We start from the raw sequence: 115,719 nt of genomic DNA, 5'->3' as shown, positions 1-115,719 counted from the left end.
TTTTGACATGTCGTGTGAATACCACATTAATTGTAAACTGGTATATCATGTTGCCCTTTACGAGGTTCCAGTGTATCCTCTGATTGACGAGATCCGAGGGGGAATTGAAGGGATTGTACACCGCCATCTATGTCGTCTATGTCAAGTCGTTATGGCACCTCATCACCTGGCGCCCCGGGATTGTTGGAAGAAATGGCAGCGTGGTCTCCTTACCGCGGCGAATTAAATGAGGTTGATATTAGTTTCCAGTGGCTGCTGGCACATGGGAAGGGCTGTCAATGATTAAAGATTACCAAAATCTTACTCATCTAAGTTCGCACCAAACACTACAACAGGGTTGTTACAATCGTACATAACGTCAGAAGAACAACGCTTCATCTACGATTTTTGGAAGTTGCTACGAAGCTTCAAACCACCTACATCACGATCGGTAGAGGTGTTTTTTTCTTGCAAGTGCAGGTACCAGGAGTACAGCTGCAGCTACGTAATTCAAAAGAACATCAGTCAGAAATCTTACACGTTGGGAAGAGCGAACAGCACCTACGAGGAGTCGCAAGACATTATAATATCAACTTTTGTGTCTGTTAAGGATACAAACGACGAGTACCGACGATTGAGTCTTGCTCGGGTGCAGTAAGTTTAGTAACACACGAGATATTCAGGGAGTCGCAAGTATTAGAGCAAATTGCCAAGAACCTCGAGTACACTTGCGCTTCCCTTGCCGATGACTCGTACGATTGGTTTTGATGGCGTGGTGTCGAAATGTACACCACATAGCCGATACTGTACACGGACCATCGATCAAGCTTCAAGTCCGAAGTAGGGAGTGGTACATACATGCAACAGGAAGGCACAAAAGTCGTGAAACAGTCGTAGATGGTCCACTCCCGCAGATATCAATGATGGTCATAATTACCTTCGGCAGAGGAGTCCGATACCCCTGAAAGTTGCCAGAACTGAGCACTGAAGTACTGAACGCCAAATGACGAACGGACTTTGGCCATTGAATATATGTACCAGAAAGAAATTCAAATCTGCACACAGTCAGCATCAAAAATGCATCTAGAGGGAAAGTTTATGCTTCCCACCTCAGTGGTCGGAAACCCCATATTCTCTCCCAGGCGGGTGTGCACAATAAAAAATGGCATCATTGTCGGTAGCCAAGATAATTCGAGGAAGTACGGCAACAAAGGCTGCCCACAGGACAGACATTTCCTCTACGTCTTTTGCAGAATTCGACCTTTTCCTCCCAATGCTGGTAGCACCGCGCCTGATATCCACGGAAATTTAGAATACCCAACTTTCGATCATTGACTCTGTTCCATGTCGAAGACAGGAATAATGGGATCCCAATGGTCCATGGAGTCCCGTGGGAAAATGTCCATGGCCTAATGATTGTCTCCGAGACCGGCTTGTATCCAAACGGGTCAGCGGGGTGGACCTGTCGGGCCAGGGTACGTACTTCGGCCATCTCCTCCACCTCACATTTCATTAGCTGAACTAAAATCCACTCGCTTGTAATGTGTATCATAGGAGCTCTTCGAAGAGTCGACTTCAGGTCTCTGAGTTTCAGAGTGGCAGCACTAATCGTACTATCCAGCAGGCTCCGAAACCCGTATGTCAGTAAACCGCGTCAATGCCACTATATCCGGGTCATTGCCCCAGATCGCTCCTGCGGCTCCTTCTCCCCATCTACAGCGTCAGGACGTTACAAGAACGATAGATAAGCTCGTACCTTCTGGAAATGACCAGCTACGCAACAATGGCCATGACAGCCTCAGGCAAAGCCAAATGGAACAATCTCTTAAGCGATCCGTGACGCTCGTCATTTGGTATAAGGTGAGGTGTAGCATTGCTTTGTGGGATGAGGGACTAGAGGAATTGACAGCCCAACTGTGACCCTATACGCCTCAAGCATGAGATACCTACCTTTCCTTTGTTTCAGATTTCCCATTTTCCCTCACTCGTTTCGGATCTTGAGTTGACACCAGCGTCTTGTCTTGACGCATATAATGCCATTAGTGGGTACTGGGAGCAACACATGATCACTACAGTCCGTACCATCGAGTCGGAACAGAGGCTATTGTACAAGCTGAGAAAAAGCTTGGTTTCTGGCCTTGCGGATGACGAATGCAAAGGTCTTTCGGAGGAGTTTGCATTGCAACCCAGGCGAAATCAACATCAACTCGCTAGTCCCGCCCTTCCTTCTACGTCCCACAAGCGAACACTTTCCGCTGATGCTGAGGTTCCAACTTCCAAACGTTTCTTCGTTCCCGAGAACTATTCTCCCCATTCCATGTACATGCCGCCGATAGGCTATGTGGTCCCTCACACTGTGCCCTACCCCACTCCGCTCGTCAGCACCCCGTTAGCAGGTCCCTCCCAAATGCGACAGGGAGATGGAATGGAGGCAAACACACCAGCTGAATTTCATGGAACCGTGGGACTTCAGTCTCCTGTTATCCCTCAGACCCCGTTATACAGCCCCAACGCGCCTGGCATCTCTGTTACTCCCGCCACTCGAATTTCCCTATCTCACCAGCTGCACGAGCCAATAAAACGCTGGCCTAATGATTACACAGTTTCCGAAATCGCCGACGGCTTCCGGACAATGGATGCCATAACTACACAAACTCCTACCACCACGCAGCGTGTGGCATTCGAACGCGTCTTTGGATGTCGATATGTAAAGAGCACTGTGTGTCGGCATCGTGCAGTCTATCGGAAGGCAGATCCTGCTGTACGAGCAACATTCAGGCAAATGGGGAGTAGTGAGCAGGCGGTTTGGGGTGAGTTTGTGAAAAAGGTTGAGGGAAAACTGATGACCACGCCTAAATTAACTGGTGGTGGGGACGAGGAAGGAGCGCCCCATAAAGTGAGCGCTGCTCTGAATCCCGATATGAACCCCGATTCTGGTACCCATGAATCCATGGACCAATCTCACACAAATTCACAGACAGGTAAATTTTTTCGTGTTTGAGGATCGTGAGATTGCCAGTTTTTCATTCTCGGTACTTTGTAGATCTGGTGTTACAACGGTGTCCAACCGGTAGGACTTGGCTAACCTCGTACCTAGGGACCTTGAGCGAGTTGCTGATATTTCCACAGAGCCCACTGCACCCTTAACGTCCAGCTTGGCGGAAACAGTTACAGCAACAGAATAATACCGTTAGTAGAGGGTGCAACGGGGCCTGCACGAACGCTGTTTGGCAGCCATGTCACGGGTATACGGTAAATCTTTTATTGGCAAGATTCTGCGCCGAGCTGGTGGTCGTTGGCTTCTCTCGGTGGGCTCTTCGGCTCTAGTAGTTCTAGAAGCTGAGGATGACTACGATACTGTGCACCCCTCCCATTACTATGGCGAAGAAGTCTTGTTTTGGCACTGGTTTGATTATTTTTCCCTCTTCCCTGATTTGAAGTTTGCGGTGCTGTAACTATTCCACACCACGCAGTCTCTGGAAATCCTATATTTGTCACCTTCTTTCTTTTGGCAGAGCAATCTCAATGGCCCGTTTCATGGGATCCAGCTAGACCCCCGGACTAATCTCGCTGGCACAGTCGCTTGGAACTTTGGCTTTCACCCTATTACCCTTCGATAATTTCTGTCGTCCTTCACACATGCACCCTGGATTCTCAGAATGTGCTGCTCGACCAACATTGTGTGCATGCAAGGAGTTACATTGCCAACTCGGTGTAGGGCAGCTGGCGGAAAGATAAGCAGGTCGGAGCTAGCTCAGTATGGCACTGCATACGAGGCTGTAGATACGTACATATGGAAACCTGAGGCCCCAGTGCCTCGACCAGAGAATTTTATTTCAAGGGCAAAGAAGAGGGAAATTTGTGTATGCTAAAGATTCAACAAGACGGAAATGGAGCGCGTACGGGTTGATGTGTCAACACGTGACGGAAATGATTACATAATGAGCGCCGAGCCTGGCCTAAGATGGCATGGTGCGTGGTCAAGCCATTCATGCAGAGGAAATGAAAGCAAGCTTGCCTGGGTCAAGTTTCTTCGCACGCCAGACTCGCAACGGCGCAGCCACGCTGGTGCATAAAGTTTCTCGTGCTAAGGCAACCAGTTGCCTACTAGTAGGTGTCACCCGGCCACTTTCTCGACTTGCAACTGCCACTTCCTGGACTAATCTCGTACTATGTGGCCGTTTTCAATTAGCTTTCCGAGTCTGAAGGACCTGGATGAGGAATATGACTATGTGATAGTCGGTATGTGCAATCACCGTTACGATTCATGCTTCCCTCAACTCAAGCACCTGGTGGATGTCCATCCTTCGACAGGCAGGTGGTACTGCAGGATGCGTACTTGCAAACCGCATAAGCGCTGATCCTCAGAACAAAGTTCTCCTCGTAGAACGTGGACCTGCGGACGACTCGTGGGAATCCCGTATACCGCTGTTTTCTGCAAACTTTGCAGAAGACCACAAACTTGCTCGTAAGTTGGACAGCGAAGAGGAGCCTGTCATTGGAAGGCCCGTAGATATTTTCCAGGGCAATGGGCTGGGAGGTTCGACGTGGATAAATCATATGTTCTATACCCGTGGCCCGTCTGTCCAGTATGACCGATGGGAATGCAACGGTGCGGAAGGGTGGGGATTCAAATCATTGATATCTTATTTCATCAAGGCGGAATGTGCAGAGTACGACGCAAATCCGGGTGTGCATGGTAGCGATGGTGAGTCGTTTGATTCCATTCAATAGTCATGACTTCTGACTTGCCCCTCAGGAGAGTGGATTAACCGTCAAAATGGCCCCTTCTTCTACTCCAGCTTTGAACAGTAACCGTGGTTCCTTTTGTTATTCAAACCCTATACCTGATGCAGTTGTGCAGTTCCGCCCGAGCATGTGAGGCCCTTGGTCTATCGCGTATTCCAGATTTAAACGATCCGCAGAACATTCCGATCGGCTAGGGCTACTATGCCTGTAACCCGAGATTCGAACCAACATAGGCATTCAACTTTCTGGGCGTTCCTCCCGCCGGCTCTGATCCACGCACGGAGAATTAATCTTCATGTTTGTCCAAATACAATCGTCGAGCAATTGATCATAGAAAAAGAGGAAGATCACTTGGTAGTTCGTTCGGTAGCTCTGGGGCCCACCGGTGGGCAAGCTGGCAGCAAAGCCACCGTTCATATACACGTACTGACGAGAAGTGGTCATTTGTGCTGGTGCACTTGGGTCTCCCCAGATTCTCATGCTGAGGTTAGTGTTTCCCCTAACTTTCAGAACCAACATTTACAGGTGCACAAGCGGTATTGGACCCGCAGAGCATCTCAGTGACATGGGCATCTCAGTACTACAAGACACACCTGTTGGGGAAAATCTAGTGAATACCACTAATTATTATGGTTCCTGTTATCCTGACACATGTGGTTACAGCAAGACCACTTTGGCGTGTTTAATAACTATCTAGTACCGCTCCACGATTCGCTGCTACGTGTCAACCGCCAACCGCTGTATTTCATTTGGGAAGTCCTCCGATACTTTCTTTTTGGCACTGGTGTGCTCCTCGCCCCTGTCGTTCAAATGGCGATTTTTGCCTGTACGGCACTTCTGGATAAACATGGCGTCCCCTTGGAGGATAAGCAGCCTGAAATAAATTCCGTTCCAGATGTGGAGATCATGCCACTGGCATACGCTCAGGGCCTTGCTCAAAAGGACGCAACTCGTGGAGGCTTCTCATTCCTCACAGTCTTGCTTACTCCTGAGAGCAAGGGTTCCGTTCGGTTGCGGAATATTGATCCCCGTGCAGCCCCTCGCATTGACTTCAACTACCTCTCGACACTGTCTGACCGCACGCGCATGCGACATGCACTTCGGCTGGTACTGCGCCTTGCTAGAGGTCTATGGGAACAAGGATACCAGTTGGAACCTGCCGAGGCGCCTCCTTTGGACGCGGAAGTCGTTAGCGACGACACGCTAGATCGTCAGATTACGGAACAGGGGTGCACAACATATCATTACACCTCAACCTGTGCATTGGGCTCCGTTGTGGGCAATGATCTCGTCGTGAAAGGTACTCGGAATCTGCGTGTTGCGGATGCGTCCATCTTCCCAGAGGTTCCAGCTTGTCATTTACAGGCGCCTGTCGTCGCTGTCGCCGAAAAGTGTGCGAATATGATTTTATCGATACACTAGTTAGACGCGCTCCTCGAGTAGATATTGCCCGCGCGGACCAAGGTATCCCCGTAGAGATTTGTGATCTGTTGGAACGTGTTCTGTCATATTACTGGTACATCCATGTGAAATGGGAGGTAGTCTCGAGTACACATTGGCGTGAGAAGAAAGGAAACAGATTTGGATTTTTTCCACTGATAACTAATTCGTACAATGTTCCACTCGGTATTCGCAGCGGCCTGCAGCTAGTTGTTATTTGGCTTTGGATTCAGTGGATGCAGAAGGAGTCGTCCGACTGGAGGGACGCTCGTCACGTTCATGGGATCTACCACAATGTATTCACCGCCCTCAACTTCAGGCACCGAGATTGCTAGCAAGGTAAGTACGATCATCTTGATCTCTGTTGTAGAGGTTAACGTGAGGTAGGTCAAATCTCTGATACTTGCATACCAGTAACCGCTAGAATGTGACCAGGACACGCCCATCTTCCGAAACCGAAAGGCAAGTACCCTGGATCTATCGTCGACGAGGCGGGTCCCTCCAGCCATCTGTTCGGGTCAAACTCGGCAGCCTTCTCACTGTATAGCGTGCGACTGCGATGCGTGAGAGTAGCCATTGGAGAGACGAAGCTGCCTATGTATGTATCGACGCATTAAACGAAACTGTTGAGCAAGTCAATAGATAGTCGCGATGCATCACCGAACCTTCTGGAATGGTGTATCCTGCTAGAGAAACGTCACGGACTGTTTCACGGGCCGCACTCAAGGTGTCCCCTTTTGTCCTGAGGACTTCGCGGATGAAAGAATCAAGGACTGTCGATCGTCGCAAGGCATCGTATGTCAACTTGTGGACACCGCCACTGTCTATACCATCCGCGATCGCCGATAACTCCTCTTGTACGGAAGCTAAGTACTCCTTTTGAATGGACAATTCGAATACCACCCAGACTGCGACGGCAGCTGTTTGGTGTACAGATGCGAAAATAAAACTGGCAAGTTTCTGTGTCAGTCTCCGGGGTTTCGAAATGCTGTTGGTAATTCAACGTACGCGAGTACTAGGGTAGATACCCACATTGCAGAAAGAATGGAAACATGACCTTGGGAGTCCGTGTACATTCTGGCAACGTAGTGGACGAGGGGCTCCTGCGAAAGTAGCTTAAGGCGTTCACAAAAGTTAGCTGAGTCCTGCTTACATCGTGTCTTTCCTCTTCGTCGATGTACTCCGATACACGTGAGTTTAAGGGCCGGTATTTGTGTCCGCAAATTTCTCTCCATATGATGGGTACGATGACGTGACAATATTGGAATATAATGACTTTCACCACCAGTCTCGCCCTAGGTGCCTCTTATTTGCTTTGTACGGTGGATAAGGTGACACAATACGCACCATGTTATAACCTTCCATGTCTTCGGGAATGTCCGTGCGAAAGGCAACAGATTTTGGTAGATACCCGTCATGGTTGCGATGGCATGTGCTGTCTCCTCTGTGACTTGCAGGGTACGGTCGCTGACATATTTCTTTTGGCGGTGGCCATGTCCATTTGTGACTGATAGCCTTGACATGTTGACTGGTTTACGTACCTCACCCACGATGGTAATTAACATTGCCTCCGCGATGCAGCGGTGCAGGTGCGCGAACAGGTTGACATCATTCCCTGATAGCTGGGAGTCTTTTACAATTCCATGAGCTTGATGTTTGAAGGTGGGAAATACTAAGAAAATTATGAGGCCAGATCAAATGGCAATAGCGATCACTGTGGAATCCAGATCCTTACTCTGATCCACTATTTTTTCCATCCTTGGGATGATACCACCGGTGACCATCATGTGTATGTCCTTGAAAAACTTGCCTTTGCTCAGGGGTATTATAAACTCCAGGTTTAGGGCCTAAAGGTGCGTCTGCGTCGTTCACATGTCAGGGAGATCGCTTGGTATGCTTACACTAGCTGTTCCACGTTCGAAGCTGAAGTCTTGGTCATTCGATAGGACCTCCTTGGTATACTCCTCGTTAACGATATACTCGAGCTAACCAAGAAGTTTGAGACCGGTGCCTATAGATGGGAAGAGCCGACAGACCCTTCCTTTCCTCCACACTCCAATCACGGGTCCACGATTCTTCAGGGCCGATTCATAGGCCTTCTGCGGGGATGAAAATATTTCACTGGCCTTATCGTATTTTGGTAACTGAACACCAAGGCCGCGATGGATAAGCTCCACAACCTACTGGAATGTCTATAATCGGTGGAAGCAGATGCGCTGGAGTATGGCCCAAGGGCTGTAGAGCGGTAGTGTTGAGAGCTACTTGTAGTGTTTGCTGGCCATTCCTCACTCACTTTAGATCGCTTGCGCGGTCGGGCAATCGTGAGGAGGCAGAAACCAGCAACGAAGAGAATCAGGACCCCCACAGCAACTTCTTGCACACTCCGTGACGCGGGAGATGTGCCATGGAAGGTAAGTGTTAGCACTGTATCGAATGCATTCAACATGGGGGATGAACACTGATATCGTTCTCGTCGAAGGCTTGTAGTTGGTGAGAGGTATAGAGCTTCTTATACTTATATCCACCGGGGACATCATTTACGCGATTTACTGTAAGGAACCAATCTTCTGTTCTCCCTACAGCCAATGGAAAGCGGTAAGGTGACCCGTTCCCTTAGCCTGGCTGCGGGTACCCGTTTACTTATACAAGCAATGATTCGACAGACTCAACGACAGGGAAATTGAAAATTTCCGCCCGGTTCTTCCGCCACCTCTGGCAGTCATACCCTGAAATTAACCGGTGCTTTATTCTTCATAACTTCTCACTGGAAGTATTTCTCGAACAGACCCCATGACGGCATGATGACATTTGGCTGTAGCAGGCATGACTATCCATACATATGCCGCCCCGTGTCGGAATTATCTGGTACGTATGTGTTATAGTAAGTACTGACTTAGTCTCTAACCAGACCATGGCCATACCAAAAACTGAAAAGACGGTACTGTCGACAACGACACAACCAACAACAACGCCGAGCCCATGACATAAGTGACCTGCTAGCTCGAACATTCCTGTCTGATGCAGATTGATAAGAACTAAATCCGTACACATATTCCAGATCGGGACATGAATTTCTGAACCAACTGTATGCCGTCGCTCTTTCGTGTTGCCTTACTAGCCTTCGCCCTGTGACACCTGATGTCTTAGCTTGCCTTTTTCATGATGTGTGCTGTGTATAATGTTGGGGTAGACAGATTGACAGTGTGTCTTTGGTGTTTGGGATCATCTGGCTCAGGCTTCCCTTGTTTCCCATTATGATAAGGTGATTGTTTCCTCACTTCTGGTGCTTGTTTCGTGCTTGACGGATGGAATGGTAGATGCTCATGTTTTCCCAAATCATGAAGTTGGTTCAGCTCTCGTTTCAGTTTTCGTTTTTATAGGCAACTTGTGTTCCAGTATCCTCGGTGCCAGAATGAAGTGCTTCGTTGATTGTGAGAGCACTAAGTACTGTGTATTGGTTGGTACTGTGGAGAATACATGGTGGGCAGTGGAACTATTAGCACAGCATCAGTAGACCACTTTGTGAGCTGGTAGTCCTAGGGAATCTGTCCAGTGCTGGACAGCTCTGGACAGCTCTGGCCAGCAAAAGTGATTTACTGATGAGCATACTATTCTTATCACATAAAGTTCTCAAACCAAATTTACTAAAATGTGAGGAGGGTAGAGTCCATGAACCCTTGTCTGCTGTTCCCCAGACAAAGAGACCATCCTCACAGTGGGGAATGGAATGGGTAAAGAAGTCTGGTAAACCTGAACATTATGAGATCAATAATGTGGGTGATGAAGAAGCAAGTAACCAAGATGGTGACAATGTCAGGTTGGAACATCAGTAAATCACTTTTGCTGGCCAGAGCTGTCCAGAGCTGTCCAGCACTGGACAGATTCCCTAGGACTACCAGCTCACAAAGTGGTCTACTAATGAACTGCAAGGAAGAAGCCCAATGTTGAGTGTCCTCCACAGAAGAAAGAGAAGTGCAAAATTGCACCTGCCATTCCTGTCACCATGCAGGATACTACTGCTGCACCTGCCCTGGTTGGTTTACCTGAGAAGTCAACTACCACCACCTCCCATATTGGCTTCTGGCACTTCTATAAATAGTGTTAACTATGAAGTTCAATTTGTACAAATATTATTTACCCCAAATACTATTGATTTAGCCCAAGTTAAACTTGAAAGCTATTTGTGCCAAATACAAAGTATTTATGCTGAATCCATATATCTGCATGGGTAACATGAAAAGTGACTTGCCTCTCACAAATTCCAAGAAAATAAATGTATTGAAAGGCTAGTAGATGAGGAATAGGTTTCTATGCAATGTGTGTGAGAGTGTTTCCTACAAGGCAGAGTAGGTAATTATAAGGTATTGATGAATGGTATGATGAAGCAAGTGATGATAATGAAAGGAATTGCAAGATGGAAATGAGCAATGCCAGATAACAAAAGGAGTGACAGGATGGAAATGACAATGATTAGAGTATGTGTTCTGCAAAGAAGATATATGACACTAGAAATGAAATTTGTGATTCACTTTCCATGGGTCAACTGACTCATCCATCCTAAATGATCCTGAGAGGGGTGGACAAACAGGACTGTCTGAAGGTGTCAAGTCTGGGTCTACTCCAACCAACTCCAACACTTAATAGGGTCTGAGGAGAGGTATGGAAGCAAGTCTGACACAGTCAAACAGATCTCCAACTAGTAGAGGATTGGCAGAGATGAAGTCCACCTGAGGCAGAAGTGGAATGGAGTAGGGGCATTGGGTTTAGCTTGTGTGCTACCCCCTTGCATGATCTCAGCCCTCATATTTCAGAGGTAGAGACCAGATAGACATTTGGAGATCACCATTCCCTGTCCTCCTGATGTATCAATTGTGATAATTGTAGCATTACTGTGATGCAAAACTGCCCAACTCCCTTATCCCAGTAGTGACCTGGGAGTGAGGAGTGAGTGGGAATGATCAACAAGTCTTGGCAACTGTAAATGATGGCTGTGTAAAACAAGGTACACAGTGGGATACCATAGGAGTCATTGGCAAGTTGTGGAAGGTGGCAATGATTTCATTGCATAGACCAGCACATACTGGGATTTGGCTGGATTGAGTGGCAAGGCTGGGAAATGGGGGGGATAGCTGATATCCACCAGCGCTGGCCAGAGTGAGTGGTACTATGGATGCTGGACAAGTGGCATACCATGCAATTTTGGTGTACTGCATATGATACCACCAGTATAGGATCATAACCTATACTTGATACAATCACAGAAGGGTGGCTAGTAATATTGTATGTATTTCATAAAATTGGGTCACCTTGGAGTGTGCCAGTCAATATGGGAGGCCATGGTCATTATATAACAACCAATATATTACAATACAATTTGCCATCTTCAATCTACATGGCAAATAAAGCCTGCTGCACCAATGGAACTTGCATCCAGTCACCTCTAGGGACTCCAAGCCAGTTATGAATATTGTCACACATGTAGAATGCCAGTGAGCAATAGTTGCTGCTGACTTCATTCATGCCATGCCACAGAAGCTGGCCAGAAAAGGCTACAACAGTACCAGGATGGTAGTCAAGTTGGAGACTGAGGGAGGGAACATCAAGAATGCATTCAGAATAATTACCAACACTAACTAGCATGTCATACCATTTGGCATGGGATTGTGGGTCCCAATGGAGAGGTGCTAACTGGTTCATGATCATGGAAATGTTGGTGTAAACCATTGGCCAGTGTCAAAGGGCTGCTGACATTTCAGGATCATTCCTTGCCAGCCACTCAGTCAGATGCTGCATGGCCTAGTGACCAGCATTGTACAAAGGAGGGTGCATGATTGAAAGTGTGCCTGAAAGAATTGCCAATGGCATTTGGACCACATGCACCCATTCCTGAGTGGTTGGAGTTGCAAGGTTGGCAGATATGGCAGGCCTGTCTAGTAAGATGCATCCCTGCCACAACATAAAGATGGGCCCATCAGTAATGTCATTTATAGCATCACAACATATGGACAGGCCCTTCTGTAATACCATTTATACCATCACAATACATGGGCAGGCCTGTCCATAGTAAGATGTACCTGTCACAACATAAAGACAGGCCCTTCAATATATATCATTTACAGGGTCACAACACATGGATGGGCCCATCTAGTAAGATGCCCCACATTGCAACATAAAGATGGGCCTTTCAGCAATATCAATTACACAGTCACAACACATGGGCAGGCCCATCAATAGCAACACATATGCCTGTTGCAACATAAAGATGGGCCTATCAGTAATATCATTTACAGTGTCACAACACATAGACAGGCCTGTCTAGTAAGATACCCCCCTGTCCCAACATAAGGATGGGCCCATCAGTAATATCAATTACATGGTAACAACACATGGACAGGCCCATCAATAGCAACATGTATGCCTGTTGCAACATAAAGACAGACCCATCAGTAATATCATTTACAGTGTCACAACACATAGATGGGCCTGTCTAGTAAGATGCACCCCTGTCACAACATAAAGACAGCCCCATCAGTAATATCATTTACAGTGTCACAACATATGGAAGGGCCCTTCAGCAGTATCATTTATGCAGTCACAACATAAGGATGGGCCCTTCAGCAGTATTATTTATATGGTCATAACATATGGACAGGCCCTTCAGTAATATCTTTTATATCACCATAAAACAAGGACAGGTCTGTTGTAGGGAGTGGTATACTCCCTGAGGCTGAAATAGGGATGCCAACACCAAAATTCTGCTGTTACCAAAGTTGACCCCTATTGGAGTTCCACATCTGTCATCTTTGGAATTATTGCATCAACCTCATGCACCACCTTGCCTGTCAAACCTTTGGAGCTCCCCTGTCCATCAATAACACACACCAGTCATCATCCTGGAATTCTGTGTCAACATCAACCTGACATACATCTATCCAGAATTCCGCAGTTGTGTCACCTCATCCTTTGCCTTGCCATGTAGCCAGGAAATCATGCAGATCACCAGTAATAAACTCCAGTTACCCCTCTTGTTCCTTTTCTGTGGGCCTTTCTCTGCAAGGTGAGAACCCCTTTGCATCTATGGCCTCTGTCCTTCATGTATGCTACTCTACAGTACATGGTATGCTTGTTCTGTTGAAAGATACCCATCTTTCCCTTTTGTTTCTCTCAGTTACTGCTTTTCAGTTTGTTTTCACATGATTCTGTAGTGTATTGACATTTGTCATGTCTCCCTTTATTTTTCAGAATTTTTACTTCACCTGCCCCACATTATCCCAATCAGTACCTTACTCTCCATGTACTATATAATTCTGCCTCAGTGATGGAAAAATGGCACCCATCTTTTGGAGTCACTATCTGAGTCATTTGTGTGTCTAAGTATTCAAAGTGTCTGCTGCATCCTCTGTGTCTACTGTGTCATCTGCATTTCTAGTGTCAATCTGTCTACTGGGTCTTTCATGTCCCTGCATATCTGTGTCTTGCCTTTGTGTACATAAACAAGTCTATTCAGACCCAAATTGTCTACAACACTGCAGAATTAAATTCCATGCCCTACATTCAACTTCCTGGTTGACTCTACCATCAAATTCTACATCTCCTTCCTACTCAGCACCCCTTGGGTCAAGCCTAGGGATTACCCTACAGCTTTCCCCCTAATCACATGCTACCTGGAGGTAGTGTCCCACATCATTTTGGAGCCTACTGGGAGGGGTCTGTAGATCTGGAAAGGAGATCCTTATGACCCACTCATCAATGAACTGAATTTGAGGAGCTCTTAGAGCCCTTCCATTTCCTTTCTATTTCTTCATCAGAGATCTTAATCCCTGTAACTGACCCCAGAGAAATTTCAGAACCTCATTTGTCTGATTCAGACCTCAGCCTAGATGAGATCTTTCAGAATTCAGATTCTCTGTCATTTTATCCAGATCTTCCAGGAGGTTTCGACCTTGATGAATCCTTTGCTCCCCCCACAGAGCACCAAGAACTTTCACCTCAGTGTTTCTTCTGCAGAGGTACCAATGGACATTGTACCTCAGAGTGTGTGATGTGCTGTGAATATGTCCAAGCTGGGAAATGCTCCTTGATAGGGGGAAGAGTATTTATGCCTGATGGCTCTGACATCCCTAGGACAGCCACTGGCTGGAATTTTCAAGAGAAGATTGACAACTTCCTTGCCATGCATGAATCCATTATTGCCTCAGCCAATCTTGTCTCTGTACAGTGACCTGGTCAGCAGTCAAGCTCTTCTTGTGGTCATGATTCCCCACCCCATCCCCATCTCATCAGTACAATGTTCTTCAGCAACAAAGGAGCCCCAGAATTTCAGGTCGACTTGCACCCTTCTTCCTACCTAATTGATGAAGAACATGAGGAGGGTGCCAATGAAGAAGACCAATGTGCCTTAGCGAGAGCTTATGCTCAGGTAGAAGAATTGAAGAACAATATCAAGAAGAAGAAGAATGCTCATTTTGATGGTGTAGAAATTCCAGCTCACCACCAGTGGACCCCAGTGACTGCTCCTTCACCTGCTGGCATGCCAGCTGCCTCTAAGACAGTCATTAATTCTGCACCAACCAATTCTGCCCTTCTACAGAGATCCCAGCCATTACTAAAACTCCAGTCATCTCTAATCCCACAGATCTCTGGAAATCCAAGCCTATGACAAATTCTGCACCCCAATTTCATTATCAGAGCAGTTTTGATGAAGCAGTGGCTACCAAATGACTCATAAACCTGGTCTTAGACACCAAGATGGAAATTTCCACCAAAGACCTCTTAGCTGTCAGCCTGGAGATTTGCAAGCAGCTCAGAGAGCTAGCTGCAATGAAGAAGATAACAATTGGGAGTTTAGAAATGGCATCAGAAGCTACTGCCTCTGCTACCTGGGTGTCCTATGAACAGTATTGGGTCAGAGACACAGAAGGGAAGTGTGTAGGCCTTGCTACTGCACCATTATGTGCCATTGATGGCATCCTAATGGACAAACTCCATGTCAAGTGTATCCTAGACAGCGGTTGCCAAGTGGTAGCCTTATGTCAAGAATTATGGGAAGCTCTGGGGGCTCCTCTTTGTTCTGACATGATCATGACCCTCAAAGCCACTAACCAGTCTAAAGAGAGTACTCTAGGAGTCATAGAGAACACTTCCTTGTGCATAGGGAATGTTGAAGTCCATCTCCAGATTCAAGTTATTGATCATGCTCCATTTGACCTACTTCTTGGATGACCCTTCTTCTGCCTACTCACTAGTATCCTTTGGGATTTCCCTAATGGAGAACAGTCTCTAGAGATTCATGACCCTAACATGGGCAGACAGGTATTAATTCCAATGTGCCCTCAAAACAGACTACAACTTCTTCCATGATTCATAAATTCTGAAGACAAAGAAGACTACTTCACACACAAGGAAATGCATTGCCATATGAAACAGCCTGAGCAGGGTTTTTAGTGTTGGTTGATGACTCATTTGGATCATGAGGAGGCCATGATAATCTTTTCTCTGTGTGTTCTCTCTTTGTTTCTGATCCTCCTTTATTACCTTCAAAGACTACTACCCTTTCACCTACAGACACTTTCAAAAATTCTGCTGCAGCATTTATCTATGATTTACAAAGCAACAGTACACCCCCTGTTGATCCATTTGATGTTAGTTCTGTTTCTTTGAATGACCCCTTCTTATTTTCCACTGGCACTACTGTTTCACCACTAACAATTTCAGCTGTTATGTTCTACTTACCAGTTCAATCCCATTCTTCATGTTTTAAAGTACAAACCTGTAGTGAAGAAGGTCAGGCCTGTACCAATGTCAATGCCTGTGAAATTCTGGGTAGAGCATTGGGAGGCTGAAGATCCTCTTGCAGATTTACCTGTATTACCTGCTCACCCTCCTCCATTTGTGCCAGGTTCCAGGTTTACCCAGGAAAGAGCTGATGAGCTTGATCTGGGCCCTTTGAAGTTCCTCTTTCCTGTGGAGTTAAATCTGGTATGATGGCTGGTCAAGACACATGAGGCCACCTTCGCTTGGGACACCTCAGAAAGAGGAACCTTTTGAGAAGATATGTTTCTGCCCTTGAAGATACCTATGCTAGCCCACAAGCCTTGGGTCAAGTGGAATATTCCCATACCCCCAGCCATGTTTTGCAACATCATCAACATAATCAAAGAAAAGATTTCTGCAGGTGTCTATGAGCCATCTACTTTGTCCTATTGCTCAAAATGGTTCTGTGTAGTCAAGAAGGATGGAAAATCTCTCTGTCTTGTCCATGACTTACAACCTTTAAACACAGTATCTATACAGGATTCAGCCATTCCCCCTTTCATCAACTTGATTGCAGAAGCTTTTGCCTGCCATTCTGTCTATGGAATGTTAGATCTTATGGTCAGATACAATCATCACACCATCCACAACAAATACTGCAACCTTACCACTTTCCAAACCCCTATCAGTACTCTATGACTCACTAAGCTACCTATGGGCTACACAAATGCTGTCCAGATTTTCCATGGAGACATCTGTTGGATATTGAAGGATGAAATTCTGGAAGTTACCATCTCATTCATCAACAACTGCCCAATCAAGGGCCCCAAATCTCATTACCAAAATTCTGACAGTACCTACCAGACAATTGTACAAAAACCCTGGGATCAGATGTTTCATCTGGGAACATCTGCAGAATGTCAACTGTGTCTTTCATCGTCTGCATCACACAGGAGCTACTGTCTCAGCAAAGAAATGTGTCATCACTGCACCATCTATCATAGTGGTTGGGCATAAGGTGTCATCTGAGGGGAGAGTTCTGGATGAAGCTAAAGTCCAAAAGATTAAAGACTGGCCCTACTGCACAAATGTTACTGAAGTGCATGGATTTTTAGGTCTTTGCTTGTATTGCAGGATCTTTATCAAAGACTTCACTAAACATGGATGTCCCCTCATTGAGCTGACAAAGAAAGATGTCCCCTTCAAATTCTGTGACAAACACAGAGAAGCCATGGAATATCTATGCCAGGCTATCATCTCATCTCCTGCACTACATACTATTGACTACAATTCTGAAAGGAAGGTCATTCTAGCAGTCAACACTCTGAATATCACTGTAGGATACCTCCTCATGCAGGAGGGGGAAGATGAAAAATGTTACCCTGCAAGGTTCAGCTCAATAACTCTCAACAACCACAAGTGCTGCTACAGCCAAGCCAAACTCAAGCTCTTTGGTCTTTTCCATGCCTTACACAATGTCAGACTACACATCTTTGGCATGCAGAATTTAGTTGTTGAGGTTGACACATGGTATATCAAGGGGATGATTAACAATCCCAATTTACAGCCCAATGCAACCATCAATTGCTGGATTGCTGGAATCCTTCTATTCAACTTTGAGCTTGTACATGTCCCAGCACACAAACATGCAGAACCAGATGGACTGTTGAGGAGGCCCAAAGCAGAAGAAGATGAGGATGGGGAAGGGAACTATGAGGATTGGATAGATGAGTGTGGAGCTTTTGCTGTCAAACTCTTGAATCATAGGGAGGCCCATTTCTAGTCTCAGCCTTACCCTTCAGAAATTCCAAGTACCCTGTCAGACTCACCCTCTTCCATACCACAGAGTCTAGGCATTTTCCTCTCTGAACAATCTTCACCACATAACTATGAAACAGAAATTCCACAATCAGAGAAAGTGATCCAGAGAGAGGAGAGTTTAAAAGTGGTGAAGGAGTTTTTGGAGATGAAGAAGATGCCAGAAGGATTGGAGGAAGGGGAATCAGAGAGCCTAGTACATCTCACCATGCAGTATTTCATTAAAGGAGGAGAGCTGTGGAGAAAAGAGCCTCAAGGACATCACTAACTAGTAGTCACCCCACACAAACACCTTGGAATTCTTTGTCAGGCTCATGATGAGCTAGGGCACAAGGGTATCTTCTCAACCTGCATGTGTTTGCTGACTCACTTCTGGTGTATGTTAGAGCAGGACATCTGCTGGTATGTCAAGTCATGTCACAAATGCCAAATCCACCATTTGGATTGCATACATATTCTGCCAGTCGTTACCATTCCAGAACCCCTATTCTACAAAGCATACATGGACATGTTCTTAATGCTGAAGTCAAATGGGTTTTGCTATATCACCCAAGCTCACTGTTCACTCACTAGCTATCCAGAGTGGGCTATGCTTTGTGCAGAAATGGGTAAATCCATCAGAAAATTCATCTTTGAACAGATCTTGTGCTGCTGGGGTGCAGTTGTGGAGATTGTTACAGATAATGGCAGACCCTACATCCTTGTCCTCAACTGGCTTTCCAAGACCTTCAGAATTTGCCACATATGTATCTCCCCCTATAACTCACAAGCTAACAGAGTTGTTGAGTGATGGCATTTCAATGTGAGGGAGGTGTTGGTGAAAAGTTGTGGAGGAGAGGTGTCAAAGTGGTCAGAAGTTGCTCCTGCAGTATTCTGGGCAGAGAGGGTTATGATTCACAAGGCATCTGGGTTTTCTCTGTTCTACATGGCTCACAGTGTCAAACCTAGACTCCCTTTTGACCTTGCCAAGGTGACATTCTTAGCCCCTTTCAAGGCAGAATTTTTCTTGACAACAGAGCTCATCACTCACTGTGCTTGTCAACTTCAGAAATGTCCAGAAGACCTTGCCCACATTCACAATCTAGTGCTTAAATCCCACTTCACCTCTGTCAAAGATTTCATTGCTCTCTTTGAATGTACAATCAAAGACTTTGACTTTGAACCACAGTCACTCATCCTTGTGTGGAATTCATGTATTGAGTGAGAGCTCAATCACAAGACCAAACCATGGTACCTAGGCCTGATGATGATCATCCATTACACCAAAGGAGGCTCATACATCCTGGCAGAATTAGATGGTGCCATGTCCAAATTCCATTTTACTGCCTTCCATCTTTACCCCTATTTCCTGCAGAACACCTCTTATATCAAAATCATGCAGTTGCCTGGAATTTCCACATGTGACTTAGATTACCTGGAAGATGATTTGCTACCAGACCCCACATTCACTGGCATCCCTGTGGATGAGTCAGATGAGTAGCATATCTCTCTCTACCCTTTTTGTTTCTTTCTTTTCTCTCTCTTTTTCTGTCTTTCTTTCCACTTATATATATCCATCTTTGTCTCATATAAAACAAAACTGTCTCTGCTCACACAAAAACAGTCATCAGTCAAAAAAAAAAAAAAAAAACTGCTCATCTCTCTCTCATCTCTTGTCTCTCACTGATTTGTTCTCTTTTCCTGCTCCTTACTTAATGATAATTCTGTTCAAAATACCCAAAAACACATCTAGAACAATTCTGCAGTCTGTTTATGCTACTGTACATGTACTTACATATCCTTGAGCTGATCCTTCACCCTCTTCAGCCCCTCATGTCACCCCTGAACTGCCATAAGCCCTGGGCCATCATCAACTATTTGCAGTGATGAGAATAAGCAGCATACCTTAAAAAAATCCCAGGCCACAGAAAACAATCCCTTGCCTTGCAATCTTTGGGAATCCACTGCATATTCCTTGGAATGATGTAGCCACCAAGGGAATGCAAAGCCAGAATTGGGATCAGCTGCATGTGGGGTCCAATGTGGGACAATGGCATTGATATTGTTGATTATGCAAAATGCACTAAGGGGAATTAGCTGCATTTGATCACAGAAGCTAACCTCATCATCTTGGTGTCTGAGGTACACATGGTAGCACACTGGGAGGGGAGGAGTATAACTGGCACACAACACCATCACCAGAATCAAGCTATTAAGCTGGTTCTGAAGGAATTATGTATCAGTCCTACATTGTGAAAAATTGATGTAAAACCTACCAAGTCCATTGCTATGTTTGCAAACCAATGCATGGGCCATCTGACAATATCAGAAGTCTGCTTCAGATGTACAGAGGCCACCTCAATCCAGCATGCCAAGTAGAGGATACCCATCTCTACCACAGACTGGTGAGATGGGTGTGATTGGCTGGCAATGAATGGCTCAGGACAATTTTCAAAGGCAGAATGCAGATAATGAATGACTTCCATCAAATCGAGCATATTGATGAGTCAAAGGCCCTGAGAGGCTGCACCATACTGGTCCCTTGCAGTGGCATTTGCAGCCTGCACAAGGTGCCTATCAAGGGTGGGATTGAATGGCATGTCACTGGGAGTGGTGTTTCCACAGTAGTGAGACACCACAGCATGTAAGGCATGCAGGACTAAAATTATCAATGTCTAAGGTGTATCAGATTAAGCTCATGCCCATACCTTGATTGAAATGTGGAACAGGTGCCAATCCCCATTGTTCCATTTGAAGAGATTGCTGTGTGGATGGAAGTTCACCTACATAATTGATGGATATCACCAATCACATGAATAGAACCAAATAAATGCTCACCATTGCATATTTCTTTGAAAAGATCCCTCATCTCTGATCATTTGGGCATGCCAAAAGTCAAACAGTTTGTGCCATTGTCCTCATCTGCTGCCAAGTCAAAAGATTTGACAGGTACATTTGAAATGAGTGGGGGAGGCATTGGTTCCCTCATATCCTGCAATTGAGCAAGCAGGTTAGTCAGAGAATCAGGTTGAGGAGATTGGTCCCTCAGGTTTGATGATTCACAGGTGATGGGCAGAGGAGACAGTTCCCACACATTCTACAAGTCTGCCAGAAAATCGACCTGCATAGTAATGTCTTGTGCAGGTGTTGAAGACCTGTCCATCCTGTTTAATTTCTTGTGCATGACTGGTGGTGCTGATGGTTCCTGTGCATTCAGCAATTGCTCAAGTAGATCCATGTTCATACCATCCACTGGGGGAGCAGTTGGTTCCTGTTCATTCAGGAACTGATTCATCAAGTTGTCATGTGGATCTATTACTAGAAAATTAGTTTGTTCATTAGCTTGAAGGGCAATCATGCCAACTCACTGGCCATGATTCTGCCCTCTGCCAGAGCAGTTGGCTCCCTTTCCTGCAGGAACTGATCCAGCAAGCTTTCACATGAATCTATAGTGAAAGAACATTTGTTGTTTAGCTTGGAGAGATATCATGTTCACTCACCAGCCACAATATCCATGTTCAACCCTGCCATATCCACCCTTCCACTTGAGACAATTGGTGGAGGGATTGGCTCTTGCAACTCATGCAGTTGTACTAGCATCTCCTCCAGATTTTTGGACTGCTTCATGCAGGAGCTAGATTGCCTTGGCTCAATTGGTCTTACATTAGCTGTGGATGGCTTAGGTCACTGGATCCAACAATGAAGACAATCTCACCTTGACAATGGAAATGAACTTGGTGGGACTGTATGGTGGACATATTCAATGATGATGAGTTCACTGATAGGTTGATGATCAATCAAGATTTAAACTTGTAGGAACAATGGTGAGAATATCATTCACACCATGGGAAGCAAGGTTGGACAATGGCAGACAGAGCCAAATTTTGGGTAACAGCAATGCATGGGAGATGAGCAGCAATATCTCCCTACATAGATCTGTCCTGCTCAGCTCTCCACTCAATCATCCTGCTCAACCATCCCACTTAACTATCCCTCTCTCTGATATCAAAGACACCTCTCACAACGACCATGGTGTCATGAGCTACTGTACATGCCATATACTTGTATTCTAATGTGTCACACTAGGCTAAGCCCTCTATAGACCATACACAAGTTCAAAAAAAGGTTTCTGCTCTGACCTGTTTGAGGGATTTGACAACTACTTCTGCTTCTGATTGCTGCCTGTTTGCTTGCATGATCTCTTTGCATCAGGAGATGGAACATCTGCATCTGGCCTTGCAGGGGCCTTTCTGACATGAGGTGACTTCCAGGTGCTCCCAGGGATGCCCTGTTTCACATTTGCAGATGCTGCATTGGCAGTCACAGATCCATTATTGTTGGACTTGGATGAGTATTTGGCCCCAGGTTGACATCGATTCATGTCTGGCTCACTTGATTTTGACAGAGCCTGCTTAATATACAGCACAAACTTGTTAGCCATAACAACTGATTCAACATGACCAAACTTGCCTGGTGTGTGTGCTTCAGGGCAGATTTCAGCTTTCTGCCTTTTTTTCTGCTCATTGACCCCTCCTCAGTTGGGTGGTCAGTGAAAGGAATGCTCTCCAATCCATCTTCATCTGCATATTCTGAGTGGTCCTGTAGTTCAGTTGTGTACTCATTCCCTGAGTGCAGATCAGGGTTTCTGCAAATACAAGTTACAGCAGGAAGCTCACTATTCAGAGATGTTGCCAATTTCTTTGAATTGGATAGGGTGGGCAAATAAGTGTCTTCATCAGCTTCATCATTGGAATCATGGCCATTGCTTTCCCACCCATTATCATCAGTTAGCACTTTATTTCATGGACAATGTGCCAGGGTCTTTGCATGGGCTGGAGGTGCAGAGAGCCACTCACTATGGGAACCATCAGTGGGTGGGGGATTTGAGTGGGAATGAGAAGGGAATGGTGTCTTGGCATGGTGTTGCCTCCTGCCAGATACCTGAAGACCAGAATCACATTAGTGCTGATCTGTCATGCATGAAAATCACACATGGCACACCTTTTTAGCAGAGGGACCATCTGTTCCAACATTGCTTGCCTCAGCCTCACCATGATCATCCAAACTGTCATCTGTGCTGTCATCCATGCTATCATCTGCACTATCATCCACCACTCCCTCTTCCTGCACTTTACCCTTGCCCTTGACATTTTTCTTTCTAGGATTCTTTTTGCATTTGGGGGCAGGTGTCTTTTGGTATTTCTGCTGCCTCACAACCTGGAGGGGTACCAAAGTTCTATCCACCAGTGGCTGCAGCTTGCCAGATCAATTGATCCATTTCTGAAATCCAAACACATCATTTGGATGGGATTCCTGTCACTTGCACCAAAAGCACAGCAGCTGGGTAGCTGTTGCCATCCACATGTGACTTGGGTCATGGTTGAAGGTAAATCCTTCAGGAAGATGGTGGGCTGCTATCACTTCTGCTTGATGATGACCAAAATTCTTGAATGGCACTGCTGATGAGGGATTTCTGCATGCTAATCCTGATAGCACTCATCAGAGATTGAAGACACTAAATACTCTGGCCACTCCCAGTAGTGAGCAGTCACAAATCTGCAAACCATTTTTTGTAGTTGGTCCCAGCTAAGGCCCACAATTTCTCCTATCCAAATCTCTCCATCAGCATTTTTCACCAATTTCATGGAGTCAACCTTGCCCATCCTTGTTGCTTTGGCCACTGTCTTTTTCTGAGCATGTTTGGGACTTGACTTGCCATCATGCTCGGGTGGTGTTCCTGGTTCCTCAAATGTTTCCCCAAGGTACTCTTGCCAGCTTCCTTCCAGTGTGTGGACATCATTGAAGGGGATTCCATCCATGATTTCATTATTGGAGTCCATACTGTCATTGCATGAGTCTTACCTAGGCCTAGAGGAGAATAAGGTGGACTCATGTGCATGCCTGTATAGTTCCCTCCTCATTTTTCCACCCAGCCATACACAGTATGCACATTCCACAAGACCTCCACATCTCCATCACAAAGTTTTGGACATACTTGTACCCATACTTGGCTGCACTCCTGGGAACCAGGATAAATTGAAGACTGGGAAGTTGACATCATACAATCACACCTTGCTTTTGTCTCTGGTGTGGGGCCTTCCTGCCCATTCCACCTTTCCACTATATCTTCAGCTGCAGCCAATTGTTCCTCTGTCAGGTCACTTCAGGTAACCCATTTTCATAAGCATTTAGGCTGAAGTTTTGCTCCAAATCATCCAAGCTAAAAGCCACTCAGACCAGGTCATCCCAGGGACATCTGACCATGTCCCAGGGCTATTTACAGTTTGCAGGACCTGGGATGTCCCATAATCCCAGCCCTTTGGTAATATATTTGGGCTGTCCCATGACTTCCTTAGGTGTCAGGGGTCCTCAGCTCAAAAAAGTGCAGTTCATATTCACATTGAAATGCCACTTCTGATCAGAAAAACATACATGGCTGTCATGATCATCCTGGATGATGAGCCCACCTGTCAAAGTGGGGGGATATGTGAGTCACTGCCATTCCAAAACCATGTAATACAACTTATGTATTATGCACAGATTTGAAGAATACTGGGCAATCAGTGTGTTTGTGTGTGGTGTCATTTCCAGACTCATACAATGCCTATGGCAGTGAGAATTGAATTATTGTAATGAATGTTAATGGATTGGGACCTCTCCCATGAGTGCCTATGTAAGTTCCCTGTTTTACTGCAAGAGTGCTCCTTACTAAGATCATACATACTAGATGCATCTCAGCCCCCCTTTCTGAAGGCCAGTGGAATGTCTCATGATAGCTTCAGAGGCCACTGTAGGATGTCCCACTCCCCTCTTTGGAGGCCATTTGGATGTCCCATGATAGCTTCAGAGGCTACCATGGGACATCCCACCTCCCTCCCTCAAGGCTGATGGGATGTCCTGTGATAGCTTTAGAGGCTACTGTGGGACATCCCACCCCCCTCCCTGGAGACCAATAGGATGTCCCATAATAGCTTTAGAGGCTACTGTGGGACATCCCACTCCCCTCTCTGGAGGCCAGCAGGATGTCCCATGGTAGCTTCAGAGGCTACCATGGGACATCCCATCCCCCTCTCTGGAGGCCAGTGGGATGTCCCATGATAGCTTCAGAGGCTACCATGGGACATCCCACTCCCCTCTCTGGAGACCAATGGGATGTTCCATGATAGCTTTGAAGGCTGCAGGCATGTCAGTCAATCCCCTTTGGAGACCCATTAAGTCTCTTTATTTCTACAGGTTTACAGTATATACCTATGAGATCTCAATGGGTTGGGTATACCCAGCTGCTGCCATGGAAAGTGTTTTCTCCAGTACTATGCCTAGGGACTCTGAGGCAGCCATTGATTTCTCCTGGCATGGTGCTGATCATAAGTGTTTTGTGTTTTCCTCATGCAATTTTCCACTTGCTGATAAGATAGGCATACCATCATGATTGCACAATCAGGAGCTATAACTTTCATTATGATGACATCACTCCATTATCACTTGCTGGGGTGTTAACACCTACTAGTGCTAGTCATAGTAGTTGGTAGTGCTGAATAGTGTAGGCTATGCTACACTTTGGTAGTGTGCATTTTTGGGTACTGTCAACTATGAGAAGTGTAGGATCAAGCCAGAGTGCGAAGGTCACATGACAATTGATCACATGACATAACAGATCACATGACCCAGTCACATGACATGTCCCAGTCCCAGTCCTGTGATCTGTGGTCATGTGATAATTTGTCATGAAGTTGCATAGGGGCACCATGTGACTTGGTGCCTTGGGTCATGACAGTGGTCTGTCACATGACCTCACATGACCACATCCACACCTGTGGTCACATGGTCATGAGGGTGATGTGGTCATGCAAATCCAGAGTCACATGACACCATGTGACTGCACCTACTTTGCATCTGGCACTATGTACCTAGCACATGACTAACTTGCCCCTGAATGCTAAGTGTGGCTGTGCTTCAACATGAATCATGTCACCACTCATTCAATTCTTGACATATGCATCTGTGATTTTGCAGCTGGGATGGTCTAGGGGGTATCCACAACATGCATCCCACACATAGTTTATGCAATGCTTAATGCCTTGGATGCATGCCCCATGTCCCTAGCTACCTATGTAGAAAGCATCAAGTCAGTCCATCAGGAATTGAATGAACAGCACACAAATTACAATTCCCAGATGTGTGGGAAAACTCCAAAAAGCACAAATAAAATAGTGGAGATTTACAAAACATATCTAAAACATTGCATTGCAGTCTCCACAGTGCTGCTACACTTACACCAATTCACCTGGCACATGGGGTGGCATGCCCTGCCATAATAACAGCAGGTGCCTAGTGATATCTGCAACTAGAAGTGTCAAAAATGCGAAATGCACACAATGGTCAATGGTTTGTGGCCATCTCAAAGCTATAAATCTCTAATTGACTGATTGATTAGAGGTGCACATTTTGCATTTTTGACACTTTTAGTTGCAGATATCACTAGGCACCTGCTGTTATTATGGCAGGGCATGCCACCCCATGTGCCAGGTGAATTGGTGCAAGTGTAGCAGCACTGTGGAGACTGCAATGCAATGTTTTAGATATGTTTTGTAAATCTCCACTATTTTATTTGTGCTTTTTGGAGTTTTCCCACACATCTGGGAATTGTAATTTGTGTGCTGTTCATTCAATTCCTGATGGACTGACTTGATGCTTTCTACATAGGTAGCTAGGGACATGGGGCATGCATCCAAGGCATTAAGCATTGCATAAACTATGTGTGGGATGCATGTTGTGATGTTCTTTCACTTTTTCCATTCCCCTTATATCTCATCAACCAGTGACTTTGATTGGATAATACTTCAACATGTTGTGGATACCCCCTAGACCATCCCAGCTGCAAAATCACAGATGCATATGTCAAGAATTGAATGAGTGGTGACATGATTCATGTTGAAGCACAGCCACACTTAGCATTCAGGGGCAAGTTAGTCATGTGCTAGGTACATAGTGCCAGATGCAAAGTAGGTGCAGTCACATGGTGTCATGTGACTCTGGATTTGCATGACCACATGATTGGCCCCTCCTGTGACCAAAGGCATCATATCACATGATCATAGGTCTCAGTCCAGTCATATGATATCATGTGATCACCAATTGATCTTGGCATGTGACCATTAGGTGCATGTGACTGATCAATGTCATGACCTGGGGTACCAAGTCACATGACTCACTGTCACATGATTCAACCTCACATGAATTACTGTTACATGACCTGGGTCATGGGTCCTGGAAAGGGACATGTCATGTAACTTCACCAGTGCTGGGCTAGGCACACTTCAGGTCATGTGAGTGTTACAGCATCAACCATGTGACTGATCCTGTCATGTGATTTGGTGTCATGTGACTTCCACCCTCTGACTTGTACTACACTTTTTGTAGTCAGTGACAGGCAAAAATGCAAACTACCAAAGTGTAGCATAGCCTACACTAGCAGTACTACCAACTACTACAACTAGCATGAGTAGGTGTTAATACCCCAGCAAGTGATAATGCAGCAAAGTCATCATAGTGAAAGTTGTAGCTCCTGATTTTGAAATCATGACAGTATGCTTATCTTATCAGCAAGTGGAAAATTGCATGAGGAAAACACAAAACACTTATGATCAGCACCATGCCAGGAGAAATCAATGGCTGCCCTGGAGTCCCAGCTGGGTATACCCAACCTGTTTAGACCTCATAGGTATATAAACCTATGGAAATATATAGACTTAATGGGTCTCCAAAGGGGATTGACTGAAGTGCCTGCAGACTCCAAAGCTATCATGGGACATCCCATTGGTATCCAGAGAGGGGAGTGGGATGTCCCATGGTAGCCTCTGAAGCTATCATGGGACATCCCAATGGCCTCCAGAGAGGGGGATGAGATGTCCCACAGTAGCCTCTGAAGCTATCATGGGACATCCCATTGGTCTCCAGGGAGGGGGGTGGGATGTCCCACAGTAGCCTCTAAAGCTATCATGGGACATCCCTATGGTTTCCAGAGAGGGGGATGGGATGTCCCACAGTAGCCTCTAAAGCTATCATGGGACATCCCACTGGCCTCCAGAGAGGGGAGTGGGATGTCCCACAGTAGCCTCTGAAGCTATCATGGGACATCCCATTGGTCTCCAGGGAGGGGGGTGGGATATCCCATCATAGCCTCTGAAGCTATCATGGGACATTCCACTGGCCTTCAGAGAGGAGGGCTGAGATGCATTTAGTATGATCTTATTAAGGAGCACTCTTGCAGTCAACAAGGGAACTTACATACATAGGCACTCATGGGAGAGGTTTGAATCCATTAAAATTCATTACAATAATGCAATGCTCACTGCCATGGGCATTGTATGAGTTCTGGAAATGACATCACACACAAACATACTGATTGCCCAGTATTCTTCAAATCTGTGCATAATACATAAGTTGAATTACATGGTTTTGGAATGGCAGTGACTCTCACATATCCCCCCACTTGGACAGGTGTGCTCATCATCCAGGATGATCATGACAGCCTTGTATGTTTTTCTGCTCAGAAGTGGCATTTCAATGTGAATATGAACTGCACTTTTTTGAGCTGAGAACCCCTGACACCTAAGGAAGTCATGGAACAGCCCAAAATATATTACCAAAGGGCTGGGATTATGGGACATCCCAGGTCCTGCAAACTGTAAATAGCCCTGGGACATGGTCAGATGTCCCTGGGATGACCTGGTCTGAGTGGCTTTTAGCTTGGATGATTTGGAGCAAAACTTCAGCCTAAATGCTTATGAAAATGGGTTACCTGAAGTGGTCAGGTCATCCTGAATAAAAGCTGTCAATGCATTCTGATACTGTTGGATCTGCTTGCTTCCATGGGTATCACCTTCTTCTACTTTCATTTTTGCAAGCTTCTCTTGTATTTGCTCTTGGTACAATTCACAGACCACTGCCCACACAGAGTATTTGTAACTGGATCTAAGGGTAATGCAGGGCTTCTTTGAATGGAGGGGCATTTTCAACCAATCTTGTATTAGCTACAAGGGTGCTTTGAATTGTGAGCATCTGAATCAGAACTTTTAGAGCATACCTTGCACTTGGTCTGGACTTTGCTCCCTCTCAACTCCTTGTTCCTGTCCAATTGCTGCATCTCCTCCCATATGGATAGCAGAACTGCAGGCTTCTTCTTCCCTGCTTGCCTCCATTCCTGGAATTGGTGCCCAAGGATCTCCAACTCTTCCACTTCAAACATTTCTTCCTCCCTTTCCCCCACATCTGATGGTTCTATATCTCACTCACCATCAGCATCATCTCTTTCCATCTGATCCCAGGTATCTGATTTGTACCAGGACTCCATGGAGTATGATGTGGTATGATGTATAATGGTGTATAATAGATGGTTGGCTGCCAAGTTGTTTCACACCCTTGTTTGGTCTCAATGCATTTCAGTACTAGTGTGGTCATGCCAAGGAATTCATTCAGACCTCCATGAAGCAACTGAAATATCCAATCAGGCTGATCTCTTTGACAGGATCCCACCCAAAGGTGGATTAGCTCCCAGTTTGCATCCAGGCTGTCAGTTGGCTTGCCCAATCATATCCATACTTATATTGATACCAAACATCTTGTTTCACCTTCATCAGCTAATATAGCATCCAAATTCACCATCATAATCCAGGCAAAGCACCCAGGTAATGGTGCAGCAGGAAGGCAGGCAGGGATTGAGCAGTAATAAGAAGGCAGCACCATGCATTGTGCAAGGCCAGTGTAGTTGCATTTGTATTTATGCCCTGACATGTGTTAATGTACTGACATTGATAGAGCTAAATGATAAAGTGACTTGCACTAGTGGGTAGCATTTCTAACAACTGACCTCATACTGTGAAATCAGCAACCTCCAGATGGTCAAGGGAAGCACTCAAAAGGGTATGAGAATGATTGGTCCTACCCCAGTGTCACACACCAAAGGTGTTTGGTGAGGTGGACATGGATACAGCTGATGAATGGAGATGAAGACCATAGTCCTCATGCGAAGAAGGACAGCCAGAAATGTCAGCAGTCATCCCTTGCACAAGAACAAGTCATCAGTGCCAAAGAAAAAGAAAGGGAGCAAGTTAAGCACTGGTTAAAATTCTTAAGCGCCTGTGTATGGCATTCCAGTTTTCAACATATCTCTGCCATTTCTGCAGATACTGAGACCATTCCCACACTTGCTTGTAGTGCTCAGCCATGTGATCTTACCTTCCAAAATTGGAAAGGATTTGCACACTCCACATGTTTCTACAGCATTCCCTCCAAAAGATGCTCATTTCACTAAATTCTTCTGATATGGCCACCTTCACATCAGTCATTTCACTTGTCCCCTTTGCTAGGGACCATGGCTACATATATCTGCCAGGAATTCCTACCAGCTTCCATCCTGAAGCATCCTGGTACATCCCACCCTTGTCTGTGCCCTCTCAGCCCATCCAGCTTGGGCAGCATGTTCTTTTTGTCAGTATGACCTCTAGGAGGATGTTCTTTGGTCACCTCAGGTCTGTCATTCACTTGGAAAGGTCTTATGTGGTTGTTTCAGTCTCTCCAGTCCAAGAAGCATATGGATCCTTCCTCCCTGCTCCCTGCAATGTCTTCATACCAGTCTTGTCCATCATTCTTCCAAGATTGCAACAGCTACAGTATAATCTACTGTTCTCCACTCTCCCTGATCACATCCATGACCTCCTGGTCATCATCAATGCCTGAATCATCACCTTCCTGGTCATCACCAATCCACATCATCCCCTTCATTGTCCTTGCCAATGCCTGCATCATTACCTTCCTGACCCTCACCAATGTCAGTGTCATCTTTGTCATCCATGTTCCTGTGGTTGTCATGCTCATCATCATTGTCACCCTTCATGACATCAGCACCATCATTTGCATCACTGCCCTTGTTGTGGCCTGTTTTCTTGCTGATGGAGGAGGCTGCAATGATGGGTACATTATCATCTTCCCAGTCAGCATTGTGGCTTTTCTAACTAAAGAATAAAAACTTACAAAGCTTGGAGTCAAGGAATTCCACATATGCTTGCACCACAGTGGAGTCAAAGTGATGGTAAGACTCTGCAAAATTAAGTCCACATCTATTCTTCCTGATGTGAAGGCTTTACAAACACTGTTGTGTGAGCTAAAACACAATTAGTAGTACTTTGCTCACCTTGCAACCACACACTGCTCCTCAGTGTCTGCCAGATCTGGCCCACCCATCAGAACTGACAAGGACCAGCTGGACTTTTGTGACAAATGGGTGAGAATCTGCATGAGTGCTGGTGCACACTACTGTATGTTACTGAAAGAGGAATGAACACTAACTGCCCTCAGCATCACAGCCAGTGTTCCCACCTTCTACATGTTTCAGCATCAACATCAGCACTGATTTCATCATCACTCTCAGTGGGGGGCATCTTCCTACTGGTATGTTGCTCATTATGGATGTGCATAACTTCATCTTGGATCTCTTGAGGTTCCACCCTAAACTTTTTGTCAATCTGATTGTGAAGACTGGACATGTTACTATCAGTTGAGATGTCAGGCTTGACCCACAAGGTATAGTACATTTTTGAATAAATGTCCAGTGGCTTTTTTATGCGAGTTTTAGCTTTCATCAAGCCATTGATAATGGTCAATGTCTTCCTGTTCACAGCCCAATTTTTCCCAGCTCCTGCATGCCAGCACAACCACTGTTGTAATTGCTGCATGAAATTCAGTGAGCTCTTCCATGAAGTAATGTGATATTGCTGACCTGTTGGCACTTGGTGACAGCATCTCTGAGGATCTTGTCCTGCTCAAGAGTCAATGATACATCTGGTGGGAGGTCTTGGAATGCAACAGCCCTCTCGGGCCAGAGTTGCGACCATTGTTTGAAGACAGTTGGCCAGTATCATGAGTATTCCTTGGTGCTCATACTCAAGTACTGCACTAACTTGTCCTGAAAAAACTTCTTCTGCTCAGTGGTTGTCCATTCCTTCCTTGGCATGTCTACAATGTGATGCCAGTCACTAACCCTAATGCATACCACACAACAAAATCAAACTTACTGGCAGCCGACAGTTATAATGCAATGGACAGAGAGTTGAGACAAGGTGAGGCATATAAACAAAACATTTTATACTTAACATGTTGATGCAGAATGCACTGATACATTTGTTGCATTCAACAAGGAGTGCATCAACACATCTTATCTTACACTAGGTGATCTACATTGATTAGGGATCTAGGCCACTGCATTCAAAATGAAAAATTAATGCAGATCCTAAAAGGTATGCATTGGTGAGTCTTCTGTGTAATATATCAATATATCTTATGTTACAGATCTTGGTGACTGCAGAAAGCCTCAGATTCATGGAATGGCCACTGAGTGAGAGTGAAGGCAACAATGGTAATCTGTCTTCATGCTTGCATAGTGCATTGATGTGTCTTTGTACAATGCATCCATGTATCTCATGTACAGATCTCAGCCACTACAGAACACATCAGATTCACAGAATGGCCACTGAGTAACTATGCAACTAGCATGTAGGAGAAAAGTGCAAGAGCGAAGACAGCGATGGCAATTCAGATAAATCGGAGATCTTCAATTATCAAATACCACAAGTTGTTGTTCTCAAAACTGTGGCAAGTGCAGGGTCAGCACATTTGGATAGTGAGAGAACCACTTCATTCTGTAGTACTACATAGTGTCTAGTGGGTAGTTCTGGAACAATAAAATGCCTCTTGTATGTATCCCAGCTACATCTGCACCTTCCATAGCATTCATCAAGTGGTCCTCCAGAATTCATGATAGTAAGTGAATATGATCATATGTTTCCTTGGTAGGATCATTCAGGTCATCCCAGTGTTGCCATTTCAACATGTGCACTCATGACTCCAAGCCATCCACCTTGGACAGAACAGCCCAAATTTTTGAATAATCTCCACTATCAATGTAATTTTGGCATAGGTTGTCCATAAATGAGTGACAGGAGTTCCCTATTATTGCCTTCAGCGAGTGGTTGATCTGATCAATGGAATCTGGCCCAGAGCATGATGAAGAATTGACACAAAACTGCCTATTGGGGTGCAATGAGGCATGAAACTGTTCTGGGTGAGTACCTCTGACCTGCCTGGGCCCAAATCCTTGTTGTTCCTTAGGATCGCTGAAGAGTCTCAGGTTACAGGATATGGGGAGTGGAGTGAGTGCACACAGCAGCTTAGGGGATGATTCTGTGTCCTGTTGTTCACTAGGATTGCCAAAGGGTGTCAGGTTATAGGATATGGGGAGTGGAGTGAGTGTGCACAACAGTTCAGGGGATGGTTCAGTGTCCTGTTGTTCACTGGGACCACTAAAGGGTGTCGGATTACAATATATGAGGAGTGGAGTGAGCGCACACAGCAGTTCAGGGGATTGTTCTGTGTCCAAATGGATCACCCTAGACTCATAAGAGTAAGTAACTCACTGTGACAACTAGTTAGAAAGCTGATCATATGAAGAAGTCTCCTCCAACTGGAAAGAACTCTTGGCTCTGCCTTGTTTTCCTTGAGCTTGAGGTTGATTTTGTCTCTATGGCTGAGGATGAACAACAGCCCTGAGCCAAGAAGTGTCCTTCAGAATAAAGAGAAATAGATTTGATACCTCTGATAGTATTTCATTTGATAAGCCCAAGCAGCCAAAACCTTCTGATCTTGTGTTTTGTATAATTTCGGCCACCCCATGTCAAAGTTGTCAGAGTAGTGAGAGCATGTCACCATGACAGGAGATTTACTATGTATGCCTATTACAGCAGATAACCATATACACACAAATGACTAATCCTAATCATGTATTTGCTTCATACCTATTAGTACATTTGCATGTATACCCTTTAGTCTCCAGAGGTTCTGTAGCGTGAAGAATTCAGACACTAGATAGCACCTTCCAGAACATCTTGGGACTTTATACACATGTGTTTTGTGCTGTTTTGTTTCATATTCCTGGTCTGATAGTTAGATTTTGCAGAGTCATGCACATGTTTAGGCAAAAATCAGTTGTTAATTTGTGTATACAACTAATAATGTTCAAGAAAAGTCAGCACAAGATGGATCACTGTAACTGAATCAAATGCCACAAATACAAAGCCTCTGCCATGGCAAGGCCATGTTGCAAAAGTCAAAGAGCAAATACATGGTCACTTAATGCACCATTACATGCACATATAATAGTGTCAATAGCCTCATGCATATAGCCATGAGCAGTGAGATATTGTGCTGCATGAGCACCAAGCACCTGGGCATGAATACAGGTAGCTGTATTTTCAGAGTAGTGGTGGTGACTTTCTGTGATCCCCCTAAGACTCCATATGTGTGCATATATAATTGGGCTTGTACAAGATCCAGAATCACACTGAATCAGAGGCAGAGCTGAGGTCAAAGTGAGAAGTTGGATGTTGATGAAGGACAACATCATCCACCCACCACTCATGGAATGTCCACATGCTTGAGAAGGCACAGATTGGGTCAGTCAAGGGGCCACAACATCAGTGTCTTGAAGGCCTATTTGCAGTAAGTGCACAACATCAGTGGGGAGAACAGTATATGACACTAACTGGTGGATTCAGCTACTTTGTCTACTGTCACCACTCATGGTAGTTGATCCTCAATGCCCTTCACTGCCATATACACTAAGGCCTCATGAAGTGTGTTGGTCTGTTTCCATTTTGCCCAATGAAATGAGCTCCCCACATGATTGGCTCCTTCTCTAGTATAGGATTGTGATTAGTCAGGGAGAATTTGTAGTATGCGACACTTACTCAGTGCGATGAACACCAGGGGGGTTTCTGACAACAACTGTGTAGAAACTATCACCTGTGTCTTTGAGGAGGTCTTGAACTGCTGGCAACTTGTTGAGGAAGGTGACCAAGTCATGGGTGGTCGGTTCAGGTAGTATTGGTTGTAAGATGCTATCCAATGTTTGCATGACAAGTTTTGCCTTGTCCATGGAAGTACACTCAATGGTGATGGGGAGTGGAGGTGATGACCTCCCACAAAGGATATATGGACTATAACAATGTGGTTTTCCATCATTATCTGTATGCATTAGTCAGTTGAAGAGTCTGACTCACCACCCATGGTAAATGCCAGGTTTGGTCCCACCTATGATTACCCACCAAGACATTGTAGTGCATGGCAGGTGATTCTAGTCTCATGCTCTCTCATTTTATAACCAGTCCACTATCTAAGTACTGTCTCCAGGCTTCAATTAGTCCTCAGATTACATAACCTCAGGTGCCAAATGCTAAGGGCAGTGTGCAATTCACTGTCACCAAAGTCCACAGTCCACAGTCTGGGGAATGCTCATGCTCTGTGCTACACAAACTTCTTCAGAGGTGAGTGATTAGGAAAGAAGCATCACTGAAAAACCCTGAGGATGAGTCGATGATGTCTGATCACCTGCTGTTTCGCCAGGATTTTGCCTTATAAGTTTTAACTTTAATCCTGAAGATCAACATACTGCAAACCCCAAGGATGTCCAACCACCTGTCATGTCACTGTTGTCAAGATTAACCCTGAAGATCAACATGTACATTTCTTCAACTTTAAATCCAAGGCTAGATGAAAAGCATGTTACTATAGGTCAGGTATTTATTACAGCAGTTGCATGTTCAGCTTGCTTTCAACCCCCCTTCCCTACTCGTCCTTTGTTACTGGTATCAAGTCACTGTTTATCATGCCACATAAATGCATCAAGCTGATATTGCTGAATGAAATGGGACTCCACAGTTTCTCTATTTCATATATGCATGAGGAACCAGCCATAATGGTATGTGTAATGATGTTTGCATGAGCATGAGATGACTGACTTACCCCTCTCAAGACATTTCAGATTCTTATCAATGACTCCAATGACAGCAATTCTCCAACTGATACTAAAGTTCTGGTGGCATCCAATGTCACCTGGGATGTTACCAAGAAAGAGGTGTTGTTGGTGAGCATTCTGTTCCATTATGTAATGAGCATCTTGCTTATGGCCTTAAATTTACAGCCCAAAACTCGCAAAAGGGGCATCAACAGCTCTCCCTCACCTGTGACAGTGAAACAGACTAGGGGGAGTGCTCAAACTACCTAAAGGGTTAATAGATCTACCCACTTCTTTGATTATATAACTTGTATTTGACATGTTGTAAATGCATGGCTCCCAAGTTTCAACCTATCAACATATATATGAAGGACCATATATGACATGATGTGAATAATCTGCAGTCATTTCGGTCAGCTTTGTTGATTGCCATTACCCCAGCATTCAAAAGCTCTTGGAATGTGGCACTCGGATTCACCAATGATATATACAGCTATTCATTTGATCATTTTGGTGAGAGATTCAGCAGTATCATAAATTCGTAGATCCTCATCTTTTTTCACAAGCAAAAGGCTGAGGAGATGAAACATACATGCTTTTGCTTTCATCAACAGTATGTTTATGCCCCTCCTGCACTGTAGAAGGTAGATGTGGTGTTTCCAGTACCTGTCCTGACTGCAAGCTTTGACTGGCTTGCTTCTGCTGTGATGATTGCCTTGGAGTTGACATGTACTGCCAAGAATGTGTAGTGACTTGTCATGGAGATCACCCATTGCACTGTGTGAGGGTAAGTGGTAATACACTCGGAAGAGTATTGTACTTATACTATTGACAGGAGTGGAATGGCAGATACTTCGCAAGCAAAATGTTGAAGGAGTTGGGCTTGATCGTGCAGTTGGGCCATCCTATTGGCAAAAGGTGCTGCAGGCCCCAGTCTGTCCTGAAAGATGAGTTTGTTGTTATGCACAGGAATGGGATTCACATTGTCAGCCTTACCTTCTGTGGGTGTGAGACTGCAGATTCATATACACAACAATTGCTGCACATTCACTGGCTCCCTGCAACTTCCAATAAGCCCTGCACTGCAGCAATGTTCTGAGTCCTGGAAGACTTTCATCTCCTGTCATTAGAATCCAAGCTTTCTTGTTACAAGTTTTACAGCACCTTGTCACATCATTCAGATAATACTGGATTAAATCCACCTAAGGTGTGTTGCAGTTCATGTTGTAAAGTTTGTGCTCAGTTGTGTCAGGCTCATTACAAACAGTTGTTGAGAATTGTCCATCAATGGCACCACCTCAAGATGCTCAAATGTTCAGGATGAGGACATGATCCTGCTGGTGTTTTAAATACAAAAGAAGGTGAATGTGCAGTGTTATGTCCAGCATGCCCTCAACCTGGGAAGAACATGATGGGGTCACCAGAAAGGTTAGCTATATCTTAACTCCGATATTTGACTAAATTGTTATGTAGAGATGTTGATGCACTTTTTGTTGCTCTTGATGCCAACTTTTGCCTCAGACATTGTGCAGTCTCAAATAATGAGAACAATCTGAGCCTCAGTCAGGGCTGGGCATATTTTGTGGAGGACACCATGTTCAAGAGATACTTAAGTGACCACTGGCATGATATCCAAGAGGTATGCAGTTGTCCACTGAATGCACTTGCAAACATTTATTTTAATCCAGAAAAGCATGTGCTCAAATCACAATGTAGTGAATATGGCAGATGCAAAGTCAAAGAAGGGTTGCAATGTGACTGGCATTGGCATGGTTGTTTGTGCCAGGCATGGCATGAGGCTCCCAAATGGGATAGTTGACCTACAATATGGTGAAAGGTGTGTATCATTTACATCCAATGTGATATCATTTCATGAGTGTAAAACATACAAATATGTGAATATGGACTATGCATTTGCATCTGCACTACACCACTCAGATGCAACTGTCCTCAAAGTTTCATATGACATTGCCTGCCAGTGGCACAAGAAGTTATATCAGCAGATGGACCAGATGCCACCTTCTTTACAGTCAAACTTATGCAACCAGGCTGTTACATTTCTCATACCCAAGTTTCACCTTCCTGCCCACATCACCTCATGCCAATGGTCCTTCTCCTTCAATTGGACCAAGGGTGTTGGTCAGACAGATGGCAAAGAACCTGAGCATGGATGGGCAAACCTTAACCCCACTGCTTCAAGCATGAAGACCATGGGCCCTGGTCATCATCAAGACACACTGGATGACTACTTTGGTGACTGGAACTGGAAAAAGCTTATTGGACTGGGTTCACTACCATTTCCATTGATTCACTGAGGACTGATTTACCTCCTGTTCATCATAGGTGCTTCTCTTCTTAGGAGGGTAAAGGAGGCCATCCCTGAGCACAATGATCATCAATGTGACTTTGAAGAATTAACATGGTCACTCAAGCTCAAGTTTCCTGAGCAACTTGCTCTATGGAAGCAGCAGATAGAGGACTGGGAAGCTGACTCAACCAAGCCTAATCCATTCAAAGTCAAGAGTATGCCATTGTGCATTCATTACCATCCATTCTTCATGCCCAGTGGCCATAGAGTCTTCTTCACCTTGGTTGTTGAGTCACTCACACTGGTTTTGCAATCATTGGATACATTGGTGAACATGCTGTCAGAAGGGCCTCATGCATCAAGTCATGGACTCTCCACAATGGGAGGGACAGGCAATATGTTGACCTTCCCTGCAGCCATTGCAAGTAAATTCCTGGAAAGTTGATGCCAAAATCAGTAAATGTGATCCCAAAGAATGCATGAAGTTACACAGGGATTATATACAATAGGATTCTTGGTAGTGGTCAGGATATTGGCATTGTCAATGCTTGGATTGTTTTCCTTGTTGGCCAAGGCTGCACCCACATCCTGGGGGGTCAATTGTGCTGAAGCAGTCTCAGCAGGGTATTCAGGTAGTTCTATATGGGTGTAAGTTGGTGCTGTGGAGGAATATGATGCAAACCTTGTATTGGCAATGCTATGCAAGCTGCTGAACCAAGGGATGTCAACATGGATGTGGATGTGGATGTGGACATGGACATGGATGATGAGTCTGGTGCTGCAAACTTCAGTGATTCTGATGGGTCCCAGGGCTGCAAGGCTGCTGTGGCTTTGCATATTAGTACAAGGTGTCAGATAGGATTACTCACATTTTTGTTTTTTGTTGGACAGCATTAATGAAGTGTCCATGGGCCCCTTGCACTTCTTACTGCCAGGAGGGAGGCTTTTGAGGTTGTTGTCATCATCAAGAGCCTCTCCTTTGATCACATCATGTGTAGTCCTCTTCAAGTTGCCATGGTCATCAAGATTTTTTGTTCTCCAGGCCAAGTATGTCTTTGTACACAGATGCTTGAGTTTCCAGCCACTTTCCACAAGCTTGAACAGGGGGAAGTCTTTCTCTGTATGTGCCTGTATGAATTGGAGGGCAGTCATGCTCACACTTCCCCAAGTATCTGGTGCTATCTTGCACTGTGTAAGTTCAATCCACCCTGCACATAGAGCTCTTTGAATCCTGGGTAGCATTTCTGAGGTTGGAACATCACTGTTTTCATCTTCAAGGTATGCATATAGACCATGATTGCTCCCTCCAGCCTCTGGGGAGTCCAACCAGTCTTCATAGTCTTTTCTTGTCCAGAACCACACCTTTGGGTGTGTCTCACACATTGGAGGCTTCTCACCTGCAGTCATCAGAAGTAGAGGCAAGTTACTCCCAAGTAAACTTGGATTGCACATTCCTGAGTTGACTACATTTGTGAGTTTGTCAAAGAGGATCCTGTGTAATGACTAGCAGTAGACAGCCTATAAACTAATATCTTACTTGATTGTGTCATGTTCTGTTGTTACCTTGACCAAATGCCATTCCAGCACATTGCAACAATCTTGCAGAAAGGCAATGCATGACTCCTGCTGCATATATGCACTCTAAAACATGGTAAGCACCTAGTTTTAACTCACTATACTTACATTAACTAGATTAATTGAAGTCTGAGGCAAATATTGTGTAAATGGCTGTTGTTGAGAAGGTAGGACACTGGGACTATTGTGCTGCAAAGAAGAAAATATTGGATTATCATCAATGCAGTTGCCTGTTGGGACCAAGAACAGGTCACCAGACTGAGGTGAGAATGATGAGCTGTTGTTGAAGCCAAACTGCAAGTTGCTGGCATTGAGGGAGTACATGGTGATCTAGAGACAGGGGAGGATGTGACTCTGAAGATTTGGCTAAGGTTATTTTCCCATACCTTATTAACTGCTACTGAGTACCTTGTTACCTTAAACATAACAAAATGTTGCCACCAACTAATTTGACATTTGCTCCTGCTCTGACTATTACCACAGCAAGCATTTTACAATTTTCTTTGTACAAACATAGGGGAAAAAATCTTTGAAAAGATACTTTGTTTTATCTCATGTTCTCTGCTGAAATAACTGGCAATAATGTTGAATTTTGAAAGGTTTTTCTGACAGAAAACATGACACAATGGATTTCCAATGTTTTATTGGTGAAAACAATTATCATGACCCACCACCAAAAACCAAAAACAATCATCAAAAAAGTTATTAGTACTGTTTTCTACATGTTATGCAATACATTAATCAAATACTTTACCACAAAATAATTTAAACACACTGATCATTGAAGAACATGTAATGTTACATAGAACATCAAAAGTAAATGATATATGTTTTGTATGTGATAATATTAAAAACATTTGGCCAAGTCTTTCAATGTTCACCTGAAAAAAAAAAAAAAAAAAAAAAAAAAACAGAACAGCAGTTCAATGTTTTCTCTAAAAACATGACATGCTAAACTACAATTTTTATGTACAAGAACATGGTACTGAGAGCATGCCAAATGTTCTAGGTCAAATTACAGTATCTTATCTCCCAGAAAACATGATAAATAAATAGTGTATTAAAATATCCTGTTCTACCACAGAATAACTGTGAAGTAGGCATCTTATATGTAGAGGTGTTGTGAAGGTTCTGAGCTGTTTAGGTTCATTTGTGGGCATGACTGCCTTGTGCACAGATCCAAGTTTGTCTCTCTTTGACATTGTTTCATAGGTGACAAGCTGACCACTCCCTTCCAGTGTGCTTGACTTGTTTTTCCAATCTTTCAGCATTTCTGCCCTAGCTGCATCATCAGGCCTCTTGCTGCTCTGCTCTGCTGTGCACTTAGTCCCTCAGTAGCTTGTCAGCATACTGAGGTCTATCTACAGATTCCACAATTATATCCTAAAATAAAAGATGAAACACATAAAACAGTACAATGTATCACTGACAAAATGACTCATCCAGTTCTTCCAATGAGGACCATATGACACTGCATCTGTAACATTAAACAAACAAAAATAAAACAGCTGATTGCACAACTTTTGCAGTACTGCTCCTGCACAACTTTTTATACTACCCCTGCATAATTTTTAACACAGCCACCTTGCACCACTTTGCACTAGCTAGGAGGGCAGATAAAATAGATAAACATAGGCAGGACATGAACACAGTCTGTCAGCACCCTCCCCAGTCATCCCACCCAATCCATGAGGCCATGATGCCCCACAGGGCCCACTCGAATGCTTGACCCCCTCTCCCACCCCTCCCACCTGGTGGCAGGATTGCTCCTTCAGGAAATTCCCATGGCACCGCCACCTGCAAATTCATGTGACCACACTCCATGCCACAAGTCATCACTGGCCTAGCAAATTTGGGCCCATTTCTTGGCAACATACCCATTATTACATGGGTTATGTACAGTAGCATCGAAACAAGTCCTGAGGAACAGCAAGGAGTGCATGTAGCACTGACTCGCTCACTCCCCCATGCACATGCCCTGCTTAGTCAGTAGCTGTGGGCACAGCCACCTGCAAATTTTCTGTGCATTACTGCAAAAGTCACACAATCAGCTGTTTTATTTTTGTTTGTTTAATGTTACAGATGCAGTGTCATAGGACCATGGTGGGTTTGTCATGCACAAAATATCCTGTTTGACAGTTGTGGACAGACAAACATGACAATTTTACTCATTGAATTATTCCAATATGGCACAACATTCCAGGGGTGTTACAAATGTATACTAGGCATATTTAGGACATAACAATGCAATTGCATGAGCCAATTTTTGTTATACCAAGTTTGTGAAATTTTGACCCAAAAATTTGGCCAGCCCCCAAAAGAATTTGTAAAAATCCTGGAAAAAGTGGAATAAGTAGCATTAGCCTAGTACAGTATGATTGCAATGTCAGGGTACAGCTGTCACACTAGTGAGGAGCAGAAAAAATTGAGCAAATCTGAGGTTTGTGGTCATGTGAATTGCTGATCGTAGACACAGGAATGCCCTTGAAAACCCACTGTAACATGCAACATGGCTGGTCTGCATAACCAGAGCTCAGCTGTTGTTGAAACAGGCAATGTATCATTCCCTGATACACCCAAATCTGACAAGGATCAACACACAAGCAAATGCATGAGGACATGATCTCATGCTCCCAGCCCTGAGGCAGAAGATGAAGAACTGGAGTGGAAATGCACCAATGTACTTGACAGTTTGAAGTTTACAGCCAGTGAGAGTGAGTCAGAGGATGAGCTTGAACATGATGATGCCACATTCCAAGTCATGGGTGTTGGTGAGGCTGATCTCTGTGCTCAGTTGGTCAACCTTGCCATTAGTGCTGGTGATGACCCTCTTGGTGAGACTTGGTTACCTCTGAGAGAAGCAAAGTGTGCTGCCCAATGAAAGCAGTCACTCAGATGCCCCAAGGAATACAAGAAGGGTCCTGATGTCCATCAGCTCTCACAGAAAGCCATGACATTCATTGAAGTGGTTCTTAATCCTACCTTATATAGGGTCAATAACATGTTACCACACCCTAAGTACCACATTCAATCTGACCAAAATTTTGGCCACCCTAAAAAGTCATGGGAAAAACTTTGGACCACTGTTTTTTGATGTATTTTCACCTGTTGCATCTGAATCAAGTGTTAGTTTGCCCCAAAAAGGTCATGGGAATCCAGAATCAAAATCATTGTGTTTGTCTGTCCACAACTGTACCACAGAACATGATAAATAAATAGTGTAATAAAATATCAATATCCTGTTCCACCATGGAGTATCATAAACTGTGAAGTAAGCATGTTATATATAGAGGTGTTGTGAAGGATTCTGAGCTGTACAGTTATTGTCAGACTGCTGCCTACTGCAAATACAGTGCTGAACTCCCCATTCCTTGCATGAACTGCCTTGTGCTCTTTCACTTTCAAAAGTGGACTGGGGAAATTCATGAGTGGTGGGAGTGCTATCAGAGGCTACTCTTTCTCTAGTCAGTCAGGGCAACCATGGATTTTGGACTATCTTGTTCTACCACAGAACATTATAATGTGTGTCATCAATGTGTTGTTGCAAGAAAAAACAACAAAGGACACAGAATACTCAAAGTATAAAAAGTCAGGTGGCACATATCATGACTGACTGAGGTTTATTCAATGAGATAAGATCATGTGACAGCATGTGATGGGGTGGTTGAGCAAGGACAAGCAGTGATAGCATTGATGGTTACAGATGCCACTTATCATGTTCTGTGGTACAACAGGACACTTTAATACACTCTTTATATATCATATTCTCTGGGAGACAAATCAGTGTGATTTGACTGAAAATATTTAGCATGTTAATATGGAATCTCAGTAGCATGTTTTCACACATAACAAATATTGTTTTAAATGTCATGTTTATGAAGTAAATATTGAGCCAATAATCTGATGTTTTGTGGGTCAACATTGAAAGACTTGATTAAAGGTTATTAGTATTATCACATACAAAAATTTATTGTTTACTTGTGATGTTCTATGTAACATCACACATTCTCTAATGACTAGTGTGTTTAAATTATTTCATGTTACAACATTTGATTAATCAATTACATAACATGCAGAAAACAGTCCTAATATTTTTTTGATGATTGTTTTTGGTTTTTGGTGGTGGGTCATAGTAATTGTTTTTCACCAGCAAAACATTGGAAATCTACTGTGCCATGTTTTCTGTCAGAAAAGCCATTCAATACATAAGATTATTTCCACTTGTTCAAGCAGAGAGCACATGATAAAATAGAGTATCTTTTAAGAGAATTTTTTTCACATGTTTGTGCAAAGAAAATTGTAAAATGCTTGCTGTGTACAATGGTCAGTAATGTCATTGTTGTCAATGTTGAAGGCCTTTCTTCTGACTGGGATGCCTACACATGATTCAGTCACTTGTAAGTCTAAAAGTGGGTCATCTGACATGTACATTTTGTCCTGAAACTGGGACTAACTGACATCAGCCAGTGGTCCCTAGGGGTGGGTAGGTTGGACTGTGAAGGTGGGGTTGGCTGACTTGTTTGGAGGGTGGACCCACTACCTGAAAGTGGGGTCAGCTGAGCTGGCTGGAGGGTGGACCCAGTCCCTGGAAGTGGGGTTGGCCAACCTGTTTGGAGGGTGGACCCACTGCCTGGAAGTGGGGTTGGCTGACCTGTTTGGAGGGTGGACCCAGTGCCTGGAAGTGGGGTTGGCCAACATGATTTTGTCATGACATCATTGTGGCTGTGTACCCCATACCATCACTTTCCCACCATCAAAGCAGAGTTTGAATTTCTCATTGATGTGGCTGTGTTTATTATGTACACAGCTGTATTCAGCTCAAAAAATGGCCCCTGATGGTATTAATATCAATATGCTTACCTAATTAGATGTAGTGGAGTTTCAATCTGATTTTGTCATGACATTATTGTGGCTGTGTACCCCATGCCATCACTTTCCCACCATCAAAGAGGAGTTTGAATTTCTCATTGATGTGGCTGTGTTTATTATGTACACAGCTGTATTCAGCTCAACAAATGGCCCCTGATGGTATTAATATCAGTATGCTTATGTAATTAGTTGTGGCAGGGTTTTATTACAAATGTGCTATGACATCATTGTAGCTGTGTTTTCGTTACCAATTAACTAGTGCCATCAGCATGTTGTGTGATGTCATGTGACATGCTTCACTGCACATGCTGCAACCAGTGGCTGATGACCAAACAGCAGCAAGCAGAAAATTTTATAAAAGATGCACTTTGACACATTGCTCTTCATCTTTCTCTCTCCCATGTTCCTCTTACCACTCCCTTGATGCTGGACTTCACCTATGTAGACTGCAGCTGCATGGGTTTAAGGTATGTTTTGTAGTATCCTGCTGTTGTCCTGCAGCCCACTGTGTGCCTGGCCAGCACACTATGGGTGTGTAGGTTACTGATACTATCTTCCTGTGGGTTCTGGGGGTTTAGTCTGTGCCTACTCTTGCAGGCCAGCTGGGGTTCTGGGGGTTACATAGTCTACACCTGCTAGTGCAGGCCAGCTTAGGACTTTTTCATTGTGGGACCTGGGGGCTTAGTCTGTGCCTGCTAATGCAGGCCAGCTTTGTGGGTTCTGGGGGATTTATTGTCTGTGCCTGCCAGTGCAGGCCAGCTTCTGACTGACATCTGTATTATCTTTGTACTAGTCTTTTAGATACCTTATTTTCTCTAGAGATCTCAGTGTCTTTCTGGGGAGGGGCCCCTCCAGCATGCCTGAGGTCTCAGTTCCACTTGGAACATTTGCTCTGTAACTTAGTCCTGTATTTTTCTTGGCTGTGTATTTGCTCAATCCTATATTTCCTTGGCTGTGTATTTGGTTGGTCAATCCTTGTAGTTGCTAGGCTGTGTAACATGAATTGCCCCCATGGTGCTTGATTTTTTGAAGCTGTGTAACCCTAACCCTAACCCTAGCAAAGGACATGCACTGGGCAAAGTAGAAATCCCACTGCCCTGGTGATTGAGTCAAAGGGTAAACCTGAGGGTCAGATAAGTGTGAAATCTAAGGGATCCATACTACATGGGGTGGGTGTGAGGTTGTGTGTAAGTAGTAGGCAAATGGGTATGGCATAGGCCAAAGATTTGGGACCCAAGACCAAGGTAATCAATCCATTGGTCTAAGCTCATGTCCAATCCATTGGGTCTAACCTTCACCATACTGGACCATACCTGTCAGTCTTTGGATTACTGGCACTTGGGATCTTTGTGTTGGCTGTGCATACCTACATTGTAGCCTGCATTGCTTGTTGGTAGTACATACATATGTTGGTAACTCATGTGGTAGATACCTCAGTTTGAATATCAACTGTAATACCTCTACTAGGTCTTCTTTATCAGCCTTCTGTCAGGACTTGTACAAGGACACTGCTACATAACATGTCAACTACAGAGCAGGTCCACTTTGTGTTCAGTATCATTTGATCAACTTCATAACATCTCAGCTGTAATGTCCCACCCTTGGTACTGCATTGGTACTTGTCAGTGAGCATCAGCAGATCCCTAGAGCTTTATACCCCCCTTGGGTGAGAGGATCAGTTCTAACATGATAAGAGACTTTAAAAGAAAACAAGCAGATAGACAACTAAGTGCAGAATGTTAGATTAGGATCAAACATGAAGAGTGGAGACATGGAAAGAGACTGTCAAGATTGGTTTCTCCTAGGGACAAAGGGGGGGGGGGGTTCCACAACACTTAGTGATGAATGCTGATGTGGTACTGGCTACTGGGGGTCACAACCAAAAGGTGCCTAGTGGTGAAGGGAGACCTGCTGAAAGGCCAAAAAGTAAGTAATGTGGAAGGGGCTTACTCTGTACTTTGCCATCCTATCTTGCAATGTCCTCATACAAGTTTTGACAGAAAGCTGAAGGTACCAAAATTGAACCTCTTATTGGTGTGGGTATGTGCATCTCTCAGTGAGGTCAGCCAACTCCACTTGCAGGAGGTGGGTGCATCCTCCAAACAGGTTGGCTGAACCCACTTCCAGGCAGTGGGTGGACCCTCCAAACAGGTCAGCCAACCCCACTTCCAGGGACTGGGTCCACCCTCCAAACAGGTCAGCCAACCCCACTTCCAGGCACTGGGTCCACCCTCCAAACAGGTCAGCCAACCCCACTTCCAGGGACTGGGTCCACCCTCCAAACAGGTCAGCTGACCCCACTTCCATGGGGTACTTCCATCTCCCCATGAGGTTGGCCAATCCCACCTCCACACACCAGCCTGCCCACCTTTGGGCACCATTGGCCAACATCAGTTAGTCCCACTTTTAGGACAAAATGTGCATGTCAGATGACCCACTTTCAGGCCTACAGGTGACTGAAGGGTCTGCAATGACATATGATACCCATGCACATCCACAACAACAGTGTTCATCATTCAAAAATTCACAACTGTCTGCAATGTTTACTTATGGCTCAGACATGCCTACAGCTTCAGGGTCATACCACCATCCAGATTTGTCTTCCCATCCACATCATGCACAACCACATGGGGGTTATAGCCACCAATCCAATGTGGGATATGTGGGCATGCAACAACAGCATACCCAACCATCTCCCATACATGTGTATCCACCACAGCAAACATCCTCTTTGCACCAACATCCTTATAGCCATAACCATCCTCTTCCCAATATCCATCCCAGCTCTCATAATCATGCTCATACCTATGAGTCACAATACTCTTCCCATCCTCCCACAGCAGCAGCATCAGTTGGGAGCAAATGTAGGTGGTGGAACTGGGGGATATTACAAAAGCCCTCAGTCACACTTGTCAATGCATCAACTGGAAGGCTTGATGGTGCAACAGAAAGGATATTTCAGGGCAGGGCCATTGACTCACCATCCCCAACTGAGTCCAAATCATCACCATGCTGTAGAAATATCTGTAGGCTACTACAGGATGTCAGTATAGTAGGATACTTGGAATATGAATGGACTTACCCTCAGTAGTGAACAAACTACTGAGGGAATACTAGTAGAGAATACTACAAGTATGTGCGCTTTTTGTGCTTATGTAAGCACACTAGCATCGCACCTAAGTCTGTTTTTTCGAACTAAGTACTCTATTGGGGCACCACCCCTACAATACATTTCAACTGTGCATTGTTATAAAAGCATCCATTAGTGTACACTGAATTTTGGCAGAATTGAGACATCTCATTTGTCTGCTTGCACACATGTTTGTTCAGACAAAGTGGACACTGACAGCCAATCAGCCACTAGCTATCTGACAAAATCAGACTATGTATGGAAAATACACACTTCGATAATGTACCAATTTGTGTACAGGACAGTACCTTTGGCCCTCCCCAAAAACCTGCATAGATCAGTTGATAAGGAAAGTGCTCTATCGCGTGAATACTTAAGTTATCAGACTACGGGGGGGGAGGGGGGGAAGAATAAATCGCGGAAAATTCAAGCCGGGCATCTACTATCCATCATCAAATGTACCTGTCACGCTCGTTTGCCCTCCCTTTCTTTGCCGCCCTCTGCCGGCGCTCGTCCCGGACAGCAGCCCACGTACTCAGCCCCAGTGCAACCATACACGCCACCAGTGTGACCCTTAGACTTGAGACATAGCACTCCCGACCAGCCAGGCACTGTCGCTCCGATGAGATCGCCTCGCCGATGACACGCGTTACATTGTGGGTCGTATTCCCCTCACGAGGCGTATGCGCGTCGAGGTTCCGACCAAACATGATCGAGAAGATGTTGCCACCAACGAGAGGTGCAAGCGTGACATACCCCCAGTTTTCAGATAGATGAGCTACTCAAAGGTGTGTTGCCCAGCGCATCCGATGCATTCATAATCGGCCATGTAAGCGATTCTAATGCAAATTGAGGGAAGATTTAATATATACACTTACCCAGACCAAACCAATCGATAATGATTGCTGGAAGGGCTCCGAAGAGGCCTCCATACGCAATACCTAGCGTGGCAGTTGCAATCCACAGCGTGCTAACGCTCGAAATTCCAATTGCGAGTGCCTGAGACATGATGAAAAGCGAAGATACAATACACAAGCTGTATGCACGTGGGAGGTGAAGGTGATTGCGTATGAAATCTGTGATGAGGCCTGGAAGGTGCATTAGTTCGCCCGCACTCGAAGAATGAAAAATGAGATGTCTGTTACCACTCAGTATTCGACCAATGAAGTTACCTATGCTCAACGTCGATACCTGTGCCGCTTGCCATTTGGAAGCTTCCACTTCGTCATAGTTCAAGGTTGACTTGGCGAAGAGGGCCAGGGAGATTGAGCCCACGTTGTTAATGTCTACATCGAACGTTAAGGACAAAGAAGAAAATCAATCGATTACAAACGCACACATAATGCCCGTCCCGCTCACTACGTGACTGATCAGACACAAAACAAGACGAGCTTTGCCAAAACTTACAAAGAGCCATGATAAAAGAGACGAGGTAAAAGTCTAGGGTCCTCCAAAGCATCTTCCCGTGTATGTCTGGCAAAGTATCTGACCTCGAACAACTTAGGCTACGGCCCAACCCCGGGGTGGAGGATGACCCGCCCTCAGGCCGAGCACCCAAAAGAGGCGCGCGACTGCCTTCTTCCGCTACACCCACAGCATCGATATTTGGATCAGCGATGAATGGAACTACCTCCCCGCTTGGGATTTGCTCATAATCTCCATTTTCGCCATCCCTCGGCCCCGGGTGAATCGGAGGAGGTACAGGGCGCACAATAAACAATCCAACTACTGCGGACATGGAGGTAGCGAGGGCGAGAAGAAGCAAGAAAGCCGACGTGTCTCCAGGGAAGAAAACATGAGCCATAGTCGAAAAAAAGAACGCTGAGAGCCCAAAACCAGAGACGACTAGGGCAGTCGTTGTAGCACGCTGTAGAGAAACACATTCCGCCACGGAAGTGTCATATATCGTAAACCATGGGAGGTAAATGAGGCCAAAGGGCGTGACATACCGCTGATTCAGGAAAACTCTTGGCGGTAGTATTAACGGCTGCTGCAAGGCCAGCGTTTGCGCCAAACCCAGTGAGGAGCCCACACGCAACGAGCAAGGCAAAGTGTGCGGCAGATATGGATGCCCCGGAACCTGTACCGGCGTCGTACATACTCTTCATCCCTGTGTATCCGACGAGGAAACACATGAAAGCTCCGATGAGTGGAATGCGGGGGCCCTTGGAATCCACGATGCGTCCCCAGATGGGTCCGGATGCATAAACGCCGGCTAGGACAAGAGATAAGCTTGACCAAAGTTAACCTCTAGGGAGTTGCGAGACACACCGTTGCCCGCGAGCCCGACAACATTCAATTGAGTGTGCGTAATGTGGAGGCGAGCACCTAGCTGCGGTGCATAGGCTAGTCATTGCCATGGTTCAGGACATCCGATGACATGGAAGCCAATATCATATACCCACCCGAGAAGATCTGTGAAAAGAGTATTAGAAGATGAACCGACCACAACGACCTCAAGAAAACACACATAGTTTGTTCCAGAACCGAGTGCAACAAGGATAGATCCCAGCAAGGTTATAATGCGACGGGCACCGAAAAGACCCGGAGCATTATGTCTGGCGTCAGTCTGAAACGCCATCTGCACAAGTCCGAAAGGCCAAGTATTGTGGGGAATAGACGAGCGGCGTGAGTAGGCAGGACGAAGGCTACTGATCTGATATGCAACTTATTGACACGAGAGGGTCCCGAAGACAATCCGAACTGCGGTCGCTGTATGAACGCAATAGTTTGTAGTGGTGAATTTGAAATAGTACTGCGCTAGGTCAAATGAACGCTTTTGATATGCAGTGTAGTTGATCCGTAGTATGTGCCTAAGAAGCTCATGGCAATTTACATGAATGACTGTGATCGCATGTAGCCAACAAATTACCCGTTGGAGGGATGTCCCAACTTCCAAGGAGCACATACAGCGCTACCGCACTCAAATCTACTCTGCCCTCGTGACACCGGTGCTGACCAATCCCACAAGGCGGCCCATGTGTGACCTTCGGGCTCGACAAGTAACACTGCCGACCACGCAAGTATTAACCCTCTAATAAAACGTCTTGCATTACAGCTGCATCAGCGGCGTTCATAGCATGGGTTACATCGAGGAACGTGTACTCACAAACCAAACCCGTCCACCCGATTAGATCGTCACATCCCTTGCCATACTCATCCGCTCACCCTTTCCTCGTCTTCTGCCGGTACTTATCCCGCCTGGCAGCCAACGTACTCAGACCAAGCGCGACCATGCAGGCCACGAGCGTAACCTTCAAGCTCGAGACATAACAATCCCGACCGGTAAAGCACCGGCGCTCTGCCAAAACGTCCCGGTATACTGCTCGGTCAGCCGTACTCATAGCACGGGTTGCACCAATGGTCGTGTTCGTATTCTCGCGTGGCGTATGCGCATCGAGGTTCCGACCAAATATGATTGAGAAGACATTCCCGCCGACAAGTGGCGCGAGAGAAAGATATCCCAAGTTTTCAGATAAATGAGCTATTCGATGTGTGCATTTCATATTTAGCCATGTGATCGACTCCCGTGTACATGACGGGCGGGGGAAGACTGAATGTGCACTCACCTAGACCAAACCAATCGATTGCGATTGCAGGAAGGCCTCCGAAGAGGCTTCCGTACGCAAATCCCAGGATGGCAGTGGCCATCCACAGCGTACCAACGCTCGAAATTCCGATTGCGAATGCCTGGGAGATGATGAAAAGCGAGGAAACAATGCACAATGAATAGACACGAGGGAGATGAAACTTAGTGCGTGCAAAGTCTGAGATGAGGCCTGCCAAGTACGTTAATTACGCAGAGCTGGCCGATGAGATACGTATCACCGATTAGTATTCGACCAGCGAAGTTGCCAACGCTCAACGTCGATACTTGCGCCGCTTGCAGTTTGGACGCTTCCTCTTCTTCATAGTTCGGGTTTGACTTGGCGAAGAGGGCCAGGGAGATTAAGCCCACGTTGTTGATATCTGCACAGTGTCAAAGTCAAACAAGTACACCAGTGCATCTGAACTGACACATAACCCCTGTTCCGCCCACTTGGCAATCTGGTCAGACATGATACAATAAGGCAGTTCTGCCAGACTTACAAAGCAACAAGATCATGCAGAGGAGGTAAAAGTCTGGAGTCTTCCATAGCAACTTCCCGTGGACGTCTGGTAAGTTATCTGGCCTTAAGTGACTGTGGATGCGGTCCGTCTCCAGAGCAGAGGATAATCCATCCTCAGGCTGGATATCCATGAGAGACACGTGACTGTCTCCTGCCACACCCACAGCATCAACATTGGCATCAGCAATAAATGGTACAACTTCTGTAGTGGATATTAGTTCATACTCTCCATTTCTATCATCCTTCAGACCCGCATGGGTCTGAGGAAGAGGTACGGGCCGCATAACGAATAATGCAATGAGCATGGGTATGGAGGTGGCAAGGGAGAGAAGAAGTAGGAAAGCCGATGTATCTCCAGGGAACAAAATATGCGCAACAGTCGAAAAGAAGAATGCTGAGAGACCAAAACCAGACAGTACTAAACCAGTGGTTGTGGCGTGCTTTAGAGATTTGTCATGAGACATGTTTCACGACAATCACGGAGAAGATAGAAGGCACGACATACCGCAGATTCTGGGAAGCTTTTGGCGGTAATGTTGACAGCCGCAGTCACGCCAGCGTGGGCACCCAAACCAGTCAGAAGGCTACATATCACTAACAAGAGAAAGCGTGCCGGAGAGACAGATGTTCCAGAGTCAGTGCCCTCATCATACATACGTTTCATCCCTGCATATCCGGCAAGGGAGAAAACGAAGGCTCCAGTGAGCGGGATCTGGGCACCTCTAAAGTCTACGATACGGCCCCAGATAGGCCCGGAGATAGAAACACCAGCTAGGACAAAAAATAAGCTTGGCTTCAGAGAAGAGATGGAACACACCGTTTCCGGCAAGCCCAACGACATTGAGCTGAGTATGCGAAATGTGGAGACGAGCACCTAGCTGCGGCGCATAGGCTAAGCATGACCGGCTTTCAGAACATCCAGAGACCTTCCAAGCTCTATCGTCCACCCACCGGAAAAGATCTATCGAAAGAGTATCAGGAATAGACTGACTATAATCACCGCAAAATCCAAACATAGTTCGTGCCAGAGCTGAGCGCAACGACAATGGAACTCAGCAATGTAATAACCCGTCTGGCGCTGAAGAGAGCGGGCACATGTTTGACCTCGGTCGGAGTCGCCATCTGGACAAGCCCGAAGGGCCAAAGGTTGTGGCGAGAGGTCGAACAACAAGAGAAGGTAGAGCGGATTCAGGTATGAATGGATCTGACGCGCGAATCTTGCGGGTGAACACTCCAAAAAAAAACTACGTTGTGGGCGTCTCTTACATATGCATTATTATGTAGTTACGGCACCTGTGCTGCACTAAGCGAAACTACTCTGCAAGTAATGCGCCTGTGGTTCAATATGAGTTTACGGTCATCCCACCACGCCGTCGGCATGTCGATAGCTTCCTCTGCTTGACGCTATTCCATTCCATTTTAAAGCCGGCATTTCCTTTGGACGCGATAGCGGCTCGGCCGGAGAAGCATGTCGGCAACGGAGGACAGTTACTTTCGTGCGTGCTGGAGTCCTCGGACAACAGAAACGTCTCTTTGTGTGTGAAGCAGCCCCGGCCCGGATGCGAGCCACCCTCCGAGAGAAGACAACAGGGTAATACACCTGGTAAGTACATACAGTAGTCCTGAGTGCTCTTGATATCCCAGTAAATGCGACCGAATCTATGTTCGTGTCCTTGCATTTCGCATTTTGCTTCCGCATGGCAGCCTCCATGCGGTATTCTTGAATCTGGAGGGAACTCGGCACAAGGTTATAGCAAGCAAGGCACTCGAGAGCGGTGCTTCCGAGTTACAATATTACGAGCTGCTCCAATTAGGATGCATCTCATCTCATATATTCCGGGACAAAAAAACAAGGTGGCTTACATATGAGGCCTGGGCCGCCAGTACACGTCAACAACATCGCAAACCGATATTCGCGGTCTACTAAATACTTGGCTACGCGCAGTATAGTCTCGGTTCCAGACGTTGTGGTCTTCAACTTGGTCGGCTTTGGAATCTCCCGAGCACCAAAACGCAACAACCGAGTGTTAGCGCATGTCAGCCGCGACCGTCCCAAAACATCTGGTTGCGGGACCACGTGCAGTACTGATGGGGTGAGTCAGGCTTCACCCGAGATCGCGGACTATTGATCAGTGATACACTTTTTCATCTCCTTTTGATGCTTGCAGCTCTGTTAGAGAGAGATTTTTTAGTACTTGTTCGAGGAACAAGATAGCATGAGTGAGGATATGGTAGTGGACGAATGCGGAACATGATCTCATCATCTAAACCAGCTGTAGAATGTGGAGAGTAGATTAATGGGGTTAAAAGTACGTGGCTGGCCAATGGGGACCGGTTACCATTCAATGGCAAGTAACGTCTTTCCTCAGAAATCTCCCTCATTGAGAAATGGCTTGCAATTCGTCGTTAATTTAGTCTGGCATCTACCTACGTGTACGTGCTCCTTCTGTCTTGCGACTCAGGATTCTGCATGCAACGGTCTCAACCACTCTCAGTACAACTGAATGTTCAATGGCAGATGATTGTCTGATGATCAGCTCCCCAATAACAGTCGGAACCGTTAACGTACCACTGGCTCGAATGGCCTGGTTTGGCCGCATGGCTTGATGATCTCATATCCGTGGTCGTCCGTTAATCGAATGCGATTTCTACAAGGCAACCAGTGCAGTAGTGTGCAAACTAGGCATCTCCAGATGTGCAGCAAGTACATAGGGACATGAACAATTCTCCCTAGAACGTTCGCTAACCCCGTTATAACAGTCGATCCATATGTCACAGACCGTCAGCTCCCAGCTGGTCATCTCGACCTTCATCGACGCTATTCGCCCTCCATTCAATTTTATCGTCGGAGTGACTGCGTTATCTGCGTGTTTGGTCACTTTGCTGGTTGTCTTGTTCGTCTTCTCGACCCACGAGTCACGCAGGCGCCCCGTATTTTACCTGAATGTCATAGCCATCTCGATTGCTGTGGTTCTGAGCATTCTAAACGGTATCACGAGTGGTAAAGCCATCTTCGACCCATTCAGACCCACGGGAGAAGGGATTTACATCGCAACGATCTCCTTTGCGATTTTCCCTCCTGTATTTTATGACTCGATATTGCTCACTCGTTTCCTCGCCCTATACCCCGTCAATGTGACCCCCAGATCCACTCTCTTCAAGATATTTATGTTCCCATTGTGTATTAAGTGTGGTCGTCTCATTGTCCTGGCAAGTGCAAAAAGTTATACTCGACTCTATCCCTAACTGGCACCAAATAGTCCTTGTATCTTCGCAAATTCGCTCAGTCTACGAAACTACTACTGTCGCTGGAACAACATGCACAGGCTACGTGGTATCGGAATCCATACATAACGGCGGAATGGTCGATGCAGATGTTAGACAATGTGTGAGATCATCCTACATTCTCGCACAGCAAGAATCTCTGACGCGAAGTGTTATCTAGATATTCCGTCAGCATCTTTTTATACAACCTCCATGCTAGAACCTCCAAGATAAAATATTGTGGGTATTTCTCTATAGTGTCAATGTAGTGTTCACTTATCATTCATCACATACACTGGTCGCACCGGAGGGCGGATCCGGCAAATAGCTCTTACTTCTGTTGCTAACTTCGTCTTCCCCCTCTTTCTCAACCTCGCACAAATCGTTTGTATCACCACAAGTCACTCTTTCGCAACGGGAACCATGGTTCTGCTAGCAAACAACTACGTCAGTGTCATTGGTGTGTTGTGCACTACCATCTGGTTTTCTGGGTCAGAATGGGTCCGTGATACCCAGCGAACTATGGGTCCAGAGCCCTTTCATGGGTGCAGCAGCCAGGCAAAGGAAGGGCGCTTCATTAGGTTCCGACCTGGATCAGATGAGAATGATGGTTATGCAAAGCAAAGCCCCTGGTTGGTGGAGGCGGACGGACATACCTTTGGACAGGGTACTTTCGGGGCTTGAATCATTGCAACAGCCTCGCGTGAGAGTCAAACGTCCGCTCCCTAGATATTCCCTTGTTGCCCTGCGCGTGTGTATACACTTGCATTATTTTCCTTGGAAGACCTATTCGAAACTTGTGGATACAAATATTTGTACGTACGTATATAGCTACTTAGGCATTTGTTGGTCACAGATCCATGCACCTATTTCATTGCTTACTTCCTTTCAGAATCTGGATGATTCTCGGCATAATACGGCGCTGCCTGATGGAACATCAGACCGTGTGATACGATATTTGAATTTACTGACCACGCGCCCGGGGCGCATAACAACGGGTTGAGAGGCATACATATAAGTAATCATCAACGCACCGAGTACCCGGAGTCTGAGGGGTGAAGGAACGTGCCACCTTACCGTTGGCTGTCTGCTGTGGAGAGAACAAGAATTGGTTCCTTGCAGCCGGTCGTGTAAAACTGAGTCAGGCAAAAGAATAGACGATGTTCCTGGTGAATATAAGAAGCTCCACGCCTCCCACCAGCTACAAGCCTTCGATTGCCATCAAGTCTCGAGAAAAATATCAGTGTTCATCACCCCCATGTTAACCGTATTCGAAACAGTGCTAGGACGTACCTTCTATGTCACATCTCCTGCGTTACGGAGTGTGCAAGAGGTTACATTAGGGGTCCTTGATGCTTTTCGGTGCTGGTTTCTGTTTCTTCATGATTGCTCGACGATGCAAACGACCTAAGGTGAGTTGAGGAATGGCTGCTAAACACTACAAGTAGCCCTAAATTATACCGTTCCACAGCCCTCGAGTCATAGTCCAGCGTACCCGCTCCCCCCAATTATAGACATTCCAGTAGGTTGCGGAGCTTATCGATCGCGACTTTGGTGTTCAGTTACTAAAATATGATAAGGCCAGCGAAATATTTTCATCCCCGCAGAAGGCTTATGAATCGGCCTTGAAGAATCATGGACCCGTGATTGGAGTGTGGAGGAAAGGAAGGGTTTGTCGGTTCTTATCCTCTATGGGCACCGGTCTCAAACTTTTTGATTAGCTCGAGTATATCGTAGACGAGGAGTGTGCCAAGGAGGTCCTATCGAATGACCAAGATTTCAGTTTCGAACGTGGGACAGCTAGGGTAAACACGTCAAGCGACCCTTTCCCTGACATGTGAACGATGCACGCCCTCTTTTAGGTCCTAAACCTGGGGTTTATAATACCCCTGAGCACAGGCAAATTTTTCAAGGACGTGCACATGATGGTCACTGGTGGTATCATCCAAAGGATAGAAAAGATAGTGGATCAGAGTAAGTTCTGGATTCCACGTGGATCGCTACCGCCTTGGACTTGTCCCTATATTTTTTTTAAGTATTTCCCACCTTCAAACGTCAAGCTCATAGAATCGTAAAAAACTCCCAGTCATCAGGGAACGGTGTCGACCTGTTCGCACACGTGCACCGTTGCATCGCGGAGGCGATGTTAATCACCGTCGTGGGTGAGGTATGTAAACCAGTCAACATGCCGAGTTTATCACTCACGAATGGACATGGTCACCACCGAAAGAAATACGTCAGCGACCGTACCCTGCAAGTCACAGAGGAGACAGCACATGCCATCGCAACCATGACGGGTATCTACCAAAATATGTCGCCTTTCGCACGGACGTTCCCGAAGACATGGAAGGTTATAACGTGGTGCGTATTGTATCGCCTGATCCACCGTACAGAGCAATTGAGAGGCATCCAGGGCGAGACTGGTGGTGAAAGTCATTATTTTCCAATATTGTCGCGTCATCGTGCCCATCATATGGAGAGAAATTTGCAGACGCAAATACCGGCCCTTAAACTCACGTGTATCAGAGTACATCGACGAAGAGGAAAGACACGATGTAAGCAGGACTCAGCTGACTTTTGCAAACGCCCTAAGCTGCTTTCGCAGGAGCCGCTCGTCCACTACATCGCCAGAATGTACACGGACTCCCAAGGTCATGTTTCCATCCTTTCTGCAATGTGGGTGTCTACCCTGGTGCTCGCGTACGTTGAATTACCAGCAGCGTTTCGGATCCCCGGAGACTGACGCAGAGATTGGCCAGTTTTATTTTCGCATCTGTACACCAAACAGCTGCCGTCACAGTCTGGGTAGTATTCGAATTGTCCATTCGAAAAGAGTACTTAGCTTCCGTACAAGAGGAGTTATCGGCGATTGCGGATGGTATAGACAGTGGCGGTCTCCACAAGTTGACATACGATGCTTCGCGACGATCGACAGTCCTTGATTCTTTCATCCGCGAGGTCCTCAGAACCAAAGGGGACACCTTGAGTATAGTCCGTGAAACGACCCGTGACGTTTCTCTGGCAGGTCGCACCATTCCAAAAGGTTCGGTGACGCATCGTGTCTGTCTATTGAACTGCTCGACAGTGTCGTTTAATGCATCGATACATAGGAAACTTCGTTTACCCGATGACTACTCTCACGCATCGCAGTCACAGGCTGTACGGTGAGAAGGCTGCTGAGTTTGACCCGAACAAATGGCTGGAGGGGCCGGCCTCGTCGACGGTAGATCCAGGATACTTGCCTTTCGGTTTCGGAAGATGGGCGTGTCCTGGTCGCATCCTAGCGGTTACTGGTATGCAAGCGTCCGAGGTCTGACCTACTCGAGTTAACCTTTATACCACAGAGATCAAGATGATCGTACTTACCTTGCTAGCAATCTCGATGCCGGAACTTGAGGGCGGTGAATACACTGTGGTAGATCCCCTAAACGTGACAAGCGTCCCTCCGGTGGGACGACTCCTTCTGCATCCATTGGATTCAAAGCCAATGGAAAATTAGACGCATGTTGTAGGATAATGACCAGATATTAGTTATGGAAAGCCAGACTGTGAACATACGTATTGCGGCACGTCCTGGGAACAAGCGGGGAAGTAGTGGCATTCATTGCTGGCCCAGATATCGACATTGTGAGTGTAGCAGAACGAGACAGTCATGCGCCTCTCTTAGGTGCTGGGGCCTGGATGTGAATCGCCCTCCGAGTCGGAGGTGGGGAGTGCCCAGAATCGCTCGAAGGAAGATATTCGTGGGAAGATGCTTTCTGGAGTCTGTACCATCATGTCGCCTTCAAAAAGTCTGAATCTTGTCTCCTTGTTTACTGACTGACCGGGTGGCGAAGTGAGCGGAACAGGTCTCTTGCAGAAGTTCTACTGGTTTATTTCTTTCCTTTGATTGTAAAAACCAGACATTAGCAATGTTGGTTCGATCTCCCTGACTCTCTTCGCCGAGTCAAACCCAGACTACGACGAAGCAGAAACTTCTAAATGGCAAACTGTGTAGGTGCCGACTCCATTGAGCGTGGGGAACTTCGTTGGTTGAATACTAATCGGTGATGACCATCTTATCGCTCATTTTCTACTGCGTAGTTAACATGCCTCGCAGGCTTCATCTCAGACTCGATGCGCCACCAGTTTCGTCTCCCTGGGGCAGTCTGCTTGTGCACTGTATCCTCGTTTTTCGTAATGCCTCAAACGCTTGCAATCGAAATTTCGAGCATTAGCTCCAACGATCGTTGTCGATTGGTTCGGTCTAGACCTTGCCCATTGCAAACTCACTGGATTCGTACCTTGTCAATACTTGGAAGGGTAGCTCATATATCTGAAAACTGAGGATACGTCACCCTGACACCGCCTATCGGCGGGAACGTCTTCTCGATTATTTTTAGTCGGGATATTGACGCGCATACGCCGCGCCAACAAACTCGTTCCCGTCGGAGCGACAGTGCTTGATTGAGTCAAGTTTAAGGATCACACTGGCGCTGTACACGTGAGCTGCTATTCGGGACGGGCGCCAGCAGAGGGCGATGTAGGACGAGTATCTAACAATATGATGTAGTTTTTGCTGGTTGTTCCCTCAACCCCCTGCATTAGTATCGTTCGCAACTTTGGAGGGTGCAGGGAGGCATACAAGCACTCTCCTTTTCTGACGGGTGACCTCTAATGTAGAGATGGGTAAATCGATTAAAGTAAGATACGTCTAATGCAATCTGTCTTATGAGTGCGTAGGTTGAGGAGTCATGTTTTCTGGCACTGAAATAACACCCTGTTAATATATGGGCTGACAAATTTCCTGGTTGAAGCACTTACGTGGGGGTAGTTGTGGTCTTGCACCTTCATTAAACACTCGCGACAGCAGAACACCAACACCCTCGAATACACCTAGTAAAATACCACATGCCACAGCAGATCCCAACGCAGATTTAGGGCCACCTAGGAATGAGGTGTCAGTAAACATCAAAGAAACAAGTGTTACAGTGAGTCGTATGCGACACTACTCGGGGCGAATACGTAGCGGGCAAGGAAAACTCACTTCGTATAGCCAAACAACCTCCAGTCATGAAACCAGAGAGTATGGCATTCCATGCATCATCTTTTTGTCGCCACCCCTTGATTGCACAGTCGAAAGTGGAGAACATGCCACCCCAGACGCCGAAGTTTCCTCCCGTGACCGGTGCACGAGCTTTGACGGTTGAAATAGCACCAACTAGTCGTTCACCCTAAAATCCAAAGTTGTTGGTGTTCCAGGCAACAGAGACTATAAGAGAGCTAGCAGAGACCTACCCTTGGAGAATTGCGAGCACCTTTGATTCCGTGCCAGATAGCTCCACCGACTGAACCCATTGCAAAGGCACCACCAAAGTCACTTAGGATTACCCAAGGACTGGAATGGAAATGTTGGTTAGCACAGTGATAGTGTAGACATTCAGATTGAGGCTTGTGCGTACCATGGGTCGCGCGTGTGGTCTGCGTGGGCCATGACAACGCTTGTGCTCTAGGTGGGTTTCTCGAATGTGACGGGTTTTTTTTTTTCTAATAAGCTGTCCACAGTCCCGCCACGGGCACAAAAACCTTATGTTCAGTAGGTGTTTAGGAACCTGGTGGAGTTGTCGCTGAGCAGCCCACTTACATCACGAAAATTCTCGGGTCACGGGTGACTTTGCCCGATATGGAAATTCAGCTAACGCTACACAGCCACACAAGTAGGCCAAGGAAGTTCAAGCTTTTGGCAAGCGCAATCTCAAGGACAAGCTCTTTGGTGACTATGGGTAACTCATTTGTGTATGTATGTTACTCTGCATCATGATGATTAAGTGAGAAAGCCGGCGATGAAATCAACGGGACCGTCAATATGAGAACTTTCGGGCCACACATGATAAAGATAGGTGTACAAACTAGCCGTAGCTAGTATAACCGATGGTATGGGTCACCTCCACACGACACCGGCATTTAAGAATCAGGGGGAGGAAATGCTCAGGCCCAGGCATCTGAATCCACCTCCCTCGGTCTTCTAAGCGGTCTATGGTGATCATCATCATCAGCCGGTAATGCGATAGGCCCGCTGAGTCTCCGCTTGAAGAAGATGTGATACAACATAGTTGCCAGCAAAGTGAGAGGATGGAGCACAGTGAACAATATCGTAGTTGCCTAAATCAATAAGTTGTTTCAACTAGTTGCAACCAAAATAGACAAAGGATACATACGTAGACGGGCATAGGCTTCGGCTTTGCAGTCCATTCGCTGATGCATATCCACGTTGCTGCGACAGCCCATGTGATGTCTCTTCCGATGGCTATCACTGCTAATCCGAGCAGGTTTGCTGAAAATACGACAGCGAAGCCTGGCCAGGCGTAGCGATCGTAGTGCTCCGGATGGCCGGGTGAGTACGTGAGACCCAATGTTATACTGGAAGGGCATTTTTTAATGAGAAAACAAAACTTTGTTGAAGATGTTGAATTACTTACAATAACGAGTAAGGGAAACATCAACGAGAGCGGGAGAACGAAAAAGAATCGAAGCGGTGCGTGTATAAGCATCATGTCGATCGGCCGATCAGTCGTCGGCGTATGATAGACCAGGAGGACGACGTTAGAGTATGCCAGCAGGACTACGAGAATGCCTAATAATATGGTCGAGGCAAGGAAGAATCGCATAACCTTTTCGAAGTGTAAGCACCACGCAAAGGTACACTCGACGTACGTTAAGGGAACATGACTCACCCAAGCTATCGCCCAGAAAGCCATCGTCCAATTGGCGAGTACCAGTGAAATGCCCACAGCTTTGACCTGGGCCTTCTGCATTACCAGGGCTTTCAAACTTACATCCGTAAACAGATCATACTCAATGCTTACCTTCGTCTCGGCCTTTCTAGCAAAGACGAGCAACAGGCAATATCCAACCTGTGCTACGTATATCATCATCACGTAGACCGCCACTAGACCAGGATGAAAAGAGATCGAGGTCGGGTACAACCTTATTAAGTCCCCTGGGATTATGGGAATGTGAGGACGACTCGATCGAAGTTCGAACGCTACGGTAACGCCTACCAATTGTCGGTTTTACGATCGTCGCACATACAAACACAGTCACGATATTGATAAGAAGTGAGAGTGGTGTGAGAACCTGAAGACTGCAAATTCGTGTTCGTTCGTACGCTAAGCTGACGTCAAAACAGACAGACCACCCACCGAACGAGAGCGAGATAATCCCTTACTGCAGGGTTGGATGTGTCTACCGGCAACGAATCCATCTTAGAGGAAAGAACGTTGTGATGCTTGTCGTGAACCGGTGGAGGTGTCTGGAAGTAGAAGAGCAAGCCTGCCAAAGTTGCCAGAGGTTTGCACCCATCATACGACAATTACCCCAATGATGTCATCGCAGAGTCAAAGAACCAAACAGTCGTAAACAACACATCCCCGGCTCTGTGCCTCTCCAGAGGCAGAACCAAAGGTCATCTATATCGAATCTCTATGGCCAAATACAACGAGCAGTTAAACAATTATATCGAATGCGGCGATAATATGCAGTTCTGTACGAAATATTCATGGAACCGACCGTCTTTGGTGAGCTCGGGATGAAAGGTGGTTAACAAATGCTTTCCCTGGCGAACTGCCACAATGGTGCGAGGGTCCTCGAGGCCAGTATGGAGTCGGGTAGATGGGACGGCCTCGGGTGGTAAACGAGCTACGATCTGTATCGGTGGCGCATCGGGACTGGGGTGGAGGGCAAGGACCACCTGAATCGAGTAAATTAGATACGTGCTGAAGCACTGCAACGAAAATAAGGCTTACGGGTGCACGAATAAAGACACCGGTAAATGGTTTCTCCGAATCTTCCAAAACGGATACAGTCAGGGGTGCTTCGAAGGATTCAACCTAAGTTATCCCTCCTAAGTCTCCAGCGATGCCAAAAAAGATTGTGTTCATACTTGCGATCCCCAACCATTTCTAGCTACTGTCACAGATATACCTCCGAGGAGTTCCTGTCCGCCCTGCTTGGTGTTCTCCACCGCCTGGGCAAGTAGGATGGCTCCCGCACACGTTCCCCAAATAGGTTTTATCTTGGAGAATTGTCGTAGTGGTTCAAGAAGGCCGGCCAGTTTTGCTAGTAGGGCGATGGTGGTTGACTCTGTGAGGGGTCGGTGGACGATGAGTCATTGGAGGAACACACGACGTGCCTCCGCCCGGTATTATCAGGGCATCACATTTTGCGAGATCCGCTGGAGTACGAACAAGGGATACATTGATTTTTCTTGCGGATGGGATCCTTTGGAGTGCTGTTTGATGCTCAATAAAAGCACCTTGGAGGGCTGGAATGAATCAGCGAGGGATTCCGATGGCCCACAGAGATGACGAAGCTCACCAAGTATCCCGACGCCTCTACGATCCTGTGTTTGGTTCATGGTAAAAAAGAGGGAGGAAATGCGGAACGTTGTGTTCTCTGCAGTAAAACTCACGATAGATGTCACAGTAATACTCTACACGAAGATCGTGATTACGGGACTGCCGATGCCGTCCGCCACGACGCCGAAAAAAAAGAAGGCTATGCCGGAGACCCCTAAGAAGCGCCGGACCCTATTGGATCCGTGGGAAAAAGGAAGGGAACAAACGATGACATAAGCCGTTTTGGTATTCTCGGTTTTTCGTTTCTGACCACCATCTCTCTGCGTTGTCGTCATGTCCGAGCTCGACGCTGACCTCTATGGCGGTATGCTGCTGTTATCGCTGATGGAGCGCAACTGAGTTCATGGTTCATTTACAGATTTATACGGAAACGACGAGGCTGACTTTACGGCTGCAGTGGAGTTAAACGAAACCAAGGCTGACATACAGAAGCCATCCGAGACCTCGACCGAAACACCTGCATCCACCGTCTCACCCCGCACAGAACCCAGGCAGGAACCACTTTCAAGTTCAATAGCTGCCCCACGGCCGAAGTCGGAGCCTACGACCCAACCAACCTATCAACCCATTCCGACTCACTCGAGTCCGATATCCTATTCGTCAGCGCCACAACAAATTCCCACGTATCAACAGCCCCAGCCTTCCGATGGTCTCAAGTTGGATCCACCACATATCCCAGAACGAAGTATCCGACCTTCTGAGATGAAGGATGAAGGGTGAGTCATCGAGGTCGTAACCTTGGCTAATTCGAAGCTAGACCTTCTGTGGTCGCCGCTGCTGTCGCAACTTGTGGGGTTGTCTCAAAGAAATTGTTGGCCCACCAGTCAACTAGCTCTGTAGTCGGTCACGTCGTCGTCACGCCTAGCTACTCAGCTCTGTCGACTAAGACTAGGCTAGCTCTACCGTATCCACTTCCCTACGTCTAGCCTAGGCTAGGCTAGCACGACACTCAGACACAGTAGCGTCCTCTCATTTTCTCTCTGTTATAACGTCTCCTGTCCTTGAACAGATAACTAATAGCAACTTTGCTCTTTGCATGTCTCAACGTCATCCTTCGACGTGCTTGCGTCCGTGTCCAACTATCCGTGCTGCTGCTGCATGTCCAACCCTGGATTACTATCTATAGCAAGATGTTCATTGGCGGCCTCAACTGGGATACAACCGATGGTACTTACATCGTCATCAATTTTCTGTACTGCCCAGTAGCACTAAATAGGCTTTGAATAGAGTCCCTCAGGAACTACTTTTCGCAGTTCGGTAAAGTAGATGCATGCACAATCATGCGCGATGCTGCCGGACGTTCGCGATGTTTCGCCTTCTTAACGTTCGAGGATCCTGCAAGTGTTAATGCGGTTATGGTTCGAGAGCATTTCCTCGACGGTAAAATCGTATGTATTGTGTCGTGTCTGGCAAGGAGCTTTGGCGCTCATTGGCCACTAACGTCGTTTAGATCGACCCAAAACGGGCAATACCTCGTCAGGAGCACCAACGTGCTACGAAACTGTTTATTGGAGGACTCCCTGGTAGCGTCACATCAGAATCGATGCGGGACTTCTTTTCCCAGTTCGGCAAGGTTATTGATTCTACGGTCATGCTCGACCGTGAGACTGGACGAAGCAAGGGCTTTGGGTTTGTATCGTTTGAGGATACGGATGTAACACCATTCCTTGGGTTTGGAAAATTGGAGATTGATGGTAAACTTGTAAGTCGGGGTCAAGTCCTATCTCGTTATCATACTGACTGGTGGATGAATTTGCCAGATTGATGTTAAATTAGCACAACCTCGTTATCAACGTGACCATTTCAGTGAAGACACAAGGGCAAGTGGATTCAGTGCACAAGGTGGTGGCGGTGGTTTCAGCGCCGGTGCTGGTACGGCCGGTGCTACGAATGTGGCAGCTGGTATGGGCACCGCGATGACCGGTCCATCTGCAGGCAACACTCCGTTTGACCCACAAGCACTCGCCGCGCTCTACACCAGAATGTTCCAGCTTGCAGGTGGCGCTAGCATGATGGGTGGTATGGGTATGAATCCTATGATGAGTGGTATGAGTGGAGGTAATTTTGGAGCAGGTTTCGGGGGAGGTATGGGCGGAATGGGACGGGGCATGGGAGCCATGGGTATGAGCGGCGGTATGGGTGGCAGTATGGGAGCCGGAATGGGTGGTGCGGGTGGGGTTGGTATGGGTGGTGGCGGCGGCGGCGTGTCAGGTGGTGGAATGGGCAGGGGTAGCCAAGGAGCCGCGCAGGGTGGTCCTCCAACTGGCCCGAACGGCCTAGGACCTAACGTTCCTCGGGGACCACGTGGAGCACAAGGAGGACCCGGAGGACCCGGTGGGCCTGGTGTTGGCCCACAGCGAGCTGCGCAACGTGGTCAGCACAGTTATCACCCGTACGCCCGTTGATGACTGGCTCAAAAACTTAAAACTCGTGCTTGGGTTCGTGTTGCGTCTCTCGTGGTATGCCCAGGCGATACTTTGCTATTAGCTACTTGCATCGAAGTGACGTTTGTGTATGTACGAAGAATTCACCCTTCTTGCCTCCACACATTAGGCGCCAACCTGGCTACTACCAAACAAGTGTCAACAACGCGCGGTTAGATGGTAATACAGGTCCTCATTTCCCTCGTTAGCGTCAGGCGCCGTGCACTCCAAACTTACGTCCATCTTGCTGACTGCATTGTGCACCTGCTCGGGTTTGTCTCCGTGACGACCATGCCACCCCAAGTGGACCTTGTCATTGTTTTTCGTGTCTCTCCGCTTAAGGTGACATCCCTATCGAAGGAGCAAGTGCGCCAGAATGTTCTGAAAGCCGAACGGCAATACACTGCTCTAATTGACACACTCAACAGAGCGGGTCTCAAAGCAGTTGGGAGGAGCGGAGAGAATCAGGATCAACTACTCATACTCGTCACTTGTCCGCAGAATGTACTGTCCAGGCTGGTGCACTGCGAGCGGTAAGCTCCAAGGTCTCGTGGCGCAATGGCAATCCCACTAAGACTGGATTCTACAGGTATTCTGACTTCCTGTATGGTCTGCCTATGTCAAGGTTGCCGTCAGTTGAGGAAGACCTGGATGCAGCTCCACTCTCGCCAGCTGACAGAATACGTCTCGTGCACGCCTTTATATGCTCTACTCCCCAAGACGGAGGTCTTGGAATCATACCTGGATGCAAAGAATGGGACCTCGTGGAGTCCGTTATGGCACTTCACGATCACGACTTCAACGAACATTGGATACGATTATGGACAAGGCACCGTATTGCATCAGTGCAGCTCGACAAAATAAGAGATCAGGTATGTTCTCTTTATCGTCCTAAGTGGTTAATCTCTAGCTCTGATGAAAACTACATCAGTTTGGAGACTCAGTTGCCCTTTATTTCTTTTTCCTGACGGCGTACACGCGTGCCCTCATTTTTCCGGCTGTGCTTGGCCTCGTGTTTTACTTTTTCGGGACTCCATATTCGGCACTATACTCCTCTCTCCTACTGGTGTGGTCTGTCGTATTCGTGGAGTGGTGGGCCCTCCAAGAACGTATTCTCTCGGTGAGGTGGTGCACTCGTGGATCATTCCGAGTAGAAAAACGACGAGCGGATTATCATCCTGGCATGCCTTGGTGGAAGAAGGAATTCCGAAGGGTTGCGAGTATACCCATTATACTACTTTTTGCCAGCGTCCTAGCAGTCATTTTGACGGGGATTTTCGTGTTTGAGGCGTTCGTAACGCGATTATACAAAGGCCCAGGACACCAGATAATCGTGAGTTTACTCTCATTACCGTGTTATCGTGTCCCGTTTTTCTGAGTAAACCTGCTAACACCTTGCGACAGTCTTTCACACCTACGATCCTGTTCATGGCGCTCGTACCCAAGGTCATGGCCAGTTATAAGTCATATGCAAAGCGGTTCACGGATTGGGAGAACCACGCACATCAATCGAGTCACAGTAATTCGCTAGCGATCAAAGTGTTTGCGCTCTCCGCAATGAACGCTTACCTTGGTCTTGCGCTGTCTGCATTTGTGTATGTGCCTTTTGGAGAAAGTGTCATGCATTTTGTGCAACGATATATTTTCTCCGGGAGTCGTCACGCAGCCGTCATCCTCGAACGATTTAGTATAAACTTGAACGACACCATCAAGGTCGGATCGGGTGGTGGTAGAGGGGAGAAAATGGTAGGAAAGGTGACCGCTCACAACTTGTTCGAAGCCGATAGGGAGAATGCGCGGCAAAAGCTGAACCCTTCGAGGTTACAAGAACAGATGTTCGCGTTCATCGTCACGAACCAGGTGGTGAACAACTTTATGGAGATCGGGTTGCCTTACGTTCTGCGGGCTATTGAATCCTTCCGGAGTGGAAAGAGCTTTCGCAATGGCAAGATAAAGAAGAAGCGTGTTGCTTTTGACGACGAGTCTGTCGGACATGGACAAAACCAGGGCCAAGCTCAGGAGAAGCGTACCAAAGAAGAACGCGAGTTCCTTGAGATCGTGCGCAGCGAGGTGACACGCCCAGAATATAACGTTTTCGAAGACTATGGAGAGATGGTGACGCAGTTTGGCTATATTGCGTTGTGGTCGACGATCTGGCCATTAGCACCTCTCATGGCGTTGCTCAATAATTATATAGAGGCACGCTCTGATGCTTTCAAGATTGCGACCCACGCGAGGCGGCCGATTCCCGTCCGCACGGACACGATTGGGCCCTGGCTCGAGTCGTTGTCGTTCCTGACCTGGCTCTCTGCCCTTACGAACTCGGCACTCGCGTACCTTTTCCGCCCTCCTGATCACGAGCTCAGCACTCAGATGGACGTGAATGGGGACGTTGGCACACATCTCCACCATCACCATCATGGTCACGGACGCAATGGGTTGGCCGCGACGAAAGAGTTGCTTGGCCATGCGCTTCTCGTTGCGCTTCTCGCTTCGCATGGATACTTGCTGCTGCGCACCATAGTAAGACGCATACTGGAGCTTGCGATATGGCGGGGCAGCGAGGAGGCAAAGGAGGCGGAGAGAGTGAACAGAGAGATGAAGGAGAAGTACCTCAAGCAGTGCACGTCGCTCACCGGAGAGACCAAACCTGTTTCTGTGGAGGCTTCCGCCGGCGTCAGAGATGAATGGGAGGGGTTCTGGGCAGTCGATGAAGGAGTTGAGGAGATTCAGAAGCTTGTGAAGGACGCATAAGCTGGTTGCTTTGTGATTCTTACGTCTGTTGGTATACGTCCGATGTTACATTCGTTCTGACACGTTGATTTCCATGTATGCTTGCGCCCGGCGTTCGTGTTGTGCATGTCAAGTGTACCCTTACTACTGAGCATTTGTTTCCGTACTACCTAATACGACATGACCTTGTTCTTACATATGCCAGGTATTCGACAACGACTTCTCTCATAAAACAGCTGGCGCGGCTCATGGCTTGATGATATAGTCTACAAAGGCACACCTCTCCCAAGGGAGAACTTCGCCGAGATTCGTGACGCCTTGCACATAAAATCTGAGACACCTTTTCCGTTCTAACCCCTGAGGCAGGCACTGCGGTTCAACGTAAAATCGGTTGGCACGCCCGTCCAGTCCAGTGGTGCCGATGAACGTGGTGGGGAGCAAATCCGACGTATCAATCTCACTTGCGTAAGTGGTGACGTAGACGTTGAAGTACAGGAAAGATACGGATTGGGGTAGAGCGTCGTCTAAGACCCAGGCAGGGCGTGGGTCTTCAGGATGATTTTTGTATGGGTCAATCGGAGGCATTGGCGGGAGAGAGAGTGCCGTGTCCCAAGTCAAGACGCCGACCAAGTTAGCTAAGGAATCCGTAGCAGAGTCGGGAGTGAAACAGGCCCAGAAAACATGGGGAGAACCTACTGATATCGGTGGAGTTGGTGGAGAGGGGTATACTGCGAGTTTGCCGAGCGATAATGCGAAGTTGCACGGCAAAGAAGGGTCTTTAGCTACGAAACCAACTACGAGACCAACAGCGATCGATATTGGACCCGATGTTGACGTCGAGGTGAATGTCAATTCCTGCTTGGACCATCCGTGCAGAAGATCGGTCAGAATAGCTTGCCCGACTTCCAATTTGGTTTCCCCTTCCTCCCCTAAGGAAAGAGGTTTGACCATGACAGCAAGATCAAGGTCGACGGTCTCGTCCGACCCGGGTTTGTATGCAATGCAGGTTTCGTATGACCTCCCAGCGCTAATCGTCAAAGACTGAACGGGTAACCAGATGCATCGGAAGAACGCATCCTCCGCATCACTGCCTCCACATGCGACTGAAACCTTCAAGGTATTACCGCCGTTCCATCCGTCCGTCATATCAAATGCGGTCAATGCGGTGGGCAAATCTTCGTTCCTCCCGTCGCCCTCCCATTGCAAAGTGGGTGTGGGCCATGCAAGATTACCAATAGAACACTGCTTGTCAATGTCCGTCCAGCCCTTCTCGGTCTGCAAGACATTCACGCCGTCGACGAACCAGGACCAACCAATTCCAGGGGAAAAACAGGTATAGAACGGAGACTTTGCTGGATCTGGGGATGGCGTATTTACGAAGAATGCGCTCAGAGGTTTGAATGCGCCCTCATTGTAGGGAGGGTTGTCAGAGCGCTTCGGAGGGTCGGGAACCGGTACAGTTTCGCCGGGGTTAGAAGGGCCGATCCAGAGTTTACGCTCGTAATCCCACCACTGTTCCCAATTCCAACCGGGCTTGTCCTGTTCGGATTCCCAGGTCCACGCCGGTCCAAAAAGTGCGACGCTAAGTCCGAGAGATTGCGGATCAATGTGGGTAATGGCTCTGTAGCTGTTAAATCCCCCGCCACCGTATTGACTACGGCCCCAGACATCAACTCCCGTCAAAACCGATTGAAGGGTTTTCACTCTCGTTTGGACATTTCGAGTTATGGGTGAATTGCCCAACAGGACTGGATCGATGGACAAAAAGTAACCTGCTCCAAGTGCCGGATAATTAGGAGGCCACTAGGCATATACTCTGTCAACTCGCTCGATCTTGGATGCAAACATTCCTTACAAAGTAGTTGGTGAAGAGTGCATCCGAAGCCAGGAAAAATGGCAAGTTGCGATGATTGAGTCTGTTTTGGTACCTCAACTCTCCGTTAATGATCACGCTATCATACCTTGCATTGCAATCAATGCGTGGGATGATCGAATCTAAGACCAGGGTACCTACCACACCACATCTGCGTGGGTTCCGACTTTGGAGCGAAGTTCTGCTCTCAATAGGGTGATCCATGCTGTCAAAGCGCGAGCTTGTTCGGCACCGCCAGGGAGACTAGACTCGAAGTTGAGCAGATACCCGTCGAAACCGCGTTGAAAGGCTAGCTCGGCTAGGCAAGATGCATAGTGCGCAGACAGGCGGATGCTTCCGCTCGCTGCGTCTGAGCCGGTGGAGAGGCTGGGAACGTTTCCTAGCAAAAGTTTGAGGCCGTCTGTATCTGATTCTGAGTGTTCTAATATCCTGATCTCGAGTTGAACGGAAGCGGTCATAGAGTAATATTGACAGGTTTGCTCACAGAACGCCCAACATTTTCACGCCTTGCTTATGAGCAGCGTTAATCCACCCCGAAGGGGGAACGGTAATGCGATGATGTGAAAAGCTTCCACGACCAGTGCATATCAACTGGCCAGACGGAGGATGTGGCAAGGGGGTGGTACGCACTAGACGAATGTATCACACAGGGACCAGAAATTGAAGGTATAGCAGGTCCCCGACGGTGATTCGGTGTAGCCTCCCTGGATACCCGCATTTGATGAACCGAGTCACCATGCGTCAATTGCGAGCAAGTGACATAAACGATGCGACGAGTCACCAACTTTATAATCGTGGCATACCTGCAGGGAAGATGGGGGAAGATCTTAGCAACTGATGTAGTAACGTAGAAACACTGTCACCTTACCAGTAACTTCCCTCTGTTATCTGATTGCCCTTTGACTGGGGGACGAGGCTGATACCGGAAGACGCCCGCCAACTTGGAGTGAGGCTGCGTGAACCAAGCATCGAGCTCTGCCAAAGAATCAAAGAAGGGTGCCTCGTCGCCGACCAGTTTCGAATGGCCTACGCCACGCAGGGGCATGTCGCACTCTGCTACTGCTACTAACTTACTACTCACTGACTAGGACTGATTGGAACCTGGAAGTGGCCCGTCGACGCTGACGAGGCGTGGGAAAGGGCAAGAAAGACGGCGTAAAATGTCGGCCTTTGATTTTGCAACGTTTTTCGTCGGTTGCACGAGTCCCGGACAGACTGGCCAGGACATGTCTGAACTACCAGTCGTTAGGAACGACAACGGAACACCCACAGAGCACACGTCTCAAGACACCAGCTACAGTGGCGACAAGACCCAGCCCACAGAAGACATATTGAATGCTTTGAATGCTCTCAACCCGAAGGCGATCTTGGAAGCGACTCAAAACGGGCACGAGCCTGCTCTTGCACAAGATGATAATGCTGGCCAAGATACCGATACCCCAATGGACCCACCGTCTGAGTGGCACGTGCTACGCGAGAAATTGCGTGAACATCCCCATGACCCGGAAGGCTGGAACTACCTCGTCGACATCGCTGAAAATAGTGGTGATCTTGAACAAGTCAAGCAGACCTACGAAGCCCTGTTCGAGACGTATCCCAACACGGTATGACATTCTGTTTGTTCCCAAGCCCTTAGTTTGACAGCGGAATGTCAAGTCGTCTGCCCAAATTGCCTATCTCAACCACTTCTTGAGTCCAGGACTGTTCCAGTACGCCGAGGAATTGTTCAAGCGCTTCTTGAGAACTTCACCATCAGTTGACCTCTGGAAGTTTTATATAACATACGTCAGGTCAGTCAGGCAAAACAGATCGCAGCCCCGCACAACGTTTTTGATCCAACGCCGAATCTACAGACGCGTAAATACGTCGCTTACCAGCCGTGAAGCCGTCAGTCGAGCTTATGAATTTGCACTCAATCGCATCGGACAAGACAAAGATAGTGGAGAGATTTGGTATGATTACATCCAATTCCTCAAAGCCGGCGAGGTATAAACTTATTTTTCCAACTCTGTCGATGTTAACTGATGTCGTCATTAGACGAATACTACTTGGGAAGAACAACAAAAGATGGATGCTTTGCGTAAGGTCTATCATAGGGCAGTTCAGATTCCCCTCGAGAATGTGGAGAAGTTGTGGTCTGAGCTTGAGGCTTTCGAGAACGGGCTGAACAAGATTACGGTTTGTGTCCCTTTTGCGTTACCCTTTTGAGTGTTTAATTTTCTTCGCAGGCTAAAAAATTTATGTCTGATTTGTCTCCGTCTCATATGCAAGCCCGAACAGTACTTCGACAATTACAGAGACATCTCGGTCCGTTGTTCCCACCTCCACCTCCGTCTTCTTCGACCCGGCCATCAATTTATCTACCGCCTGCACCAACATTCAACGCAGCTGAAAGAGCACTTGTGGGAGCATGGAAAACTTATCTCAAGTGGGAAGAGAACAACCCGCTCGAATTTGAAGATAAAGATAAAGCCACGTTGGTATCGCGTGTCCAGCTTGTTTATCGCAAGGCAGTCATTCGCATGCGATTTTATAGCGAGATTTGGTGAGTCTTCTTGCTTCGGCCTTTGCCTGAATTAATTACCTTCTGCAAGGTACATGGCGTTTGTGTGGACAAACAGCATTGGTAAGCAAGAAGAAGCGCTAAACATCTTGAAGGCCGGCATCGAAGCAAATCCGACTAGTTTCCTCCTTAATTTTGCATATGCTGAGCTGCAAGAGGGGCGCAAGGAATACGCCGAAGTTAACGCTACTTTCGACAAACTTATCGACCGTCTGCATGTGCAACTCGAGGAACTTGAGGCCCGGGTGAATTCGGCATCTTCGTCATTCTCGTCTGATATCACTGGCCGTTCTGTGGTTACGAGTGTTCCTAGCTCAATAACTCCGGGACTGACAGAACCAGGCACTGTGTCGAACAACTCGTCTTTTGCCACCCAGAATGCTGATGAGAAACCTCCCAAGTCCAAAGAGTTGCAAGAACGCCGGTCTGAATACGGTCTTGTGTGGATTATGTACATTCGATACGCGCGCCGAGCTCACGATCTCAAAACTTTCCGAGCGGTATTTGCGAAAGCCAGGAAAGACCGGTGGACACCCTGGGAGGTTTATGAAGCTGCAGGTGTGTGAGAAGGCAACGACAAAGTTCTCAAGTCAACTTGACGAATTTCCGACAGCACTAATGGAATACCATTGCAACAAAGACGGTGGTCTCGGAGTGGCGTGTCGTATCTTTGAAAAAGGTCTGGAAAGTTTCGGTGACGAGATTGAGTTTGTTTTGAGATATCTTGGTTTCTTGATATCGGTCAATGATGACAATAGTGAGCCTGGGTGTATTGATGTCCCTCCCTGTCAGCAACTTACGAGATTTTCATCAGACGCACGAGCGCTTTTCGAGCGTGTCATTACCGCGTTTAGCCCCGATCGGGCACGACCATTGTGGGAAAGGTGGGCACGTTACGAGTATCAGTTTGGTGATCTCGAGGCTGCGCAAAAACTTGAGAAACGTATTGCCGAAGTCTACCCAACTGGTGAGTACAGCTTTTTTGCGAAGGCGAGCCTTTTTGTTGACATCGTTCGTCTGACAGACCCTCCTATCAAACGATTTGCTCAACGACACACGTACCTGGGTACCGATGCCATTGCAGCAAGGGATCTCGGGTTTGCCATGGCAGCCCGCCAGCCTGCGGCGGGAGGTAACGCTGCCACATCGGCGGCAGGGCTTGAGAGACGCACTGAGTCGCTTCAATCCATGGTGCCATTGTCGCATGTGCCTCAAGCGCAAACATCCAAGAGACACTCGACGCCGGACCTCAAGCGCAGAGAGGACTCAGTGAAGCCTGACTTTGGACCACCGTCCAAACGTCAGAGGCCCTTGACACCCCCGCGTGAGCGTGATCGAGACAGGTCGGCTGGGCCGCCCCACCGGAGACGCCTTGCAAGCCCAGCTGGATGGGAGAAGGAGCGAGACCGAGAACTTGGACACCTCAAGAGGGACCGAGACGAAGACAAGCCATCTCCGTTGCCTACAGTCTTGTCGTGGTTCGTTGGGCAGTTACCTAATCCGGCCGCTTTTGATGGTCAGTACTTGACGACGTGTGAACCGTCGCCTTTTTTGTGTTACAATGGGAAGAACGATGTCATTGATCGCGCGAACCATTGTTTCCCCTTTGCAGGTCCGATATTCAGGGTTGATGATTTGATGATGTTGTTCCGCAATGCTGTCATTCCGAGTGCTACGCGGAGGGCGACCCCGCCACCGCCACCTCCACCCCCTCGCGGAAGTATGTTACGTCCTTTGTTTCTCCAAGAGGGGATGTGAAGTTACTAATTGGTACCTACTTCTTGCAGCTGGCCGTCCTCCTCCAGACTATGGCCCGTATCAAGGACCCGGAGGTAGAGGTGGACGACGATATTAAATGTACTAGTGTCGTTGTGTCTCTCGAAGAACCTTTCTCTTTGAATTTTCCCATCACTTCCAAATACTAAGTTCTATTAGTTCTGCACTGTCATCAATACCGTAGCATATATCAACAAAAAAACCTCTTGCTTAAATTGAAACGATGATGCATATGACGATATGTGTAAATTCCTCACAGCCCTTCGGTACCACCAAGTACCACCCCCTGCACGAAAAGTGAGGGTTATCATTTCGAGATTCGGGGATACTAATACACAGATGCAGCGTTATAGCCACACTGTTTCCGAGCATGAAGTTCACTGTAAATATTGATTTTACATGCTGTGTCGGTGCTGTGCACACACGGTGCTGCTTCATGCCGTGGTCCTAGGGTCACCACTGTTGCTTCTGTTGTATGGCTCGTCTCAGTGAAATCTTCAGCAAGGTTATTGCTATTCGTATCAGGCGGGGAGACAAAGCCACTCGAGCGCCGCACGATAGCTCCGTCGCTGCAGGCTTGGGTGATGTCTCCCCACGAATGCTTGCTTCGAGCTCGTCCCAAACCTCGCCCGCTTCGAATCAGCAACTTTCGACGGTCATTCCCCCCTCCGAGGCTTCCCATGCGCTATATGGTCGTAGTGTCTCCGATTCCATTCAGATAACTTTACCTGTGGTACAAGAAGCTGTGGGCGTAATCCCAATCGCTGAAGGCTGCCATTAGCGGATTACCGGCTGTTCTTCAAGTTATAGATGTGATGTTGATCCATTTTCATGTATTGTTCTTGTTTCTAAACGTCATCGTAGAGATGTACCCAGAACAGCCTGGCCTTAGATGACCTCACTGACCGACTGCGCGATCTCAGCTGCCATGTGGCCAATGCCCCAACTGCTCGCACCGATTTTGAGGAATCCAGGCGGCAAGGGTTGATCAAGTAAGTCGCTCGACGAAGTACGCGGAGTATTCCGTAACGAAACGCTAGCTCATGATCAGGATGCTAGGTGAGACCGCAACCAAGTTGAACAAGATGCGAAGCCGCATGCGTGGGTCCATACTTCTCACGCAAGAAATAGCTGGATGTTCCAGCAAAATCAATGAATATCTTTCCGAAATTACGGTGAATTTGCATCTTCATTGTGTCACTCCTGACTTATTCCTCGTCTTGTGCAGGCATTGTCCCAAATGCAACTTCAGACCGACGTCACCACCCTCGGCCAAACTCAGCAGACACAATTCGAATCTATCATGCAAGTTCTGATGGCACTAGATGCGAGACACTTACCTACAACCATCGCCCCTGGTTATGTGATAATGGTCGATGCGACAGGACGGGAACATAACATGCTGCTTGATCAGTGCAGTTCTGTTGATGTTAGTTGCTGGAACTCAGTTGTGGATTCACACACCTTACCATATTTTTAGCGACTGCTGGCCTTTCTTCCTGGCATACTGCACCAATGTCGGCCAGATGAAGCTGAGATCCAACAGTGGTATATTGACAAGGGACAGTATGATATTGTGATTGACGACGGCACTAACGTAACTCAACTGACAAGGGAAAGTGATGTGTGGTCAACTATTCAGCCAGGGACTAAAATCATCATGAGGATTATTACCGTAGAAGTGGTCAGGATATTTTCTGCAAGATGTCGGTGCCGCTGTGGGAAATGGAATGATGTCGAGGTTGACGGTGCCACACTCATGGATGCATTGGTACATGGTTGCAGCATCACGTGGTAAACTGATTTCCTGCGATTATCAGGCAGGGCTCACAATGGACCGGTAGTCGCTACTGCTCGCGACGCTTTCAGATAACGGGCACCCAAGAGCAAGACGTTAGAAGCTGGCAGGGGAGGATATCACAACTCAGTGATGATGGACGGATGGAAGTAGCAGAGAGCCTCATTCACAATTTTGTGGTGAAGCATGTGGTGTATTGGACACAATATATGCTTGTGTTTCAACACTACTGACGTTTTGGGCTTGGAAAACTACAGCTGGCATAGTGTGACAGCTAATTTGCACGCAGTTTGCTGACGACCGCATAACTGTTCCATGCCTTCAGAACGTGGGTGGCCGTGCATTTTAGGGCGTTTGCCGTTTGCCGACCCATAGTTGGTATGGCCCATGCACAGCGAGTGCGTGTTCTCACCTTTGGAGCATCTGGCCATTTGTTGATCTTTGGTGACTATTCCTCATCCACAGGTGGTGCGTTTTCACCTTTGGAGCGTGTGGACGTTTGCTGACCTTTACCTGCTATTCACCATCCACAGCCAGTGCGTGTTCTCGCCTTTCGAGCCTCTGGGAATTTGCTGACCCTTGCCTGCTATTTCCCATTCACAGCTTGTGCGTATTCTCACCCTTGGAGCGTCTGGGGGTTTGCTGACCTTTGCCTACTATTCACCATCCACAGCCAGTGCGTGTTCTCGCCTTTCGAGCGTCTGGGGGTTTGCTGACCCTTGCCTGCTATTCCCCGTCCACAGGAAGTGCGTGTTCTCACCTTTGGAGGGTCTGGGGGTTTTCTGACCCTTGCCTGCTATTCCCTGTCCACAGGACGTGCGTGTTCTCACCTTGGAGGGTCTGGGGGTTTTCTGACCCTTGCCTGCTATTCCCCATTCACAGGAAGTGTGTGTTTTCACCTTTGGAGCATCTGGGCGTTTGCTGATCATTGCCTGCTTTTCCCCGTTCACAGAAAGTGCGTGTTCTCACCTTTGGAGGGTCTGGGGGTTTGCTGACTCTTGGTTGCTATTTCCCATCCACAGGAAGTGCGTGTTGTCACCTTTGGAGCGTCTGGTCGTTTGCTGACCCTTTCCTGCTATTCCCCATCCACAGCCAGTCCGTATTCTCACCTTTTACCCGTATGCCCATTGACCCTTCCCCTGCTATTACCTTTCCACAGGGAGTGCGTGTTACTGCCTTCTGAACTGTTGCGCGCCCGCTGACCTATTGCTACTTCCCTCCCTCTGGTCGTAAGTGCTCTCATTTTCCATTTCTTGGTCCAGTGCTTTCATCTCCCCTTCAGGTAATGGATGCAAGTCATTTTCCCTTCGCATCGTTGAGTCGGATGTTCCCCAACGTGTGAGTACAGTTGATGTCATTGCTGAGTATCCAACCCACATGGATGTGATATTAGTTCTGAAGATTTGTCCTCCAAACAATCTGCTGCAAATCATCCACCTTCTGTTGACTCCAATTACACATAGACCTTGCTGGGGACTGCTATTTGCAAACTGGTCAAATAATTGTGCTCTCTAAGCATCATGTCCACCAATGCAAGCTGTTGGAGATGGTCTTGTTCTTTTTTTGGCTTCGTTGTACAAGAAATATTTCATTGAGTAGTTGATGGATGATGATCTGTGTTGACACAACCACCCTGTAGACACAATCAGGATTGTGTTTACAGTTACATGTGTTGGAGTGAAATGAACCCTGTCCATACACAGCCCCTCTGGGCACCCCTGGATATGCCTTGCAGAATTTACAATCAGATACAGGGCAAGCTCTCTGGCTAAACTGCTATATAATTGTATCTCTCTGATTTGCCTAGTTATTTTCAAAAATCACATGACTACCACAGAATCTTGCTCATTGCAGAGGCCCTAGATGGAAGAGATCAGATGTTGCTCAAGAATGCTACAGAAGGAAATGTACAAGTCATCAGTGACAACCTTGTGTTGTGGCCAAAGATAACCACCCACTGAACTGCACACCCTTCCACCCAGGAGCCAATCAAAATTCATGATGCCATACCACAAGAAAATATGTCCTGGCAATGTGCACACTTGAGAGAGGGATTGAGTGTCAATCCACAAGCAATCAGTGTCAGTGATTGAGCAGCATTTGGATCTGCAATAGCCACCCCTGTCATGCACATTGGCACAATGGACATGTTTGAAACCACACAGGACATATTTCTGGAGAGCATCAATGTGCTTGTCACTGAAGATGGTGCAGAGTGAGGGATGGATATGTGCAAAAGATCTGGTCATGACTGACAAAATTCATTAAGGCAGTAGAGTGAAACTGGAAAAGAGGAGAGAATGCTGCAGAGGTTTTGCATATGACAATGTCCATCATATGAACACCATCAGAGAAGGTGTAGACACTGGCAATCTTCCAGTAAGAATAGGTAGAATGATTAACAGCACCTTTAGACATGGAGGAGTAGCCATGGTTGTTTAACAACCAGGTAAGGTAATGGAAGGTGTGAAGAAGCACATAAATGTCAAGGTCTGTAGGGTTCCATGTAGTATAGCTGGTGGGCAACAGTAAATGGAGAGCACTAGAACTGGAGATGACAGTGTCACAAGAACACAACATGTCCATTAGAATCTCAGGGTCATGGAAGAAGTGCACAGCTAGAGCATGTATATGATGTTGCAAGTATTCATGGGCAACAATGGTGTTGTGTTGGGAAGTAGAGCCAAAGCAGGTGATGTCATGGGCATTGCAGAAACTGAGTATTTTATCCAATATTGTGATGTCTAAATTGTCTATAAAGGACATATCCATATTTGGGTGGGCAAGGTAGATGTGGCAACCAGTTTGTGGCAGGTGAATGTTCTGAGGTCCACAAACAATCTTATATTTATATGAAATATGGTAAGGAGAAAGAAAGGGATGACCAGGGATAGGGATAAGGAGAAATACTAGGAATGACTTGGAATAGGGAGGAAAAGGGGATGAGAAAGGGAGTGACCTCAACTATTATTAATGTCTTTTGAGTGGGTTGATTGATTACAGTAGCATGTGTGTGATGTAAAGGAGATTTACATCCTGGAGAGTGAGGCAACTTTAGGATGGATAGATGCAGACATGAGACAGATGACATACCAAGACAGTAGAACAAGGATGTCTGGAAGATCATCTTCTGCACACATATCAATTGCCTTGCAATTTCTCAGGAGTGTGATGAGACCTAACAACAGGTTTTGTTGTAGGCTCACACCAAGAACCACAAAGAGAAGTAAAAGGAAGAAAAGGGAAAATGGCTTAGAAGCAGAGTGCTTTAGGACTTGTAGACTCAAATGAACTAGCTTAGAGCTAGTTGGGAGATTGAGCAACAGTACTTATACCAGGGTACATGCAGTAACAGTGAGGCACACATGAGGTCCATGACATCATAGTGGAGTGGAATGTACTAGAAGGAGAACATGTGGTAGGAGTGAGGCAAGGTCTGGACTAGAGTCCAGACCTAGTCCAAAGAGGAGAGATAAGATAAGAGATTAGATAGGATGAAAAGAAAAGGAAAGAAAAGGAGAAAGAGTGCATATCGTAACACTATCCCCTCCTTAGAAATCAACTTCCAGGTGATTGAAGGTTGGGATGGTGTCAGTAAGATTCTCAAAGGGATGGAAGAGGGAGGAGAAAAGGGAGGAGTCCATGCCATGGAGTTTACAAGGTGCAGAGGGATGTCAGCAATAGAAGTCCCAGACAGCAGCAGGGGCAGACCTAAGAGCAGACTTGGGCTCCCAGGTATGATCCTCATCATGGTAGCCCCTCCAATGGACCAGGAACTCCAGTCTGCTTTGCTTGAGGCGAGAGTCAGCAATGTAGTCCACCTCAAACTCTTCATTGCCCTCATAACCCACCACCAGGCCAGGACAGGTGACAGCTTGGCCCTCCAACAGCCCCTTATATGGCTTAACTCGAGAGACATTGACCACCAGGTGGATTTTGAGGGTTTTAGGGAGTTTCAACTCAACTGCATTTGGTTTAAGTGAAACAACCTGATAAGGGCCAATCCACTGTTCAGTGAGTTTCCAAGAGGGATGACTGGAGAGGGAGATCCTCAAAGTTTCCAACCAGACCATGTCACCAATGGAATATGCTGGGGTCTCCAAGCGATGGTTCTCAGAGTTAACTCTCATCTGATCTGCTGCCTTTTCTAGAGCCTGCCTGGTATCCTCCAAGACCCTAGCCAGGTCCACAGCATGGTTGGTGGCTGCCTCTGCCCTGGAAAGGAAGGGTTCCATACCCATCTGTGGAGTATAGGAGTGAGAAACCAAAAAGGGGCTCCTGCCAGTGGACTCCTGGCACTTGTTGTTATAAGAGAACTGTGCCACTTTCAGCCAGGAAGGCCAGGAACCCTGTCTGTCATTGACAAAGAGGCAGAGGTACTGCTGGAGGTCCTGGTTAAGATGCTTGGTTTGACCATCTGTCTGAGGGTGGAAGGTGGTGGAAAGCTTGGGTTTGACCCCAAGCATTTTGCAGAGCTTGCTGGTAAATGCACTAGCAAACTGTGGGCCACAATCAGAGATGATGGAGGAAGGCCATGTTGAGTCCACACATGGTCACAGAAGAGCTCCATGGTCTGTAGTGAGGAGACCTCCTTGGTAGTAGGAGAAAAGACCATCTCTTTTGAAAACCTATCCACCACCACCATGACATTATCCAAGCCCTGCACTTCTGATAACTCCATGAAGTCAACTGAGATGTCAACCCAAGGGTGCTCTGGAACAGGGTTCAGAAGGAGTTTTCCATCCAGGGGTATTCTAGAGCTTTTAGCCATCTGACAGCAGTGGCATGCTGAGACATAGTCCCTGACAGAGGAAGTCATTCCAGGCCAGATGTAGTTACAGGAGACAAGCTCTAAAGTCTTCTTCCGTCCTGGGTGACCTGCAACAGGAGTGTCATGATGCTTTTCAAGGCAATGGATCCTGGCAGCAGGCAGGATGTAGACCTTCCCTGCACAGACATACATCCCTTCTTGAAGGACAGAGCCCTCCAGTTGTGGTGTGGCAGAGGAAGCAGATTTCAGGGCAATGATGAGGTCTACATCCTCTCCTACCATCAAGGTGGCAGCCACCCTGGAAGGGTCAAGAAGTGTAACCCCCTGGTTGTCCAACCCCTTCTCTGGTTCATGATCCTCCCTCCTTGAGAGAGCATCTGCCTTAGCCATTGAGGAGCCAGTTTGTACACCAGCTTGCAGTTGAACCAAGAGAGATACTGGGTCCAACATGCTTGGCAGCAATCTAGATTTTGTGCCTTCATGAAATACTGGAGGTTCAAGCGATCTGTCCAGACTTCAAACTGGTATGGGGTGGCCTTGAGATAGTGTTGCCATGTTTCCAGTGCACAGATTATGGCCAGCATCTCCTTATCAAAGACCTGGTAGTTATATTCAGGGGGGGACATAGAGTGGGAGTAGAAAGTGACAGGTCACCAAAGGTCATCTTTGCATTTTACAGAAAGGATGGTGCCAGTAGTGAAGTCCAAAGCATCAGTTTTGAGGCAGAACTCCTTATCCTGATCAGGGAAAGTGAGGACAGGAGCAGTGGTAAAGGCGACTTATAGAGTGTCAAAGGCCTGTTGCTCTCAAGGGACCCAGGTCCAGAGTTGATCCTTTTTGGTAAGATCATTAAGGGGGCAGGCTATCTGAGCAAAGTCTTTGATGAAGCAGCAATAAAAGTTTGCTAGGCCTAGAAAGGCTTGTACCAAGCAAACCTTTGTAGGGACTGGCCATTCCATTATAGCCTTTACCTTTCCTTTGTCCATCTTGACCCCATCAGTCCCAACCACCATACCCAGGAACTCCACCTGTTTTTGCTTGAAGAAGCACTTCTCTGGTTTGACAAACAGATTATTCTCCTCCAGCCTTCATAACACCTCCAGGACAATCCTATTGTGCTCAGCCTCATTGTCCATCCTGGTGAAGATCATAAGGTCATCAATGTAGACCACCAAGATGTCCTCCATGTCACTGAAGATGTCATTTGTCATGTTTGGAAGGTAGATGGTGAATTGCAGAGGCCAAAGTACATGACCAGTGGTTCATAGGCACCCTTGTGAGTGACAAAGACAGCCTTCCACTCATCTCCTTCCTTAACACAGATGTTGTTGTATCCCCACCAGAGGTCCATCTTGGTGAAGAGCTTACAACCCTTGAGCCTGTCAATGAGTTGGGAGATGAGCAGAAGAGGGTACACATTTTTTACCATATGCTTGTTGAGATAATGATAGTCCTGTACCATGCACTTCTTGCCATCCTTCTTAGGCACAAAGAAGACAGGAGAGGTCTGGGGAGACTTTGAAGGATGGATGTAACCCTTGTGCAGCTGATCTTCAAGGAAGTCTGAAACCTCCTTCTGTTCCTTGGTGGAGAGGGGGATCAGGTGGCCACATTTAGGGGTGAAAGTTTCCTTGAGGTTGATGGCATGGTCCCATGGCTTGTGAAGTGGCATTTGTTCTGACTCTTCCTTGGAGAAAACCTTGAGGTACTGGTGGTACTCCTTTGGGACAAGTTCCTTGGTGGTACCAGCTCTTATCCTGGTGGAGCAAAGCTTCAGATAGAGGTATTCCATGTCCTGAGCCTCTTGTTCCTCAGCCAGTCTCTCCACTCTTGTCCTTGGGGCAAGGTCCAGACACTCATGAGGGCAATGTGACAGCTTCACCTGCTTGGTTTCCCAACAGACCTCAGGGTTGTGCTTTTGTAGCCAGGTATACCCAAGGATGAGGGGATGCATCCCAAGTGTGGTGACCTGGGCCCAGACAGACTCTTGGTGTCCTTGATAGTTCATGATGAGAGAGGCAACATGTGTGATGTTGCCAGTGACATTAGGAGTTCCATTGACATTAAGGACAGCGACAGGTCAACCAAGCTTGATTAGAGGAACATTGTTTTCATCAGCCCACCTTTTGTCCAAGAACATATCATTTGCCCCTGAATCTACCAACACCTTTACATCCCACCTCCTTTCTCTTCCTTCCATCACTACCTCTAACTCCAACTCAGCCTTCAGATCTACTGTTCTTATTTTCAGGGTTTCCTTCATTAACTGAGTAGGCATATTTTTTCTATTTTTATTGCAAGAGGAATTAAGCATCAAAAGTCTTACATCTGCAGCTGTGCCCACTGGGGTTGCCTCTTCAGATGGTACAGTAGTCTCTGAGTTAAATATATCCTGCTCAGTAGAAACATTGTCAATGCCTAACACAGAAAACTTCTTGTATATGTAGCCAGAAGAGACCTGATCCTCTACTGGCCAAACTCTTTTCCAAGGGCCTTCATCTTGTTGATCTACTTATCATAGAAGAAGGCCTGCATTTCTTCAAATGACATTTGATGAAGAGCAAGCTCTTGTGCTTCTTGGGTGACCTCCCATATGTTGGGTTTAGTGCGACCCTTTCCCTTGGCATGGGGACAGTCACATTTGTAGTGATTCCCTTGACAGTTGAAAAATTTGATGTGGGAGGGGATGGGGTGAGGAGGGAACTGGGCAGCACCAATTTCCATGTGGGCACCTCGACCAGGTTGAGTACTGGTGGAAGTGAAGTGGGAGGAGTGGGAAGGGCAGTTGTAAGAGGAAGAGCAGGGGGCAGGTTCATCAGGATAGTGATTATAGAGGAGCTTGAAGCGATCCCTGGCAAGGGCCACCTCTCAGAAGGTGACAGTCATCTGAAGGTAGTTTCCTTGTGTGTATCCCCTCCTTAGGGCCTCCTTCATGATGGTGGGATGAACAGTGTTTTCCAGCAAGAAACCAGCAGTTTCATCAGTGACCCTCCCCTGTACCTTTAGGGACTTGAACTTAGCATAGAGCTCCTCATAGTGAGAGTTCCCCTGGTGCATAGTGCACATCTGAGCCTTTTCCCACTTGATGTCAGTTTGAGGGGCATAAAACTATCAGTATCTTCTATCATCTCAGCTGTATCAGGCCATACCCTGGTGATGATAGCAAGGGAAAACTTTGCCTGGGTGAATCTTCCTGCCACAGGCCCTGTCATATGAGACCACACTGCAGTACACTTGTCTTGGGCAGTTGGGAGCGCAGTCCTATTTTGAGCTACCCACACCTTCATCTTCACCCACCATTCTGAGAACTTGGCACAATCACTGGCATACTGCCCCAGGTCAGCCATCACTTCTATTCTCCTTTGAATGACATCAGCAGGGAGGGCATTCCACTGATTACATTGGCCCTCAATCATTGCAATTGTGTCTTGTGCAGTTCTCAGGCTGTTGTTTAGCCTGTAGTTTTTGTCTCTGAGGGTGTTGAGGGCATTTTGGAGGTTGGTTATTTGGTCCTGGATTCTGTCCATAGTGCTTGGGTCATTTCAATGTTTGATGGGGGAGAAGGTTGTAGCAGGGTTGCTGTGGTTCAGCAGGGAATGAACAGAGGTAGATGGACTCAATGGAGAACAGGTAAGACAGAGGCGGTGGAAGGGGGTAAAGGGAGTGATTAAAGAGGGGGGTGAGTGAGTGATGCTCAGGGATAAACAGGATGAAGAGGTTTGGGTCAGGTTCAGAGGCTGGGGGACTTGGCAAGTGCACCCATGAGCCTTCATGAAGGAAGCAAGGAATGGTGATGAGTGGTGTGAGGGTACAATGACAAGAAGCTAGTTCAAGTGTGATGAGACCTAACAACAGGTTTTGTTGTGGGCTCACACCAAGAACCACAAAGAGAAGTAAAAGGAAGAAGAGGGAAAATGGCTTAGAAGCAGAGTGCTTCAGGACTTGTAGACCCAAATGAACTAGCTTAGAGCTAGTTGGGAGATTGAGCAATGGTACTTATACCAGGGTACATGTGGTAATGGTGAGGCATACATGAGGTCTGTGACATCATGGTGATGTCATAATGACATCATAGTGGAGCAGAACATACTAGAAGGAGAACATGTGGTAGGAGTGTGGCAAGGTCTAAACCAGAGTCTGGACCTAGTCCAAAGAGGAGAGATAAGATAAGAGATTAGATAGGATGAAAAGAAAAGGAAAGAAAAGGAGAAAGAGTATGTATTGTAACAAGGAGGTGCACAAAGACATAAGTGGTATTCTTGTGATCATGGTGATCACAGTCAGCATCAAAGAATACATGGTAGTGTTGGTCCTCAACATTGAATGATTTAGAAGTGATCACAGTGCCAGCTGGAAAAACAACTTGATCTTTGGTGATGCTGATATTGTAGTTTCTCTCAGGATGGATCCACATCATATGAGGACCCAAAGTTTTCCCCACTAGAAAGGTCCATATGACATAGGGAGTGGTGCATGGCAAGAAGTGTTTGTAACTGCAGACAGTCATTTTTCTGCAATGATTGAATGTAAGTGCTAATAATGGACAGTGAAGACACACAAAGCTAGGGAACAGACACAGACCTGAGAGTAATAGTAATTTCAGAATGATGGTACTTGCAGAAAAGATGTGAGAGGGGATTTATATGCTCTTCATCCCCCTTAAGATTGGCAATGCCCTTAAGAAATAGTACCATCAACAGAAATGTATAGGAGATGGAATTCTCGGGATCATATCAACAACCAACATAAGTTTACTCTGATCATGTGAATCCAATGAATTTACAGCAACACCCTAGCACATTGTCTCATAATGCAAAATCAGCAATTTATGTCTCATTCTTTACTCATTCTTTCTTCATCAATTTCAGGCCCATCCTGGAGTAGATATACTGCTTGAAGTTCAAACTGGGCCCAGAAGATGGACCAATGGCCACCAAGGTCTTTCTGTTGATAATGAATGAAGGCATGTTTCCAAAACCACTAGATCCCACTTTTTGAGATCAGTCACCATGAACTTTCACATAGTGCTTTTGGCCTGTAAAATCTGGTGAGCATCATATATAGAGTTGAAGAGAGTGCTCTGTGAAGGATAAGGAGATAGTAGTAGAGAGAAAAAGCAACAACATATGCTTCCACCATTCCTAGGACTCTGCCAACACATGATGCACACCAGTACAGTAGTTAAGTCATTGGACACAGCTGAGAGATGCCATCAGAACCTGGTGATATCAAATCCAACAACCATACTTAGTGCTGGCATGGATAGGCCACATATTAACTGATCCATGTAGTGACCTACCACATTAGAGAGCAGCAACACCAAGGCAGAGCATTGGTTGTTGGGGGCACCATTCTTTAGGAACCAAACATGGGAGATGTGACCAGGAATCCATATAGTTAATCACTCATAGTTGATAGTGTCACAAAGTTCTTTGCTACAGTCATTGTAGGGATCTGCTCTGCCCCACATCACTGTCCAGGGAGGATGCCTGATCACATATGTATTCACATGCTCATTGAAATACAATGATATTGCACAAATGTGGCTTTGAGATTCTGGTGAGATGTGAGGAAGTGACAGGAGGAGATATGTACTTCTGCTGAGCCTCAGAACAACCAGAAATGTGATCATCATTGATAAAGCAGCCAATTTCAGTGGGGACTATAGCCCCTACAGTCATGGCACCAGTAGTAGACAGAGTTTCTTTTGGCCAAATTTTGTTGGGTAGCTGTTGAACTGCACATAAAATGTCTGGTTTTTCTGCAAGGTGCAGTCCAGTATTGACATTCATTGCAGATGAGCATGTGCTGTCTGCATTCTTGATGCTACCAAGAGTGTGTGTGGATTCATCCAAACCATCTTCAGCCAAAGATGACACAGTTGTGGCAGGTGAAGATAGCTCAGTGTTTCCTTTCAATGTGTCAGCAGTCAGAGATGCTGGCATGATCACATCAGGCAAGACAGGAGTGTGGGTTTGCTGCAGGGATGATAATAGTCTTGGGAACAACAGTTGAAGTCCCTGAATGTGTGCACTTTGCAGGAGGTTCTTTCATGTCTGGCAGGTCACACTTGGGAGGCATTTTGTGGACAGGAAACAATGAATTACAGTCAGACACCATACAGTTTATATATGCAGGAAGGAGAAAATAGGGTCCTTCTGAGGGGCACTCCTCCTAACACCACCTACTGCTGAGTTATAGAGAGTCCAACCACCATGTAGACTCCTTTTCCTACCATCATGGACTGTGGTTTTTACACATTGAACATGGGACTCTCCATTACTGGTAGCTCAGGAGTCATGACAGGTGATTTGATCTTGGTATGAAGTGGGGAGGCAGTCTCTACTGTTGGCTTGGTAGTACACATGCACTTGACTATATGAGTGTTGCTGTTCAGCATAGAAGCTGTCAAGATCTGAAGTAGATAGTAGGTAGAGTGAAATGCATAAGCCAAGAAGTTACTGACAAGGTTGGACCTCTTTTGCTGGAGGCAGAGAACTTGTTTACATGTCAAGAATACTCATAAGCAGGCTGTCTGAGATTGGGTGCACAAGATAATGAGGTTAAACTCAGCATCAACTTCAATGAGATCACCTTCAGCAAGTGAAATTTTGTGAATATGAGATATTACTCCAGCATCATCCATTGCAAGTAATTCAATTGCCCCATTCCATTTCCATGGATATCCTGGCATTGCAGGCAAGTAAGGGCATTGGGAACTAAATGTAGGACTCATCATCTGATGAGTTGTTGTTGGAACATAAAGTGCCACTGTCTGTTGGTACTTAGGTGCGATGCTAGTGTGCTTACATAAGCTCAAAAAGCGTACATACTTGTAGTATTTTCTACTAGTATTCTCTCAGTAGTTTGTTCACTACTGAGGTAGCCTACAGATATTTCTACAGTTGTATCACTGTTGAGTTGAATGCCATTGCACTGAGAAAAGTGTCAGATATGTTTATAGTGATCAGCAATTGAATCACTTCAAAGAACACTTTATGTTGCAAATATAGTCTGTGGTGGAACTGAATGGATTACAATGGCAATTTCAAGGTATGGCTGGAAAAATTTGCTGCAAGATTGAGGCAGTCCAATTGGTTTTGCCATGCAATGGAATGACCACCTGAAGACAGAGTCAGGTGTTGCATTGCATACAACACTTTATTTACATCACTGTAGGCCATGAAATGTGAAATCTTCCAAGCAGGGGATCAGAAGATGTAGTACATACCCATCCCAATCTCCAATGTCACCCAATGCAAACTTCCCAAGGAGGTAGCCATAAATGCAGACCAATATCAGATACAGAATGGTTGTTTGCTCAGTTGCAGGTAGCATTTTGTAGACAAGCATGTGTGAACAGGATTTATCTGTTGAAGCAGGATCTCTAGCTACAGCAGCCCACTGTACCAGGTGCTCAAGAGAGCATGGGAAGCATTCCCACTGTTGCAAGGAAGATACATCTGTTTGGCTTTGGATATAGATGAAATGTTCTCTGGCCATAAATCAGCTGCTAGAGGATATTTGGCAGATGGTAAGAAAGACATGATGTGTGATTGGATTTTTGTAGAGAAGAGAGAAAGCAGCCCCTTATAAAAGTATTTTATACATTCAGAATACCCCTCAAACAATTCTACTTATGTATGTGCAAATTAAATAGGGAGTGTGTATACATGTTGGACAAGATAATTCGATGTCATACAGGAGTCCAACATGGCGAGGAGATCCAACTCAAGATGGAGATCCTGTTGCAAACACCCAAGAGCACATCTTGGAGAGAAGGGGCATAAGATAGTGACATTCTTGAGCAAGGTTGCTTGAGACAACATCACATATGCATGTTGCACACTCCTCATGCTTGTGAGGTCTACAATGACCTTGGAGAGTGATGCACCCTGAGCCTTGTAGTCAGTAAATGCCCATGTGGGAATCAGCGGGACCTGTTACCATGTAAATCTGAATTGCCCTGCATGTTTTGAAGAATAAGTTATCAAACAGTTCTGAGGAAATATAGCTATGATGTGGTCAGCCTCACCAGGTAATGACAATGTAGATGCTGGGATTTCAACATAGATACATCATGCCACACATTTTTCATTGAAAGTTAGGAATACTATATCCTGAACAATACCACAGGCTCCATTGATGACTTTACTGGCAACTGAGAGATTCTCTGTAATTAGAACAGGCATTCCAGGTAGGGGAGGTAGACACCCAAGGTAGTCTTTAGATTATTTAGGGCATACAAATGTGAGGCAGTTGTCATCAGTGCTGGTTACATGCTCTCCTTGACAAAAGTGATCTGCATAATAAAAATTGAGTTCCTGCCCTGATGCAGATGCGAATGACAATGCCTTTTCTTTGTTCCATTGATTGTGCAAATGCTGTTCACCAAAAATGATGGGAGCATCATGAAAGGTAGCAAAATCCTCTGCTGCATGCTTTTGCAAATGTGTCAGCTGCCTCGACTGTAACAGATTAAAATTGGCATACCTGTCAGAAGTCTTTGTAGATGCATTGCCAATTCTAACACATCAAAGGAGATGGACAAAGGCAGGATCTGATTTCACACATTCATTCTGAACCAACTGTATGACATGTGATAAGGACCTCCATAGGAAGGCTCCAAAAAGGCAACCCTGGCTCTTGATAGTTTTGAATGTGTAACTGGATAGATTCAACACAACACTACATGAGTATAATGCTGTCCCATTCACAGGCTTTAGTTGGCCCATATCACCTGCAAAAATGATGTGTACACCACTGAAGGGCTTGTCACATGCAGTAGGATCGCCTGCCTTTGCCAGTGACAGATGATTGGCAATATTGGCAAGCAGCTCAGCAGAAACCATCAATAATTCATCAAGCATGAGGTATTTGACACTGTGCCACATATCCTGTAGTTCATCTAGATTGACATTCTCTGGCTGTTGTTTAGGGGAACCACTCACTGTGGCATTCTTCCCTTCAAGTGCTCCAATGCTCATCAGCATTAATACATGGATGGTGTAGCCATCAATGATGCATGCTGCACTACCTGTGGGTGCACTCAAACAAATTTTGTCTTGATGATCACAAGAGACAAATGCATCTACAATTGCTCAGATAAGGTGACTCTTTCCCAACCCACCAATACTGGTGATGAACATAAGTAACTGCTCTGGATCATCATGGATCATGTGTTTGAAGACAATTGTAAAAGGTCATAGTTATTCCACATTATCCTGTAAATTCCATTTTCTTACAAGTGCATAGAGAAGCTCTTTGTGGGAAACATTATCCAACACAGGCCTTGACTGTTGTGTATTATTGTTGCTACTATTCTGTAGAATTTCTTCAACAGAAACATGTGCTTCCATGTGAGGTTGTTTTCTGAAGGGGTGTTTCTGAGTAGTGACAGACTAACAAGAGAAGATACTAAATAGCTTCAGTAAGATAGCTGTAACTCATAATAAAGGAACCTCACCTCAGGCTTCTATTGGGAGAAGACTGAGGTGCATGAAGGAAAAAAAATGTGCCAAAATGACTGTGCTTATGTAAGATATTACCAGTGTAAGAAATATAATTAATGTGCATCAACATGCCCATTCTATGGTGAATATCTCAATAAGTAACACCCTAAGCCAATAGAAAAATGAGTGTGCTTATCTCTAGAGAGTCCTTTGGTTAAGATGTCTGCCAGCTGCTCATTTGTAGGCAAGCACACCATGGAGATGTCCCCCAACTTGATCTTCTCTTGAATGAAGTGATGGCAAATGGAAATGTGTTTCATATGGTCATGAAACATTGCATTTTTCACCAACAAAATTGCTGATTGATTGTCAATAGGGAGAGGTGTGGGGTCAGCTCATGCAGCCATGTCTATTTCACCAAGCAGTGTGCAGATCCAAATAGTTTCTTTTGTGGCTGCCAAAACAGCCATATACTCAGCCTCAGTGCTCAAAAGAGAAACAGAGGTCTGCTTCATCAATGACCAGCTCACTGCACCACCACATAGGATGAAAGCATAGCCAGTGATAGAACATTGATCATTTACATCAGATACCCAGTCTGCATCAGCATACCCAGCTGGAGTGGGTCCTGATGCCACAGAATAGCAGAGATGCAAGGTAGCAGTCCCTCAAAGGTAGCAGTAGACTCTTTTGAGGGCCACCCAGTGGTGCTCACCTGGAGTTGCTGCATGCCTACTAAGGACACCCACTGCATAGGCAAGATCAGGGAAAGTACCCAACATAGCACACATCAGGGCTCTGAGAGCACTCTGATGGCATGCAACATCCAACTCAGCCTGATCAAGTTTCTTGAGTTTGAGACTGGGTTCAATAGGTGTACCCACAGGGCACATATCCTGCAACCTGAAGTGCTGGAGTATAGACTCAACATATCTTTCCTGTGAGAGCTTGATTTCTCCTTTATCACAGTCTTGGATGATCTCCATTCCTAAGATCCATCATGCCTTGCCCAAATCTGATAGGTCATACTCTGAGGAGAGCTGAGTCTTGAGCTGGTCAATAGCATCATGACTCTTCAACAAGATGAGTTTATCATCCACATAGACCATGACTATAATCAGAACTCCACTTTCAAATTTGTAGAAAAAACTGTGGTCTGCATTGCTGTGCACAAAGCCAAGGGCTTCGAAAACTTCCCTCAAGTGGGTATACCAAGCCTTCAGAGCTTGTTTTAGGCCATAAAGAGCATGGTGAAGGTGCCAAACTACATCTGCAGATGTATGGAACCTGGGAGGAGGTTGAAGGAAGACTTCTTCGTCCAGTTTTCCATTCAGGAAGGCTGACTTGACATTCATTTGGTGTAACTTGAGGTCATACTTGGCTGTGAGAGTGAGCAAGATTCAAATAGTAGTAAACTTTGCAACAGGGGCAAATGTATCAGTATAGTCCACTCCATGAACTTGAGTGAACCCCCTAGCAATGAGATGCACCTTGTACTTCTCAATGTCACCCATCAGTCCTCACTTTACTTTGTATACCCATTTTGAATTGATGATCTTTTGATCTGAGGGCCATTCAACCTCCTCATACAGCCTGAGCTTCTGAAACATATTCAGCTTGTCTACCATTGCTGCATACCAACAATTGCCATCAGGGTGATTTACAGCATCCTTGAACATTGTAGGCTCATTGTCACATGCAGAACTTGCTTGGTAAGCTGTGTGGTCTTGTTGATTTGAGTCAGCACTTTTGCCTGACTGCTGCACCTCAACTTCACACTCAGCCACACCCCCACCATGAACCTCTGCCCTTCTGTCATCTCTCTCAGCATTCCCCTGGCCCTTTTCCCTCATCAACATCGACCTCTGGTAAGCATTGATAAAATATCTTGGGTTGTCATCTCAAACTGGAGCCTTTCTGGCCCTAGAGGATCTCCTGACCTCAGCAGGTGGTACTGGCTGTGGATATGGCACTGAAGGACCTCTGGACATCATAGGATGTCTTTCCATCATTTGATTCGCCCTCTGGAAGATTTCTGGGTGAGTTCTAGGCATTTCTACCCCAGAACTTTGCTCATCTGCCTGACTTGGCTCATTTTCAGCCTCTGTTGGCCTGAGCATTGATTGTCCTTGATTGTGACCCATCGAAGCACCTCCCTGGCTCCCTGTGGCATTGGACTGCCATGCTGGACCTGTAGACTCAACTTGGGGTTGATCTGTCACTTCCCCCACCTTGTCTGAGCCTCCCTTGTCCTCCTGTGTGGTAGTTGCACTTGCCCACCAGTCATCTGCACATTTGTGACTGACTGCACCATTTACTTTATTACCAGCTCACTCCAACCAAATGTGACATGAGTAGGCTGTTCACTGTCACCCTCATCAAACACAACATCCCAAGACTTGATGATTCAACTGCTTGCTCAGTGCAGGCACACATAGGCCTTGCAATTTTCCATGAACCCAAGGTGAGTACATTCAAGTGATTTTACATCAAGTTTCTGATGTTTTTCCTCTGGAACATGAACATGGGTGACACCTGCATGTTGAGTTCAATCTGGCCCTTTGCTACTGCCATGATGGATCTCCCATCACTGATAATGACTGGTTGTGATGGTTCCAAGACCCTAAATGTGGTGAACCACCACTGCTGGCAGCACATATGTGCTGATGCACCTGAGTCTACCACCCACTCCAAGGGGCTGGTTTCTGGACCTGCATGTGCCATGAACAGCTGAAGAGCTGGATCCTCAACTACCTGGGCAATCTTCACTGTGAGATTGGCCTAGTCTGCTCCCTTCTCTTTCTTCTCCAATGAGGATGGAGTCTTCTCATCATCTGCCTTCTTTTTCAGGCTTGGGAAGTTGTAGCACTTTATCTTTGACTTTTCCTTCCCTTTCCCTTTAGACTTTGACTTCACACCAGTTCTGGCTGTGAGGACTGAGTGACCCTGCAAGACCTGGCACATCCTCTCCTCTATGAGGACTTGTGAGATTACAGAGTCCACAGTCAACTTGTCATTTGTTGACATGAGAATGGTTCAAAGGACCAAGTGTGAAGCAGGTAAGGAGATCACCATTGCAATTGAAACCAGTGACTCATTGAGAGTCTGTCCAAGTGAGTTCAGTATGAGCACCTTCTGTTGCATTGCATTTAGCTGAGTCTCCATTGGGCTATCATCAACAAGGGTTCCATGAAAAAGTTCTCCAATGAGGTAGGCAATTGTCTGTTTCCCTTTGCCCTTGTACCATTTACTAAGGTGCTTCCAGGTCTCTGATGCAGTTTTCACATACATGACCCCACTCAGAGGCTTGTCCTTGAGTGTCAGGGTAATCTGTGCACTGGCTTCCCTATCTTTCATCATCCACTCCACATGCTCATCTGGGTGAGTGGCAGCATCAGGAGCCTTCATGGCTGAGCCACCAACCACCTCCCACAGGCCTCAAATCTTGAGAACCTTCTGTACATGAAACTTCCACATTTGAAAGCTTCCTCCATCATCTGCAAGTGATGGAATATTGTAGAGCCAACTTGAGGGAGCAGCAACCTTGCTAGATGATGACAGAGTAGTGACTGTAGCAGTAGAAGGACCTGTCTGAGGACCAACCAAGATAGATGGAGTTGGATTTGACATTGTTTAGCATGACCTTGTAGAACTAGAGAGTGACTGGAATTAAAACTGCAGTGGTTAGAGCTGAGCAGGGCTCATAACCTTCTGAAGGGGTGTTTCTGAGTAGTGACAGACTAACAAGAGAAGATACTAAATAGCTTCAGTAAGATAGCTGTAACTCATAATAAAGGAACCTCACCTCAGGCTTCTATTGGGAGAAGACTGAGGTGCATGAAGGAAAAACAATGTGCCAAAATGACTGTGCTTATGTAAGATATTACCAGTGTAAGAAATATAATTAATGTGCATCAACATTGTTTTGGCAGGGGGCCAGTTCTATGCACAAATCTACTTTCAATGCTAGATACCTTATCCAGTTGTTTTCTTTTACACTGCATGGACATGTAATTGTTGTGAACAGTCATGACTTCTTCCATCTCAGCAGTAGCCTTGAAGACATGGGAATTGTCAAAATTGCATTGAACCACTGTTGAACCCAAAGATTGGAATGTGCAAATCATGCACATAATTTCTAGCTTGTCTTCCAGAATGCAGTTTGTCAAAGTGTCATCCACATCCAATGGATGTAAGTTCTCCATCTCATTGTCCAATGCCTGATCTAACTCACGATCATGCAGCAGAGCATCATGAAGATGATCTATATCAATGTCATCAGACACCATTGGTACAAATTGACCAACCATTAGATCTGGTCCTCACACTTTGTATCTTGCTCTTTGACCATCTCTTGAATCCTTGCACTCCATTTCTATCAGGAGGTTGGATATTACTTGGGACAAGCTGTTGCTAAAATGGTATGCATCAAAGGTTTCAGTCCAACATGAGAAATCATTGAGCAGCTCAGATGGTTTTTGCCAGGGTCTAAAAAGAGCAACAACATCACATGACTAAACTGCTCCATATTGATATCTGATTTGTGGGGCAATGGTATCAAATTGCCTATAAGAACAGGTACAACAAATTTGTTTTGCAAGCAAATATCATGAGACACAAACTGTGGGTGGGTTCTGTTTGTGAACAGTGCTCTCCATCTTTGTGTATATGGTGCATGTTCAGTATTATGCAGCTGCCCATCATCATCATCATCTATGTTCATGTCTGACCCTTTACCAGTTTTTCTGACGTTTAATGTTCACTCAAAGAATTCCCATAAACACATTTGATTGAATGGCTCTTGCACAGGTCACATCAAGTAATCAATGGTATCCGAGACCACTGATATGGAGCCAGGGCTTGTAAAAGCCAAGCATGTTTCTCCATATAAGTTATCAGGACAGTCAGGAAGACCATGATCAGGGCAAATACAGAAACCATCAACATGTTGCTCATGTGCATGAGCAATATCTATGAAATTGTGAAAGCAAATGGTGTGGAATTGATGGCTTGTATAATAATCCCCTCCCCACACCAGATGGCTCATTACTTGTTGATGAGATATCTTGTGCTTGCCCATCATGGTGTTTATCATCTTCATCAGAAGGTTTTTTTTGTGCACAGCTACAGATGCATCAACATTGTTCATGAACCTCTTCACATGACTTTCCATCACTGCTTGAATGGCTTGTAAGCCAACATGTACCTGAAGATCATTCTTTGTAATGTAGTCACTAATGTAGTATGTCAATGCCTTTGCATCCACACCTGAGCCAACAAACTTGATGTCCATGTTACATTGCATTAAATATATTACAATATCATTATAGTTATTGATGCAAGGATGACCATGTCTCAGCAAAATGGCCTTTGTATCATCATCAAGACTAGACATAGTGCATACAGAACCATTGATTTGCATGTGACAATTACCATCCCCCAGTTGCCCACCTGCTTGAAGATGTTTAAAACATGTCAGTGTGTGTTCATGCCAGTTACATTTGATGGCTAATCTATGCACAAATAGTTGGAATGCATTGGCAAAGGTATTTGCATCATGATCACTCAACTGGGGCACCTGCTCTAATTGGGGGTCATATTCCTCTGTTCTGCACTGTGGCTTTTGTAATTGATTCAAATGCTGAGTATCATCTGTAAGCAAGTCACCAAGCAGTTCACATTTTATTAGATCTTCCAACCACATTATCACCTCATTTTGGAAAGACTTGCTGTGTACCATCAATTTCTGGAGCTCGTTGGGATTTGGATGCCCTTCCACCCACAGCAACATGTGCATGTGCAACATTCCTCTTCCCTGTGCTTCAACCATTGCATAATAACCTTTACAATTTCTGAACAAGCCAGACCTGTTGTTAATCTTCACAACAACATGCAGAAAAGCTGTCACAAGAACATTGAACACTTTTGTGGCTGCAGTGGGGTGTGACACTACAAAAACCACTCATTCATATGAAGCCATTGAATGCCATTGGTGCTCATCAATACCTCTGAAATGCCCTACCAGGATGTTGGTTAGGTCATGTGGGTTTAATGTGATAAAGAATGCAGGTGTCCCCAATTTGCATATCAATGATCAGATCTCATTGCAACAGCAGAGTTTGTAACCATCACTACCTGGCAACATTTGACAGATGACACTAAGTTCTTGGAACAAGGCTAGCATGCATTTTTCCTCTGTTGACTCTGCTCTTGCATTAATGTTGCAATGCAGTTTCTCTGCCAACATGCACACCAAGGCCTCCACATAGTGTAGTCACACTTAGTCACAACACATGGGCAGCCTGTGCACCAAAACACCAACACTTATGTAGACCCTGAGATGGGCCCACCTAAATAGATTAGCCAGTACACATGGACAGGCCTGAGGGACTAAAGTGAGAGCAACATATGGGAGGGCCTGTGGTGGGTAAGGATGTTGAAACATTTAGATGGGCCCATGACCAATTAAGTATACTGAACTGCTGTAAGACATGGACAGGCCTGTCCTGGTAGGTTACACCCCTGTCACAACATCAAGGCAGGCCTGCCTATCATAACATGGAGAGGGTCACAACATAAGGATGGGCCTGTCTATGATTAGAATACAAAGTTGGCAACATATGGATGGGCCCAGGAGTAATATCATTTATGGTGTTGCAACATATAGACAGGCCCATTCATAATAAGCCATACTGCTGTTGCAACATAAAGACAGGCCCATCAGTAATGTCATTTCATAATGTCACAACATATGGACCAGCCTGTCAATGGTAAGATGTACTGCTGTCAAAATATATGGACAGGCCCTTCAGTAGTAATTTTATATTGTCACAACATATGGGTGGGCCCATTAGTAATATCATCCAATAGTGTCACAACATAAGGACAGGCCCTTCAGTAGTATCATGTATATCATCACAACAAATGGATGGGCCTATCTAGCAAGATGCACCCCTGTCACAACATAAGGACAAGTCCATGTATGGTATTCTTAGGCAGCAGAAAGGGAGATCCAAGCTATCCACATAAGGATGGCCCATGTAAGGCATTCTCAGGCAGCAGAAAGGGAGATCAAAGGGAACTACATAAGGACAGGCCCATCCATGGCATTCTCAGGCAGCAGATAAGGGAAAACAAAAACCAGTGTTACAACATAAGATGGGCCAATCTGTCCATCACAGGATTACAAACCCTTGGCACCACATAAGGCAGGCCAATCTGTCATATCATAGATAGCTCACCACAAATGGATGGGCCTATCCATATTGGGTTATCCCCCTGTCACAATATAAGACAGGCCCAGGAAGACAAGAAATGAAGAAAGTGGAACCTCTTGCACTATAAAGTATCTGAATTTCCCACTATAAATTGTATTTCATGTTGGACAATTTGCCTATTCAGTTGGAATCTCAGGCACTGGTCTATGTAGCCACAAGCCAGGACTCTGCCATTGGAGCAGATGGGAAACACAAAACAAATGGCAATGCTATTCCAGAACAATGCATAATATTTTTATCTGAGTCTCTGCTTCATATATGCATTCAGGATTATGGACTTGTACCAGTATTGCCATCATGCCATGGGAATCATTCATAGGTGAGATAAAAAATGTGACATCTGCATATCTCATTGTCCATCTTTAACCTCTGACTCTTCCACTCTCCAATCACCATCACTGCTCTCACCATCAAATTACTCCATCATCTCATCATCAGAAACATGTTGTTGTTGTTGTCTTGCAAGCTCTTCAAGAAATCACCTGAGCCTGATGCTGTGACCAACTGCATACTTCAAATTTACTTCAAGGATATCACAGAAAGCAGCAAGCTGGGAAAGGCAGACAAGATTGTGAAGTGGAGAGGTGCCATCAAGGTGATGAATGATGAACTAGTGTGTCATAGCATCATCACACTTTTTCACTAACTAATGTATTCAGGACACTGTATGTGACCTCATCACTAGGACAGATGAGATTCTGATGACCCTTGTTGGCATTAACACATTTTTAAAGTGGCATGAAGACCTTGGCTCAATTGACCACCCATGGCCTGAGTGGAAGACTGCCCTATCCCCTTCCAAAACTGACATTGCCAACCACAAGTGGCTTGATGTCATCAAGCATTGATATGACTACCACCAGTTGGGCCTCCCTATGCCCTGTGTGGTGCCAACACCAACACCACCTGCTCAAGAGACCAAAATGCCTACAAGTGACAAAGGAAAATGGAAAGCAACTGAGGTGGAGGTGGAGCAAATGATAGTGGAGAGCTCACACAGGATGGAGGTGGACAATGAGGGTGAAGATGAGGTGCCAGAAAAGGAGAATGATGAGGAAGAACCAGCAGAAGTGCCAAGCTGCCATGAAAACAACATCTCATCAATCCAGATGTCAATCCCACTCTAGGAAGGCAACAGTGGAAACTGATGATGAAGATGACATTCCCACTCAAGGCCAATTGAAATGCAAGCCTCATCCACCACTGGATGGACTATACAGTCATGCTGCCATAGCTGCCAGAAGGACACCTTCCCCTGACCCCCATTCCAGTGAGTTGTGCTGCAGACACAAGGTCTGATGCTACAAGAACCCTGGGAAGTCCTGCTTCCCATGCAATGGTCGCAAGATTTGATGCAGCCATTCCAAAGGTGGCATTACCACTCCAACTTGATGGAATGCATCGCAAGCCAGGGGAAAAAAGCAAGCTCAAAGTCTGTCCCTGATGATGGAGGCCCAAGAATCCCAAAGCCCAAAGGAACATCACATCCCCCAAAGTGACACATTTCGATGGCTTCCAAAGCCATCAATGCTGGGGTTGGGCCCTCCAACCAGGGAAAGACAATCCCCAAGGGATCTTCACTCAGTATGTTCTCAATTTCATGTATTTACTGCTGACTCAAATTTTATTCAGATATTCATATTCCTGCATTCAAACACAGGGATTCCCACCCAATCCCAGCCACTGTACAAGCAGATTAAATCATCGAGGTTGGCCCATCCATTGTGCAAGAGGTAGAGGAATCTATGGCAGCAGGTACATTTAATCACTACACATTTATGCTAAGTATTGTCATTAACTCTTGTATTCAAAGCAGACACCTTCCCATTGACAGCACCTGTCCAACTCATAACCACTGCAACTCCCAGCACACTGTCACTCATCTGTGCCCCAATTGCTGAGGTGTTGCAAACATCCAACACAATTGAACAGTGAATCAAAGATTTGGAACATTGACTCTGCAATGCTGAGGCCCACCACCAATACTATGAAGATTGAATGTATGATCTCCAAATACAACAGGATGAAACCATGCAGATGTTGGACAGGATGGCTTGCAAGCTGGAGGCTCTTTGTATTCAGGTATATGGACAAGCATTGGGTGATGACCTCATTGATCTCTTTGGGCCTCTGGCAGATGAGACAAGGGTGGATAGGACAGCAGGGTGAATGAGGCCATCTATAATTTTACTCCTCTGTGGTATATACAATGTCTTTTTATATTTCACATTTTAATTGACCACTGCAGCCACACGATACACTCAACATTTACTTAGAGTGAGAAAAAGACAATGGCTAGACAGCCAACAGAATTGTGAAGGATAATCTCATTCTGTTAAGTTCATGACTAGGTTGGGGGTTGAAGGCCAAAGGCCAAGTGCTGGGTGCAACAACCCTTGGTCTTAGCTTGTGTGCTAGACCCTTGTGCAAGCCAGGTTGAAGTCGGAGAGAGCTGAGGGGGTTCAGGAGCAAAAGCCAAGAGCTGTCTCAAGCTTAAGCTAGGAGCTGAGGGGTGAACTAGATTGATATTCAGACTGAGCCACTAAGTACAACATGCATAGAGTATATATACCAAAGACTGGCAACCCAAAGGCTGGGGTTACCAGTGAGGGACTAAATAGTGGTGCAAGGAACTAACTAAAAGTCAAGCAAGCAGGCAGGGGTTGGAGAGCTGAAGACAGCCACTGCCTTGGCACAAGCAAGGGCAGTACAAAGGATAACTGGAAAGGTATAGTGAGGAAGAGAATTCATTTCAGTGTTCAGTATTGACCTGGCATTCAGGACCTAAGACCAAGCCATTGGTTTCTCAGTATATGACAGTATCCCCCCCTTAGGGTCAAGCCCTTGAGACCTGCCCTAAGGTACATGAGGTCAGCAGTTGCCATGCTGATAGAACACATGTTCCCTGGGGTTAAAAAAAGGTGCATCTTTGCAAAGTCTTGTTTTCTCTGTATCCCAACATCATGTCTTCCACTTGTCAGGCTCCCCCACACACACCCAAAAACCCATCTGGCTTTCAGAAGGCCACCATGCCTGAGCTCCAGATCACCAGTGATGATGAGGAGGCTGACATCTGGGTGGGTGAAGATGGCCAAGTGCAAATGGCACAAGGCATTGAGGGAAGAGGCTGCTCAGCTGGAGGCAGAGAGGCTCAAGAGGGAGTGTCTGGAAGCAGAGCAATGTGAAAAGGAGCGAGCAGAGGCTGAGCAGCACGAGAGGGAGTGGGTGGAGGCTGAGAGGTGGGAGCAGGAGCAGTTGGGGGCTGAAAGGTGGGAGCAGGAGTGTCTGGAGAGCAAATGCCAGGAATGGGAGGCCCAGGCGCAGCTGAAAACAGGGGAGTCAAAGGGCAAGGTGTGGGAAAAGGGCCCCAGTGTAGGGAGTCATATACTCCCTGAGGCTGGAACATGAATTGGTCACTAAATTCTGCAAGCCTCTGCAACAGACCTGTTTCAGGATTTTTCCTGCTTATGACCTTGTGTTTTCTCCCAACCCCTGTCACCTTCAGAGTGTCTCCCAACCTTCAGCATGTTGCCCAGTCATCAATAAAGCTGATCTGGAAATTCTGCATTCACCCAGAGTCATCCAGAGTTCACTAGCTGCACCACTGCCTTACCATGCCATCACTCATTCATGCCAGATGCCTAAATCACATACATCTGTAATTTGCTGACATCTGTCATCCTTTCCTTTATTTTCTGGGTTTTTTTGTTTTTCTGTCCCACCTTACTCCAACTTGTACCTACTTCCCTTGTACTATATAATTCTGCCATAATGTCAGAAATAAAGCACCCACCTTTAGAGTTGCTATCTGTGTGTGTTCTGCGAGTTCAAGAAGTTCTCAGAGTCTAAGTGCATATATTGAGTCTACAGTGTCTACAGTGTCTCCAGTGATCCTTGTGTCTCTTGCATCTTCCAATCCTGCACACCTTATTCCATATCCCCCTCATCTCAAATACACTCTTCTTGCCATAATTCAGCTTCTCAGAATTTCATATACCCATCTCACTATCCTTGCACATCCACAACCCTCCAGAATTAAATTCTTCGACCCTCACACATATTCCCCACCCCTTCTATGGTAACCCTTGACTTCTCCTTCCACACAGTGCCCCTTGGGACAATCCTAGGAAATTCTCCCTTCAGCCTTCCTCTAGTTGCATGCTTCCCAGAAGTTGTGTCATGCACTGGTGCTGCAGGTGCCAGGTCATGCAAGCAGTGCAAAAAGGGGTGGGTGCTGTGCACCTTCAATCATGCGCAACAGAGTGAGCACAAGAAGAGGATGTGTGACTGGTGCACTGAGATGAAGGTCAGGTGCAAGCTGTCTGAGGGGGTGGAGCCTGAGGTCAAGGAGGTTGCAGCAAAGTCTGGGAAGAAGCAAGTGCTGGAGGATGCTACATTGCCAAGGGCTGGGGAGAAGAAGAAGGTTATCTGAACCAGGTCTGGGGTGCCTGGTGAGTCAGAGGCCGGCCCCTCAGGAGTGGTAGCACCCACTACCATCTCTTCTGACCCTCCAGTTGTGGCAGTGACCAGGGGTTTCAAGCTGATCATGGCTGCCATGGACTGTCAGACCACAGAGATGCAAGCCAGGAGGGAGACCCAGTGCCAATTCAACAGTCAGCTGAGTGACCTGCTGGGTGAGTTCAAGTTCACTCTTTGCCCAACCCCCCTGGCATCCAAATCCAGTAAAGAGCTGCACTCAGACATTGCAGACCTGGAGCTTGAGAGCCTCCAGTCAGATCATGAAGGAGCAGGGTTGGAGTTGGATGAGAGGGTCATGTGCCAGCCTGAGGATGTGCACATGAAGGGTCAGTGGTCCAGGTTGGAGAGCAGGGAGGAGAGGGAGCTCTAGGCAAGTGATGGGGAGGTGTTTGAGGGGGATTCCGAGTGAAAGCTAGTTAGGACTGAACACTGATGTGTATGTACATAGTATCAGTGTATTGAACCATTCTTGGTATAGTAAGGGAAAAACAAGAGTAAGGAAACAAGGGAGAAAGAGGAGAAAGGTATGTTTTAACCAGTGACTGGACTGGGTTTACCAGGGTAACTTGCATGGAAAGCAGCGAGTAGATCTTCAGCATTGCCCAGCTCAGTGGCCAGTAGCCAGGATGTTTCTTTGTCAGTGCCCTTGTAGCCAGCCCAGCATACCAGGTACTGTAGCTTACACCTCTGTCATCAGTCTACCTTTGAGTCGAGGATCTTGGCCATCTTGTACTCTGGTTCACCATCCACCTTGACTGGAGGTGGTGGTGGCTGAGTTCAGTTCAGGATAGTGTTGGGGTGTGCCAGTTCTAACTGTGACATGTGGAACACCAGGTGTACTGCATGCATGGAGTCTGGGAGGTGAAGGGTGAATGAGTGGGTGCTGGGCTGGGCTATTACTGAGTAAGGGCCTAGGTTCTTGTCTGTGAGTTTCTGTGATGGTCTTGTGGTCAAGAAGTACTTGGCTTTGACATAGATCTGGTCACTGAGGTTGATCTCAGGCACCAGTAGCCTTTTTGCATCTGCTGGACCTTGGTATCTAGCTTGGGCTAGTGCCATCTCTTCTCATAGGAACTGATGTAGCTCATCTAGGTCCACAGCATAGTCCCTAGCCCATGCCAAGGATAAGTCCCTCTCAGGGAAGACTGAGAGGTTAGGGTGGTAACCCTTGTTGATGAAGAAAGGGGAAACACCAGTGGTAGCACTTGGGGCATTGTTGTAGGCAAACTCAGCCAACAGGAGTAACTCAGCCCAGTTGTCCTGCTGGTAGTTGTAATATACCCAGAGGTACTGTTCCAAGGTCTGGTTTGCTCATTTGGTCTGGCCATCTCCTTCCAGGTGGTATCCAGAAGTGAAGTGTAGGCACATATCCAGCACTTTACCCAAGGACCAGAAGAAATGTGAGACAAACTCAGAGCCTCAGTCAGAGGTTGCATGTGCTGGGACACCATGCTTTGAGAAGATGTGGAGTAGGAAGAGCTTAGCAAGCTCAGGGGAGGTAATGGTGTCATAGGTGGGTATGAATATAGCCTGCTTGGATAGCCAGTCCTTGACCACCAGGATAGCAGTGTGACCACTGGATGCTGGTAGATGCTCAATGAAATCCATGGAGATGGAATTCCACAGCTTTTCTGGTATCAGCAGTTGTTTCAGGGTGCCATATGGACAGTGTCTGGGTATTTTGGCTCTTGTGCATGTAGTGCAAGACCTCACATACTCTTTGATGAAGGTGTGGATGCCAGGCCAGGTATACTCTTTCCAGATCAGTTCCAATGTCTGATTTTGGCTGAAGTGTCCTGACAGCAGGTGATCATGCTTGCACTGAAGGACCTTGAGCTGAAGGTCATTGGCATCTGGTACATAGATCTGGTTATCGAGGCACAGCAGGCCAGTGCTATTGACCAACCACTGAGGGTTGGAGGTGTCTGAGTCAGTGTTGGGACAGTGGTCCAAGGGTAGCACAGCAAGTATTTCTTTGTGGAGTTGTTCTATGTCCATTAGAAGGCTGGCATGTAGTATGGGGTATTCCAAGCATGTGGTGTAGAGAGCCAAGACTAGCTGTCCTTGTGTGAACACTGGTAAGAGGTTGTGGGGGTTTGCCTGGGCATAGCCCCTATCCCCCTCTTTGGGGTAGACATCCCACCATCTAGTGAGAGCATTGGGCTTAGCACTGAGCTTACCCAGGTGGAAACAGATGACAAGGTTGAACTGTGATAGGTACTTGGACCACTGGGCTTGCCAGTGTGTGAGTACCTTAAAGGTTGAGAAGTATTCTAGGTTCTTGTGGTCAGTGACCACATCAATGGGTAGAGGGGCACCCTCCAAGTAGTGTCTCCAGGCCTTGAAGGCCTCAAAGATAGCAAGCAACTCCTTATCATGGGTGTCATAGTTGAGTTCCAGTGCAGACAGCATCCAGGAGTAAAAGGCCACCAGGCAAAGTTGGTTGTCTTCAGTGGTAATGGACAGTACACCAGTGATGGCATAGTCTGAGGCATTGGTTTCCACTGTGAGTAGAGCACTGGGAATGAAGTGAGTAAGGATAGGAGTGGTGGTGAAAGCTTCTTTGAGCTTATTGAAGGCTGATTGGCACTCCTCAGAGAAGTTCCAGGGTATGTTTTTTTGTGTAAGGCAGGTCAAGGGGACAATGATGTCTGAGTAGTTGTAGATGAAATGTTGGTAGAAGTTGGCAAAGCCTAGGAAGGATTGGATGTCCTTGACCTTCTGGGGCTTGGGCCAGTTGCAGACAGCCTTGATCTTTTCACCAGACATGGTGAGGCCAGTTCACAAAAGACAGTAGCCTAGGTACTCTACTGACTTGGAGTGGAACTCACATTTTTCCAGTTTGGCATACAGGCCATGTTTCCAGAGTTGGCACAGAACCTCTTTAACATGCTGCTGGTGTGAGTTCTCATCATTGGAGTAGATGAGTATGTTGTCCAGGTAGACCACAACACATATGTCTAGGAGGTTGGAAAACACTGTGTTGATGAAGCATTGGAGTGCTGCCAGGGCATTGGACAGACAGAAAGGCATGACAAGCCATTCAAAGGACCCATACCAAGTGTGGAATGTGGTTTTCCATTCATCACCATTGGTGATCTGGACTAGGTGATACACATGCCTGAGGTTGATTTTGGTATAAACCTTGGCCCAGGATGGTGAGTCCAGAAGGTTGGTGATGAGGGGGAGTGGGTATTGGTCCTTTTTGGTGATCTTGTTCAAGCCCCAGAAGTCAACACAAAGCCAAAGGGAGCTGTCCTTCTTCTTGACAAAGAGGACCAGCACTCCATGGGGGGAAGAGGTCAGTCAGATGAGCCCAGTAGCCAGATGCTCATCTAGGAAGGCCTGGAGAGCTTCAAGCTCTACCAGCAACAGGGAGTAGATAGGGCTGAGGGCCAGTGATGCATCTCCTTCCAGCTCAATCTTAAGATCATGTTCTCAGTGGGGTGCCAGATCCTCTGATTGTGGGGTCAGATGCTCATTAGAGCCAAAGATGGTTGGTCCAGGAGCCATAGGCTTGGGGTCAGGGGGTGATGTTGGGGGGTCTGGCACTTGTTGTGCAGGTGTCTGGAATCTAATACTGCTCAAGACCCAGTCAATTGATGGATTGTGTTGGGTGAGCCAGTTGTATCCTAAGGACTGCCTTGCATTCAGAGTCCAGTGGGGTTGCATAGAGGGTGACTGGGGTTGCATTGCCAGAGGGGAAAATGAAGACAAGGTCTGCTGCCTGGGTGATGACCAAGTTGGATGTGCTGTTGAACAGCCAAAGCTGGACTGGCAGAACAGAGACTTTATTTGCAAACTTTGTATCTATAAAACAGTGTGTAGAGCCAGAGTCAACAAGTACCAGGAATGCTGGCTTGTCATAGGATGCTAAAGAAATGGTAGGCATAAGACTATTCAGGTTGCAAAGAGTGGATGTGTTGAGCTTAACCTCCGAGAGTACACCACCAGAGTCAATGCAGTCCTCAGGGTGTGCAAGGTTCTGAGGACTGCCAACTATTTTTTTGCCTCAGTGGAGGCTTCTGGTATGGCTTCCAGAGCTGCCATGGCTGCTCTAGCCTTGGCCACCTTCTTGGGGCATTCATTGGCTACATGACCTTCCCCTCCACAGAACATGCAGAGCTTTAGGTCAAAGTGTCACTTTCACTCAGCAGCTGTTAACCTTCTGTCCTTGCCAAGTTTGTTGCTGGCTGGCTCAGGCTTTGAATACCCAGCATTGGTACTGCTGGTCTTTGGCACAGCAGGGGGCTGGGAGGTGTTGGATGCTGAGGTTTTCCCTTTGTCAGTGTTCAAGTCTTTATTGCTGGTCTTTGATGAGTTCTGGTTGCTGGAAGACCAATTCTGGCATTGGACCTCCTCACATTGTTCCCAGTAGTGGGTTTCTATGTCCTGAGCGAGACAGAAAAGGTCTTCAAGGGTGTGGGGTTTGCCTACCCAGCTTATCTCATCTTTGATTCAGTTGGGAAGACCAGCATAGAAGAAGTGGCAGAGAGCCCCATTGCTGTAACCCTGCACCTGGGTAGCTAGCCTGTTGAACTTGACCATGTATTTGTTGATGCAGTGAGTTTCTTTCATGGTTAGGTGGTCAAGCTGATTCTCAGCTTTTGCTACTGGGTCATGGGGACTGAAGGTCAACTGGAGTTTGATGACAAACTCATGCCAGTTGTCCATCCACAGGGGTGGGTCCTTGGGTTCACTGGTGGGGAGGTCTGGCTCAAACCATTTGAGTGCCATTCCCTTGAGGTAGGATTGGGCAAAGGTTACCTTTTGGCAGTCATTGTGGAAGGTTCAGGGTTTGCTCTGGAAAGTCAATTCACACTGAACAAGGAACTGCTGGAGCTTCTTTTGGTCAGTGCCATTGAAGGTGTCTGGCTCTTGGACCTTGGCTGATCCTGAGCTTCCTTCAGTGTCTCAGCAGGAAGACCAGGCAAGGGACTGTACAGCCCTGGAAAGACTGCCTAAGACCCTCATGGTTTTCAGGTTTTCTTGAGTTTCCTCATGTTCACCTTCCTCAGGATTAGGCCTGAAAGGATCATTATTGTTGTCATTGTTGCCATCACTGAAGTGATGGTCGGAGTCATCCAGGTCATTGTCACCATCACCTCTGGGGTTGCCAAAGGGAGTGGGAGGCCAATAACTGGCTGGTGTTGGTGTACCTCAATCATTGGAAGCCAGTGTAGTACCAGAACAACAGGCTGAGAATCCTTGGAACTGCTGCATGATCGCAGAAGTCCAGTGGTGGCTGGCAAGGGAACTAAGGGCTGACTGGTGGCAAGGGTCATCTGAGGTTTCAGGTTGAGTTGGTCTCAAGGCAGAGGCAGATTCTAAAGTGTGGTCTGTTCAAGCTTGGGTGCAGGTTCTGGTCATGGGTGGTGAGTGACTTGCACAAGTAGGAGTCTGAATATACTGTTAAGTTCATGACTAGGTTGGGGGTCAAAGGCTGAAGGCCAAGTGCTGGGTGCAACAACCCTTGGTCTTAGCTTGTGTGCTAGACCCTTGCACAAGCTGGGTTGAAGTCAGAGAGAGCTGAGGGGGGTCAGAAGCAAAAGCCAAGAGCTGTCTCAAGCTTAAGCTAGGAGCTGAGGGGTGAACTAGATTGATATTCAGACTGAGCCACTAAGTACAATGTGCATAGAGTATATATACTGAAGACCAGCAACCTGATGGCCAGGGTTACTGGTGAGGGACTAAATAGCAGTGCAAGGAACTAACTAAAAGTCAAGTGAGCAGGCAGGGGTCAGAGAGCCAAAGACAGCCACTGCCTTGGCACAAGCAAGGGCAGTACAAAGGCTAACTAGAAAGGTATAGTGAGAAAGAGAATTTGTTTTGGTGTTCAGCATTGACCTGGCATTCAGGACCTAAGACCAAGCCATGGGTTTCTCAGTATATGACACATTCTACTAAAACAACTGTTGATGTATCCCAATAGGTGGAAGCTTAGCAAATGCATGACTTTGTGATATAGAATAGTTAACTTGAAACTTAAAAAATGAGATAGCAGGATGGTCTCATTCTGCTAAAACCAGAGTTGATGTAACCTGATAGATGGAACCCAAATGAGTGGGCTATGCTATTCACAGTGTTCACTTGGGAGTTACAAAACACAATAACAGCTAATAATAGGATAACAATGCAAAGAAAGATGTCAGCCTGCAAAAACAGCATTCTGTGGATCCCAATAGATGCATCTGAGTCTGCTAATATGGCCACTGATGAATCCTAATAGACAGACACCTGGTGAACAAGCAGCTATGCTATTTACAGCATTCACTTGGGAGTTACAAAACAAGATAATGGCTAATAATAGGATAACAATGCAAAGGAAGATGTCAGCCTGCAAACACAGCATTCTGTGGATCCTGATAGATGGAACCCTTCCAAATGAGCAGCCTGCACAATATGCAAGGTTGATATGGACTGTCTTGACCTGTGAATTTGGCATTCAATGGATCCTGATAGACAGAACCCTTCAAAATGAGCAGACTGTGCAAGATGCAAGGCTGAGAGTAATTGGTCATCAGATGCAAATGCAATGCAGAATTCTCATTGCACTAACATAGGATCCAAGGTATGCCCACAGGTGGGACATGTGCAAATGAGCAGAGTGTGAGATTCACAAGGTTCAATTCAGGGAAAATGTTGCATTCTGCTATTGCAGGAGCCAATGGATTTCAATAGGTGGAAGCTTGGCAAATGAGTGGATAAATATTTCTCAGCAGACAGAAATACAACCAAGGGCATTCAGCCAGTCACTAGTGCCCAATTCACCCTCTGCAGTGAGCAATAAATATTCTGTTTCCCAACAATGGTTTGTTGCCATTCATCTCAGCCCACAGACACATGAGCCTTTCAAGACAAACAATATACATACTCATGTCATACCAGACATATCCACAATGGAAATAAAACATGCAAAAGGTGAATGAATGGGCTAGCTTGCCACTGGACATCTCCTGTGAAGTACCTGCTGACCTGCCCATCAGCTACAGGGCAGAATGCAAGGGCAGGGGATGATATACATACTCTAATGTCATACCAGACATATCCACAATGGAAATAGAATATGCAAAAGGTGAATGAATGGGCTAGCTTTCCACTGGACATCTCCTGCAAAGTACTTGCTGACCCACCCATCAGCTACAGGGCAGAATGCAAGGGTGGGGGATGGAAACTGCAGGTTCACATTGAGCTAACATTTAACTATGAATCTTTCTCCAGGACAAACTGAATATCAGTCACATTCATAGCCTGCCATTTGCATTTGGCATGCTTGGCCAACCTTGAATACATCATCCTCTACCTTGCTGCATAACACTGCACTCCAGGAGCTCCAATAGTGCTGCTTCCCATCTGTATCTTATGCCATTCTTTTGCTCAAAATCTGAAGAAACTTATAGCCCATTGAAATTCTGATATTATGAGCTCTTCCTCCTCTTCCCAACAATCTTTGACAGGTTTTGCTTGCAGCCAATGAATGTGATAAACTAATTGAAGAAAGTTCATCAACCTTAAAGCACTGTTGAACAGTAAGGTCAACATACATTCAGACATCCAACTCTTTGATTCTGTGTCCTGTGGGATGTCAATCAACCAAAACCATGGAAGATGGGCTCCATGGTGCTCCTGTGCATTTTGGGAGAAGGCCACTGTCTGCACAGCCAGGTCTTCTTTATGAAGCTCTTGATAATGTCCTAAGATATCTACACCTGCATCAAGTGCAACCATGGCATCTCTGCATTGATTATAAATTGTGACCTGTTTTTTTACTGAGACATTGATAGCACAGATCATATCCCAGGCCCAAGTTTTTGTAGAATAGCTCTTAGCTGTGTACTGTAGGGAATAGGTACTCCCTACTAAGGGGATTTAGTTATTTTATCTTTTCTACTGTATTTTTGCTTTGATTTACATTAGTGATACTTGGCCTACCTGTGTGGCGCATTTTTGGTAGCTTAGTCAGCATTTTTGCGCACTAGTGTAGATCCAGAGTACACACAAAAAAAAAAGAGGAAGAACCAGACTGCAAGACAGCAACAAGTAAAGACTGCGAGCAAAAGACTGCAACAAGCCCTCAATGAGGCACCCCCAGATGACCTCCAGACAATGTTGTTTGCTCATTTCCCCACTCCATTTGTTCTGACCAACTCCAGTCCCTCCTTCACCCTCTTTTCTCAATTCCAAGCTCAGAACCCCTCTGGGTCAAACTGGACCCAATTCTGTCAAGCCCTAAGAGTCCCCTGCACTCCCTAGCTTCGCTTTTTACCTAACTTACAGTGCACCACCCCCCAAAAGACAGCCACCTTGTCTGCCAACATAAGATGGAGCCATGTAGCACATCATTAGCTTGACCTGTGCAAAGCTTCAGCTCCATTTCTGCAAGATTTTGAAACCCTCAAGCTCAACATGTGTCAATGCCAAGAGCAGATGGAAGCAGCAATTTGTCCTGCAGTCCTGCCAGGGTTCCACCTGAAGCAGGCAACTCATCCCCCACATCATCCAGCCAACCATCATCCAAGGCATAATCCTGCTCTGAATTTGCATCAAGAAATGCAGTCTGCTGTATGGATTCACTGGTGGAAGTGTTGGAGCCTGCTTCAAGGTGCAGCTTCAAGTAAATTGCAGCATCCATGATAAAACCCAATTGTTCAGATGCAATGTGATCAGCATGGTGTGCCATAGCCAATTTTTTTTAATTCTGATGCCCATTCCCCAACATCCTTTCTGTCCATGTGAAGTGAGGTTATGGCCTCTTCTAAGTGTAAACTGCATGCTAGCCAACTAGCCACTCCATGTAGGCTTCCACTGGGTCTTGGTTCCTCCAATAATGCTAGTTCAATGGCATGCACTATTGGTGCTTCTCATGATATGTAAGTATTTTGCATTTATCCAAAAAGGCAGACACCATACCCACCCTTAATTGAACTTCAAAGATGTCCATGGCAGATGGGTCATCAATGTCATTGTGCAGTGCATGAATCTCTTGCATTTGCCAGCTGTTTTGCTGCTCTGCAGTCAAGGCTTCATCTAGCTTTATACATGCCTGCCTCACCAATGGCACTGCTGCTTGAGCTGCTTTGAGCTTCTGCAATAGGCTATCTGCTTAATCTTGGATGTCAGAGAGTGCACTGCAAGTGGATCCTCAGACTAACCAATCTGAATCATCTTCATGAAGTTGGAATCATTCATCTGGAAATCCAGCAGTTCTTGGCAGTGTGGTGAGGTCATCCCACATGCAGATGTGGATGCCATGTTAAGGATGGACCACAATGTTTCAATGATTTCTCCATCTACCCATCTGGCCCCCTTGATGAACAGTGGGGCATACCATGTATAACATTCCTTCTTGTGCCCATGCACATGCCATATGCCAATTCCATGGATAATCTGAAGTGATGATGGGATATCAATCAACTCACTTTGGCCCACACACTTCTGCAGATTTATCATGTAGAAGCAGTTAATGTCATAGAAGCAAACCACTTGTTTGATCCCTTCCATATTGTATCCCAACACATTTTCCAAAGAGTAGTCCATGTTCAACTGTCTGCAGTGCCATCAGCAGGTGTCAAAATCAACAATTCAACCTCATACATTTCTCCTTTTTGGAAGTCAACAACACAATGTGGATAAAAGCATCCATGTTGTGCACATGCAGTCACCCCAATTCCAGTTGCATGAAGCTTTCCCCAGCCTGTGTTTGCCTGACTGATAGCTCTGTGGTTGTTGCAGGTGGATTTCTGTGCCTGAGCTCAGATCATGTTTTGCACAGGTTGAATGAATTCATACCTCTGCAACATGTGGAGTGGCCTTCAAATAGTCTGTGTAGTGCAGATTGGTCACCATATAACCTAGTCCATCCATCAACCACACTTGATCTTTGGATTTCTGCTCATGCATGTGCTCCACTTTAAAGTTTCCATCCATTACTACTGTGCAGGTGAACCACCAGCTGGAGAAGGTCAGCATATGAGGATTGCATTATTGGAGCCACTTACTGGTCCAAATCCTCATTGGTATCAACATTTATTCCAGGCTGGGGGCATGCTGCACAAAATAATGCCAGTCCACCTTTCTCTGCTGACCTGGTTGTCCCATGGAATCCATTCCATTTAAGTAGCTTGAGGTATTGCCATTTCCATGAAACCTGTAGAAGCTCATGGTATCTATCCTGATTGACCCTTCAGACATTCCAACACTTGGAACCAAAATACCAAATCTTACTGGAATGAGGTGTGGAAACACACTGGATGTGATCTGATGCAACTTGCTGTAATAGTTCATACCAGATGTTCCACATTCCAGGTTGTCCCTCAGGAAGTCATCCAGAACTGAAAATGTGAATGCAGTGCTTGGCTTCTCAAATGTTGAGGGAAATAGTTTGGGTCTGAGTAACTGTATGTATCAGGTTTCTGCAGTCTCACATTCACACCAATTCAATACAATGAAATGAACACCTGTGACATCCATGATGGTGAGATATCTTGACCCCACTGGAGGATGGAGGTGCTTTGGGTTTTCTTCGATATCTTCCACATCTTCCCACTCTTGATCATCCATGGGCAGAGGTTCACCTGCTGCTTGCTGGGCTTGTGCAATCACATGGGGACAGGGTGCTCTGCCATGTCCCAGGTGCAACTGAATGCCAGTCTGTGGGTCTTGATGTGAATGTAATTCATGGCAACCAACTGATCTCTCACCATGTGGAGGGCAGATTCCTTGTAGAAGTCCCCTGTCCACTGTTGGATCCTGTGGAAAGGCAGGCTCTCATGACTCTTCTGGCAATATTCTGTGCAGAATAAGGGCTGATGCAAGCAATCCAGACATCTGTATACCCTGTCATTGCCACACCAGGTGCAGTTCCTTGGCTCTGGGGAGGCTTCCAGCTCCAGGAGTATCTTCAAGAACTCCCCCTTCATGTGGAACCCATTTGTAGATGCAATCATTCTGCATCTGACATGCCATGTGAAGTCCTGCTTTCAGGTTGGCAAACTGCTGCATACCTTTTTCTGCAGTAACATCAGTTGCTGGACTGGTGGGCTCATGATTTCATGTCCATCAAAGGCTGAATCTGCCCATGCATCAAAGTACTTGTGAGAGCAAGACCTTGAATGCTTGGATGGTGAGGATCAGGGAGAATGGACAGGGGTTGTTGGATCTGGCTGTTTGATCACAACTTCTACCAATCATGATCTATATCTACCTCCAGTTCTCTGAGTCTTGACTTCCAGCTGCTTCACCCAATGGCCTGGGGTAGGACCAATCATTCTCATACCCTTTTGAGTGCTTCCCTTGGCCATCTGGAGGTTGCTGATTTCACAGTATGAGGTCAGTTGTTAGAAATGCTACTGCTAGTGCAAGTTGCTTTATCATTTAGCTCTATCAACATCAGTACCTTAACACATGTCAGGGCATAAATACAAATGCAACTACACTGGCCTTGCACAATGCATGGTGCTGCCTTCTTATTACTGCTTAATCCCTGCCTGCACATTCCCTTCCTGCTGCAACATTACCTGGGTGCTTTGCCTGGATTATGATGGTGAATTTGGATGCTATATTAGCTGATGAAGGTGAAATGAGACATTCAGTATCAATATAAGTATGAATATGATTGGGCAAGCCAACTGACAGCCCAGATGCAAACCAGGAGCTAATCCACCTTTGGGCAGGATCCTGTCAAAGAGATCAGCCTGATTGGATATTTCAGTCACTTCATGGAGGTCCAAACAAATTCCTTGGTATGACTGCACTAGTACTGAAATGCATTGAGACAAAACAAGGGCATGAAAAAACTTAGTAGCCAACCATCTATTATACACCATTATACATCATACCACATCATACTCCATGGAGTCCCAGTACAAATCAGATGCCTGGGATCAGATGGAAAGAGATGATGCTGATGGTGAGTGAGATATAGAACCATCAGATGTGGGGGAAAGGGAAGGAAGAAACATTTGAAGTGGAAGAGTTGGAGATCCTTGGGCACTGATGCCAGGAATGGAGACAAGCAGGGAAGAAGAAGAAGAAGCCTGCAGTTCTGCTATCCATATGGGAGGAGATGCAGTGATTGGACAGGAACAAGGAGTTGAGAGGGAGCAAAGTCCAGACCAAGTGCAAGGTATGCTCTAAAAGTTCTGATTTGGATGCTCACAATTCAAAGCACCCTTGTAGCTAACACAAGATTGGTTGAAAAAGCCCCTCTGTTCAAAGAAGCCCTCCATTACCCTTAGATCCAGTTACAAATACTCTGTGTGGGCAGTGGTCCATGAATTGTACCAAGAGCAAATACAGGAGAAACTTGTAAAAATGAAGGTAGAAGAAGGCAATACCCATGGAAGCAAGCAGATCCAACAGTATCAGAATGCATTGATGGCTTTTATTCAGGATGACCTGACAGAGGAACAATTGGCTGCAGCTGAAGATATAGCAGAAAGGTGGAATGGGCAGGAAGGCCCCATTCCAGAGACAAAAGCAAGGTGTGATTGTATGAGGTCACCTTCCCAGTCTTCAATTTATCCTGGTTCCCAGGAATGCAGCCAAGTATGGGTACAAGTATGTCTGAAACTTTGCAATGGAGATGTGGAGGTATTGTGGAATGCACATAGTGTGTATGGCTGGGTGGAAAAATGAGGAGGGAACTATACAGGCATGCATGTGAGTCCACCATATTCTCCTATAGGCCTAGGTAAGACTTGTGCAATGACAGTATGGACTTCAATAATGAAATTGTAGATGGGATCCCCTCCAATGATGTCTGCACACTGGAAGGAAGCTGGCAAGAGTACCTTGGAGAAACATTTGAGGAACCAGGAACACTGCCTGGGCATGATGGTGAGTCAAGTCCTGAACATGTTTGGAAAAAGACAGTGGCCAAAGCAATGAGGACAGGCAAGGTTGACTCTGTGAAATTGGTGGAAAATGCTGATGGAGAGATTTGGATAGGAGAAATCATGGGCCTTAGCTGGGACCAACTACAAAAAATGGTTCATGGATTTGTGACTGCTCACTACTGTGAGTGGCCAGAGTATTTAGTGCCCTCAATCTCTGATGAGTGCTACCAGGATTAGCATGTGGAAATCCCTCATCAGCAGTGCTGTTCAAGAATTTCAGTCATCATCAAGTGGAAATGATAGCAGCCCACCATCTTCCTGAAGGATTTACCTTCAACCATGACCCAAGTCACATGTGGATGACAACAGCTACCCAGCTGCTGTCCTTTTGGTGCAAGCAACAGGAATCCCATCCAAATGATGTGTTTGGATTTCAGAAATTGATTGATTGATCTGGCAAGCTGCAGCCACTGGTGGATAGAACTCTGGTACCCCTCCAGGTTGTGAGGCAGCAGAAATACCAA

At 46.3% G+C, this 115,719-nt stretch overlaps 27 protein-coding genes across 27 annotated transcripts; 13 read left to right on the top strand and 14 right to left on the bottom strand.

Moving 5' to 3' along the window:
* Positions 1-1,415: 1,415 nt before the first annotated feature.
* F5J12DRAFT_351088 (uncharacterized protein) lies at positions 1,416-3,382 on the top strand. The gene is made up of 4 exons (XM_051739003.1): positions 1,416-1,454; positions 1,534-1,839; positions 1,916-2,960; positions 3,023-3,382. Exons 2-4 carry the CDS (start codon positions 1,618-1,620, stop codon positions 3,124-3,126), a joined length of 1,371 nt encoding a protein of 456 aa, XP_051596675.1. The 5' UTR covers positions 1,416-1,454; positions 1,534-1,617; the 3' UTR covers positions 3,127-3,382.
* Positions 3,383-4,151: 769 nt separating this feature from the next.
* Positions 4,152-6,150, top strand: F5J12DRAFT_907031 (alcohol oxidase; the record flags this gene model as incomplete). Its single annotated transcript, XM_051748863.1, has 6 exons — positions 4,152-4,221; positions 4,298-4,687; positions 4,946-5,113; positions 5,163-5,214; positions 5,263-5,338; positions 5,392-6,150. 6 exons carry the CDS (start codon positions 4,152-4,154, stop codon positions 6,148-6,150), a joined length of 1,515 nt encoding a protein of 504 aa, XP_051596674.1.
* Positions 6,151-6,300: 150 nt separating this feature from the next.
* Positions 6,301-8,614, bottom strand: F5J12DRAFT_929127 (cytochrome P450; the record flags this gene model as incomplete). Its single annotated transcript, XM_051749481.1, has 12 exons — positions 6,301-6,529; positions 6,580-6,762; positions 6,834-7,156; positions 7,177-7,271; positions 7,322-7,463; positions 7,516-7,646; positions 7,710-7,840; positions 7,904-8,015; positions 8,070-8,153; positions 8,205-8,312; positions 8,353-8,403; positions 8,462-8,614. 12 exons carry the CDS (start codon positions 8,612-8,614, stop codon positions 6,375-6,377), a joined length of 1,668 nt encoding a protein of 555 aa, XP_051596673.1. The 3' UTR covers positions 6,301-6,374.
* Positions 8,615-11,556: 2,942 nt separating this feature from the next.
* Positions 11,557-11,898, bottom strand: F5J12DRAFT_725589 (uncharacterized protein; the record flags this gene model as incomplete). The annotated part of the gene is made up of 1 exon (XM_051741649.1): positions 11,557-11,898. A coding segment is annotated over one exon (342 nt), but the record flags the coding sequence as incomplete, so codon positions are not given.
* Positions 11,899-30,475: 18,577 nt separating this feature from the next.
* On the bottom strand, positions 30,476-31,262 carry F5J12DRAFT_785356 (uncharacterized protein; the record flags this gene model as incomplete). The annotated part of the gene is made up of 4 exons (XM_051743229.1): positions 30,476-30,678; positions 30,751-30,857; positions 30,911-30,979; positions 31,096-31,262. 4 exons carry the CDS (start codon positions 31,260-31,262, stop codon positions 30,476-30,478), a joined length of 546 nt encoding a protein of 181 aa, XP_051596671.1.
* A 1,559-nt stretch (positions 31,263-32,821) lies between these two features.
* Positions 32,822-33,321, top strand: F5J12DRAFT_785355 (uncharacterized protein; the record flags this gene model as incomplete). Its single annotated transcript, XM_051743228.1, has 3 exons — positions 32,822-32,924; positions 33,003-33,175; positions 33,205-33,321. The coding sequence occupies 3 exons, from the start codon at positions 32,822-32,824 to the stop codon at positions 33,319-33,321; spliced, it is 393 nt and encodes a 130-aa protein (XP_051596670.1).
* A 1,026-nt stretch (positions 33,322-34,347) lies between these two features.
* On the bottom strand, positions 34,348-34,882 carry F5J12DRAFT_785354 (uncharacterized protein; the record flags this gene model as incomplete). The annotated part of the gene is made up of 3 exons (XM_051743227.1): positions 34,348-34,465; positions 34,518-34,766; positions 34,830-34,882. 3 exons carry the CDS (start codon positions 34,880-34,882, stop codon positions 34,348-34,350), a joined length of 420 nt encoding a protein of 139 aa, XP_051596669.1.
* A 1,408-nt stretch (positions 34,883-36,290) lies between these two features.
* On the top strand, positions 36,291-37,878 carry F5J12DRAFT_785353 (uncharacterized protein; the record flags this gene model as incomplete). The annotated part of the gene is made up of 7 exons (XM_051743226.1): positions 36,291-36,350; positions 36,399-36,564; positions 36,745-36,770; positions 36,807-36,876; positions 36,949-36,991; positions 37,037-37,202; positions 37,252-37,878. The coding sequence occupies 7 exons, from the start codon at positions 36,291-36,293 to the stop codon at positions 37,876-37,878; spliced, it is 1,158 nt and encodes a 385-aa protein (XP_051596668.1).
* A 351-nt stretch (positions 37,879-38,229) lies between these two features.
* F5J12DRAFT_785352 (uncharacterized protein) lies at positions 38,230-39,770 on the bottom strand (the record flags this gene model as incomplete). The annotated part of the gene is made up of 7 exons (XM_051743225.1): positions 38,230-38,304; positions 38,376-38,509; positions 38,554-38,700; positions 38,741-38,999; positions 39,030-39,363; positions 39,409-39,512; positions 39,555-39,770. The coding sequence occupies 7 exons, from the start codon at positions 39,768-39,770 to the stop codon at positions 38,230-38,232; spliced, it is 1,269 nt and encodes a 422-aa protein (XP_051596667.1).
* Positions 39,771-41,829: 2,059 nt separating this feature from the next.
* On the top strand, positions 41,830-42,540 carry F5J12DRAFT_785351 (uncharacterized protein; the record flags this gene model as incomplete). Its single annotated transcript, XM_051743224.1, has 4 exons — positions 41,830-41,886; positions 41,984-42,003; positions 42,084-42,311; positions 42,438-42,540. The coding sequence occupies 4 exons, from the start codon at positions 41,830-41,832 to the stop codon at positions 42,538-42,540; spliced, it is 408 nt and encodes a 135-aa protein (XP_051596666.1).
* Positions 42,541-46,909: 4,369 nt separating this feature from the next.
* F5J12DRAFT_852990 (uncharacterized protein) lies at positions 46,910-47,350 on the bottom strand (the record flags this gene model as incomplete). Its single annotated transcript, XM_051746588.1, has 1 exon — positions 46,910-47,350. A coding segment is annotated over exon 1 (209 nt), but the record flags the coding sequence as incomplete, so codon positions are not given.
* Positions 47,351-47,665: 315 nt separating this feature from the next.
* Positions 47,666-50,182, bottom strand: F5J12DRAFT_852988 (major facilitator superfamily domain-containing protein). Its single transcript, XM_051746587.1, has 9 exons — positions 49,916-50,182; positions 49,851-49,860; positions 49,717-49,791; positions 49,395-49,660; positions 48,853-49,312; positions 48,783-48,803; positions 48,591-48,731; positions 48,324-48,533; positions 47,666-48,223 (listed from the first exon to the last, which is right to left on the bottom strand). The coding sequence occupies exons 1-9, from the start codon at positions 50,024-50,026 to the stop codon at positions 47,898-47,900; spliced, it is 1,620 nt and encodes a 539-aa protein (XP_051596664.1). The 5' UTR covers positions 50,027-50,182; the 3' UTR covers positions 47,666-47,897.
* F5J12DRAFT_852985 (major facilitator superfamily domain-containing protein) lies at positions 50,183-52,789 on the bottom strand. Its single transcript, XM_051746586.1, has 10 exons — positions 52,569-52,789; positions 52,506-52,515; positions 52,372-52,446; positions 52,060-52,325; positions 51,535-51,994; positions 51,463-51,483; positions 51,274-51,414; positions 51,015-51,224; positions 50,555-50,929; positions 50,183-50,491 (listed from the first exon to the last, which is right to left on the bottom strand). Exons 1-9 carry the CDS (start codon positions 52,674-52,676, stop codon positions 50,610-50,612), a joined length of 1,611 nt encoding a protein of 536 aa, XP_051596663.1. The 5' UTR covers positions 52,677-52,789; the 3' UTR covers positions 50,183-50,491; positions 50,555-50,609.
* Positions 52,790-54,323: 1,534 nt separating this feature from the next.
* Positions 54,324-55,502, top strand: F5J12DRAFT_725648 (uncharacterized protein; the record flags this gene model as incomplete). The annotated part of the gene is made up of 4 exons (XM_051741654.1): positions 54,324-54,758; positions 54,815-54,942; positions 55,000-55,058; positions 55,129-55,502. The coding sequence occupies 4 exons, from the start codon at positions 54,324-54,326 to the stop codon at positions 55,500-55,502; spliced, it is 996 nt and encodes a 331-aa protein (XP_051596662.1).
* Positions 55,503-56,170: 668 nt separating this feature from the next.
* F5J12DRAFT_957662 (cytochrome P450) lies at positions 56,171-58,716 on the top strand (the record flags this gene model as incomplete). The annotated part of the gene is made up of 12 exons (XM_051749888.1): positions 56,171-56,230; positions 56,290-56,340; positions 56,399-56,488; positions 56,540-56,623; positions 56,681-56,792; positions 56,855-56,985; positions 57,049-57,179; positions 57,232-57,373; positions 57,424-57,518; positions 57,578-57,861; positions 57,929-58,111; positions 58,163-58,716. The coding sequence occupies 12 exons, from the start codon at positions 56,171-56,173 to the stop codon at positions 58,315-58,317; spliced, it is 1,518 nt and encodes a 505-aa protein (XP_051596661.1). The 3' UTR covers positions 58,318-58,716.
* Positions 58,717-59,365: 649 nt separating this feature from the next.
* Positions 59,366-60,427, bottom strand: F5J12DRAFT_852967 (mitochondrial import inner membrane translocase subunit Tim17/22). Its single transcript, XM_051746585.1, has 5 exons — positions 60,260-60,427; positions 60,096-60,195; positions 59,845-60,031; positions 59,622-59,744; positions 59,366-59,564 (listed from the first exon to the last, which is right to left on the bottom strand). Exons 1-5 carry the CDS (start codon positions 60,289-60,291, stop codon positions 59,527-59,529), a joined length of 480 nt encoding a protein of 159 aa, XP_051596660.1. The 5' UTR covers positions 60,292-60,427; the 3' UTR covers positions 59,366-59,526.
* A 96-nt stretch (positions 60,428-60,523) lies between these two features.
* On the bottom strand, positions 60,524-62,148 carry F5J12DRAFT_852965 (uncharacterized protein). The gene is made up of 7 exons (XM_051746584.1): positions 62,000-62,148; positions 61,859-61,941; positions 61,664-61,797; positions 61,532-61,606; positions 61,296-61,468; positions 61,016-61,217; positions 60,524-60,959 (listed from the first exon to the last, which is right to left on the bottom strand). The coding sequence occupies exons 1-7, from the start codon at positions 62,059-62,061 to the stop codon at positions 60,786-60,788; spliced, it is 903 nt and encodes a 300-aa protein (XP_051596659.1). The 5' UTR covers positions 62,062-62,148; the 3' UTR covers positions 60,524-60,785.
* Positions 62,149-62,173: 25 nt separating this feature from the next.
* On the bottom strand, positions 62,174-63,349 carry F5J12DRAFT_852958 (SNO glutamine amidotransferase). Its single transcript, XM_051746583.1, has 5 exons — positions 63,174-63,349; positions 62,989-63,120; positions 62,740-62,939; positions 62,603-62,686; positions 62,174-62,547 (listed from the first exon to the last, which is right to left on the bottom strand). The coding sequence occupies exons 1-5, from the start codon at positions 63,211-63,213 to the stop codon at positions 62,311-62,313; spliced, it is 693 nt and encodes a 230-aa protein (XP_051596658.1). The 5' UTR covers positions 63,214-63,349; the 3' UTR covers positions 62,174-62,310.
* A 138-nt stretch (positions 63,350-63,487) lies between these two features.
* On the top strand, positions 63,488-64,140 carry F5J12DRAFT_896078 (uncharacterized protein; the record flags this gene model as incomplete). The annotated part of the gene is made up of 3 exons (XM_051747909.1): positions 63,488-63,518; positions 63,573-63,930; positions 63,972-64,140. 3 exons carry the CDS (start codon positions 63,488-63,490, stop codon positions 64,138-64,140), a joined length of 558 nt encoding a protein of 185 aa, XP_051596657.1.
* Positions 64,140-65,758, top strand: F5J12DRAFT_350594 (uncharacterized protein). Its single transcript, XM_051739002.1, has 4 exons — positions 64,140-64,381; positions 64,442-64,602; positions 64,665-64,916; positions 64,975-65,758. The coding sequence occupies exons 1-4, from the start codon at positions 64,345-64,347 to the stop codon at positions 65,617-65,619; spliced, it is 1,095 nt and encodes a 364-aa protein (XP_051596656.1). The 5' UTR covers positions 64,140-64,344; the 3' UTR covers positions 65,620-65,758.
* An 84-nt stretch (positions 65,759-65,842) lies between these two features.
* F5J12DRAFT_746285 (calcium-activated chloride channel-domain-containing protein) lies at positions 65,843-68,551 on the top strand. Its single transcript, XM_051742080.1, has 4 exons — positions 65,843-66,170; positions 66,227-66,509; positions 66,569-66,970; positions 67,042-68,551. The coding sequence occupies exons 1-4, from the start codon at positions 65,929-65,931 to the stop codon at positions 68,389-68,391; spliced, it is 2,277 nt and encodes a 758-aa protein (XP_051596655.1). The 5' UTR covers positions 65,843-65,928; the 3' UTR covers positions 68,392-68,551.
* Positions 68,552-68,616: 65 nt separating this feature from the next.
* F5J12DRAFT_725613 (glycoside hydrolase family 85 protein) lies at positions 68,617-71,288 on the bottom strand (the record flags this gene model as incomplete). The annotated part of the gene is made up of 7 exons (XM_051741652.1): positions 68,617-70,173; positions 70,226-70,331; positions 70,385-70,672; positions 70,728-70,811; positions 70,874-70,947; positions 71,010-71,046; positions 71,107-71,288. The coding sequence occupies 7 exons, from the start codon at positions 71,286-71,288 to the stop codon at positions 68,617-68,619; spliced, it is 2,328 nt and encodes a 775-aa protein (XP_051596654.1).
* A 181-nt stretch (positions 71,289-71,469) lies between these two features.
* F5J12DRAFT_922331 (uncharacterized protein) lies at positions 71,470-74,794 on the top strand (the record flags this gene model as incomplete). The annotated part of the gene is made up of 10 exons (XM_051749314.1): positions 71,470-71,847; positions 71,900-72,033; positions 72,097-72,229; positions 72,281-72,421; positions 72,472-72,788; positions 72,838-73,364; positions 73,420-73,563; positions 73,621-73,773; positions 73,831-74,526; positions 74,594-74,794. 10 exons carry the CDS (start codon positions 71,470-71,472, stop codon positions 74,659-74,661), a joined length of 2,691 nt encoding a protein of 896 aa, XP_051596653.1. The 3' UTR covers positions 74,662-74,794.
* A 975-nt stretch (positions 74,795-75,769) lies between these two features.
* F5J12DRAFT_852938 (uncharacterized protein) lies at positions 75,770-76,727 on the top strand. The gene is made up of 3 exons (XM_051746582.1): positions 75,770-76,011; positions 76,063-76,376; positions 76,427-76,727. The coding sequence occupies exons 1-3, from the start codon at positions 75,823-75,825 to the stop codon at positions 76,611-76,613; spliced, it is 690 nt and encodes a 229-aa protein (XP_051596652.1). The 5' UTR covers positions 75,770-75,822; the 3' UTR covers positions 76,614-76,727.
* Positions 76,728-78,576: 1,849 nt separating this feature from the next.
* On the bottom strand, positions 78,577-78,960 carry F5J12DRAFT_725564 (uncharacterized protein; the record flags this gene model as incomplete). Its single annotated transcript, XM_051741643.1, has 1 exon — positions 78,577-78,960. The coding sequence occupies one exon, from the start codon at positions 78,958-78,960 to the stop codon at positions 78,577-78,579; it is 384 nt and encodes a 127-aa protein (XP_051596651.1).
* Positions 78,961-95,413: 16,453 nt separating this feature from the next.
* On the bottom strand, positions 95,414-96,514 carry F5J12DRAFT_725566 (uncharacterized protein; the record flags this gene model as incomplete). The annotated part of the gene is made up of 1 exon (XM_051741644.1): positions 95,414-96,514. A coding segment is annotated over one exon (1,101 nt), but the record flags the coding sequence as incomplete, so codon positions are not given.
* A 4,329-nt stretch (positions 96,515-100,843) lies between these two features.
* On the top strand, positions 100,844-101,288 carry F5J12DRAFT_896069 (uncharacterized protein; the record flags this gene model as incomplete). Its single annotated transcript, XM_051747908.1, has 2 exons — positions 100,844-100,957; positions 101,016-101,288. 2 exons carry the CDS (start codon positions 100,844-100,846, stop codon positions 101,286-101,288), a joined length of 387 nt encoding a protein of 128 aa, XP_051596649.1.
* Positions 101,289-115,719: the final 14,431 nt, after the last annotated feature.

Source organism: Pisolithus orientalis, assembly GCF_024613125.1.
Source record: "Pisolithus orientalis strain OTSU chromosome Unknown F5J12scaffold_36, whole genome shotgun sequence".
In the NCBI taxonomy this organism is placed as follows: Eukaryota; Fungi; Basidiomycota; class Agaricomycetes; order Boletales; family Pisolithaceae; genus Pisolithus; species Pisolithus orientalis.
Note: the sequence above shows the minus strand (reverse complement) of the source record. Positions and strands in the feature narration are given on the sequence as shown.

Excerpts from the sequence above, each read along its gene's own strand:
- F5J12DRAFT_351088 (XM_051739003.1), top strand. The coding sequence starts at position 1,618 with ATGTCAGTAAACCGCGTCAATGCCACTATATCCGGGTCATTGCCCCAG. Across the intron at positions 1,840-1,915 it reads CGCTCGTCATTTGGTATAAG|CATGAGATACCTACCTTTCC; the intron begins GTGAGGTGTAGC and ends ATACGCCTCAAG. Across the intron at positions 2,961-3,022 it reads TCACACAAATTCACAGACAG|ATCTGGTGTTACAACGGTGT; the intron begins GTAAATTTTTTC and ends GGTACTTTGTAG.
- F5J12DRAFT_852988 (XM_051746587.1), bottom strand. The coding sequence starts at position 50,026 with ATGGCGTTTCAGACTGACGCCAGACATAATGCTCCGGGTCTTTTCGGT. Across the intron at positions 49,313-49,394 it reads AGAGTTTTCCTGAATCAGCG|CGTGCTACAACGACTGCCCT; the intron begins GTATGTCACGCC and ends GTTTCTCTACAG. Across the intron at positions 48,804-48,852 it reads CTCTTTTATCATGGCTCTTT|TGAGCGGGACGGGCATTATG; the intron begins GTAAGTTTTGGC and ends TCAGTCACGTAG.
- F5J12DRAFT_852985 (XM_051746586.1), bottom strand. The coding sequence starts at position 52,676 with ATGGCGACTCCGACCGAGGTCAAACATGTGCCCGCTCTCTTCAGCGCC. Across the intron at positions 51,995-52,059 it reads AAAGCTTCCCAGAATCTGCG|CACGCCACAACCACTGGTTT; the intron begins GTATGTCGTGCC and ends AAATCTCTAAAG. Across the intron at positions 51,225-51,273 it reads CGCTGGTCGAATACTAATCG|GCCTCATCTCAGACTTTGCA; the intron begins GTGATACGTATC and ends CGTACTTGGCAG.
- F5J12DRAFT_852967 (XM_051746585.1), bottom strand. The coding sequence starts at position 60,291 with ATGGCCCACGCAGACCACACGCGCGACCCATG. Across the intron at positions 60,032-60,095 it reads GTGCTCGCAATTCTCCAAGG|GGTGAACGACTAGTTGGTGC; the intron begins GTAGGTCTCTGC and ends TTTGGATTTTAG. Across the intron at positions 59,565-59,621 it reads AAGACCACAACTACCCCCAC|TGCCAGAAAACATGACTCCT; the intron begins GTAAGTGCTTCA and ends GTGTTATTTCAG.
- F5J12DRAFT_852965 (XM_051746584.1), bottom strand. The coding sequence starts at position 62,061 with ATGGATTCGTTGCCGGTAGACACATCCAACCCTGCAGTAAGGGATTAT. Across the intron at positions 61,469-61,531 it reads CTTTCTGGGCGATAGCTTGG|GTTATGCGATTCTTCCTTGC; the intron begins GTGAGTCATGTT and ends CACTTCGAAAAG. Across the intron at positions 60,960-61,015 it reads CGAAGCCTATGCCCGTCTAC|GCAACTACGATATTGTTCAC; the intron begins GTATGTATCCTT and ends TTATTGATTTAG.
- F5J12DRAFT_852958 (XM_051746583.1), bottom strand. The coding sequence starts at position 63,213 with ATGAACCAAACACAGGATCGTAGAGGCGTCGGGATACTTG. Across the intron at positions 63,121-63,173 it reads TAGAGGCGTCGGGATACTTG|CCCTCCAAGGTGCTTTTATT; the intron begins GTGAGCTTCGTC and ends GATTCATTCCAG. Across the intron at positions 62,687-62,739 it reads GAAATGGTTGGGGATCGCAA|GTTGAATCCTTCGAAGCACC; the intron begins GTATGAACACAA and ends GGGATAACTTAG.
- F5J12DRAFT_350594 (XM_051739002.1), top strand. The coding sequence starts at position 64,345 with ATGTTCATTGGCGGCCTCAACTGGGATACAACCGATG. Across the intron at positions 64,382-64,441 it reads CAACTGGGATACAACCGATG|AGTCCCTCAGGAACTACTTT; the intron begins GTACTTACATCG and ends GGCTTTGAATAG. Across the intron at positions 64,603-64,664 it reads ATTTCCTCGACGGTAAAATC|ATCGACCCAAAACGGGCAAT; the intron begins GTATGTATTGTG and ends AACGTCGTTTAG.
- F5J12DRAFT_746285 (XM_051742080.1), top strand. The coding sequence starts at position 65,929 with ATGCCACCCCAAGTGGACCTTGTCATTGTTTTTCGTGTCTCTCCGCTT. Across the intron at positions 66,171-66,226 it reads AGGCTGGTGCACTGCGAGCG|GTATTCTGACTTCCTGTATG; the intron begins GTAAGCTCCAAG and ends TGGATTCTACAG. Across the intron at positions 66,510-66,568 it reads TCGACAAAATAAGAGATCAG|TTTGGAGACTCAGTTGCCCT; the intron begins GTATGTTCTCTT and ends AAACTACATCAG.
- F5J12DRAFT_852938 (XM_051746582.1), top strand. The coding sequence starts at position 75,823 with ATGCAACTTCAGACCGACGTCACCACCCTCGGCCAAACTCAGCAGACA. Across the intron at positions 76,012-76,062 it reads ATCAGTGCAGTTCTGTTGAT|CGACTGCTGGCCTTTCTTCC; the intron begins GTTAGTTGCTGG and ends CCATATTTTTAG. Across the intron at positions 76,377-76,426 it reads CATGGTTGCAGCATCACGTG|TCGCTACTGCTCGCGACGCT; the intron begins GTAAACTGATTT and ends ATGGACCGGTAG.